This window comes from Schistocerca serialis, chromosome 1 (genome assembly GCF_023864345.2).
Source record: "Schistocerca serialis cubense isolate TAMUIC-IGC-003099 chromosome 1, iqSchSeri2.2, whole genome shotgun sequence".
Lineage (NCBI taxonomy): Eukaryota > Metazoa > Arthropoda > Insecta > Orthoptera > Acrididae > Schistocerca > Schistocerca serialis.
Genome location: NC_064638.1, coordinates 1,106,250,975 through 1,106,395,153, shown reverse-complemented (window position 1 = coordinate 1,106,395,153; position 144,179 = coordinate 1,106,250,975). Strand labels below are relative to the sequence as shown.

The following is a 144,179-nucleotide window of genomic DNA, read 5'->3' as shown; positions in this document are numbered from 1 at the left end:
ATTGTTAGAGTAAAGGACAAGGACAGTGTTCTGCTCATGGGTGATTTTAATGCCAGGATTGGAAATCGAACAGAAGGGTATGAAAAGGTTATAGGTAAATTTGGAGAGAATATGGAGGCCAACAGAAAGGGGAAACAACTCTTGGATTTCTGTGCCAGTGTGAGCTTAGTAATCACAAACTCCTTTTTTAAACATAAGAGCATTCACCGGTATACTTGGGAAGGCAGGGGAACCAGATTTGTCATTGACTATATAATAACATATCAGGAATTCAGGAAGGCTGTGAGGGACACACGTGTATTCAGGGGATTCTTTGATGACACTGATCATTATTTAATCTGCAGTGAAATTGGTATTGTGAGGCCGAAAGTGCAGGAGGTCAGGTCCATATGTAGGAGGATAAGAGTGGAGAAACTTCAGGATAAGGAAATCAGGCACAAGTACATAACAGTGATCTCAGAATGGAACCAGTTAGTTGAATGTAGTCAATTACAGTCTTTGGAAAAGGAATGGACAAGGTTCAGGGACACAGTACTACAAGTGGCTAAAGAATGTCTTGGAACAGTAGTGTGTAAAGGTAGGACGAAGCAAACAGCTTGGTGGAATGACACAGTCAAGGCAGGCTGTAAAAGGAAAAAGAAGGCGTATCAAAAATGGCTACATACTAGAACTCAGGTAGACAGAGAAAGTTATGTTGAAGAAAGAAACAAAGCCAAACAGATAATTGCAGCATCCAAGAAGAAATCTTGGGAAGATTTTGGGAACAGGTTGGAGACTTTGGGTCAAGCTGCTGGAAAACCATTCTGGAGTGTAATTAGCAGTCTTCGAAAGGGAGGTAAGAAGGAGATGACAAGTATTTTGGACAGGTCAGGAAAACTGCTGGTGAATCCTGTGGATTCCTTGGGCAGATGGAGGGAATATTTTGAAGAGTTGCTCAATGTAGGTGAAAATAAGATCAGTAATATTTCAGATTTCGATGTACAATGGGATAGGAATTATGATGGAAATACGATCACATTTGAGGAAGTGGAGAAAATGGTCAATAGATTACAGTGCAATAAAGCAGCTGAGGTGGATGAAATTAAGTCGAAACTCATCAAATACAGTGGAATATCAGGTCTTAAATGGCTACACAGGATAACTGAAATGGCCTGGGAGTCGGGACAGGTTCCATCAGACTGGACAAAAGCAGTAATCACACCAATCTTTAAACATGGAAACAGAAAAGATTGTAACAGCTACAGAGGTATCTCTTTAATCAGCGTTGTGGGTAAAATCTTCTCAGGTATTGTTGAAAGGAAAGTGCGAGTATTAGTTGAGGACCAATTGGATGAAAATCAGTGTCGGTTTAGGCCTCTTAGAGGTTGTCAGGGCCAGATCTTTAGCTTACGGCAAATAATGGAGAAGTGTTATGAGTGGAACAGGGAATTGTATCTATGCTTCATAGATCTAGAAAAGGCATATGACCGGGTTCCTAGGAGGAAGTTGTTGTCTGTTCTACGAGATTGTGGAATAGGAGGCAAACTTTTGCAAGTAATTAAAGGTCTTTACATGGATAGTCAGGCAGCAGTTAGAGTTGACAGTAAATTGAGTTCATGGTTTAGAGTAGTTTCAGGGGTGAGACAAGGCTGCGACCTGTCTCCACTGTTGTTCATATTATTTATGGATCATATGTTGAAAACAATAGACTGGCTGGGTATGATTAAGATATGTGAACACAAAATAAGCAGTCTTGCATATGCCAATGACTTAGTTGTGATGGCAGATTCGATTGAAAGTTTGCAAAGTACACTCCTGGAAATGGGAAAAAGAACACATTGACACCGGTGTGTCAGACACACCATACTTGCTCCGGACACTGCGAGAGGGCTGTATAAGCAATGATCACACGCCCGGCACAGCGGACACACCAGGAACCGCGGTGTTGGCCGTCGAATGGCGCTAGCTGCGCAGCATTTGTGCACCGCCGCCGTCAGTGTCAGCCAGTTTGCCGTGGCATACGGAGCTCCATCGCAGTCTTTAACACTGGTAGCATGCCGCGACAGCGTGGACGTGAACCGTATGTGCAGTTGACGGACTTTGAGCGAGGGCGTATAGTGGGCATGCGGAAGGCCGGGTGGACGTACCGCCGAATTGCTCAACACGTGGGGCGTGAGGTCTCCACAGTACATCGATGTTGTCGCCAGTGGTCGGCGGAAGGTGCACGTGCCCGTCGACCTGGGACCGGACCGCAGCGACGCACGGATGCACGCCAAGACCGTAGGATCCTACGCAGTGCCGTAGGGACCGCACCGCCACTTCCCAGCAAATTAGGGACACTGTTGTCCTGGGGTATCGGCGAGGACCATTCGCAACCGTCTCCATGAAGCTGGGCTACGGTCCCGCACACCATTAGGCCGTCTTCCGCTCACGCCCCAACATCGTGCAGCCCGCCTCCAGTGGTGTCGCGACAGGCGTGAATGGAGGGACGAATGGAGACGTGTCGTCTTCAGCGATGAGAGTCGCTTCTGCCTTGGTGCCAATGATGGTCGTATGCGTGTTTGGCGCCGTGCAGGCGAGCGCCACAATCAGGACTGCATACGACCGAGGCACACAGGGCCAACACCCGGCATCATGGTGTGGGGAGCGATCTCCTACACTGGCCGTACACCACTGGTGATCGTCGAGGGGACACTGAATAGTGCACGGTACATCCAAACCGTCATCGAACCCATCGTTCTACCATTCCTAGACCGGCAAGGGAACTTACTGTTCCAACAGGACAATGCACGTCCGCATGTATCCCATGCCACCCAACGTGCTCTAGAAGGTGTACGTCAACTACCCTGGCCAGCAAGATCTCCGGATCTGTCCCCCATTCAGCATGTTTGGGACTGGATGAAGCGTCGTCTCACGCGGTCTGCACGTCCAGCACGAACGCTGGTCCAACTGAGGCGCCAGGTGGAAATGGCATGGCAAGTCGTTCCACAGGACTACATCCAGCATCTCTACGATCGTCTCCATGGGAGAATAGCAGCCTGCATTGCTGCGAAAGGTGGATATACACTGTACTAGTGCCGACATTGTTCATGCTCTGTTGCCTGTGTCTATGTGCCTGTGGTTCTGTCAGTGTGATCATGTGATGTATCTGACCCCAGGAATGTGTCAATAAAGTTTCCCCTTCCTGGGACAATGAATTCACGGTGTTCTTATTTCAATTTCCAGGAGTGTATTATTTCAGAGCTAGATCAGAAATGTAAGGACTATGGTATGAAGATTAGCATCTCCAAAACGAAAGTAATGTCAGTGGGAAAGAAATATAAACGGATTGAGTGCCAAATAGGACGAACAAACTTAGAACAGGTGGACAATTTCAAGTACCTAGGATGCATATTCTCACACGATGGCAACATAGTGAAAGAACTGGAAGCGAGGTGTAGCAAAGCTAATGCAGTGAGTGCTCAGCTGTGATATACTCTCTTCTGCAAGAAGGAAGTCAGTACCAAGACTAAGTTATCTGTGCACCTCTCAATCTTTCGACCAACTTTGTTGTATGGGAGCGAAAGCTGGGTGGATTCAGGTTACCTTATCAATAAGGTTGAGGTTACGTATATGAAAGTAGGTAGGATGATTGCAGGTACTAGTAGATGGGAACAATGGCAGGAGGGTGTCCACAATGAGGAAATCAAAGAAAAACTGGGAATGAACTCTATAGATGTAGCAGGCAGGTCGAACAGGCTTAGATGGTGGGGTCATGTTACACGCATGGGAGAAGCAAGGTTACCCAAGAGACTCGTGGGTTCAGCAGTTGAGGGTAGGAGGAGTCGGGGCAGACCAAGGAGAAGGTACCTGGATTCGGTTAAGAATGATTTTGAAGTAATAGGCTTAACATCAGAAGAGGCACCAATGCTAGCACTGAATAGGGGATCATGGAGGAATTTTATAAGGGGTACTATGCTCCAGACTGAACGCTGAAAGGCATAATCAGTCTTAAATGATGATAATGATGATGATGAGTATGTAAGCGATGAACGGATTCTGAGAGATTATCGTCTGTCCTCAGTCGAAAACTCGTGTGGGGTAGACGCGCTGTCAAAGGCGCCTTGTCACGGTCCGTGTGGCTCGCCCCGTCGGGCGTTCGAGTCCTCCCTCGGGCATGGGTGTGTGTTTTGTCCATATCGTAAGTTACATTAAGTTAGATTAAGTAGTGTGTAGGCTTAGGAACCTATGACCTCATCAGTTTGGTCCCTTAAGACCTTGGCACAAAATCTGAATTTTTCCGCAGTCGAAAGGTTTGAAGGTTCTTAACAAGCAAAACAGTAATATCACTCTGGACAGGAACAACTGAATCATATCCTTCGGAAGGGCTTTGGTTACCTTTCATCATGCTCTGAAGTGAGAGACATCCTCCCCAAGATCGTTCCCATCCCTTTGCAAGTGGTGTTCTGTCACCTTCCCAAACTACACAACATCCTAGTGCATCCATGTACCACGCCATACCCCAATACGAAATATAATACTTGTGGCAGATCAAGGTGCAATACTTGCCCCAACCACCCACACACACCTCCTACTTCAATCATGTCACAGGCTTATCCTACATTGGGCCACCTATTCAAGCAGCTATGTCATATACCAACTCTGATGCAATCACTGCACAGCTTTCTTGTGTAGGTATAACTGCCAACCAGCAGTCCACAAAGATGACTAGCCACCTGCAAACTGCAGCCAAGAATAAAATCGGCTACCCAGAGCACAGCAGCAATTGAGTACAACACGCTCAATTTCGATGGCTGCTTTACAAGCTGGGCTATCTGGATCACTCACTCTACCACCAGTTTCTCTGGTGTATGCAGGTGGGAATTATCCTAACAACACATGCTCTGCTCCCATAATCGGCGTGGCCTCAATCTCAGGTAACCAATTCTCCCCATACCCTTCACCCAAGTTTCATCTTCCTCCATCCTGCCACACCCCTCCCAGGTCACCTTCAACAGGCGTCACTCCCCACTAGCTCCTACGGTCAAGCAGCACACTCCTAGCCTATACACCTGTTACCACTCCCTCCCTCGTTCCTAGCTAGTTGCCTCCCGTCGAGCTGCTAGTCACCCACCCCCAGTCACTCACCCAGTCTCCTGCCTAATCCTCTACCCACGCCACCTGATACTACCCCTACTCCACTCACTGCAATGCGGCTTTGTCACTGTTAGTCCAGGTGGCACCACGTAGGGGCACAGGCATGTGTATAATTGTGTGTGTGCGTGCGTGTGTGTGCATGTGTGTTCTCCGTGGATGTATTTTATTCCAGCTCATAAAAGTATTACTTCAACAGTTAGCAAGCTGCCTTTCTTTTACTGTGTGCCTATCGAAAACTCAACGCTTTTGCTTTTCGGGGTGAGTGGTCTTTTTGAACTTGTCATCTTTATGCAACGTTTCAAAAGTACAGTGTAATTGGCTGAGCCAAAAGCGGAAAGGGCGGCGATGAGAGGGTGCAAACTGTCGCTCGCTTTAATTATAAATATGTGTCTGATTGATATCAAATCAGACTCACAGGCACGACGGGACGTGCTGGAAACGTCAAATTTCAGACGGCCGACTCAGGACGAATAAGTTCATCCTCGTGAAAAATGGTTCAAATGGCTCTGAGCACTATGGGACTCAACTGCTGAGGTTATTAGTCCCCGAGAACTTAGAACTAGTTAAACCTAACTAACCTAAGGACATTACAAACATCCATGCCCGAGGCAGGATTCGAACCTGCGACCGTAGCGGTCTTGCGGTTCCAGACTGCAGCGCCTTTAACCGCACGGCCACTTCGGCCGGCCATCCTCGTGAAGATTTCAGACTAGGGATGTATTGTTCTCAAGGGATAAAAAACTCTTCTTAGGAGGGACAACAGCCCCTGATTCACAGAGGACGCCTTTTTCCAACTTCTGAAAAAAGGCTGTTAAGCTTCCCAGAGACTTGTGGCCCTGAAGTATATGTTTTTGCCGATTTCTAAAAGAAACTGGCTACTTTCTGGTGTCAGGGCGGTTACATTTTTGCCTCCACTAAACACGTGCGCCTGCCCCTCTGTCCACATCGTCTCAGTTTCTGAGAACGCACAGAGTTGTATAGCTTTCCCACCGTTTGCACAGAGGATCAGTTGTCAGCTGTCTCTGTTAAATGGCTTCCTCCACCCATTTCCTGCTAAGTGCCATCTTCATGGTGGACTGCTGCCCGGCCCAGGTAAAGTGTTGTGCGAACCAGCGCCCTTCCGTCCGACCCTAAACGCTTCCCAGCATCAATCACACAGCTATATAGCAACGCTCAGCATTCATGCCTCCCCCTGCTCTCTATCGCCTCCACCATGACCCGTCTCTACAGGTTGCACAGGCAATTATAAAAACATTCTGTCCACAATTTCCTCGTGTATGAAAGTCATAAACCACACATACCGAATATAATACTGGGGAACACCGAAATCATTAACTAAAATATGAACGTTAATCTGACTGGCAATGTTGTTAAAATGAGAGATTCATGCCATCTCTCAAGGATGTTTGGTTTGGTGACACACTAATTGAGAGAGGTAGAGCTTGGTGATATCATCATTCCTTACACTCCAAAGTTGTCAAGTAACCACACTCCAGTGGTGTCCTGCAATGCCCATAGCCGTACTAATCATTCAGCTTGACGGAAGATAATGGAACTTGTAACTATCAAAAACATTACTGTATAATCCATATATAGAGTGGGATGTGTACAGTGTTACATGCAGGATTACTTTTTTCACGTAACTGAGTTCGTTCCATACAAGGAAATTTACATAAAACATGATCTAGTGTGTAAATCATGTCCTAAATACACAGTTGAGATAAAAACGTATAATCGACGAGGTCATTCTATGCGCTCTCGATTCACATCACATTTATAAACCGTGCCGAAAACTGTTGTCTAAGTAGTCTTCATAACCCATTGAGGGACCTTGCATTACCTATATCTCAAGAAGTTACAAAGTGAGATAAAAACGGTTGAATTCTTGATATTTTTGGTATTTTTTATTTTAATACGCATTGAATCTGTAGGAGTAGACAAAGTAATGGATTTTTGTGGATATGATTACTGACAATAAACCATCAGTCATGGACAGAGGAAGCTGAAAATTATGTTTTTCGCGAAGTTAGTAACTGAGTATTCATCATACTAACATGTTTCATGGTAAGTAAAACCACACACTTTCAAGATAACTGTCACCTTGAAAAAATGTTTCTCTTCGTCTAGAGAAAGTATTCAACACGAAAAATATGTTGTGTCTCTTATATGTGTCTTACACATCGCTTTTAGCAGCTGACAATGCAAGCAGTCGCTTTAAAATTCATCCATTCTCTCACTACATTTGCTTTGAAAGTAACTCGAACTTACATTATTCAAACATATGCGTTGATTAGGCCTTACATAAGAGGTATTAGAGCGATGCAGTGACTTGCACTGCTTTCTGCCGTCATTTCCTGTTACTTAAATGTGTTCATTGTTTTAACCAGTTAACCACTCAGAAGCGTCATTCTCAAGAAATGCTCATCCATCATCATAAATATTACATCCTGCAGATGTAATGCTCTCTCAGGACATGCAGCACGCTGGACGTTGAATCTCTTTGAGCAGCTTTTGTTACACGCTACAGTGTTTTGTTTTATTTCTTTCTTTTTATTCCAGTTCCAGCACGTGGTTATTTTGCTACTGTGGCTGATGCTGGACATACCGATTAAAGTCAAATATTCGTATACCTGTGGATCGTTGGTCATAGCGAATTAGCTTCATTTACAGACAAGAATTCACTATTGGTTAACTCTGAAAATAAAAAGAAATGTAAATATTTTAAATATTACTTACCAGTTACAGTATTAAATCTCGATTGCGTGACATAACTGTTTTACGTAAATTCTATGCATGACACGTGAGATACTAGAATTGAATACTGTGAAGAAACCAGAAGTAAAATGTCCTATTGATACTACTATTTGACACCTACACGGAATCATTTAACATTCATAAAGTTAAGCGCATAATTACTGACGAACGACTGATGACAGTTCCAGAAATTGATACACTCTGCCGAACGTCTGTCCAATAGGACGTCCTCAGTAGGATGTGTGTCAAAAAGATAATATTCTATTTAAATGAAACCTGATTCTGGATATATGCTCCACTGCAGACTCCTAACTAAGGTACGAGCATATGGGATTGGTTCCCAAATATGTAGGTGGCTCGAAGACTTCTAAAGTAATAGAACCCAGTACGTTATCCTCGATGGTGAGTGTTCATCGGAGGTGAGGGTACCATCTGGAGTGCCCCAGGAAAGTGTGGTAGTCCCGCTGTTGTTTTCTATCTACATAAATGATCTTTTGGATAGGGTGGACAGCAATGTGCGCTGTTTGCTGATGATGCTGTGGTGTACGGGAAGGTGTCGTCGTTGAGTGACTGTAGGAGGATACAAGATGACTTGGACAGAATTTGTGATTGGTGTAGAGAATGGCAGTTAACTCTAAATATAGATAAATGTAAATTAATGCAGATGAATAGGAAAAATAATCCCGTAATTTTTGAATACTCCATTAGTAGTGTAGCGCTAGCACAGTCACGTCGATTAAATATTTGGGTGTAACATTGCAGAGCGATATGAAGTGGGACAAGCATGTAATGGCAGTTGTGGGGAAGGCGGATAGTCGTCTTCGGTTCATTGGTAGAATTTTGGGAAGATGTGGTTCATCTGTAAAGTAGACCGCTTATAAGACACTAATACGACCTATTCTTGAGTACTGCTCGAGCGTTTGGGATCCCTATTAGGTCGGATTGAGGGTGGACATAGAAGCAATTCAGAGGCGGGCAGATAGATTTGTTACTGGTAGGTTTGATCATCACGCGAGTGTTTCGGAAATGCTTCAGGAACTCGGGTGGGAGTCTCTAGAGGAAAGGAGGCGTTCTTTTCGTGAATCGCTACTGAGGAAATTTAGAGAACCAGCATTTGATGCTGACTGCAATACAATTTTACTGCCGCCAACTTACATTTCGCGGAAAGACCACAAAGATAAGATAGGAGAGATTAGGGCTCGTACAGAGATATATAGCCAGCCATTTTTCCCTCGTTCTGTTTGGGAGTGGAACAGGGAGTGAAGATGCTAGTTGTGGTACGAGGTACCCTCCGCCACGCACCGTATGATAGATTGCGGAGTATGCATGTAGATGTAGATGTAGATGTAGATATGCAACAATCTAAATGTATGCATATCAAGAGAAAAACATTAAATCATCCATAAATTCCCTTGTACAATACTCGTAGACATGCTGCTCAATGTACAGTGGGGGCCGATACTGGATGTATTTATTAGAACAAAAAATTTGATTTTTGTTTTTTACTTGATGTTCGTCAGTGCCTTCTTCCTGGCGATAAGTTGCAGTGTCTCAGTCACCTTGCCCAAAACCGGACAGAACCACCCTGAAACTCACGTGTTGGCCATCAGCAACTAAACTCGGGTGTTGCTGACGAGATAACGCTACCGAATTACGCGTCTTACGATCTGACAGACCTATAGGGAGGTTTAGAGGTGGTCAAATGGGAGTGGAACCGCGGCCAGCTGCCGGGAGCGAACACGCCGTTCGCTCTCTTCTGCTGGCAGCTTCCAAACCGATCAGACGCCCACCTCACCTGCTGTCTTGGGCCGCTGCCCATTCAGTCTCAACGGCTTCTCCAGGCCTGCCTTTCGTTACGGCATTAACACTTCATACAGTTCAAACTATGTTTTAATCTTCACCTTTGTTAACGTTTCCTCTGACACAGTTTCAATGCCTCTAAAGCTTGATCAATCTGCCACCTATTGAGCGCAATTTATTTTTTCTATCAATCAATATTGAAGCATTTTCAGGCAATAAATTTTGCTCTTAAGTGACATAGAAATTTCTAGAAACGCAGGAAAATGCACAACTCCAATACATCGGGAGAACATAGAAAAGTGGAAACAAAAGTATGGTACGTTGTTTCGACAGCTATGGCGCACAAAACTACAAAATACGTAACAGTAAAGCTTACATAATCAGGTTATCTCATATCTGGCTTATAAAAAAGTACAGCTTTAGAGTGGAACGGCTTTTGGAGTTGAAAGAGTGTGGAGAAACAGAGAAGGGGAACGGCTGGGTCAACAAATCAAAATTGATCTAATAGAGCTTCTGAACGAACTGCACTGGGTGGTTATTTTCAGAAAAGAGGTCTGCCAGATGTTGCGATACGGTTAAAGAATGTTTTGGAAACAATTCCTATAAGCAAGACAGATATACGAATGGATAGCCAAAGACGACCGGGGATTACGAGACACGCGGACGACCGACATTTGTTGTTATACACGATATTTGTTGTTACACACTGGAAGGAACAAAACCACCATTCCACCCAATGAGTATACCTCACTGTCATAGTAGAGTATGTTCTTTCTTTTCAAGCTATTAGCACTGACGTTTCTGCTGACAGCAAGAGGAATCATCCATGCTTAACTTCACAGTGGAAGAATTCATCTAACGCAAAGACACCGACGATAGCAGATTGTCCTTGAAACGACTCACCATAGCATAGTGTTTATGAAGGTGGTCATCAAAGCAACCTCTTTAAAAGTTTTTATTAATCTTGTTGACCTGTTTCCTCGAACATCCCTCAAAGGAAGAGCAGTCGAACAGTGCGTAGACAAGGGACCTCCTCAGTCCACAACATACACGCTGCGGAAGATACTTCCATTGTCGACGTACCAGTCACCGACCACATGCACCGCTCACTCTATGCAGACGACATGTCAGTCTTCAGATGGAGCACGAACGCCGCCAAGTCCAGGATGCCATTAATCACCCTGCATTGTCGTTTGGGTTCAATACTGACAACAGAAAGCCGCTATCATCCGCCTACGGAACAAACCGACCAACTTACGGCTCATCGACGCTTGTGACACTCCAGTGCGAAACCTCGACATCACGTTGGACACCCTGTCAACGTAGCGCCAGCATGTCCAGGAACTTCGAAGGAGATACTGAGCTCAAGTTAGGGCTTCTGCACGCTGCTACACTCACGGTCTACGATACCACCATATCTTGGCCTCCTCTTGTACAAATTGCTGCTCCGACAGATTCTGAAGCACGCTGGCGTAATCTAGAGGAACGCACCTCATACAGAAATCTGTAATTGCGTACTGCGACAGGTACTACATCCGCCAAGAGAATTCTGCAAAGTGTAAATGCAGCGAGTCACAGACGTTTCCTCATGTAAGGAATATCTTGCGGAAGATTTCACGATTCTTGTAGGAATAGTCACGGCAGTTCCAGAACCGCCACATCCAGCCTCTAAGACAATAATTATCTGACGAACGAAGGAGTTAAAAAATCACAATAAAGCCAGATTAAAGACAGAAATCAAGATCTAAGAAAAACTGGGATGTTTCCGACGTGAACACATACCGCTGCAAGCCTATAACAGCTACTTCTCGACGGAAGGGGTAGCTTTTGCTGTAGCCACACCAATACGTGGGCCGCTCCCGGTACTTATATTTTTTTCGCTACAGGCTGCTACCTATTATCACTCATCAAACGCTTGCAGAAGAATTGCTTTCTGTATGTGAGGCGATATGTTGGATACAAAATATTCATTGTTTATCCACGCAGATATGTCAAGGAGAAAGTAATTGATGTTTATGTAGCGAAGGTGTGTTTCTGGTCATAGTCCTTCTGTCCAGACCCCACTCTTGCCAGAGAAACCTTGCAAGCCGATTGACATTCTTTTTCTGTGGGATTATAGTCATGGCTAGTTACTGCGATTCTGGATTGTTTAGAAACGGCAGATTCAGTATTCAGACTTCAAACGTGAAACAGACGCTAATTTCGATCATAAATCTCTTGACTTATTTTGCGTTTTGGGATACGCTTCATTCAATTGGGCAGACAATTTCTAAGTTACAGTTTTCGCTCAAGAAATTCACTATCTGGTCAAAAGTATTAGGATACCCTTATGTATTGCGGAATTAGCCACTAGAAGTCATGAGAGGTTGACACCCGCCAGGGTAGCCGAGAGCGCTAACGCGCTGCTTCCTGGACTCGGTTAGGCGCGCCGGCTCCAGACCGAATCCGCCCGGCGGATTAACGGCGTGGGCCGGTGTGCCGGCCAGCCTGGATGTGGTTTTTAGGCGGTTTTCCACATCCCGCTAGGTGAATATCGGGCTGGTCCCCACGTTCCGCCTCAGTTACACGCGTCGCAGACATTTGAGACGCGTCCGCACTATTTTACGCTTTACACCCGACGCAGACAGTTGGGGTACACTGATTCCGTCCTGAGGGGTGCGGGGTGGCGGCAGGAAGGGCATCCGGCCATCCCTACCACTAACATTGCCAAATCCGCTGTAACCACGCCGACCCTGCGATCGCTGCGGGGCTATGGCGTAAGCGAAAGAAAGAAAGAAAGTCATGAGAGGTTGACTTGCCAGTAAAAATAAAGAGACGTTGAGTACTGTGTAGTCTGTGGAGAAAAAGTAATATGAGAATGGGCCGGTCACGAGACTTCAGTCAATTCGATGTGGACTATTCATTACACGTTCCTCAGGTAACAAATCCAACAGGGACTTTTCAGCCCTTCAAAAGCTGCCATATCGACTGTGGAGTATGTGACCGTGAGGTGGAAAAGCGAAGTAACAACGACAGCTAAACAAAGACCAGGAAGATCTCGTGTGTGCTGACGGAGTAGGGCCGCCGAAAATTGGTGAGGGTGGCTGTAAAAAAATCTAACGAAATCCGTGGAAGTAATCACTCGTGAGTTCTTGTAGCACAATGACTGTGCGTTGGGAGTTAAAAGGAATGTGGTACAAAGGTCTAGGAGCTGCTCACAAGAAATACATTTCTATAGTGTTAAGCGACGCTTGAGGTACAGAGAGCAAGACCTTCGGGCTTTGGATGACTAGAAACATGCATTTTTGTGACACGATCAAGAACCTGTAAGGAAAGGGAGTGTGTAATTTTTATTCCCTTTCACACTTTAACAAGGTTATCACAAGTTGTTCTGTAAAGCACAGTAAATTTTGAACACGTTTCGAAACTTCAAGGTCGATTGTCGAGGTACCCATATGGTAAAGGTGAAAAAGAACCATTATGAAGTATGAGTGCGTCATTTTAAACACGCCAGTCAGTTTCAGACATCTGCATTACTTACGAATGACTCAATAAATCCGGGAACGAATTCCTTGTATTTTCAACGACAGCTTCCGTCATTTCAGCATGAGTCATTTCTTTTTGTCAATACAAATTCTCTCATCTTCCTAGATCCAAGTCTACGAGATTTCGTGCAACAAGTAACCCAACTGATGAATTTTCGATATCTATGTCGTTGTCAACATCTAAAGTCCAAAAACGTCGGACAACATCGTTAACACAAAACAATTAGGTGCTGGTTGAGGGAAAAATGCGGTAAATTTATATAGGGTATATCTCAGTATTTCATTGACAGTTGTACTCAGCTCTGCCACAGAGCGAACCTATTGTCCTCGAGTAAATCAACTAAATGGTTTCGGAACACGGTATATGGAAGTTTGTGTACAATTGACAGGCTTCTAGTGCCTCCAGCTGTGTGCAATAATCGGGAGAGCATGTACCCAGTGAAAGCGTTATGTAGTGATGTCGGCAGAGGTCATATACAAGGGCAACTATTTATTCACAACCGATACAAAAGAGTTACATGTTTGCACCTGTTACTGTCCTTCAAAGTAGTCACCAGTGTTGTGTAGAACCCGTTGCCATCGTTGTGGAAGGCGTAGTATACCGTTAGCAGAGCCTGTTTTGTTGATGGTGCGAATGGAGCGGTCTACTGCCTGTCGAATCTCTGGAACAGTTCTGAAGCGAATGCCACGAAGCCAAAACTGAAACGTAAATCCAACAAATGACGTCATTATAGGTCGCCGCGAAAGTCGAAAGTGCCTCAGATCCCCAGTATTGTGAAAGTTACGGTGATTCTCGCGTACGACTGTGTTGATATTATCCTAACGTATTACGTTCCTCCACGGCAGACCGTCAATGCACAGTATTACTGTTCGTTTTTGGAGCATCACCTGCGACCAGCTTTGCGAAAGAAGCGGCGACAGTTTCTGCTCGACCCACCGATCATTTTGCACGACAATGCGTGGGAGCATACAGCGCAAGCTGTGGCTGCTCTGTTCGGCCGATGGGACTGGGAATTACTGTACCATCCACCATACTCCGCGGACTTAAGTCCTTGTGCCTTTGATTTGATTCCGATGATGAAGGAACCATTTCGTGGCATTCGCTTCAGAACTGTTCCAGAGATTTGACAGGCAGTAGACCGCTCCATTCGCACCATCAATAGAACAGGCTCTACTAACGGTATACTACGCCTTCCACATCGCTGGCAACGGGTTCTACACAACATCGGTGACCACTTCGAAGGACAGTAACAGATGCAAACATGTAAGTCTTTTGTATCGGTTGTGAATTAATAGTTGCCACTATTTAAGTTCCAACCTTCGTACTACTTTTATTTCATTACCAACCAGTCATTCTCGATCCCAACTGACTCGTCCGATGATTAGAACAGCGACGAAATTTAAAAAAAGGAAAACCCTACAAAAAGCCCAACCGATTGCGTTAAAATTGTACATTTGACAGGATAATGAGGAGCTGTTTCTCTAGCCGACACAGAGAGGAACAATCTTGGCCACGGTCGAAAAATGAGTCGAAGCTGCAGGTGAAAAGAGTGTGAATATTTCAAAACTACCGATCCAGCATAACAAATTAGAGACCACCAAACAATTAAATCCTCACGTTATGTGTTGCGAAAGCAATTTTTTCGAATGGAGTTGATTAATGAGAATAGTAATATCCTACAACAGTATGCAGATATCAGTGGAGGCTCGTTTGCACGTTAACTTTTACAGCAACTAATAAATTTTCCGTTACTTGCCGATGGTAAACACCTGAGAAATTCACGCTCGGCCATTATGTAATGTAAGAAATTGTCAGTAGTGGCTGCGGGCAGTAAATTGAAAGTTACGCGTTGACGTCCCGACGCTTTTGCGTCGTTGTAATATGCGTGCTACACAGTTGTACATAAGTATGATGATTTAATATGAAAAGATGCATTGAAACATTAAGCTTCATCGATGCGCTGCTTGCAGCCATGTAGAATATATTCTTACAGCGCTGTAAGCGAAGCAGGCCGGTATGCACAAACAAACAAAGTTCGATGAAAGTCCAAAACCGTCGAAGTTGAACAGAAGTTTGTTTTTATTTAAATGGCTACCAGTTTCGGACCTTAATGCATTATCAAGCCATCTACATAAGTCCTACCATAACACGACAACGCGTACACGCTCGCTACATTGCTTGTGATAGTGGCAAGTACAAGGTGCTATTTCCATACGACAGTCCAGTGCTGAGTGCAGAACGGAAAATATTTTAGCTATATTCATCATTTTTATTTGCAGCTCCTTAGTTGGCCGTGTTCACAGTTAAAATTGTTGGATGTGAGGTCCTCCAGTTAAGCAAAACACCGTTTTTTCTCAGTACCCAAACATGTTTCGGCACCACTGTGCCATCATCAGTGGCTTTTCGTTTTTATTTATTCTGTAATGTGAATATTTTTGTCAAATGATTATAAAATTATGTGCATCTTTAATTCAAACACTAGATCGTTTCCTTTTGTAAATACCTTTACATTTGGTGTGCATGAATTTTCTGGATCACTTGGGTGTTAATTACTACAGGTAGCTTGTCATCTGCAACCAAACGATGTTGATGGGAATGTTTTTTGCTGGGAGTTAACCTATCCTGTAGAAAGTAATTTAGTTTGTTGCTATGCTCTCGCGCCTATATTCGTTTTGCCTTACGTTTTCATGTGGCAAGCACTTCCATTCTCTTCATCATGCTGAGGTGTTGTGATGCACACGTAACTATAACAAGTATTTTCACCAAATGACCTAGTAAAGCACTTTTCACCTCACCAAAACAGCGTGATTGTGGTTTGGTGCGTCCCCCAGCCCAGTCAGTGTTCATTTGTTCACCAGAGTTCGGCGCCAAATTTGAATTTTGTTTGCATTTTATCTTTGTGTGTGTGTGTGTGTGTGTGTGTGTGTGTGTGTGTGTGTGTGTGTGTGCGTGTGTGTGTGTGTATTCTGTGCGCTTCTAAGCTCTGTGTTTTGTCTTTTATATGGTATTCCTTTTGTGTGTAAATGGTGCGTCTATTTTTCGTGTGTGTTGACTTAATCTGTTTGTGCTCATTTCATCTGTAAAGTTCCTTTAATGTATTAAATAGTGTCCCCTTGCAGTGTAGTGTATTCGTTTAAGACCTGTTTTCCTTCTGCTATTGCAGGTCTTAAACTCCCAGAAAAAAATTTCTCATCAACATCGTTTGGTTGCAGATGACAAGCTACCTGTAGGAGTTAACACACAAGTGATCCAGAAAATTCATGCACACCAAATGTAAAGGTATTTACAAAAGGAAACGATCTAGTGTTTGAACTAAAGATGCACATAATTTCATAATCATTTGACAAAAATGTTCACATTACAGAATAAATAAAAACGAAAAGCCACTGATGATGGCACAGTGGTGTCGAAACATGTTTGGGTACCGAGAAAAAACGGTGTTTTGAATAACTGCCGGACCTCACATTCAACTATTTTTGCTGTCGTAGAAATTAAAGCGCAGACGAGCCTGTTTTGCTGCTCAAGAGTCTCGTATGCAAGTAGTACCTAGCACTTAGCTACTCATACAAGCTATGCGGTCAGCGTACACGCATTGTGGAGTTATGGTAAGACTTATGTGGATAGCTTAATAATGAACTAAAGTCGGACCCAGGTCACCACTTACATTTTACTAAATCATAGTAAATTGCTGCCTATTGCCATCCAGCATTCTGGAAGTAAGTAAACGAAGTTCGGTCTGTCACTGACATTAAAATGGGATAAAAATGGCACAAACGAGTACGTTAACATGTTGCTGATGCTTCACGAATACCAAAAGGATGACACGACCTTTTTGTGAGCTTCTCTAATGAATGGTGTTTATGACACCGAGCTCACAACCCCAGACGACAGTGCATCGCTGAAGCTTGTCGCCCCGTGGCACCAGCAGCTTTAGATCTCGTCTACAGGTCTTTCACAGGGCGCACTGAGTCGTGCAGTCAGAAAAAGGGGCACTCGTTTAAGAACCTCAATTAAATGAACATCCCGCAACCAGAACATCCATCTCAGTGCAGCCAATTGTGTAGATCAAATTACATCCAAGGCTAAAACTTTAAACATTACTTAGCTCCATTACTAAAACTGACAGAAACTGTTGGTTTAAATACATGAGATACATGAGAGAGAAAATCGTGTTCTCTTTAAAAGAACTACAGCTCGTAGTTTTAACTCTCTGATAAATTATACTACATAAACTATGTTCATTTTTTCGGAGAATGATACACGAACGATCCACCATGTGTGGTGGCAGCGAAGCGTCAGCAAGGTTTGAGCCCCTAAGCGTGGGCTGGGATTGTTGGCGACCACCTGTTCAGTGTGGAGCTAAAAAACGAACAGAACATTTCCACTTCTCTGGTGTGTGTTCTCATGTGCGATTTCAACCTTTGCAGCGTATACTATCAAAGATCACTTGTTAGCAAAGTATGTGAACCTCCCTTGGAATGCAATTCCTGCCGAATGTCCAGAGAGCTTCTTTGCTCCTTATGCTCTGTGGCGTCGTTTCCTGCGTTTTGTCAGCATTTAGCAAAATAGATTTATTACATGACAAACAAAAGTGAAGTTCCCAGAAGGGAAGGATGAAATGAAACTTCACTCGTTGAGAGGATGTATGATATTGATCAGTGATTACAAATTTACAAAAAAATTGAGCCGTATGAGACGACATTGCATGCCTGTGGTCTGGATGTATGTGCTGATTCTATTGGGTTGGGTGTTATAAAGCCTCGAATCCTCTCCTGAGGCAAGCTGGTCCAGAACTGTTGTAACTGGTCCCTGATGTAATGGATGATACTACTGGGCGGAGTTGACGTTCCAGATTGTCCTGAAAATGTCGTGTCGACGACAAAAGTGGGATCTTGCTAAAAACAGGACGAATGGGATCTCCTTCCACGTTGCAGCTCCACTCGCCGACGACGGTTATCTGGAAGAGTGCAGCACCACTTCGTGGTCACGGCACCACTTCAAAAATGACCTTTTGTGTTGTCATGCTAACAAGATGCAGAGGATAGTAGGCGCTGGGGATGGTAGGCGCTGGGGCAGTAGGCGCTGGGGACAGTAGGCACAGGGGCAGTAGATGCAGGGGACGGTAGGCACAGGGGATGGTAGGCACAGGGTACAGTAGGCACAGGGGATGGTAGGCACAGGGTACAGTAGGCACAGGGGATGGTAGACACAGGGAACAGTAGGCACAGGGGATGGTAGGCGCAGGGGACAGTAGGCACAGGGGACGGTAGCCACAGGGAACAGTAGGCACTGGGGACGGTAGGCACAGGGTACAGTAGGCACAGGGGATGGTAGGCGCAGGGACAGTAGGCACAGGGGACGGTAGGCACAGGCAACAGTATGCACAGATGACGGTAGGCACAGGGGACATTAGATGCAAGGGACGGTAAGCACAGGGGATGGTAGGCACAGGGGACAGTAGGCACAGGGGACGGTAGGCACAGCAGACGGTAGATGCAGGGGACGGTAAGCACAGGGGATGGTAGGCACAGGGGACAGTAGGCACAGGGGACGGCAGGCACAGGGAACAGTAGGCACAGGTGATGGTAGGCAAGGGGACACTAGATGCAGGGGATGGTAAGCACAGGGGACGGTAGGCGCAGGGGACAGTAGGCACAAGGGACAGTAGGCACAGGGTACAGTAGGCACAGGGGATGGTAGGCACGGGGTACAGTAGGCACAGGGGACAGTAGGCACAGGGTACAGTAGTCACAGGGGACGGTAGGCACAGGGGCAGTAGATGCAGGGGACAGTAGGCACAGGGGATGGTAGGCACAAGGGATGGTAGGCACAGGGGACGGTAAGCACTGGGGATGGTAGGCGCAGGGGACAGTAGGCACAGGGGATGGTAGGCACAGGGAACAGTAGAAACAGGGGACGGTAGGTAAGGGGACACTAGATGCAGGGGATGGTAAGCACAGGGGACGGTAGGCGCAGGGGACAGTAGGCACAAGGGATGGTAGGCACAGGGTACAGTAGGCACAGGGGATGGTAGGCGCAGGGGACGATAGGCACAGGGAACAGTACGCAAAGGGGACGGTAGGCACAGGGGCAGTAGATGCAGGGGACAGTAGGCACAGGAGATGGTAGGCACAAGGGATGGTAGGCACAGGGGACGGTAAGCACTGGGGATGGTAGGCACAGGGGACGGTAGATGCATGGGACAGTAGGCACAGGGGACGGTAGGTCCCTAGTAAAGCTGATACTAATTTCCGACTAACAGTGTGGGATGACACAGGACATTGCAGGGAGTCCATTGATTGTTCTCTGAAGACAGGTCCGTATGTGAAGGAGTTACGATGTGCTTGGTGCACAGTACCTTTACGTCTACATCTTCATGATGTAGATGTAGATATCCAATATTTATTGTGTAGCTAGATACACATGGATCCAAAGATAAGTTTTCTTTTCACGTGTAGGTATTGCACTTGCTTTGGGTTTCTGCATCAGTCGTCTTATTTGTTTTAAAGTTCAACTTGTGTCATTGTGCTTGAGTTCAACTGATTGTCAGGACCATTTGTTGGTCAATTATATTGTATCATTTAAATATGTCACACATATTCACAAATGTTGACTATGCTGGTATGATATTTGGATACGAGTTTTGTAATCGAGACGCCACTGCTACTTTTCTAAACGCAGAATACCATATTTAACACTGTCAACTCGCATTTTCGCTAATTCGTACGTGTGTGGCGTGTCTGTAGGCACGTTTCATCCGAAAGTGCAGATGAACTGCGTGTGGGTGAAGTAAAAGACGTTATTCAGTAGATACAAGGTAGTCTTTCAGCAACCACATGCAGAATTTCTAGACGTATCAGTAATCCTACACAAAAAGACAGCAATGTCAGACATTACGTATGCACGACCTCCGCCCTTTACAATTTCAGTATAGTCATCGCCTCAATAACTTGGGGGAGAGGGGAGAAGAATGCCTCTCCGTAAATGTATGATAGACAATTATGGACAATCAGTCGATTGGACCTGCTGCGTTACAGCATGTCATGGAGACTAGCAAACGAGTCTCCAGGATTATAGGAAGGCGTTCCTTTGGGATGGATATACTCTTCCAGCAAGCCGGAATCTGTTCATATTGTAATCGTCACGTGGTACATCATGAAAACCTTACATTCCACCCAAAAGTAAATAGGCAGAAATGATCACGTTTCATGGTCACCAAAGTACCCAGACCTTAATGATTTTGATTTTTGCCTGTAGGGTCGGACAAAAGACGAATGGATCTTTCAGATTGTGAGTAATAGTGCCCTTAAACAAAAAAGAAAGAAAGGAAACACCAAGACGATCTCGGAACAGCTGAAGTGATGATGTCAAGAAAATTCGAAAGTGCTTTGAAGTTTGGAGTGGAAATTGGGAAAATCATTTGCAGAATTGCCCGCGAAAGGCAAAGGTCCCGAGTTCGAGTCTCGGTTGGGCACACAGTTTTAATCTGCCAGGAAGTTTCATATCAGCGCACACTCCGCTGCAGAGTGAAAATCTCATTCTGGAAACATCCCCCAGGCTGTGGCTAAGCCATGTCTCCGCAGTATCCTTTCTTTCAGGAGTGCTAGTTCTGCAAGGTTCGCAGGAGAGCTTCTGTAAAGTTTGGAAGGTAGTAGACGAGATACTGGCAGAAGTAAAGCTGTAAGAACCGGGCGTGAGTCGTGCTTCGGTAGCTCAGATGGTAGAGCACTTGCCCGCGAAAGGCAAAGGTCCCGAGTTCGAGTTTCGGTCGGGCACACAGTTTTAATCTGCCAGGAAGTTTCAAAATCATTTGCCTTTGCATGTAGAAAATGAATGAGATGTCTACATAGTTGGACCCAATAGCCAGTTACATTTAGGTTGGGACTGTGAGAAATTGCCGAGAAGTTTCGAAATATTACGACAGGGTGACTCGTTGTCTCGAGGGGTGGCCTTAAAATCCCTGGCAGACCAGTGTGGTTCATAGTTTACCTAATTTTCCCAAATTATTTCGCATATTATAAAAATCGCTTCAACGGCGTGACAACTGACTGCTCATTGATCGTTCTCCCAGTGAAAAATGTACACGTCTATAATGACGTCGATATCAATTGGGTGTTAAACACTGAAACTACTCATTATCACTACCATTTGTGTTGAGAGCAACTAGCGGCAGAAAAATCATCGTATTTAATTGGCCCACTGTAAACCAACCAAGACATCTGTCGTGGAGCAACGGCTGAAATGATACAGGTAGCAAAACCATCAGATAGCCTGTAAACACACCGTAAAGATAACTCAGGAAGTCACTTCCTGACAGATTAAACCTGTGCGATGATCCAGAGTGGAACTGCTTTGGACTTTCCATAATTTCTTACTCATCCACTCAGTTAACCAGAAGTGCCTCATGCGTAGTTCCAAAACTTCAACCGTAGGTGCAGCTGAATATCTTAGATTAGATTAGATTAGTTTTTCGTTTCATATATCCATGCTGAAGAGATCCTCGTGGATGTGGAACATGTCAATATTTTTTTTTAAGCTGAAATAACAATACTAATAGTATGAATATATACAATACATCATTTGCTTCTATTAAAAAATTAGTCAAGGGAGTAGAAGGAGTTGGCCACTAGTAAGCCTTTCAGGCTCCTTCTGAACTGATCTTTTTTGTAACTAAATTTTTTATTGTTGTTGATGATTCTTCCGGGTTATATGGCCATGGTCCATGGAATTCTTCTATTCCTAACGTTTCGTCCAATACTACGTTGGACCTCCTCAGAGGTATGGCTGGTCCTGCTGAGTCCTGCCAGCCATACCTCTGAGGATGTCCAACGTAGTATTGTACGAAACGTTAGGAATAGAAGAATTCCATGGACCACGGCCATATAACCCGGAAGAATTATCAACAACAGTATCATCCGATCGTGAAAGCCTTCATTGTATGATTAAATTTTTTATGTTTGCTGGCAAACTATTGAAGATGAGTGTTCCTGAGTATTGGATGCTTTTTTGAACTAAAGTAAGTGCTTTTAAGTCCTTGTGCAGATCATTGTTGTTCCTGGTATTGTATGAATGAACTGAGCTGTTTGTTGGAAAAAGAGATATATTATTTAGGACAAATTTCATTAAGAAGTAAATATACTGAGAGGCAGTAGTTAGTATACCCAGTTCTTTGAAGAGGTTTTATACAGGACATCCGTAGATTTACTCCACAAATGATACGTATTACGCCGGCCGTAGTGGCCGAGCGGTTCTAGGCGCTACAGTATGGAACTGCGAGAATCCTACGGTCGCAGGTTCGAATCATGCATCGGGCATGGATGTGTGTGATGTCCTAAGGTTAGGTTTAAGTAGTTCTAAGTTATAGGGGACTGATGACCTCAGAACGTAAGTCCCATAGTGCTCAGAACCATATGAACCTTTTTTTTTTTTTTTTGTTTGATACGTATTACACGCTTTTGGACTCTGAAATATTTTGTTTGACTTGAAGAGTTACCCCAAAATATTATACCATATGACATTATGGAATGAAAGTAGGCAAAGTATGCAAGCTTTTTCTTTTTGTATGTCGCCTATGTCAGCTAACACTCGAATTGCAATTGCAGATTTGTTAAGGCGTTTCTGCAGTTCTGTGGTGTGCTCCTCCCAATCTCAGTTGCACGGCAAGGTAAGTATTCAGACTGCGGTTCATCACAAACTCTTATTTGCTACGAACTTTAATTACTGCGGACGCTACAGAACGAAAGGTTAATTCCGCGTTTCTCGAAGGCTGTAATGCTGGTGACGACGGTACAAAGGTGGAAGCAGGGCAGCGAGGTCTGCGGCGCCAGTGAAGTGCTGTCATGTAGCAGTGATCTGGGCGCCATGACGTGGCGCGGCGTGGCGTCGCTATAAAACACGGCGTGGCGGACGGTATGACCCGAGCTTGCACAACGCAGGCAGGCACGCCGGCCGCACTCGCCGTCCGTCACAGGCCAGGGATGGCGGCCGCCTTGGGCGCCCTGTGCTGTCTGTCGGCGCTGTGTCTGGCCACCGCCGCTCAAGCAGGTCAGTGGCTGCTCTATTAATGATGCTGGAAACATTTCCACTCGGCTCTCTCATCCCACTCAGGAGGAGGTCATCTTTCATACCGGGTATTGGCATATATTTTTATTGGTGACTGAGGACAGCCGGCCGGTGTGGCCGTGCGGTTCTAGGTGCTTCAGTGTGGAACCACGTGACCGCTACGGTCGCAGGTTCGAATGCTGCCTCGGGCATGGATGTGTGTGATGTCCTTAGGTTAGTTAGGTTTAAGTAGTTCTAAGTTCTAGTGGAGTGATGACCTCAGATGTTAAGCCCCTTAGTGCTCAGAGCTATTTGAACCATTTTTGACTGAGGACAGCGTACTGAATATTACATCAGTATTTAATTCATTTTCAGACTAATAACTGTAGCTGTTAGGAGTGATACGTTTTTAGGTTGGTTAGTACCTCCAAGTATATGCGACAAGGACATCAACGCTTTCTTTTCCCGTGGACAGCAGATCAGGTGTTGAGGTGTGGACGTGTGGCCACAACATGGTTGATCTATACTGACAGGCGTAATCCACTTAGTTGTGCCGGTACAACTGTGCACAAAACATCACGTACTAAATTATACGATGTGTTTGCAAGAAGACCGTCAGATGCAGAGAAAACAACTAACACACTGGCGTGGGTACATATTAAGGTACCACTGATCAAAATATCTCCACTTAGCTCTACTTGTACCCTTAACACCCAGCATATATGAAATTATCAGATTAAAACTATTTACCAAGTGTACCGGTATGAAACGAGCGTTTTTTTTGTGAAAATGAAACACTAATTTTGAATTGAAAAGTAAAAACATTTTATTTAAAGTACTGACAATTGCTTTCTATACATTTTGAGCACCTTTCTGGCAATTTCTGGACTCCACGCCATTTGAAATGTTCGTCTTTTGAAGCAAACCAATCAGACACCCAATTTTCGACTTCTCTGTAGGAATAAAAGTGTTCCTCAGCGAATGCGTGTCCTATTGATGAAAACAAATGGTAGGGGCCAAGTCTGGTGAATACGGCGGAGTAGCAGCTCCCAGCCAAGTGTTTTGATTGTATCCTGAACCAGTTTTGTTTTGTGTGCAGGTGCATTGTCGTGTAAAGAAAAATACTTTTCCATGTCCTCTGGTCCATTTTGGTCTTTTTTCGATCAATGCATAATTCAAATTGATGATTTGTTGTCTGAAGCGATTAGTATTCACAGTTTCACCGGGTCTTAGAAGCTCATGATACACCACACCTTTCTGATCCCACCAAACACAGAGAATTGTCTTCTTGCCGAATCGATCTGGTTTTGCAGTCGATGTTGATGGTTGTCCCGAATCGACCCATGATTTTTACCGTTTAGGATTCGTAAAATAAATTCATTTTTCATCGCCAGTAACAATTCGATGCAAAATTGATTTTCTTTTATGACTTTGAAGCAAAATTTGACAAATGGTTTTTCGGTTTTCCATCTGTCTTTCATTCAGTTTGATGTGGCACCCATTTCCCACACTTTTGGATCTTTCCCATAAGTTTCAAACGGTCAGAAATTGTTTGTTGTGCAACATTTAGCGTTGCTGCCATTTGCTTCTGACTCAAAGTATCATCTTCATCCAATTCGGCGTCTTCGGCCTTTTTTGGTTGTCTTCCACGTTCTTCGTTTCTTACATGAAAATCATTATTTCTGAACCGTTGAAACCATCTTGTGCATGTTGCTTCTGATAGAGCATGATCACCAAATGACTCGACAAGCATTCGATGCCACTCTGCAGCACTTATTTTTCAAATGAATATAAAAAATTAATGCTTTCCGCAAATCATCACTTTCTGGTACAAAATTCGACATTGTTAACACGATGAAAACATATGATGTTCTTTGTTCCATGACTTGATTTATACTAAATATGTTTGACAGATTTGATACCAACCAAACAAAAAAAATTAAGGCTCGTTCACAACAAATATTCCCTATCGACACATTTGTATCTTAACGCTCATTTCATACCGGTACACCTGGTATTTTCACCTGCCAGATGATTGCTGAGGGACTACATGTTACCGCTGAATACGTTATCTTCATAAATTGTGCTACTGTAATAACGTAAAAGATGTAAGTTATAAGTAAACTAAACAACAGTTTATGAATCTGTTAATAATAGTTACTAATAACAGTCATTGAGGCTGTTTCCCGATGACGCTGTTGTACATATACAAGTCACAAAGGAAGCAAAATGTAGAGAAATGAAGGACGAGCTGCCAAGAATCGGCGCTCGGTGCAAGGGTTGGCAGTTGACCTCGACATAAGCAACTGAAACATATTATGCACAAATAGACAGAAAGACACATTATTGTTTCTTTACACGACTGCCGAGCAATCACTCGACGAAGTTACGTCCATTAAATATCTGAGAGCGATTTAATGTGGAACGGTCACGTAAAATTAATCGGATGTCAAACTGAGATTCATTGGAAGAATCCTTAGAAAGTATTGTCCATCAACGAAGGAGGTAGCTAGCAGAGCACTGGTTCGACCGATACTTGAGTAACAGTCATCAATTTGGGATGCCTGCATGGTGGCAGTCGTAGATGAAATATATAAGGTGCGAAAAAGGACAGTGCGTTTCGTCACAGATTCGTTTAGTAAGCACGGAAGCGGCATGGAGATGCTCAAGCCCAATCGAGTGGCAGACGCCATAAGAAAAGCATTTTTTATCACTGTGTTGTTTACTGTTAAAATTCCAAGAGCATAAGTTCCTACGAGAATCTAACGATATATTACTTCCTTCTGCTTATACATCGCGGAAGACCGTGAAGGTAAAATTCAAGATATTATTTCCCAGTAATCGTTCTTCCCATGCAACTTTCGCAATCAAAATACTAAAGAAAGGAGTGGACTGTGGTACACATTATGGTTTCGCCACTCTAAGGTGCCTCGCGTAGATATAGATGAAGGAAACAAAAAATAATAATAACAGCAATAATAATAATAATAGATAAAGTATGAAGCACATTCAGGCAACAAGTAGCTGTATCTTAGAGACCAGAGATAATGGTTGTAATAAGTAAGGCCCATTTGGGTAGTTGACTGTTCCAGCAATGCATCCGTGAAGGGAGGAAAATCTACCGGCAGATTAACAGGATACAAAGTACATTCGCAAGTAAGTGACCAGTTCGGGGAGTTTTCAGCATGTAGGTTATGTATGTTATTATGGACTGGAAATGGTTAGCAGTACGAGGATTACATGTGCCTATAATCGGTAAGGCAAAAGTGTAGTGTCTTTTTCGATATACAAAATGTCGAAGTTAAATTGCACACTATTGATATTTCACAAATGCTTCAATACAGCAAAAGAAGGATTTCAAGCAGTGGTAGTACGTCAGTGACCACTGTATGGTTAATGCGGAGTGGCTAAAACAAAACTAACCAAGATAATATTTGTAAGTTTGGCACTAAATAATCTTTTCATCTTCAGTTCCTGAGTCTTTCGTGTGTTTTGATGCTGTCCTCCAATTTTTCCCAAACTTTTAATTTCTACGTAAGTGTTACATCCAGCTTCTTCTGTAATCTATTTTCCATATCCAAATGGAAAGAACTGCTCCTTGGTGTCGATACAGCGCTGTACATGATTTGTCAAACGGTTTCACTGTCTGATGACTGTCCTCCCTTCTTCTCACTTGTGAGAGTGTCGCACAAACACTGTCTTGTTATTCTATCTCACTCAAAACTTCTTGTGCCGCTTAATGGTATCTATTCTACCGTTTCATTTTGGCCATTCTTAACCCGTAACTTTTTTCATCTATCAAGACATAATTTCTTTAAATGCTTTCGTATTAGAATTCGAGGTCCTTAGAAGAGGGATGGTTGGAGATAACATATGTCGCTGTTTATAGAAGTCTTTCGCAAAAAAGGTACGCAGCACTGTTCCACATCCACTGCTACTAAATTAGAAGATAACCAGCAGTAACTGTTTTGTGCAGGCAGACATCCCTTTCTTACCCAGAAGTAGTTTTGGAGAGCTACTTTCAAATCACATATCATCACTGTACCACAAAGTACCTTAACACCGGTTTTCCTGTGATTGTTACAGGAATTCAGGGGGCCAGCTTACGGGATAATACTTTTTTTTAGTGAACGATGACAAAGGGGATTCCATAATTTTCGATGGCACACACTTCAGTGCACTTCATGGTTTCGGTGGCAGTACAAGCACATCTGCTTTATGATGTGCAACGACATCTGGATGTTTACTTCGAATGGAGCACAAGCAATAACAAAAAAAAAAAAAAAATGGGAAGACGCAATTAATAGATTTATAGAAAAATAGCAGTTAGATAGTGAAGAGAAGAAACAGAAGGATAATGACAAAACAAGTGCTATTTGCTTCGTGTGTATATTTCGTTCATCGTAAGAACTAATCTGATGCAAACAAACACAAACGCGATGATTGGTCAGCAGCCATAGCACTCGTACCCTGGTGTTGTTCCGCTCTTTGAAGTAGATCCAACTTACGTATTAGATATCTTATTGTTATGTCACTATAAATGAAACTTTAACACATTCTGATGTCTTAACAGCCATCAAAGATTTCTTAATCATACTTTAGCGACGTAATTTTTATTTCAAAAACCGTGCACAGCCATAATCCCTGTCAGCGCTACTTGTGCTCCGATTGTCTTGCTGTTCATACGTACAGTGAAAAATAGATGACACTCCTCCCTGCTTCATAGTGAAACACGAGCGCGGAACACGCTTAATAGGTAGAAACTAGTTGTTCTTAATGTTTTTCACAAGATTGCAGAGAAAAATCAGCTTTAAAGGTTTTCGAAAAACGCCATGTGTTAGTATAAGGGAGGACTAATTAATTAATGGGTGGCGTAATGTGTAGAGTCATGCGTGCCGTCGGACAGCTATTCGAAAACCGTTGTGGTTAACAATTTTTTTTGTTCGATATGAATACCTAATTCTTTCAAATATGAAATCCATCAAATGTGTGTGAATTAACTCATACTTAACCATCATTTTTTAAGAAAAATGCACGTCTCCTAGTTTCTAATTGCATACTGCACACAAAATTCTGGTTTTCATTGCAAATACACATTTTAAGTATCGACATTTCATAAAAGATTGTTAAAGGTTTTTGAAGTTAAAAAGCATTACACAATCAAATTTTTGGGACAATAATGAAAACTCAAACACTCTCTCTTTGAATATGCCCATTGCTTTTCTAACATTCTGCGTGGTGTCTGTTTGTTCTAAGTCGTGTCTCCCTACCACTTTCGCGCAACGACGCTCTGAGCTTGTTTTTTAGGGAATTGACTAGTTTGAACCTGGGACCTGTTGCTGGTAAGGAGACGCCAGACCACACATGACATGTAGAGTTCAGAAGAGTTCAGTGAGACTAGCGATGATATAACCAAATACTTAATGATTTCAGCGCCAGTTCCACTGCACTCCCTGTAAAAGGATCTTAATACTAACTAAATTTAGTGGAAGGGGCTCAAGGCTTTCCTATTTTTAGTTAGCTGGTAAAATAACGTCGAAAAAGCAGTTAAGTTTACCACTGGAAATTTTATTCTAGTCACAAAACATTGTTTATAAATTGCACTGTTGATAAAAGGAAATATTTTAATACAGGATGATAAAAACCAACTGCGTTCAACAAAAATGTGAACGAATATTCCCTGAGTGGATTTCCAAGTTCTACAATGGATCGAAGGATGACCTATGCCATATCACATCTATAATCTAGGCTTACATTAAGTTTCTCAAAAGATAAAACTATCAAAATGGTCTATAGTGACCCTCACTTATCTTTAATTACTTATCTAAGTTGTCGTAAATTACAGTGGCTGATGTGGCTTCTCAATAATTATATAACAGAAAAATCATTGCGTTTCAGATTTTAAATAATGCAGCAAATGTGAATACCATGAGCTTCAATTGACGATCGACACTAGTATTACGTAAAAAGGGGATGTAACAGATGAGACTTCTGCAGTTCTGAGTGAAGCCTTATGCGCTCAAAAATGCGGCATCGCGTGCGTTCATTACCTTGTCGGTGTTCGTCAGGGGGCGGCGGATGGCACAGCTACACGCACCTCGCCATCTCGGAAGCAACTCTCTCCTAACTTCCCCTTACTACAATTTACCGAAGTTGGTTTAAAAAAAGCTATCTGGCTGTGTTTTCATCTGATCAATCAGGGTCTCAATGTTAACCTTAAGTTCTGCCTACAAAAATTCTGTCTATCCAATGAGAAACGTTATACTTTTCGTGGTGGGGCAATGTTTTTAACGTTTGCAACGTAACAGAGATGCGAAAAAGTCTCACGCTAAAACTTGCAGCTGGTGTGGCCCTTTTAGTGTTAGCGTAAGATCTATACTGTTCTTCTGGAGGGCTCTATCTTTTAACATGGGCTGGGGGGTGGTCCTGGTGGTTGGCTGGCGACGTGGGTGTCCGTCCCTTATCGTAGGGCCTTCTAGCTTAACACGGTTCTGCTCTCGGCTTCTGTTCTCGTTTCTTCCCTCGGAACTGCGTCTGTTTCACGGTGGGAAGGTATGACATGCATTTAGGCGTTCTTGTGTTAGTCTGTGGTATTCCATTTGCTCACTCGTTGATCGTATTACTTTGGTTAATTTAATGTCAGGATTTATTCGGAGCTATGTGACATACTGCCGGATTTGCTCTATCATGTCAGGGTTTTCATGGATAAGCGTCGTAGAAATGATGCAAACAATAAGTTTCACGGCTTCGAGCACACTATTCAAATTTGACAAGACATTTAAGCTTCCAAACGTAGTTGAACTAATGCACGAAGCTTTGTAACACGTCACTGCCGAACGATGGTGAAATGCAGAACAGCACGTCATAAAAGAGGAGGAGGAAATAGGGATTTTTTGGTGGCTTGGGATTCTGTTGCTGGTCGCCACTTTAATATGGTCCCAAAGGATGAATCGAACAAAACTTTGAAACTCGTTACAGAAATGAAGAAGTGTGAGAATAAATTGGAAATACAAGCCATTCACAAAATCTAGTGTCTTACCAGAAAGTATCTACGGAATTTTGAAACAGATGACAAAGGAGGCGCTGTATTCAGTCTCCTGGGCTGCGTCTTTCAAAATAGCAAAGCTTGCTAATGGCAGTGTTGCCACCTCAGTTTCTACCTTGTAACTACGCAACACTTGAAATGTTCATCAGTCAGCTATAAATCCCCTAGAGAAACGAAAAACATTACAATGACGAAATAAAGATGAATGTCAATATATGATGGCGTAACAGTTCCCATAAAGCAACCTTAAATACCTATAGCTGAGAAAACACTTTGCAATAAGTAAAGAATAAGTAAAATATGCCCTGTAAACATTTCACTTCTGTAACACTCGCTGGTGCCCCACGCCTGTCTCTGGTCTTAAAGAAGTATCCACGTCAGAAAAACATATGAGTTTAATGTGAAAATAAGTCTAATGAGTGAACAACACTGTGTAAAAGGTTGACTATGCCCTGAAAACACAGGGAATGTGGAGGTGGCGCCGGCGCTTAACATTTTCGCACGGGGCGTCGAAATCTCTGGGACTGGTACTACGCAAAATAAGACATCTTTTGCTTGCTCGTCATATAAGAAGTAAAACTGTTGGTTGGAACCGCGTAACAGGCTGAGTTGCTGGAGCGGAAATATTTTGTTTATTCGCGCATATTGGCAACTACGTACGCCGAAGTGTATTGCGTAGTGGTGACTGTTTTGACAGCAAGCAAACGACAATGTCAAGTTTTTATTGATGTTTATTGAATTCGATGAAGAGTGCCAGTACAAACACTCTTCCTACAGAAAAGTGCAAAGAAAATTTGTGACAAGGTATACGCAGGCCTATTCTTGGTGTTTTATAAATTTCCGTAACATGTGACAATATTACTATTAACATGAAATTACTACAGGATTCTCACTTTATCGTGCTAGTTTGTAAATTTCCCTTCCTGTTCTCGAGATAACTTGATCATCTACAGCAATCCAAGGCCTTTTTGAAGCTTTCTGCTATCTTATTTAATTACTATTTTGGAAAAAATCCTTTCAGAAAGATTCCAAACTTATTAAGATGTATTCATTTCAGAGGTAGCACTACACTCACTGTAAGCTTCATCTCAGTCAACATTTTTTAACCTTTCTCAAAAATTTCTCTCTGTGTTTTGATGAACCATTATCATTGTTTTCTTTAGATGACTGTAGACTGTAAATGTTGCTAAATCATGTATGTCAGTATCTCAGTACATTACCTATCAGAGCACTGCTACACAAGCCACTGGAGTAGGAAAATGTATAACTTAAAGTAAACTGTAATTGGCTAGTAATACGTCTAGATAACTTTTCTTACCAGATCTGTTTAAAAAATTATATGAACATCATGAAAATCAATAGACCTTTCTTCTTTACAAACATCAAAACAAAATATTAAATTTTTTCATGGAAATTCCTCACTTATCCAGTGGGAACCTGTATACTGTAAAAACGATAAGTATTAAATTGTCCAATATTAACCCACTAACACGTGCCTCTGTAACCTGATCTACTGCAGAATTTACTTATTTCTGTAAGTCTGAATCAGTATTAAATGTGTATGAAAACAACTCTTCCAAATCAATTACCAATAAATTGACTCTATTTTATCTCCATTCATATTTTGATGCAGCCAGCAGGTCATCGTTTCCCTCAAGTCTTTTTCGATGATTTGGAAGTCACTATCAATTTCATTTCCGGTAATATTGTCATCACACTGTCCACCCCCGCGTCTGGGTGCGTGCTCCGCGCATGTGACTGCAATGCAGAGGACCAGGTTTGAATTCCCAGTGCATGTTTTCGTTCCTCGTATACAGGTAGAGGTACAATTTTCTCTCTCTCTTTCCACTTTTTTTTCTTATTCATGTCGCTTAAGGGAGGAGAGTCAATATTCGACTGTGTTCTTACTTGGTCTCCCTCCCCTTGTGTGTGTGTGTGTGTGTGTGTGTGTTTTTATGTGTGTGTGTGTGTATTCTGCATTTTGTTCATCTCTTTGTGTTGTCTTTTCATCTAACAACTGACATCCGCAGGCTGGCGAGATGGGCAATAAAAGCGTCACTACGGTCACGGACTGTGGAACCTTGGTGCTAACGCACCCGGGAGCACGTGAACAACCGCAGAAGTCCGTAGGTCCGAGGAAAGTAACCACCGTGTAAATCATGACCTTGGAAACCTACTGAGGCGACGAAAAACTGCATGAAAAATGCTGTTCACTGGTAGTGAAGTTACATCTACGTCTGACATCCATTGACAGTCAGACTAATTACTATGCAACAAACTGGTCGACACGAACGTATAATATCTGGTGAAGGAATTACAGTCATTATTTGACGGTCGTGCTAGAACCCGACTAATACTCCCTAGATCCTGGACAACATGAACTTTTTGTGGAAAAAAGGCCAACTCGTAATTACCGTAACTGATGCGAAATTGCAGGCTAACTTACATGTAAACAGAAAGCGAAATGGAACTGGAATATTTATGTCGGCAGTCCCGTGGCATCTTAAAGGTACGAAAACGTGCAACATCTCTATTCTGGACCTCGTACTACAAATAGAATAAAAATCTGCTCTAGCGCACCTGTATACCTATAAATTTTATCACGGTATTGAAAGTAATCCTATCAAGTATGTGTCCATTATTCGTTGAATGTGCCTAACAAGTAAATTTGTGTGCTATATAACAGTATTCTCACATGCAACTTTCGTACACGAACACGCAATTGGCGGATATGTAAACGATTAGAGTTATGGTTCTCTGTGACAGGTAGAACGGCCATCAGAATGTATTAGCGGTATTGTTATTTGTGATTAGTGTCGACTCCAGGCCTGGTAGCTTACATAAGGGGCAGTAGAAGTTGATTTGTCACTGTAAAGGACAGGGAGATGCCGCGTAATCATGAGAGACAACGTTTTCAGTATCTGACAGAGTTTGAAAGGGACGTCATTCTGGGTCTCCATTTGGCTGGTTTTTCGAATCATGCAATGTCCAGTTTTTTTGTGGCAACTGTATCTGACAGTGACCTTATGTTGAAGTTTATCATAGCGTTAGGCCATGTATACTCTTCGTCAAGGATCCAAGTTGACTAAGTGTTATCACCACAAGGGAAAATTGCCGTGTCGTGCACTAAACACCTCCATACCTGCGTCTGCCATCCGAGAATAGGTAATGGACTCCAGATAACAGTCTGTGTCATTCCGCACCATTGGTCGCAGAATAGCAGCAGCCGGACAAGGAAATTATCTTCGCAATCCTAGGCTGGCGTTAACACGGCAACAAAAACGGCTGTCGTTGGACTGGTCTCGTGACCGAGAAGTATGGACTGCTGACGAGTGGCGTGAGATTGAGTACAGCGAAGGATCGCAGTTCTTCACTCAGCGATAAATGGCACATCATGGGTAGGTAAGATAATAATAAAAAAATTACGGAAATCATAGCCCCGATTTAAATGTTCGTTATTCCTGCGCGGTGTTCGAGAGTGGAACGGTAAAGAAACAGCTTGAAGATAGTTCAATAAAAGACTTAATTCTGAATTGCAGAGTAATCATGTAGATGTAGATGTTGATGCTGTGTTGCTGTTATGCTCGCTGTGCACGTGCTGTTGGCTGTCCGCCTGTCTCAAATGTTGAGCTTGGCCGGCGTCGCTACGTTGCTTCTCTACCTTACACTACGTGATCAAAAGGGTCCGGACACCTGACTGAAAATGTCTTAAAAGTTCGTGGTGCCCTCCATCGGTAAGGCTGGAATTCAATATGCTGTTGTCCCACCCTTAGGCTTGATGACAGCTTCCACTCTTGCAGGCATACGTTCAGTTAGGTGCTGGAAGGTTTCTTGGGAAATGTCAGCCTATTCTTCAGGCAGTGCTGCACTGAGGAGAGATATCGATGTCGGTCGCTGAGGCCTGGCACGAAGTCAGCGTTTCCCCAACATCCCAAAGGTGTTCTGTAGGATTCAGGTCAGGACTCTGTGCAGGTCAGTCCATTACATGGATGTTATTGTCGTGCAACCAGTCCTCCACAGGACGTGCATTATGAAAAGGTGTTCGATCGTGTTGAAAGATGCAATCGCCATCCCCGAATTGCTCTTCAACAGTGGAAACCAAGAAGGTGCTTAAAACATCTGTGTAGGCCTGTGCTGTGATAGTGCCACGCAAAACAACAAGGGGTGCAAGCCTTCTGCATGAAAAACACGACCACACCATAACACCACCGGCTCCGGATTTTACTGTTAGGACTCCACACGCTTGCAGATGACGCTCACGGGGCATTCGCCATAACCACGCCCTGCCATCGGATCGCCACATTGTGTACCGTGATTCGTCACTCCACACAACATTTTTCCACTGTTCAATCGTCCAAGTTTACGCTCCTTATACCAAACGAGGCGTCATTGCGCTTTTACCAATGTGATGTGTTACTTAGGAGCAGCCACTCGACCGTGAAATCCAAGTTTTCTCACCTCCCGCCTAACTGTCATAGTACTTGCAGTGGACCTTGATGCCCACCGACCGGCTTTTCAGATTGTTCCTGACCACATTTTACTGTCTGTACGGTGAAAGAAGAGACCTGACAGTTAAACTACAGCAGTTCGAGTTTTCGCCCCCTGGTGACATCTCAAGTCTTCAGTTATTGTGCTTCCAAGACATGTAAATGCACTTACTTGGCTAATGGTAGCTTGTCCTATTTTAATATTGAATTGTCTGCGTCTTGTACTGATGACCATGCTCTTTGTTTTTTCTGTGTTTATTTGCATCCCATATTGCACACAAGCTTTATTCAGGTCTTTCAGCATGTTATTCACTGTCCGCTCACTTTTTTCCACTAATACAATGTCATCAGCTAACGCTATACATTCTATTATCTTTCCACCAACACATATTACGACCGAGCGAGATAGCGCGGTGGTTAGCACACTGGACTCCGGGATGGTTCCTTTGAAAGGGTACGACAGATTTCCTTCCCGTCCTTCCCTACTTCGATGAGATCGATGACCTCGCTGTTTGGTCTCTTCCCCCAAAACAATCCAATCCAAATACATATTCCTCTTTTCCCATCCAAGTCTTTCGCAATAATCTCTTCATGTTTGCGTTAAACAACAGTGGGAAAAGGCATCAACTTTGTCTAACATCTCATCCAATGCTGCTACCTTCTGACATTTCATTTCCAATCATTATCCTTACTTTCTGGTGTAAATATAGATTCTGTATCAGTCGTCTCTCTTTCCAGTCTACTCCTTCCTCTTCCCTTCAGCTTGTTCCACTGAACTCTGTCAAAAGCCTTTTCTAGATCTATAAAAACAGCGAAGATTTCTCTACCCTTTTCCATACTTCTTTCCCCTATAGTTCTTAACAGGCCAATAGCATCTCGTGTCCCTTTTCCGCTTCTAAATTCGAACTGCTCTGTCCAGCTTGCCATGTAGTCCTCTATTCAGCACTCTCAGCAACACATTAGCTGTATGAGAAATTAGACTGATGGTCCTATGCTCTTCAGAGTTTTTAGTGCTCCTCTTTTTCTCTATTGGTATCATAACTGCTGCACAGAAGTCTTCAGGCCATTCCCCTTTGTCATATATATCATTACAGAGGTTGACTATTTCTTTTCTTGCCCAGTTTCCCAGACTCTTCAACGGTTCTGCTGGCAATTCATCAATTCCACATGCCTTTCTATTCTTCATCTCCTTCAGCGTCTTTTCTACATCTGCTTCCAAGATGGTGAATCTCTTTCCATCTTCCGGCAAATATTGCTCCCCATCAACCTTAATTTCGCTTTTTATTTCATCTCCCTGATACAGACATTCAGTATATTCTTGCCATCTGTTGAAAACCTCCAGTGGTTCTTCTGCTAGAGTAGCATCCGCTTTTTCTATTTCCATGTTATTCCTATTCCTTTTCCGTTCAAAAACTATCTCACTCAATATATCACTTCATACTTTCCCTCTTTCTCCATTTTCTGTATTTTGTCGCATTTCTGTTTCATCCATTTTTCCCTTGCTTCTTCAGTTTCTCATCTTAATTCATTATTCAATTTCTTGTACCTCCTTTTGCCTTCTTCAGTTTCTACATTTTTCCACTTTCTCCACTCTTCCATCTTTTTCAATATGTTTTCTGTTATCCATTCTTTCCTGGTACTTTGGGATACTCTAATTCCTGGTATTTCTTTGGCAGGGTCCATGAGTCCTTCCCTCATTTTTATCCATTTTTCCATAAATCTGTCTTCCAAATCAGTTGCACCTCTTTGAGTCTTTCTGTGTTTAGTATTTCTTTTGCTTTACCTCTCCAGACGTTTCTCGCTCACTCAGGAGACTTCAGATAATGCATACATAACGTTTCGAATCCGATTAGTTGAAAAAAAAAAATGCGGAGCATTACTTTCTGGGCAACCCTCGTAGATGGAATTCCTTGTCTGGATTGTGTATGAGCAGTTTTTATTACTCTGTATAAGAAAACGATTTCTTAACTAGTAATTTAATTTTAGTTTTGGCTTCAGCCTTGTCTTAGTCCTTACGGAGGAGAAACGCATTGGTCACGGAAGACAGGGCCCCACCCCTCGAACGCACTGTGAATAGACAGGCAGACCGTTCTCACCGCGGCAACGCCACGGGAAGTTGCGCTTAGACAATAAGACCATGGTTACGTGTGCTACGTAAGTGGTCTGAGGTGAGTGGGACAGCAACATTATTCTCCAGGTGTCTGGCTACCCGGTGACAGAGAGCAAAAATGCCGAGCTTTAGCGACGCCCCTTCTCTCTAATAATGGGTGCTTCTCACACTCTCTGACTTGAAGGTGTCTAGGAGAAAGCGTCGAATAAAGGAATAATTATTCTAAACAGACACTTGGAATCGTCTCAGATTAAGCTGGGGAAAAGAGAAGCACTCTTTCTAGTTCCGATGAGAGTTTAACAGTAGAAATTTTTCTAAAATAATCCAAATTCCTTGAAGAGCAGGCGCCTGGGCGGTTTGTTGCACAAACACACGCTGTCTCTCTCGTTGCTTTCCTACTTCCCTCTCTAGTCATCGTTCATAAGAAATTCCCTCTAGATCTCATTAGCAGGGCATGGCAGAACGTCGACTTCTGTCTACCCCATAGACCAGTCTCCGAAAATTTAACCTAGATGGAATATGAACAGAAAACAGTCTTTTGATTGACGGAGCAATTGTTGTTAGAGCTGTACATGTGCAGGAAGACAGAAGGAGGTTGATGCAGCAGGCTGACGACGACAGTGTACAGGAGGTCGAGCTGTCAGGACTTCTGAGTGGGCATCCACGGCTGCCGTCAAATTATTTAAGTCTAAACAACAGTACATCTTTCGGTGTACAGAATACAAGCTTAAGTATTTCGTGGTCTAGGGGTAGCGTCTTTGATTCATAATCAAAACATCTTCGGTCCCGGGTTCGATCCCCGCCACTGCCTAAATTTTGATAAATAATCCAGCATTGGCGGCCGAAGACTTCCGGCATAAGAAGTCAGCCTCATTCTGCCAACGGCCTTGTCAAAGAGGGCGGAGGAGCGGATAGAGGTTCAGGGCACTCTCTTGTCCTAGGGGTGGGAAATTGCCCCTAAAGGTGGAAGAATCAGCAATGATCAACGACATGGGGATGCAGAAGGCAATGGAAACCACTGCATTAAAGACACGTAACGTGTATCCACAGGACATGTGGCCTGTATTTGAAGAAGTGTCATGATGATCTCTCCATCGGCAAAAGATTCCGGAATAGTCCCCCATTCGGATCTCCGGGAGGGGACTGCCAAGGGGGAAGTTACTATGAGAAAAAGATTGAATAATCTACGAAAGGATAACGTTCTATGAGACGGGGCGTGGAATGCCAGAAGCTTGAACGTGGTAGGGAAACTAGAAAATCTGAAGAGGGAAATGCAGAGGCTCAATCTAGATTTAGTAGGGGTCAGTGAAGTGAAGTGGAAGGAAGACAAGGATTTCTGGTCAGATGAGTATCGGGTAATATCAACAGCAGCAGAAAATGGTATAACAGGTTTAGGATTCGTTATGAATAGGAAGGTAGGGCAGAGGGTGTGTTACTGTGAATAGTTCAGTGACCGGGTTGTTCTAATCAGAATCGACAGCAGACCAACACCGACAACGATAGTTCAGGTATACATGCCGACGTCGCAAGCTGAAGATAAACAGATAGAGAAAGTGTATGAGGAACTTCCTGGCAGATTAAAACTGTGTGCCCGACCGAGACTCGAACTCGGGATCTTTGCCTTTCGCGGGCAAGTGCTCTACCAACTGAGCTACCGAAGCACGACTCACGTCCGGTACCCACAGCTTTACTTCTGCCAGTATCTCGTCTCCTACCTTCCAAACTTTACAGAAGCTCTTCTGCGAACCATGCAGAACTAGTACTCCTGAAAGAAAGGATATAGCGGAGACATGGCTTAGCCACAGCCTGGGGGATGTTTCCAGAATGAGATTTTCACTCTGCAGCGGAGTGTGCGCTGATATGAAACTTCCTGGCAGATTAAAACTGTGTGCCCGACCGAGACTCGAACTCGGGACCTTTGCCTTTCGCGGGCAACACCGACAACGATAGTTCAAGTATACATGCCGACGTCGCAAGCTGGAGATGAACAGATAGAGAAAGTGTATGAGGATATTGAAAGGCTAATGCAGTATGTAAAGGGGAACGAAAATCTAATAGTCATGGTTGACTGGAATGCAGTTGTAGGGGAAGGAGTAGAAGAAAAGGTTACAGGAGAATATGGGCTTGGGACAAGGAATGAAAGAGGAGAAAGACTAATTGAGTTCTGTAACAAGTTTCAGCTAGTAATAGCGAATACCCTGTTCAAGAATCACAAGAGGAGGAGGTATACTTGGAAAAGGCCGGGAGATACGGGAAGATTTCAATTAGATTACATCATGGTCAGACAGAGATTCCGAAATCAGATACTGGATTGTAAGGCGTACCCAGGAGCAGATATAGACTCAGATCACAATATAGTAGTGATGAAGAGTAGGCTGAAGTTCAAGACATTAGTCGGGAAGAATCAATACGCAAAGAAGTGGGATACGGAAGTACTAAGGAATGACGAGATACGTTTGAAGTTCTCTAACGCTATAGATACAGCAATAAGGAATAGCGCAGTAGGCAGTACAGTTGAAGAGGAATGGACATCTCTAAAAAGGGCCATCACAGAAGTTGGGAAGGAAAACAAAGGTACAAAGAAGGTAGCTGCGAAGAAACCATGGGTAACGGAAGAAATACTTCAGTTGATTGATGAAAGGAGGAAGTACAAACATGTTCCGGGAAAATAAGGAATACAGAAATACAAGTCGCTGACGAATGAAATAAATAGGAAGTGCAGGGAAGCTAAGACGAAAAGGCTGCAGGAAAAATGTGAAGACATCGAAAAAGATATGATTTTTGGAAGGACAGATTCAGCATAAAGGAAAGTCAAAACAACCTTTGGTGACATTAAAAGCAACGGTGGTAACATTAAGAGTGCAACGGGAATTCCACTGGTAAATGCAGAGGAGAGAGCAGATAGGTGGAAAGAATACATTGAAAGCCTCTATGAGGGTGAAGATTTGTCTGATGTGATAGAAGAAGAAACAGGAGTCGATTTAGAAGAGATAGAGGATCCAGTATTAGAATCGGAATTTAAAAGAGCTTTGAAGGACTTACGGTCAAATAAGGCAGAAAGGATGGATAACATTCCATCAGAATTTCTAAAATCATTGGGGGAAGTGGCAACAAAACGACTATTCACGTTGGTGTGTAGAATATATGAGTCTGGCGATATACCATCTGACTTTCGGAAAAGCATCATCCACACAATTCCGAAGACGGCAAGAGCTGACAAGTGCGAGAATTATCGCACAATCAGCTTAACAGCTCATGCATCGAAGCTGCTTACAAGAATAATATACAGAAGAATGGAAAAGAAAATTGAGAATGCGCTAGGTAACGATCAGTTTGGCTTTAGGAAAAGTAAAGGGACGAGAGAGGCTATTCTGACGTTACGGCTAACAATGGGAGCAAGGCTAAAGAAAGATCAAGACACTTTCATTGGATTTGTCGATCTGGAAAAAGCGTTCGACAATATAAAATGGTACAAGCTGTTCGAGATTCTGAAAAAAGTAGGGGTAAGCTATAGGGAGAGACGGGTCATATACAATATGTACAACAACCAAGAGGGAATAATAAGAGTGGACGATCAAGAACGAAGTGCTCGTATTAAGAAGGGTGTAAGACAAGGCTGTAGCCTTTCACCCCTACTCTTGAATCTGTACATCGAGGAAGCAATGATGGAAATAAAAGAAAGATTCAGGAGTTGAATTAAAATACAAGGTGAAAGGATATCAATGATACGATTCGCTGATGACATTGCTATCCTGAGTGAAAGTGAAGAAGAATTAAATGATCTGCTAAACGGAATGAACAGTCTAATGAGCACACAGTATGGTTTGAGAGTAAATCAGAGAAAGGCGAAGGTAATGAGAAGTAGTAAAAAAGAGAACAGCGAGAAACTTAACATCAGGATTGATGGTCACGAAGTCGATGAAGTTCAGGAATTATGCTACCTAGGCAGTAAAATAACCAATGACGGATGGAGCAAGGAGGACATCAAAAGCAGACTCGCTATGGCAAAAAAGGCATTTCTGGCAAAGAGAAGTCTACTAATATCAAACACCGGCCTTAATTTGAGGAAGAAATTTCTGAGGATGTACGTCTGGAGTACAGAATTGTATGGCAGTGAAACATGTCACATGGACTGCGGGAAAACCAGAACAGAAGAGAATCGAAGCATTTGAGATGTGGTGCTATAGACTAATGTTGAAAATTAGATGGGCTGATAAGGTAAGGAATGAGGAGGTTCTACGCAGAATCGGAGAGGAAAGGAATATGTGGAAAACACTGATAAGGAGAAGGGACAGGATGATAGGACATCTTCTAAGACATGAGCGAATGACTTCCATGGTACTAGAGGGAGCTGTAGAGGGCAAAAACTGTAGAGGAAGACAGAGATTGGAATACGTCAAGCAAATAATTGAGGACGTAGGTTGCAAGTGCTACTCTGAGATGAAGAGGTTAGCACAGGAGAGGAATTCGTGGTGGGCCGCATCAAACCAGTCAGTAGACTGATGACCAAAAAAATAAAAAAATAAAAACGGAATACAATGGGCGCCCCTAGAGCTACCGGGTATAGGCCGGTCTAGGAGGACGAAAAACTAAATGGTGGGCAACGGAAGGGGAGGCGGTTCATGTTGGCGGCCGGCCATAGGGCGCAGAGCCAGATGGTCTGCCTCCCAAGAAAGACGTCTGTTCTGCTCGAGGTCTGGATCACAAGAGAGGGAAGCAACTGTGTTCTCCACTGCAGATCCCTCCAGCGTCCACACACGTGACCTGTGTCCTACGCACGCTATTGGCTAAAACCTACGGCGTGAATTCGCTAGTAGTTTCAGCAGAGGCCTCAAGGCATCTCTTGGCAGCACCTTCAACTAGACAGAACTGCCGCTGTTCTCAAAGGCAGGCAACTTGTGTCACGCAGGCACAGAATAAGTTGCTTTGGGAAGAATGTTCAAATGTGTGTGAAATCTTATGGGACTTAACTGCTAAGGTCATCAGCCCCTAAGCTTACAAATTACTTAACCTAAATTATCCTAAGGACAAACACACACACCCATGGGCAAGGGAGGACTCGAATCTCTGCCGGGACCAGCCGCACAGCTTTGGGAAGAAACTTGTACAGAATTTACTGGGGCCTTTGAAATAATTTTTTTAACCAATTCCCTAAATACTCCTTCACTGGCTGCTACCCTGTACAGCATGTTATTCGCTAGTAAACTAACTTATGTGCTTTCTTTCGCAGAGCCTAAGTGGATCTCAGATAGGAAACATCACCTTCATTCAGGTTTCAGATTCTGAAACAGAAGGTATCGGTTTTGGATGTTGGAGGGAGACGCGGAACTCTGATATTACCAGCATTGCGACCACTGCCGTTGGACTAAGAGAAATACAGGTCCTGATGGATGACAGTTCTAATTGCAGTGCAGCAACTGCTTGGTGGGAAGCACAGCTCTGAGAGTTGTGTGTTGGCTTATTTCATTCTGAAACGCTAGTTTTGATGCAGATAAACTTCGGTAATTCATTAAAGTCCTGAAACTTTGTTCACGAACCGATTATGAATTAGCTGTTCATGTCCCGAAGTTATTTTTCAAGAACTGCTCATACAGATGCCGAATGCGTGGTTTTGGTTCCCTTTAGATGAATGATTAACATTGAAGTAGCCATAATATGATGATCCATGCAACTGTTTTTGGTTCTATCTGATCATACGAGTCTTAAGATCCTGTTACTAGAGAGGACGGACTTCCAACTCTCTTGATTTACCCACTTTCCCTGTGTCCCACGCACATGGGAGTATTATGTGTTGGACTGGCAATACGACAAGGCGATTAATAATCGTTTGAATTCGTTTTATTCGTTTGGCAATGTAATATAAACAGTTTTGTCATTTAAAGCCCCGTGAGGAATATTAAATTATCGGAAGTAATATGAATTAATCATTTACATGAATTAATCATTTCCTTTCTGTACACATTGTGTCTCCTCCCCTCATCACTCTTTCCAATTCAGAACGTTGTAATGCACACATACAACCTGTCGGGAGAGTTACTTAGATATCTATTGAGTCCCTCCCATCACGTTTAATACGCATTTTATTTAGCTTACCGTGCGAGGATTAATTAATATGTTTTAATGCATGAAAGTACTACTTAATCACCACAGACATAAATGCACTGAATAATCGTTTCTAGATTTTATAATTCAAATTCTATTTCATCGAGCCACTTCTTAACTGACATCCAACTACAGGCTAAAAGAAAAAACTTGTCATTTCGAAACATTTGACTGCCGTTGATGCTAATTCTTTTCTTCCACTCCCCCCCCCCCCCTTTACGTTCTGGATCTACGTTATTACACTGATAACGTTCCCACTTTACCACAACTGTTTATTACAGCAGCGTTACATTTCTAAATCTCTAGGCAAATTAAAGATGTAATTTAGTTTTTTGGTAAACTTTTAAACTACTTCTTTTGCATAAAATGCCGCTGATGTTACAGGTGCCAACGCAAATGTGGCATCGGTTATCTCATCTCAGAGTGAGCAGGGTAGTCATCCCACTAGTGAAAACGTCATACCACTGCTCAGCCAGTTCAGTGGCCAAGACCCCTTGGAAGGTAAGCAAACGGTGGTTTGTTAGTACTTCTGTGAGCTAATGTACCGTACTCAGTAATTTAATGTTTGCTGTCGATTATGGTGCCACATACGTGTCTACTAAGAAACATTTTAATTTCCGTTGATGGTACTAAGATTTAATCGGGTACTAACTATTTCCACCATAAAGGGACAGAGGCTAGCTGAAGTGGACTTGTTACACATCGTACCTGTCCACACGCAAAGGAAAAAGCAACACTTTGTGTTAGTGAGTACTAGGACGAAAGTCAGCTGTAACACAATACGTTAGTGTGGGCTGCATACATTCGGGGGGCAGACTATATTGATTTATGGCCCCCTCCCCCTCAATTTGACCTTATGTTCTGTTAATTGATTTATAACTCCTTGGGGGTTGATTTATGACTCCTTTAGGGATAATCCACCCTTCAGAGAAACCAACCACCGTTTTCCCTCCCCCTCAACCTCTCCTGCTCTCTGAAAATCTCCAATCCTCCCACCTTCCACCTTGCCAATACAAGCACACTTTCAGACCTCAGTTATTCGAATAGGCATCTCCCTCTCTATCAAACTGATTGACTAATTAATTAAACTGATAAATTAATTAACCTCTTCCACTTTGTGAAATTCTCCAGCCACCCTCCCCTCACCCCAATACCTCTTCCTTTCCTAACCTGGAAATTGGCAGTAAAAAGACTCATATAATTGGCTGTCTAGTGGGAAATCGATTGCAGTGTATGCACAAGACAATGTTTTGAAATTTTGTTTATTTAAACAATTTATTATGTACAAGGCGGTTTATGGAATATAGTTTACGTATTTAAAGAATATGTGGGGAACTCGATTGCAGTGTATGGAATAAGGTTTAAACAATTTCTGATAGGCAAAGAAGACGTGGGATATGGTTTGTTTAATCGTGTTATGGGATACAAGACTGGTTTGGAATTTAGTTTACCAATTTATTTAAAGAACTGGTTCGGAAATTGACTGCAGTGTTTGGGATACTGTTTATTTAAACAATTTGTGGCTGACAAGACAGTCTGGAATATTTTAACAATTGTGGTACTTTTTTCCAATCATGCAAGTAATGCCGTCACGAAGTCGACGTCAATATGATTCACCTCACGTTTTTTTTTTTTTTTTCTTTTGGTCATCAGTCACTGGTTTGATGCGGCCCGCCACGAATTCCTTTCCTGTGCTAACCTCTTCATCTCAGAGTAGCACTTGCAACCTACGTCCTCAATTATTTGCTTGACGTATTCCAATCTCTGTCTTCCTCTACAGTTTTTGCCCTTTACAGCTCCCTCTAGTACCATGGAAGTCATTCCCTCATGTCTTAGAAGATGTCTTATCATCCTGTCCCTTCTCCTTATCAGTGTTTTCCACATATTCCTTTCCTCTCCGATTCTGCGTAGAACCTCCTTATTCCTTACCTTATCAGCCCACCTAATTTTCAACATAGCACCACATCTCAAATGCTTCGATTCTCTTCTGTTCCGGTTTTCCCACAGTCCATGTTTCACTACCTCAGTAATTTCTTCCTCAAATTAAGGCCGGTATTTGATATTAGTAGACTTCTCTTGGCCAGAAATGCCTTTTTTGCCATAGCGAATCTGCTTTTGATGTCCTCCTTGCTCCGTCCGTCATTGGTTATTTTACTGCCTAGGTAGCAGAATTCCTTAACTTCATTGACTTCGTGACCATCAATCCTGATGTTAAGTTTTTCGCTGTTCTCATTTCTACTACTTCTCATTACCTTCGTCTTTCTCCGATTTACTCTCAAACCATACTGTGTACTCATTAGACTGTTCATTCCGTTCAGCAGATCATTTAATTCTTCTTCACTTTACTCAGGATAGCAATGTCATCAGCGAATCGTATCATTGATATCCTTTCACCTTGTATTTTAATTCAACTCCTGAATCTTTCTTTTATTTCCATCATTGCTTCCTCGATGTACAGATTCAAGAGTAGGGGTGAAAGGCTACAGCCTTGTCTTACACCCTTCTTAATACGAGCACTTCGTTCTTGATCGTCCACTCTTATTATTCCCTCTTGGTTGTTGTACATATTGTATATGACCCGTCTCTCCCTATAGCTTACCCCTACTTTTTTCAGAATCTCGAACAGCTTGTACCATTTTATATTGTCGAACGCTTTTTCCAGATCGACAAATCCTATGAAAGTGTCTTGATTTTTCTTTAGCCTTGCTTCCATTATTAGCTGTAACGTCAGAATTGCCTCTCTCGTCCCTTTGCTTTTCCTAAAGCCAAACTGATCATCACCTAGTGCATTCTCAATTTTCTTTTCCATTCTTCTGTATATTATTCTTGTAAGCAGCTTCGATGCATGAGCTGTTAAGCTGATTGTGCGATAATTCTCGCACTTGTCAGCTCTTGCCGTCTTCGGAATTGTGTGGATGGTGCTTTTCCGAAAGTCAGATGGTATATCGCCAGACTCATATATTCTACACACCAACGCGAATAGTCGTTTTGTTGCCACTTCCCCCAATGATTTTAGAAATTCTGATGGAATGTTATCTATCCCTTCTGCCTTATTTGACCGTAAGTCCTCCAAAGCTATCTTCTGGTAAACCTTGCGCGATGTAAGGTCGTGGTCCATGAAACTCTTCAGCTCCTAACGTTTCGACCAGAGCTGCGCTGGACATCTTCAGAGGGGTGTTTCTCCTCCGGTGAGTCTAGCCGACATCCCGCAAGGTTTACCAGAAGATATGTCATCCGGTCGTGAAAGCCTTCATACTATGATCCTCCAAAGCTCTTTTAAATTCCGATTCTAATACCGGATCCCCTACCTCTTCTAAATCGACTCCTGTTTCTTCTTCTATTACATCAGACAAATCTTCACCCTCAAGAGGCCTTCAATGTATTATTTCCACCTATCTGCTCTCTCCTCTGCATTTAACAGTGGAATTCCCATTGCACTCGTAATGTTACCGCCGTTGCTTTTAATGTCACCAAAGGTTGTTTTGACTTTCCTGTATGCTGAATCTGTCCTTCCAACAATCATATCTTTTTCGATGTCTTCGCATTTTTCCTGCAGCCATTTCGTCTTAGCTTCCCTGCACTTCCTATTTATTTCATTCCTCAGCGACTTGTATTTCTGTATTCCTAATTTTCCCGGAACATGTTTGTACTTCCTCCTTTCATCGATCAACTGAAGTATTTCTTCTGTTACCCATGGTTTCTTCGCAGCTACCTTCTTTGTACCTATGTTTTCCTTCCCAACTTCTGTGATGGCCCTTTTTAGAGATGTCCATTCCTCTTCAACTGTACTGCCTACTGCGCTATTCCTTATTGCTGTATCTATAGCGTTAGAGAACTTCAAACGTATCTCGTCATTCCTTAGTACTTCCGTATCCCACTTCTTTGCGTATTGATTCTTCCTGACTAATGTCTTGAACTTCAGCCTACTCTTCATCACTACTATATTGTGATCTGAGTCTATATCTGCTCCTGGGTACGCCTTACAATCCAGTATCTGATTTCGGAATCTCTGTCTGACCATGATGTAATCTAATTGAAATCTTCCCGTATCTCCCGGCCTTTTCCAAGTATACCCCCTCCTCTTGTGATTCTTGAACAGGGTATTCGCTATTACTAGCTGAAACTTGTTACAGAACTCAATTAGTCTTTCTCCTCTTTCATTCCTTGTCCCAAGCCCATATTCTCCTGTAACCTTTTCTTCTACTCCTTCCCCTACAACTGCTTTCCAGTCAACCATGACTATTAGATTTTCGTTCCCCTTTACATACTGCATTAGGCTTTCAATATCCTCATACACTTTCTCTATCTGTTCATCTCCAGCTTGGGACGTCGGCATGTATACTTGAACTATCGTTGTCGGTGTTGGTCTGCTGTCGATTCTGATTAGAACAACCTGGTCACTGAATTGTTCACAGTAACACACCCTCTGCCCTACCTTCCTATTCATAACGAATCCTACACCTGTTATACCATTTTCTGCTGCTGTTGATATTACCCGATACTCATCTGACCAGAAATCCTTGTCTTCTTCCACTTCACTTCACTGACCCCTACTAAATCTAGATTGAGCCTTTGCATTTCCCTTTTCAGATTTTCTAGTTTCCCTACCATTTTCAAGCTTTTGACATTCCACGCCCCGACTCGTAGAACGTTATCCTCACGTAATCGCACTCAAAAATCTTTTATTCAGGCTGCAGAGCACTGCGCGTCTATGCCCTGACCACCTCTCCAGGCTGCACCATGCTCTGGCGTCCAGGAGACTGTGCTACCTATGCCGAGACCTTACATCTCCAGTCAGCTCATGTGGCCTGCAGACCAGAAGTCGTGCTCGTTTGCGAACAAAGTGGTTGGTGGCAGCAAACCTTTGATATCGACACCTGAGAAATTCCTGTCAAAACACAGCTCACGCCCCCCCCCCCCTCCCTCCCTCTCTCTTTCTCTCTCTCTCTCTCTCTCTCTCTCTCTCTCTCTCTCTCTCTCTCTCTCTCTCAAGTGGTCATGTCCTGTCACGTGCCACTGCTCACACTGTGTGCACCATGAGTCACAGTGAGAACAATCCACAAACACATCAGGGTTTGCCTGGGAGACCTCAAAGCCTTCCCCTGTGGGGTATCAGTGCTTGTAAGAACTCCTTCCAAAGCAAATTCCTGACTGGGAATCGATCTGGAAATACAGCTGAAGTCAGTAAACTAAGTGACTAATTAATGAAATCGATGCACATGGTTAATTTTTCCTTCCATGCTATTGGTGAATACTAGGACAGGTCCATTTGGCGGGATTTGATCCCAGCAAGTGTTCAGTTTCCAAACCTTTCTGGGCTTTTTTTGCTCTTGTCTCCTATTGGTGTATACTGGCAAGTTAGGTAATTTCGTAGGAAGTCCATTACATTGGAGGTAGCTGTAAATTTCAAATTAAACAATTGCAGGAGGGCTGGACACATACATGCTCGCAATACCACTACTGGAAAAAATAAAATATTCAAACTTTGCGATTGCGTTCTTAAAACACTATATAATCCATAAGTGCGTTCTCTCTACTACATTCAGAAGGAGGAGTAAGGGTCTACCACGTGTTAGGATGTGTTAGGATAGAGACAACAGCAAGTACCAATTCAGGACAGAGTCCACTGTGATGTATTGAGAAGCACGAAACACAACACGCTCAAACAATTATCCAGTCAGTAGTAGTTGTTGTCATGGCTAAATGTAGGAGATCGCTGATACACTTGTACATCCCTCACGCTCATTCAAAATGTCTACACTCAGTGACCCAGGCCAGAGAGTTGCGCTGCCCTAGTGGCATTGTGGATCCACATCTCAGCGATGGTGCCTGGTTCTATCCTAATAACATGTAGATAACACAGGTTCTGTAGTATACTCACATTGTGAAGGTACACTTCTTCCTGATTGGCTGCCCATGACACTTGCAGGTGTAGCGAAAGGTATGTGCTGGCAGCAAACTCTCTCGGTGTTTTACACGTCCTCTGTACTGTGTTCCAGTGTATGTGAAAGCTTTCTGCAGGTCGAGCTGCAAATAACAGAGTTGGCATGTCGGGTAGTTGCAGGGGCTGAGGTGAGAACCAACCAAATGGCGGTGCATTGACTTGTAGTGTCGGCATTTGATGGCATTTGCGACACATCATACCCCATACAGCAAAACTCCAGCGTGGTTTTAGACAGTCTCTTTACATCTTGTAGACAACGGCATTGCCGCAGTGGATACACCAGTTCCCGTCAGATCACCCAAGTTCAGCGCTGTCGGGCGTGGCCAGCACTTGGATGGGTGACGTCCGGGCCGCATTGCACTGTTGCCATTTTTGGGGTGCACTCAGCCTTGTGATGCCAGTTAAGGAGCTCCTTGACCAAATAGTAGCCGTGTGCTGACCACATGTCCCTCCTATCTGCATCCTCAGCTCAGGATGACACAGTGGTCCGATGGTCCCTATGGGCCACTTGTGGCCTGAAGACGGAGTGCTTTTTACATCTTGTAGTTGTTTCTCAGTCTATGCCCCGCAGTCCTCGCACCTTTTTCGATGTGATCGTTCCAGTTTAAGTCGGAACTGAGCGGAAGACCAAGAGCGCTATGCCTGCCACATTCTGCATCCCATGGAGAAACAGGGTGAGATGAGTTAATGTGACAGGGTCCATGTTTGGACCACTCTTTGGAAACAGGAACATGTTGTCTTAGCTCGGCCAACAGCGTACAATGTGTAAGGCCAGCACCCAGCACCAAAGAAGCTTTCTCCTTCAACACATATGGGAACTGTAAGAAGCATGATATTGCAACTGCATTGTGGTGCATTTCCGAGATACATACAGGTATTGCAATTCGAAGGAGATCTGTATCTTTCATGGTGCATTCACATCTGTCTCCTGAACATTCTCTCCCTCCACATTATTTTGTACCATCCAACAGAGAAAAACAACAAACTACTAAAACCTCGCTAACATTACCCAGTAGAAAACTCAGTAAGATATTACCACATTCTTCTCTTCTGACATATCAAAAAAGAAATACCATCTGCATGCTGACATCGGGTATATGTGACGATCCTGTTAAATATACATCTATTGGTACAGTGGATCAGGTGACCAGTGAAAGAAGTCACTTTCACAGACCAATGTAAAGTTTCATCGACTGTACTGTAGGAGGACCATACAACACAGACTATCAGTCACAAGAGAGATTCCCTACGTTGTTCTCTCGTAAGCAGTTGATACATTGTTTTTCTGCTGTAACACATAGATCAGTGTATGACAAAAGCTTTTTGCACCACCACACAATTTGTTTTTCCACCACACCTTCGAAGTCTGTGTCAGGTGCTAAACCGACATTAACATTTTCGATCCATTTGCTCTCACAGACATCGTATGCTGTAAAATATCTGCTCCCACAACACATGGCAGTGGTGTTTCTTATTGATACAAATGTTGAGGACATATGGAAACTGGAAGAGATTGTGGCATTGTGGAGCATTTCCAAGCAGCCGTCTGAAGGTGATGACCTCTGCATTTAATCTCATCTCTCACATTGCCAGGATAGCAAATGTCTAGGTGTTTCATTTCAAAGATACCAAGAGCATTGATTCCTCATATTGCAGTTATGTACATGATCGCTGTTGCAGTGATGGCCGTCCCCAGAAGGTTTCCCTCCCATCAAGACTCTCTCCATCTCAAACAAGTGGTGTCAGTCAGTCATTACATGATTATCAACAGTATACCATTGGGACGGATGGGATGGAAAAGACACGATCAATATGGGATGATGCACTGTGATAAGCACTACAGTTGATGTGCAATCAATTTTAGCATTTTTACAATCTTTCCACAATTTGAACACTGACCAATGATACGCCATCATGCTTACCAATTACTGTATCATCGCTAAATCATCCCTCCACTACTTTAAGTGTACCTTATACTAGATTGTGAATGCGGATAGAGAACTGTGCAGTACATCCATTCATGGTTAATTCGTTAACATATACACCAAAGTATACCCGACAGTGTTGTATGCCGATGTAGTTAGATTTTCTACATATTTCTGACTCTTAGATCGTAGTTCGGAATTTACGATTACGATTCCACATCTTTCGCTATGTGAATGGGTGCCATAGAGTATTCTCTCACTTACAGGATAAAGTTGGAGATTGAAAGATCCCTCCGCATCGTCTTTGAACAACCCTCCATGCAACATTATCGCTGATTTAATTTGCCACTGGCTAGAAGGAAGGTACTATACCCACTACATTCCACATTTCATTAAGGAACAGAGCTAGCTGAGTCAGTAACTGATGTCCAGCGAAGATTGTTCTGCGCAAACCTTACTCACGGAAGCCATCCAAGCGCACAAGAAGAAGATCTCTCCAGGTGCGTACGCGTTGAGGATGTTAGCATCCCTTATCGATGTATAGGAGTTATGATAGTGTTTTGGTGATATAACAGACGGATAAGGGAAAACGTGAGGTTTATGCATGGTGGAGCTCTAGAGGGACAGGGTTTTGAAGCATTTTACGTAAATCAACTGTGTTATCAATTCTAAAGTATTGTACTAGTGTTTGAGGTCAGTACCAAGATGATATTTGTGAAGGTAATGATAGTGAAACATAAACACATGCAATCGTAAGGCTACACGACTGCACACTGAAACACACTGAAATGTTAAATGCATGTTATTTCTGAAATACTAGTCACATGGAGTGAAACGTTCTTAATACTTCAACGCAGGACACATCTAACATCTGACATACATTTACCCTGCAAGTTTTCCATCCTACTCACTACTGTGACAAATTTTAAAATGATGAAACTAGTTCCTCCTACACCAAAGAAAAACATAGATTCTTTGTGATACATGCACAATATAGCTTCCTGAAGTCGATAGCACCCATGATTCACATTCGATTGTGGTTCAAAAATCATACTGAGCTCGTAAAAGTCATATGAAATGATCATAAGTAACAGAATATGCATTTTACAAGATAAGAGACAAACACATAGCAGATGTGCTTTAAATGTAAAATTACATACCATGCTGCACTCCACAAACAGGACAACTGTCAAGCAAACCTGTACACAGGGTTTGCAGTACCTCGCAAACCCCTGTCACAAATTTAGAATCGCCACAGTTGAGAAAAAGTAGACTTGATTTGTGTCCAGGCTGTGAGAGAGAAATGGATACTTCACATACACCTTTGTTCATCTAGAGGAGGGTGTTGAAATAGGTTTTCCATCGATGGACATGTTTCATCAGACATGCATTGGAAGTCCTTTTCTGTGTGTGGTATGGACAGGTTTTCTGTTAACGATCGCAGGTAGATAACGCTTTAAGTCACACACAGAACATACAACTGTAAACGAGTCGGATGCAAGTTATACCACACAACAGGTATACTCCAAGAGAACAATGGAAAAAAAACAGGATGGATAAAGATGATTCGTTTCGAGATATGAAAGAGCTACAAATATGACTCACCAGTGGCTGTAATCATTAAAAGGCATCTCCATAGGATACGACGCAAGTGTGCAGTTGAATGGAGAGACTTTCTACAAGAAAGTGTAACACTATAGATCTGAAAAGTTGATACATTGATCATAGGATTCCGTACATTTCTTAATATTCCATCTAGAGTTGCATTTTTTAAGTGATTCCTCACATAGCACACCATCTATTGTATGTGATCATTTTCTATCAATCATCATCCTACCTCGCCTATAACACTGTGCATATATCGCAGAACCTCTGTTACACTGTCTACATGTCATCGAGATAGAATGTACTACAAATACTGTTTGTTACAGTGGGAAATATCTAGCAGCAGCATGAGGGAGTTGCAAATATCGGCTTAATACCGCTTTTCTTAGTCGAATCGCTTTCTAAATTCGGTGAGAAGGGTGGTTTTATTACGAGTATACACTGTTGGCGTTGTGCACCCACATTTCCGGTCTGTTAATACACACCCCGCAATCACCATCTACATCTACATCTACATGGATACTCTGCAAATCACATTTAAGTGCCTGGCAGAGGGTTCATCGAACCACCTTTGCACTTCTATCTTATTCCAATCTCGTATAGCGCGCGCAAAGAATGAATAACTATATCTTTCCGTACGAGCTCTGATTTCCCTTATTTTTTCTTGGTGATTGTTCCTCCCTATGTAAGTCGGTGTCAACAAAATATTTTCGCACTCGGAGGAGAAAGTTGGTGATTGGAATTTCGTGAGAAGATTCCGTCGCAACGAAAAACACCTGTCTTTTAATGATGCCCAGCCCAAATCCTGTATCATTTCTGCGACACTCTCTCCCATATTTCGCGAAAATACAAAACGTGCTGCCTTTCTTTGAACTTTTTCGATGTACTCCGTCAGTCCTATCTGGTAAGGATCCCACAGCGCGCAGCAGTATTCTAAAAGAGGACGGACAAGCGTAGTGTAGGCAGTCTCCTTAGTAGGTCTGTTACATTTTCTAAGTGTCCTGCCAATAAAACGCAGTCTTTGGTTAGCCATCCCCACAACATTTTCTCTGTGTTCCTTCCAATTGAAGTTGTTCGTCATTGTAATACCTAGGTATTTAGTTGAATTTACGGCTTTTAGATTATACTGATTTATCGTGCAACCGAAGTGTAATGAGTTCCTTTTAGCACTCATGTAGATGACCTCACACGTTTCGTTATTTAAGCTCACCTACCACTTTTCGCACCATTCCGATATTTTTTCTCAATCGTCCTGCAGGTTTTTTTTAATGACTTAATTAGTCGATAAACGACAGCGTCATCTGCAAACATCCGAAAACGGCTGCTGCTCAGATTGTTTCCCAAATCGTTTATATAGATAAGGAACAGCAACGGGCCTATAACACTACCTAGGGGAACGCCAGAAATCACTTCTGTTGCTGACTTTCCCTCAGTTACTACCAACTGTGACCTCTCTGACAGGAAATGACAGATCCAGTCACATAACTGAGACGATATTCCACAAGCACGCAATTTCACTACGAGCTACTTGTGTGGTACAGTGTCAAAAGCCTTCCGGAAATCCAGAAATACAGAATCGATCTGAAATCCATTGTCAATAGCACTCAGTACTTCATGTGAATAAAGAGCTGCTTGTGTTTCACAAGAACGATGTTTTCTAAACCCATGTTGACTGTGTGTCAATAGACCGTTTTCTTCGAGGTAATTCGTTATGTTCGAACACATTATATGCTCTAAAATCCTGCTACATATCGACGTTCACGGTATGGGCCTGTAATTTAGTGGATTATTCCTACTACCTTTCTTGAATATTGGTGTGACCTGTGCAACTTTCCAGTCTTTGGGTACGGAAGCTTCGTCGAGCGAACGGTTGTATATGATTGTTAAGTTTTACTCATTGTCTTGGTGTTTGTGTGAAACACCTCTTGATTTTGAAGCAATACCATATCTCGATTTATAAAGCATATATAGTTTTTAACATGGAAATCGTTAGTGATACTTGTGAGTCTGTAGAACCAAGACCACATTTTATGCAGGGTGAGAGTGATATAGTCGTTACCATCGTTTCTTTAATAGCCGGTCGCTTATAAAACGATTATGTCTCTCTTCCCAAGACGCTCTGGTACCACTCACAAGAAAAGCAAATGGATCATGTCCATCGATCACGTAGTTTCGATCAATATTGTTTGGTGTCACCAACATTCAGTTACTGGCAAAGCATAATACTTAGTAGGGGATGTTTGACAAATTCGCTGTGGTCATCAGGCTTATACAGTATATGTTTGGATGTAAAATTACTGTGGTCTGGCTTTCGACATGTGCAAAGAAAATGACTGTGTCCGGTTGTAAGAGAGGTAGAGATTTGTCGTGGAAAATTGCGATTTCAGCGCATCGATAGCTAAGGAGCATGAAAGGTTTTACGTGAAAAATTATGTACAGGTATAAAAATGGTAGAGATATCGATATTTGCAGAGTTGCAGTCGTCAGGAGGAGGCATTTACGATACTTCGCTCACGTCGAGTGACACCAGCTCGGCGCTACGATCGTGATATTGAATTGTAATTACACTGAAAAATATGTGGCTGGTTTTCTAGGACGATTCTGCCTGGTGTGTGGCGGCGTGGCAGAGGTAGCCTGTGACCAGAATTAACTGACGTTTCCAGCTTAAGGCTGGGTCCGTCGCTGAGTCTCCTGAACTGGTCAGGTGGGGTACAACCATGTCGCCCTCTGGTCGGTGAACGGCGAATTAGCAGTCAGTATGCACTGGATTGTCCCCGCGATCACGTGTGTTGTGAGTAATCTAGCGCTGCACGACTCTCTGGACGGGCGCAGCGTTTAGATATCAGGACATTGGCGCATGGAATGTACAAGTGTTTCAGCAATCTCTGTCATGTATGCACGACAACTACTACTACAGAGTGGATCATGGTTTAAGTGTGTTGTGCTCAGTGCTTCTCAGTGCATTGCAGTGGACTCTATCATGCAATGCCGGCCGATGTGGCCGACCGGTTCTAGGCGCTTCAGTCTGAAACCACGCGACCGCTATGGTCGCAGGTTCGAATCCTGCCTCGGGCATAGATGTGTGTGATGTCCTTAGGTTAGTTAGGTTTAAGTAGTTCTAAGTTCTAGGGGACTGATCACCTCAGATGTTAAGTCTCATAGTGCTCAGAACCATTTGAACCATTTCTATCATGCAGTGGTATTTGTTGTTGTATCTATGCTATCACGCAGTAGACCCTTCCTTATCCTTACAAATGAAGCAGAGAGGACCAATTTGCGAATTGTAGTGCTTTAAAAACCCAGTTACAATGTAAAATTCCCAATTGTTCAATTTATTGTTTCTGATAGTGGTATGCGAGCACGCGTCTATCCAGCCACTCCAGCAAATTGTTTAAGGAGATAGCATGTAACTGAGCTGAATCTGAAATTTTCAGCTTCCTCAAACGTAATGGATATCCTACTGTAACACTACGCTCGGGCGCACGATACTTTTTAAAGCCTGTACTATAGTAAGTTGACGGGCTTCACCTTATAAGAAAGGATTTTGGTATATATGTTGACCGCGTGTACCTGAATGGAGGCAAAATCAGACTTACACCCACTCAGTAACAATGATACGTCAAGCAAGTCTGATGTGCTACAACACGTTAGGACGGACAAGAAATGACGCAGCAGACGCTACCAATTTGTTAATAATACGGTCGCCAGCCTAATTAGGTATTAACTGAGTTTCTTCCCTGTACAAGTTGATGTACGTGCGTGCAACACTACTCGTAATAACACTAGGTAATATGGTAAATTTTAGAACCAGAAAATCTACTGAACTAATAATTTCACTTTCTGTACTAATATGGACAAGCCATAAATACACAACATTACACTATAATGTTTACTACAAACTTCGTACTGTCTAATGATCTGATTAAATTCGGGCATAGGTTATCCTAGAAATAGCACTTTCGAAACACACATACAATGTCAATTTTGAAAAGGGTAAAACACTGATAAATTTTGGTTTTCTATTGACTTTAACTTTGCTGGTCAAATCAGTTCAGTACACTTCAGAATTCAAATGAATAGAAAAGAAAAAAGGTGGGGGGGAGACCCTGAAACTGTTATGATCACTGTATTGAAAATTTTGATTATTGGATTCATTAAGCACTCAAGATTTCCAGTAGATGAGTTACTACTCTTTTTAGCTTATTTCCTGCTCATATAATTACCATTTTTCTGCCTCAAATAATTAAACTTCATTAATAAACCAATTTCAACATTATCTTCCAACTTTGTCAGACCTATATTATTTACCTATATATTCATTACAACAAAGTTCTTTAAACATCATTCTAACATAGATAGGTTTGCAGATAATTATTATTAACATAAACTTTAAATCTTCATCTCTGGACACTCGGATTGCACAACATGTGGAAAGGACCCTGTCTAGGTTAGTTGCGAGGATAATTAACTGATAGGACAGTTCTGGTAAAATTTAAGCTGTTATTGAACAGTATGGAACAAAAGTAACACTGGTCCACACGATTACAGTACTAAAAGTTTCAATCTGTTCGTATCGATTAGGCGGTGGGCGGGCGGCGAGATGGCGAGGCACCGAGCACACATACAATCACAGCTATGGCTCTTGAAGTATCGGCACTTTACTTCTTCATAGCGTCGCAATACTTTCCATTTAGTGCCTATGGAATATTGCCACTCTGTATAGGCGTCGGAAACGGCACATCCGATGCTCAACGAAACCACGTTTTCCAGGAGAGCCTCCTCGATCCAGAACGTGTTTCTCAGACCGATGCCCAACTCCGACTACTACTGCTGAGCCCGTTATGCCGTTCAGCACCCGTGTGCATTTTCCCGCGCTCGCCTGCCATCCACCTTTCACCGCTCCCCTACAGACAGGGTATTCACCAAAGGTTTCGCATTCTACATATCCTAATACATTGCCTACGTATGGACCAGGCGCACAATTACAACTTTAACCTCTTACAACAGTTTCAACATTTCTTACATTTCAATTTTGTTATAATATTGCTTGCAATATGACATAAACATTAATATTCACATCGAAAATTGTTTACAGTTTCTTTAACATAATGACAAGAAAAGAAAAAGAAATGAAATAAGAACATCGATTACACTAATTTATCAAAATTCAGAAGAAAAAATTATTATATGTACAATAGTATAACAAGGGTATAGATTTAAATAATTTATCGATCAATGTATTTATTTCTGCAGTATCGCTGGATTTCTCAGGCATCAATATCAAAGGGTTGCCACCACCTAACGCTTTGTTTGGGGATTAGTGCAACTTATGGTCTGTGCACTGCATGAGCTGGCTGGTGGTGCAGGAGCCGATAGTGGTCGTGGGGCTGAGCACACTTAGTTTGGTTTCTTAGACACTGGTGTAAGGTGCAGCACAGAGAAATGGTCAGAGCCTGGGTATGCAAAGCTCTGTGGTCGGTGTGAAAGATTTTTAACAGTGTAATTACATGTGATGGTCTTCCTTGCACAATTTGAAAATAAATGCTGCAGTTGTTTAAATATTTCATACTGCCTTGTCACCCACAAACTGTTTAAATAAACAGTATTCCATACACTGCAGAAAATTTCCCAACAGTTTCTTTAAACAAAGAAATAAATTATATTTCATACTGTCTTGTATCACATAAATCTTTTAAATAAACTGTATTCCATGCATTCCTTTTCTACCAAAAACTGTTTAAACATTATTCCATATACTGCAATCGATACTCGCCAAATTATTGAAATAAATAAAGTATATTCGAGACACCATCTTGTGTCCAATAAATTGTTTAAATAAAGAATATTCCATACATTTCCTTATCTACCAGAAATTGTTTTAACAATATTCCATGTACTGTAATCGATTTCCCATTAAATAGCCAGTCAACTGAGTCTTTTTCCCACGTTTCCTAGTGGCGGAGGGGAGGGGAGGGGAGGGGGTCTGGGGGATTTCCGAGACTGTGAGGGGTTAATTACGTGATTAATTTAATTAATTAGTTAAGTAATCAGTTTTATGGAGTTGGAGGTGGCTATTGGAATACTTCAGACATGAAAGTGTGCTTTTATTGGTGTGGGGGATTGGTGAGGGTTGGAAGTTCATAGAGGGGTGATGGAGGTGGAGAAGGAGTAGTGGGAGTCTCTCTGAAGGATTATCCCCAAGAGGTCATAAATCAAACCCCAGGGTGTCACAAACCAATTAACAAAACAACAGATTAAGGGGAGAGGGAGGGTATAATATATCAATCTAGTATGGCCCTGAACATATGCAACCCACTCTAACAAAATTTACTACAACTGGCTTTGCCCTACTACTTTCTTGTGTGGTTCAGACTCTTCCAACTAAAACTGACACAATGTTCGCTGTATTTCGCTTTTTAAGTTTCCTGTGTCTATTCTTATCACAATTTTGAATTTTCACTTTTCTCTGTGTGTAGATAGAGTTATTCATCCACACGAAAAATTCTCAGGCAAGTTTTAACCTCAATTTGGCTTTCTGGCAGATACAATCAGTCGATTTAGGTACATAACATGTCTGAAAGAACAGACACGATACACATTTTATTACCTGAAATGGGAATAAGAATAGAGTACCATAAGTGTGTGAACGTTTGATGCGATTCTAAAATGGATAATTGCTTAAAATTTGTATTATTTAACCAACTACTTCATTTGTTGTTATTTTAAGTATGTTCTTGTTAACAGAGTGACCTGTCACTTAAACAAGCATCAATATATCTAGTGAAATGGGCTCTCCCTGAAACCAAATAAAATAAATTAAACCAAGATGAAAATCGAAGGGTTCAGATACATTTTACATCTAATATACGTGAATATAGAGCACGTAAATTAATTACATAAGCCTGTTACAAAGAAAATCGAGCAAATTCATTCTGCATTACTTATGGCGACATAATGAAATGATTTTTACCCTAACGTACACAAAGTTCCCCCCCAGAAAATGAGTTACACACTGCCGTTATGTGCCAGAAGTGCAATAAGTAGAAACCTGCTAAGACGATGGGCTATCAGTCGACAGCTCACTGCCGAAACATATTTCTTGGTACTTCTGATGGTGAATGACGCCTGTTGTAATTCGATTTTATAAACTAATATATCGTGTATGAATACAGTATTTCTCTTTAGTTTTCTGGGACTACCATGAAATGTTCCCTGGCCCATGCTGTCGTCATCGTTGCCACTGATATGCACTGCAGTCCGTTCAGAGCTCTCTCTCAATCGCACGAAGCTTGAATGAATTGTACAAAATTTCCTCTCGTGGTGTTTACTGTTGTAAGCCGATCATATGAAACGCGAGCTATTCTCTCAGAACAGAAAGCCACAACTCCGTCCATGACAGGCTATTGGTCCATTCTGCTATACCTATGACCCTCTGGTTCTCCTAGAAATTTCAGAGGGGCACAAAATCGCGAGATCAGAAGCGTGCTACATTTCCGATACTCATGCCGCACGCTTTGAGAGAAACGGCTCTGGAAGTTGTCGAGTTTCTCGAGAGAGTCGCTTTCATTTCCCATCCTCAGGGGACTTGGCTGTAGCCTGGGTGCAGTCGTATACAGCGCTCTGTTTCTCCACGACATTGAGAAAGCAATAGATACCGGCAGACATGTTGATGCCGTGTTCCTCGACTTCCGAAAGGCGTTCAGTACAGTTTCACACTACCACCTAATGAACAAAATACAAGAGTACGGAATATGACAACAGCTGTGTGACTGAATAAAAGAGTTTTTAGCAGACAGAAAACATTCTCAACGGAAAAATAACTTCAGGTGTAAAAAATAGTTTCGAGCGTACGGCAGGACACTGTTATTGGCCCATTACTTTTCGGAATACAAATGACCAAGTGGATAACGTCAGAATTTCCACGAGGCTTTTCGCGGATGATACTGTCGTATACAGACAAGTAGCTACGCCAGAAAATTGTAGCGAAATGCAGGAAGACCTGCAGAAGATCGGCGCGTGGTGCAGGATTGGCAACGGACTCTCATCCTAAGCAAATGTAACGTATTGCGCATATATACGAGGGCCGTTCAGAAAGTAACCTCCGGTTGATTTAAAAAAATACACCAAGTTAAATAAAAATATTTTAATATATACATCTTACAACTACATCTTTGCACTATTTTTCTACATAGTCTCCATAGCGATTGAGGCACTTATCGTATCTCTTCACAAGCTTTGAAATTCCTTCTGCATAAAAATCACCCGCTTGTGCCTGGAGCCAGCCTGTGACCGCATCTTTGAGCTCTTCGTCGTCATCAAACCGCTGTGACCCGAGCCATTTCTTCAAATGCATGAAGAGGTGATGATCACTTGGCGCCAGGTCTGGGCTGTAAGGTGGATGGTTGATACCGTCCCACTTGAAGGACTCAAGAAGGGCCGTTGTTCTGCGAGCAGAGTGAGGACGGGCGTTATCGTGCAAAAAAACGATACCGGAAGTCAGCATACCACGGAGTTTGTTCTGTATAGCCCGTCGTAACTTTTTTATTGTTTCACAGTACACGTCTTGATTAATGGTCGTACCACGTTCCATGAATTCAACCAACAACACCCCTTTGGCATCCCAAAACACCGTTGCCATCAGTTTTCTCGCAGAAAAATCTTGTGAGGCTTTTCTTGGTTTGGTAGGCGAATTTGAATGTGCCCACATCTTTGATTGTTCTTTTGTCTCAGGGTTCACGTACTTAATCCAGGTTTCGTCACCGGTCACGATTCTGTTTAACAATGGTTCTCCTTCGTCCTCATAACGTGACAGAAAGTCTAATGCAGAGGCCATTCTTTGAGTTTTGTGGTGGTCGGTAAGAATTTTGGGCACCCATCGTGTACAGAACTTATGGTAACCCAATCTTGCTGTCACTATCTCGTACAAGAGAGTCTTAGAAATCTGTGGAAAACCAGTAGACAACTCCGACATTGAGAAACGTCGATTTTCACGAACTTTTGCATCAACTGTCTGAACGAGTTCGTCAGTCACCAATGATGGTCTACCACTCCTCTCTTCATCATGAACGTTTTCTCGTCCACTTTTAAATAAACGTACCCATTCACGGACAACTCCTTCACTCACAACTCTTGGTCCGTACACGGCACAAAGCTCACTATGAATAGCTGCTGCAGAATATCCTTTGGCTGTAAAAAAACCTTATGACAGCACGCACTTCATATTTGGCGGGGTTTTCTATTGCAGCACACATTTCAAACTGCCACAAAAACTAAACTAGCGCAGGTACGACGTTCACTCGACCACGGCTTGATGCCGACTGACCTGTTGAGTGCGTGAACGCACAGATGGCGTCGCTACTCCCCCCACAACCCGCACTGTGACCAATCGGAGGTTACTTTCTGAACCACCCTCGTATATTCAGAAAGACCCATTATTTTATGATTAAACGATTACAATCGCTGGAAGCAGACGCATCCATAAAATATTTAGGAATACGCGTATGGAGCGATTTAAAATGGAGTGACCACATAAAATTAATCGCGGGTAATGAAGATGCCTGTCTGAGGTACATTGGAAGAATATTCAGAAAATGTAGTCCACCCACAAAGGAAACGTACGAAATCCTCGTTCTACAAATAGGAACACTTGAGTATTGCTTGTCAGTCTGGGATTAGTACCAGATAGGATTGACAGTGGAAGTAGACAAGATTCGAAGAAGAGCATCACATTTGGTTAAAGGTTCATTTAGCGCGAAAGCTTTACGGAGATGCTCAGACATCTCCTGTAGCAGACGCTGCAAGAGAGGCGTTCTGCATCGCGATATGGCCTACTTTAAAATTTGGAGTGCATACGTTCCTAGATCAATCAAGTGTACATCCATGCTACGCATATCTCGTGAAAAGAACATGCAGATAAAGTTAGAGAGCTTAGAGCTCCCAGGGAGACTTACTGACAATTTTTCTTCCAGCGAGCCATACAGGACTGGAACAGGAAAGTTGCTAAGTGACAGAGGTACATAAAGTACCCCCCACCATACACCGTCAGATGAGTTACGAAGTATAGATGTAGATGTACAACGACGAAAAATCGAGCTTAATTTTGCACGACATCTGCCTTCGGAACTCGTATTGATTTTTGTAGAGGAATATTTGCTCTCTGAAACTGACAATATGTGAGCATAAAACAATCTACGTAAGTCTACAAAAATCTAACGTTATCAATATAGTTGTGTAATTAAGTTCATGTGCTGAAATTATTATTTATTTATTATTTACTTGAGGCAAGCACTTCATACTCCGCCCGCCTACAGATTAATACGGACTATAGATTCCACAATCGATACATCTATAGTAGTTATAATAATATATTCAGATACACTGCTAGACCAGCCTAATATCGTGTAGGGCACCCACGAGCACCCAAAAGTGTCACAACACGACGTGGCATACACTCGACTGATGTCTGAATTAATGCTGGAGTGAAGTGATGCCATGAATCCTGCAGCGCTCTCCATAAATCCGTGAGAGTACCAGGGGGTGGAGATTTCTTCTGAACACCACATTGCAAGGCATAAATGATATGCTCAACAATGTTCGTATCCGGTGAGTTTGGCGGGCAGCGGAAGCATTTGAACTCATAAGAGTGTTCATGGAATCACTCTGTCCAATTCTGGACGTGTGGGGTGTCGCAATGTTCTGCTGGAATTACCCAAGTCCGTCGGAATGCACAATGGACGTGAATGGATGCAGCTGATCAGACAGTGTGCTTACGTACGTGTCACCTGTCAGAGTTGTATCTAGCTGTATCAGGGGTCTCATATCACTCCAACTACACAGGCCCCATACCATACAGCGCCACCACCAGCTTGAACAGTCCCCTGCTGACATGGCAGGGTCCATTGATTCATGCGGTTGTCTCCATACCCGTACACTTCCATACGCCCTATATAATTTGAAACCAAACTCGTCCGAATAGGAAACATGTTTCCAGTCATCAACAGTCCAATGCCTGTTTTGACGGGCCCAGGCGAGGCGTAAGGCTTTGTGTTGTGCAGTCATCAAGGGCACACGAGTGGACCTTCGGCTCTAAAAGCCCATATCGATTATCTTTCATTGAATGGTTCCCACGCTGACACTTGCAATTTGCAGAAATGTTACACTTCTGTCATGTTGAACGGATCTCTTCAGTCGTCGTTGGTCCAGTTCTTGCAGGATCTTTGTCCGGCCGCAGCGATGTCGGCGATTCGATGTTTTACCAGATTCCTGATATTCACGGTACACTCATGTAATAGTCATACGTCAAGTCTCCACTTCATCGCTACCTCCGAGACGCTGTGTCCTATCGCTTGTGCGCCGACCACAACACAATGTTAAACCTTATTTAAATGTTGATAACCTTCCATTGTCACAGCAGATAGCGAACTAACAACTGCGTCAGACACTTGTTGTCTTACATAGGCGTTGCCGACCTCAGCGCCACATTCTGGCTGTTTACATATCTCTGTATTTGAATACGCATACCTATACAAGTTTCGTTGGCGCTTCAGTGTACAATTATGGTAGTCAGTCACAACTCATGTATAAAGTGGATAAGGAGCGACCAAAGAGTTTCTGACTGAAGGCATTGCTGCGCGTATATACAACAAAGTGTGACTCCGATGCGGGTACAGGCATGTAGGCAAGGGATTAGTGTGGCATTCGTACCTCTCCAATGTGCGTCAGTAAATGTGGAAACTCGAACTATGGCATCGTTATTATCAAAGGCGTCCAAACAGGACCAACGTGCTGCTGTTCTTTTCTTGGCTGCTAGAGGGCAAACGCCGGTAGACCTCCATTAGACAATAAAATATGTGTATGGGGCAGTGTGTCTGTCAAAACCCACCGATTTGGACTGGTGCGCCAAGTTTTGCGACAAAGAGTGCTGCTGCTTCGTCGCATATTTCGTAATGAGCAACTCAAGTGGGAGACACTGGAGTACCCGCCTTCTAGACCTGATCCCTCCCCATGCAATTATCACGCCTTTGTGTCCTTCAACTAGGCCTTGGAGGGCCGACGATTCCTGTCTGACGAGGATGTGCCATTGGCAGTTACGGTCTTCTTCGTACAGCAGGACACGGTGTTCTACCAAACGGGCATCTTCAATCTGGTGCGTCAGTGGGATGATTGCCTCAACGCTTACAGCGATTTTGTCTGACTGGCATACCGATACTGGACTGTACGGTCTTCGAACGGCAACTTTTTGACCGCCCCTTACAGTACGAAATTAGAGTGATGGTATAATAGCAACCCAGTTTTGATTTGTGAAGTATATTATTACTTAATCTAAAACATATGAACTACGCGGAAAACTGAGGACTGCGTGAAAGAGAGTGAGAGAAAATAAAGCATAAAAATACGAAGAAATATTGGGTGAAGTCTCCAACGCAGCAATCAGCCTTGTGTACATCGCATGGAAACGGGATGTTCTGTCTAGAGGTGATAAACAACGCACAGGAGAAGATAAGTTCTGGAGACCTTGTACATCTACATGTACATTTACATCAACATCTGTTCTCCAAAAGCTACGTTACGGCGTGTAACAGTAGGTACTTCTGAAACTACACTCATGCTAATAAATTAAGGATAATTACAGAATGTGGTGCCACACAACGTAGCACTACAAAAAACTGGCGCTGATAGCATAGGCATATAGGGAACATACACGACACAGAGCTGTAAGTTTCCTACGCATGTACCCAGACATCAATATTTGATATGATCACCATGCACGCATACACAGGCCGCACAACGGGTTGGCGTACTCTAGATCAGGTGGTCGAGCAGCTGCTGGGGTATAGCCTCCCATTCTTGCACCAGTGCCTGTCGGAGCTCCTAAAGTGTCCCAGGGGTTTGAAAACGTGCAGCGATACGCCTACCGAAAGAATCCAAGCCGTGCTCGATGGGGTTTAGGTCTTGAGAACAGGCAGACCACTCCATTCGCCTGATATGTTCTGTTTCAAGGTATTGCTCCACGATGGCAGCTCGGTAGGGCCGTGCGATATCATCCATCAGGAGGAAGGTAGGACCCACTACACCCCTGAAAAGGCGGACATACTGGTGCAAAATTACGTCCCGATAGACATGACCTGTTACAGTTCCTCTGTCAAGGACAAGCAGGGGTGTACGTGCACCAATCATAATCCCACTCCTCACCATCAAACCACGATCTCCATACAGGTCCCTTTCAAGGACATTAAAGATTTGGAATCTGGATCCTGCTTCACGCCAGATGGAAACCCGGCGAGAATCACTGTTCAGACTATACCTGGACTCGTCCGTGAACATAACCTGGGACCACTGTTCCAACGACCACGTACTGTGTTCTTGACACCAGGCTTTACGGGCTCTCCTGTGACCAGGTGTCAGTGGATGCACCTTGCAGGTCTCCGGGCGAATAAACCATGTCTGTTCAGTCGTCTGTAGACTGTGTGTCTGGAGACAACTGTTCCACTGGCTGCCGTTAGGTTCCGAGCAAGGTTACTTACAGTATTCTGAGGCCGCCTGCTGGTACTGATGGTGAGATATCGATCTTCTTGTGGTGTTGTACACTGTGGACGTACCGTATTGTAGCGCCTGGACACGTCTCCTGTCGGCTGGAATCGTTGCCATAATCTTGAGATCACACTTTGTGGCACACGGAGGGCCCGTGTTACGACCTGCTCTGTTTGACCAGCCTCCAGTCGCCCTAGTGTTCTACCCCTCATAACGCCATCAACATGTGTTCTTTGACTCATTTTCAACACACAGTAACGATTAGCACTTCTGAAAACGTCTGCACACTTACTCGCTGCACCGTACTCTGACATGCACCAACACACCTCTGCATATGTGGAATGCTGCCAGCGTCACCGCGCAACGACCGCAGGTCAAATGGTCATACCCCCAGGTGATTTAAACCCGCAAACCGCCCACTAGAGCGTTGTTTCACCATGTATCAGCATTATCCTGAATTTATGAGTATGAGTGTATTGTCATAACCTCGCTTCTGTTCCACAATTGAATGTTACGTGGGAAGATCGATTATTGACAAACCTCCGTACTACTTCTAATTTCTCTGGTCGGGTCGTTTCACGAGAATTACGTCTCTGTTCTTCGATCACGCGTTTTCGGAATTTCAACAGTAAACTTCTCCGTGACACACAACTCTTTTATGTAACGTCAGTAACTGGAGTTTGTCGAGCATATCAAAAAGCTGTCGCACTTGCTAGACACAACGAGACGTCCGCTCTTAATTGAATCTTCTTTATCTCTCCTATTAACCCAAACTGGTAAGGATTCCAGACATGGGCGGTATTTAGTAATTGATATTCCAAGTATTTAGTAGACCACTTCTTTGGTAGACAAATTACTTTTCCTTAAAATAATGTATCTCATACACTTTCCCAACAATTGACTTCTACGGGGTGGGAAACCCTATGCACATCACCTTCCCCTGATGTGGATGATGTATGTGGGATACCTGTCTTCGGTGCATGAAATATAGTGCGGGCCAGTTTTATTTTGCACTCCCTGCAGATCCATGTGGTCATTCCACTTTAAGTAGATCTCGCCGTTTATACCTAAGCGAACAGTAATCAAATGCACTGCCAACAGAGCACTGCCAGCAGAGTAATTTAGAAGCACGTATCCTCGGTGTAGCGAACCAACTTAATCCGCTTAATAAGGGCAAGTCTTCCGGTCTAGATAGTATACCAATTAGGTTTCTTTCAAAATACGCTGATACGATAGCCCCTTACTTAAGCAAGCATATACAACCACTCATTCGACGGAAGATCCGCGCCAAAAGACTGCAAAATTGAACAGGTCACACCATTCTCAAGAAAGGAAACAAGAGTAATCCGATGAACTACAGACCCATAACACTGACATCGACTGGCTGTAGGATTTTGGAACATATGCTTTGTTCGTACATTATGAATTATCTCGAAACCAGCGGTCTAGTAATACATAGCATGGATTCAGCAAATATCTTTCTTGTTAAACACAACTAGCTCTTTATTCGCAAAAGTAATGAGCGCTATCGGTAGGGGAATTGAATCCATATTTCTAAATTTCCATGGATGTTCCTCACAATAGACTTGAGTCAAACTGCGTACATATGGAGCAGAGCATTACTTGTGCGACTGGATTCGTGATTTCCTGATGAAATATCACAGTATGCAGTAATCGACGGAAACTTATCGAATCTAACAGGAATATAACAGAGGTGATACTGGCATTCCCCAAGGAAGGATTACAGGGCATCTGCTTTTCCTGATCTACGTCATTTACCGCCCAGTGAAGTCATGAGAAGATCAAAACCAATTGAAAAATGACTTAGGAACGATATCTGTATGGTGCGAAAAGTGGCAGTTGTCTCCGTTAACGAAAAGTATGAGGTTATCGATATGGATACTAAAAGAAATATCTTAAATTTCGGCATTCCATGAGTCACACAAATTTAAACGTCATTTCGGCTACATATCTATGAATTACAATTATGAACACTTAAATTAAAACTATCACGTAGATAATGTTGCGGGGAAGGCAAACCAAAGACTACGATTTATTGGCAGAACACTTACTAGATGGGTCTACTAAAGACACTGCCCACACTACGCTTGTTCGTCCTCTGCTAGAGTATTGATGTGGAGTGTGGGATGCTTACCTCTTGGGATAGACGCAGTACACCGAAAAAGTTCAAAGAAGGGCAGGTCGTTTATTACTGTGGTACAGTGGAGAGACTGTCTTGGACATGGTAAGCGATTTGGGGTAGTAATCAATAAAACAATGGCGTTTTTATTACGATAAGATCTTTTGACGAAATTTCAAACACCAACTTTCTTGTGTCAATGCGAAAATATTTTACCTTCGCCAACCTACATGGGGAGAAATGTTCTTCGTAGAAAAGTAAGAGAAATCAGAGCTCGTACGGAAAAATTTAAGTGTTAATTTTCCCAGGCACTGTTAGAGCGTGGAGCGGTAGGTGTTTCGAAACTCCTCTGCCAGGCTCTTAAGTGTGAATCACAAAGTATCCTCGCAAAAGCAGATGTGGGTGTTACATTTATTTACTTTCCTGGGCAACTGCAAGCCCCTGAATAGATCACTGATAATCTGCAGGTCTTCCTTCTACGATCTCAGCACTCACAGTCGCCTCTCTGAGTGTGTGTCATACAGGATGATTGCAATAAGTAAGCTACTCAGCCTTTAGCAGTGATATCTCACTCACTGCACCAATCATCCGCGCACCAATTTTTTATATGTTGTTTGCCGGTGATCCTAACACCAGTTACCTTCTAGCCATTTATAACATTTCCTATCCTTAGCCCGTGTAGAGAACCACTTACATGGGGTAGTCATAAACTTTTAATTATCACCCTGATAATATAAGTCTGCTACCATGAAATTTGGTGAAGACGTTAGTCTTCCTCTACATAATTCGTCTTACAGTGCGACATATTTCTCCCCAACCTTGAATGACAAGTTTGTAGCAGTCTGCATTGCTGTTGTTCATGGACGTATCACTTCGAAAATCGTTTAGTCGTCATTTTGAAAAAGCCCGACACGTAATGGTTTCTTCATCGGAGGAAATAGGAACAAGTCATTGGGTGCCGTGTACCGAGAGTACCGGCTGAGGAGAAATTTGATAGTCAAAACAAGCAGCACGTTTGACTGTGTCCTGTGGAGCACAAAGCTCTCGCTTGGAACAACTTCCTGTGACGCTCCGTCTTGACAGCCTTCCGCAAACTCAGCAGGAGACTGTGCTACCACGCTCCTCTGTGACTGTTTACTCCAGAGGAGCATAATCTGTTGGCATCATACCACTGCAGTACCACAAAACTGTAAGCGTTGCTTCGTCCTATTATGGCATGCTCGACATTGGAAACTGAATTGTATTTTCTCCACTACCGCCTCGATACTAATACTTTGATCTTCAAGCACCCGGGGCTCCATCTGCCTGCTTCCGTTTTCTATTTTCCAAACAAAAATAAAATAAAAAAGAAACACGCTGCATTGAAGAAGACGGTATATCAAGTACAGAAATTTTGAATCACTAGCGATAGCGGAACACAGCTTTACGGAAGGGCATTAACCTTGAGAATACGAAGATCCTCTCTCGCACATCACCTTGGTGTGATTCTGTAATAAAAGAAGCTCTCGAAATTCCCTTACGCACCAACAATTTTACCGATTGTCGGAGCATCTTGAAAGAAATAAAACAAAACAAAGATGTAATTTGTGGTGTCACCGCCAGACACCACACTTGCTAGGTGGTAGCTTTAAATCGGCCGCGGTCCATTAGAACATGTCGGACCCGCGTGTCGCCACTGTCAGTGATCGCAGACCGAGCGCCACCACACGGCAGGTCTCAAGAGACTTACTAGCACCCGCCCCAGCTGTACGGACGACTTAGCTAGCGATGCAACACTGACGAAGCCTCGTTTATTTGCAGAGAAGATAGTTAGAATAGCCTTCAGCTAAGTCAATGTCTACGACCTAGCAAGGCGCCATTAACAGTTGCTATTATTTATACCGTACCGTCAAGAACGATGTATACAAATGATGGATTAAAGTTAAGTATTCCAGCAGCTACGTACTTTTCTTTATAGCATTCATTCCGTATCCTGTTTCAGACCTCACACCAGGCTGCGTGAGTTTAACGCGTGCATTTCGGCCTCCTCTCTCAATTAGTGTGCGTAGTGTTGGCTAACTGCCAACACTACATAATTAATATGAGAGGAGAGGTAGTTTTACTGACTCGCTGCCGATTTTTCACATTTGCACATGTGCAGCCCACCCTACAGGAGGTGCCCCTCTGCGAATAGAAATCAGAATACCAAGTGACGTTGTACGACCAACGACAAGCTGGAACGCCACTGTAAAAGAAGCAAACTTTTCTCTTGTAAGACAGTCATCTCCTAACGAAGAATACTCGTCATCGAAGCCGGCCGGGGTGACCGAGCGGTTCTGGGCGCTACAGTTTGGAGCCGCGCGACCGCTACGGCCGCAGGTTCGAATCCTGCCTCGGGCATGGATGTGTGTGATGTCCTTAGGTTAGTTAGGTTTAAGTAGTTCTACGTTCTAGGGGACTGATAACCTCAGAAGTTAAGCCCCATTGTGCTCAGAGCCATTTGAACCATTTTGAATCATCATCGAAACCTCAGGTTGCAACTTAGATTCAACACGGTGTGACCACAGAGAAAATTTTGTACAGAATTATTCAAGCTTACTGCCGGCTATCAGCTGCATTCCACGTTGCACTGGCCTCTCCTGCACTAGGCCAAACCCGTAAACACAGCTGAGCGGTCTTGCCGTGAACACCGCCCCCACACTGCTTGCAGACCAAAGCACGACTACTTGTTACCGCTCTAAGAGCGCTGTCGCCAGAGAGATCTACCCATCTTCCGCCTGCCCCTGGTGACAACCACCGAATATGCACCTATGAATCAAGAGGAAACATATCTTACTAGCCACAACCTTAATAGAAAAATCACACGCCACGGCTCGGGAAAGATGCTCTGTCTCCCGAATGCATATCTTTCACATTTTAAGCAAAAGTACTGTGCTTCCGTGTTTTTTTCCTAGAAGAATTTACCATTCTGTACTGTGTTTTTAAAATGTATTTCCGGTTTTTTAGATGTTCGTCTTCGATTTTTTTAATTTAAAATAGTTAATCAAGTCTCATGCTCTTTGTCTCATCCTTGTTAAATTCTTTAAATAGCTCTTGGCAAAAGAGCCTTATGGACCGCTGATAGAACACTCACCGGTTATATGTGCCGAGGGGGATTCCATAGCGAATAACTAGACGTTTCTGCGCTACTTAACCACTGTGTCATATGATACCACAGTGTTGCCATGTACGACGCGCGACAATAAAGTAATGAGACTGATCTGAAGAAAAATGTTGCTTACCGTTTTAGTCAAGTTTAGTGTTGTCCCCTTCAAAGTAGTTGCCTTATGATTGCACACACTTTTTCCAGCGCTTCTGCCATTGATGGTAACATTAATGGAACTCATCTTCTGTAATGTCCTCCAAGACCCTCGTCACAGCTTCGTGGACATTCTGTGTTTGGAAATGGTGTCCCTTGACCGCCGTTTTGAGTCTTGGAAAAAAAAGTTGCACGGAGCGATATCTGGTAAATAAGGTGGCTACGGTAGTACTGAAATTTATTTTGAGGTTAAAAATTGTTGTACTGACAGAGCAGTATGGGATGTCGCATTATTGTAACGCAGAATCCAATTATGAGCAATGTTGGCAGGGCTCGAAGAACTTTTACGAAGTCTTTCTAAAATTTCTTTGTAGTAATATTGGTTAACTGTTTGTCCAGGAGGTACCCACTCTTTATTAACAATTCCCTTGGAAGCAAAGAAGCACACACGCATGCATTTCACTTTTGACTTTGACATGCGAGCTTTTTTTGGTCTGGGTGATCCCTTTGAGCACCATTGCGAACTTTGGCGTTTTCTCTCTGGATAGTCTCCAAAAGCCTTATGAAGCTTACCGTAAGTTGCCGTCACGTTTTCACCCAATTTAACGCAAAAAGAAATGGCATACCATTGCGCAATATTACGCGGTTTCATTTCCGTGACGAGAGACACAAACACGTGTTAACTTATTACAGCACAACTCACGACTGAGCAGTTGCACCATGTGCCACTTGGACTAGAAGCAGCTTATAGACAAAGGTCAAAGATATTGTGCCTACGTATGCCTGCAGGGTTGCCACATCTTGCAAAGAAAATCAGTCTCATTACTTTATTATCGCGCCTTGTAGTTCAACCAACTGAATATGAAATCTTGCAGTGTTGTTTCCTTAAGATGCAGAAAATGAATGCCACAGATCTGTGGAGCATGAATTTCAATGTGTAGCAATCCTACATGCATGATCTACTAAAATAAAATAAAGCTTTATTCTGTCGAGATGATAATTAAAACTTTATGGCTAAACCCCGTACAACTTCACTACTGGAGTGGATCGGAACGCCCTAGATGGCCTTCTGTGTTGACAGCAGAGTCGACGGACGGGGCAGGCAGCCCCCGGCAGAAGCGCACCTTCTTGTGCAAGAAGTGCGGCTACGGCGGCGGCTACGGCGGCCGCGGGGGCGGCTACCGGCAGGCGTACTCCGTCGTGGTGCCGGTGAGGCTGGTGGTGGTGCAGCCGCACCCCGTCTACTACCGTCACCGGCCGCAAGGCGGCTACTGCGACCCGTGCAGCCGCAGGCGCTACTACGGGGGCGGCGGCGGGGGCGGCTCCTATGCCGAGTCCTTCAGCTACAGCCGCTCCTACAGCTAGTAAGCTCAGCATCCACATACTCTACAAAGTCAAATGTAACAATACAGAGTGGTCGTAAACAAGCTGAAAAGCTTGTAAGGATGTTGCAGGCTCATTAGGATTCAAGTTAGCCAATCAGGCCTAAGAGCGCGCAAATCGAGCAGATATAGTTAGTGTCAGTTGTCCTCACAGCGCTTATGACAGCGCACGATACTGCTCACCCTTTGGCTCGGGTTCGATCCTTCTTACCATTCCCTGTATTTCTCTTCTCCGTTTTTAGGAAACGAAGCGAATATCACGTTTGGCGAAAAAATCTCTGGCCGGTTGCTTGAAATTGCACGCGAAGCGGCCTGATAGGATAATTTCAGTGCTAATTGTGTGTCTGTGTGTGAGAGAGAGATCTTATGGGACTTAACTGCTAAGGTCATCAGTCCCTGAGCTTACACACTACTTAACCTAAATTATCCTAAGGACAATCACACAAACCAAGGCCCGAGGGAGGACTCGAACCTCCGCCTTGATCAGCCGCATAGCAGTGCTAATTAAATCCGAATTTTATAACAATTATTTCTCGCCAAAATCTATCGTGCAACATCCTTACAACCTTTTCAGATTGTTAAAAAATGGTTGAAATGGCTCTGAGCACTATGGGACTTAACTTCTGAGGTCATCAGTCCCCTAGAAATTAGAACTACTTAAACCTAACTAACCTAAGGACATCACACACATCCATGCCCGAGGCAGGATTCGAACCAGCGACCGTAGCGGTGGTGCGGTTCCAGACTGTAGCGCCTAGAACCGCTCGGCCACACCGACCGGCTTTTCAGATTGTTCCTGACCACATTTTACTGTCTGTACGGTGAAAGAAGAGACCTGACAGTTAAACTGGGCTTGGCATAGCAGCTTCGCGCTTCTACCTTAACCAATTGTGTACCACGCTTCTGTATATATCGCTGTGGCAAAGACTGTGTGTTGCTGCAGCAGTATAGACGACTATTGTTTTAGCCACATAGCTTCGGTACCGCGAATGGCCTTTTGCGTTTCGCAGTTGAAACTTGGCAACAGCGCTGCCTGATGTCAATGCTCTTCCTTCGCTGTAGGAAGCTCAGTTTTTACCTTCATCTTAACCGCTGTCACTCAGATGCATGGTGGCCCTGATCTTACCCAGAAATTGAAGTTCTGCATCTGCTTCTGTTATTCGAAAGTCATACGATGGATGGTACGTACTGTATCAATGCTATTTCTATTGTTAATAATGTTATTGTGAAACGAGCAACCAATTTTAGTGCCCATCGCTACAGGAAGTGGCTTAGTCAATACAAACAATCAATAAATGAGTATAACATGACAATATTTATTTACAATATTTACAAATTGTTAAAATCACACACTGATCAGCCAGAAAATCACGACCACCTGCCTACTGCCTATCGATATATGTACCCGTCCATGCGATAGCAGAGACATCTGGCGAGGAATAACAGTGAGCGTACTGTCCGTGTGTAGAATGGGGAAGTCGCACAATCTGAGTTTGAACGAAGGCAGATTGTGATGACCTGGAGGCTCAGCATGAGCAGTTCTGAAACTTCCCGACTTGTCGGTTGTTCGTGGATTTCTATGGTGTGTGTCTTCAACGCGTGGCGAAACCAGTGTGAAACCACGTCCAGATGTCGTGGGGTTGCGCTGTCACTCCGCATTACAGATGTCGTAGGCTGGGTAGACAGGTAAAATAGGAGAGGCGGTCATCTGTGGCGGAACTAACTTCAGACTTTATTGTTGGGCAGAGTACAAGTGTTTATGAACATACAGTGTGCACTGGACGCTCCTGACGATGGGCCTCCACAGCCGACGAACCATGCATATGCCAATGTTAACACCACGACATCGGCAACTACGACTGCAACGGGCACGTGACGATCAGCACTGGGCGTTGGCGCAGTGTCAGATCGTTGCATGGTCTGATGAACCCCGACACCTTCTTCATCAAGCCCATGGGTGGTCACGAATCCGACATCTTCCAGGGGTACAGCCCATTGACACGTCTACTGCGGGACGGTGACAAGCTGGCGGCAGCTCCGTTATGCTCTGGGGAACATTGACGTGGGCATCCATGCGTCCAGTGGAGCTCGCGCAAGGCATCATCAAGGCCAAACACTATCGTACACCGGTTACAGACCATATTTCCCGAAGTCAGTGGCATTTTCCAGCTAGATAATGCGTCATGTCACAATGCCAGGAATGTGAGTGTGTGGTTCGAAGAACATAGTGGTGAGTTCCGGTTCATGTGCTGGTCCCCCACTCGCCAGATCTGAAACCGGTAGAAAACATCTGGAATGTGAGTGAACGTGGAGCCAGAGCTCATCGCTCACCTACCCGGAATTTACGGGAATTAGATGACTTGAGTGCACAGATGTGGTGCCAGCACCTTGCAGCAACCTACCAAGACCTCGTTGCTTTCATGCCACGACGCGTCGCCGCTGTTATCCGTGTCAAAGGTGGACTTACCGACTATTAGGTAGGTGGTGACAAGGTTCTTGCTAATCAGTGTGCATACCTCTGTATCCTGTGAGCTCACTTCAGCAAAGTCTCTGTTCTATATTTGGTACAATAAAATAGATCATTTGTTAACAGTCTCTATCACTTTATCAACAGCGTCATGCTAATACAATAATCTAACACATGTAGTCACGCTACTCCTACTCATTCGTTTTACGCAGTGGGTCGGCAGTGATCCGAGCGGACTGAAAGCTACAATTCTGCATAGGACATCACATGAGTGCGAATACTATCATTTAATTTCATTTGCAACATACTTTCTATAATCCGGAGTGTATGTACTGCTATAAAATCAATATTAACTAAAAAAACACCACATTTGTCTTTAGATAGTTTCCTAAGGCCCCTGGGAGGTAAGAAATGGTACATTACAGGGCAGTTTATTTACAATTCTTTTGTAACTTACAGGTATTTACTGAAGAATGTCGTTTTCTTTTATGAACAATAGAATAATTCCTAAACGGCGGAAGACGAGCTTTTGCAGAAAGACGTTTTATACCTAGTCAACAACGTGAAGTAACACTACATTTCCAATCAAATCAATCACTCGGGAATATTTTATGGATTGCAGTACTTACATTATTTAACGTACCAAATAAGGCAGCACACTTATAGTAGAGGAAAACCACACAAACGGGATAACAAAACTTCAAAAGTAATAAAGATGTTTCCCAGCACAGAAGAAACCAATTCCACAGTTGGAGCTGTATCTGAGCCACAAACGGCAAGAATCCGCAACGAATTATCTTTTGAAGCAAAAGTAATTACATGTATAGAAATATTCCTGTATTGTAAAGTCGAATGAAGTGTAAGAATGTGCGAATGATGAGACTCCATAGAAAACTACACTCCTGGAAATTGAAATAAGAACACCGTGAATTCATTGTCCCAGGAAGGGGAAACTTTATTGACACATTCCTGGGGTCAGATACATCACATGATCACACTGACAGAACCACAGGCACATAGACACAGGCAACAGAGCATGCACAATGTCGGCACTAGTACAGTGTATATCCACCTTTCGCAGCAATGCAGGCTGCTATTCTCCCATGGAGACGATCGTAGAGATGCTGGATGTAGTCCTGTGGAACGGCTTGCCATGCCATTTCCACCTGGCGCCTCAGTTGGACCAGCGTTCGTGCTGGACGTGCAGACCGCGTGAGACGACGCTTCATCCAGTCCCAAACATGCTCAATGGGGGACAGATCCGGAGATCTTGCTGGCCAGGGTAGTTGACTTACACCTTCTAGAGCACGTTGCGTGGCACGGGATACATGCGGACGTGCATTGTCCTGTTGGAAGAGCAAGTTCCCTTGCCGGTCTAGGAATGGTAGAACGATGGGTTCGATGACGGTTTGGATGTACCGTGCACTATTCAGTGTCCCCTCGACGATCACCAGTGGTGTACGGCCAGTGTAGGAGATCGCTCCCCACACCATGATGCCGGGTGTTGGCCCTGTGTGCCTCGGTCGTATGCAGTCCTGATTGTGGCGCTCACCTGCACGGCGCCAAACACGCATACGACCATCATTGGCACCAAGGTAGAAGCGACTCTCATCGCTGAAGACGACACGTCTCCATTCGTCCCTCCATTCACGCCTGTCGCGACACCACTGGAGGCGGGCTGCACGATGTTGGGGCGTGAGCGGAAGACGTCCTAACGGTGTGCGGGACCGTAGCCCAGCTTCATGGAGACGGTTGCGAATGGTCCTCGCCGATACCCCAGGAGCAACAGTGTCCCTAATTTGCTGGGAAGTGGCGGTGCGGTCCCCTACGGCACTGCGTAGGATCCTACGGTCTTGGCGCGCATCCGTGCGTCGCTGCGGTCCGGTCCCAGGTCGACGGGCACGTGCACTTTCCGCCGACCACTGGCGACAACATCGATGTACTGTGGAGACCTCACGCCCCACGTGTTGAGCAATTCGGCGGTACGTCCACCCGGCCTCCCGCATGCCCACTATACGCCCTCGCTCAAAGTCCGTCAACTGCACATACGGTTCACGTCCACGCTGTCGCGGCATGCTACCAGTGTTAAAGACTGCGATGGAGCTCCGTATGCCACGGCAAACTGGCTGACACTGACGGCGGCGGTGCACAAATGCTGCGCAGCTAGCGCCATTCGACGGCCAACACCGCGGTTCCTGGTGTGTCCGCTGTGCCGTGCGTGTGATCATTGCTTGTACAGCCCTCTCGCAGTGTCCGGAGCAAGTATGGTGGGTCTGACACACCGGTGTCAATGTGTTCTTTTTTACCATTTCCAGTAGTGTATTTCGTGTCAAGAGAAGTGCCTGTCGCAATAGGAACGGACAGTAGAAATACATGCTTCTCAAGCGTGAAATATGTGTCTATATTCTCTTGCTTTCAGCGGTGTAAGCTGCAATTATATAGATGTTCGAAACTATTTCTGCATTCATGAGTTCTAACTTATCTCACTGAATTAGTAAGAGTCGGTGGTTTTTGCATTCATCTCACGACCGTTCACGTCATTCATCTATATAGATCATTTGTAAGAAAGTAATTAAAAACAAACATTAATCTTGCGTCTGGCTCTGGCACCGCTACAAACGCTATTGTCGTTCTAAACGTCAGACGGTAACAGTTTTCACTGGAGTGAGTGTCGCGACTTTATGTGTTAGACTGTGCTAATACGTTCTTATTGTCTCACTGTAAGTCTTCCGAGATCTGGAGCTCGGTATGCGTGGTCTTAAAGAGACGCGCGTACAGCCACGTTTGCAAGCAATGAGTAGAAGCGAAGATGACTTCCTCTGGTAGGGTACGTAGTGCTGTCCATATGAAGACGGCGAGCCGTCATCGACGGAAATGTTTTAGAGTATGCATGTGACATGGACGAAAATACCGTCGACACTGCACCAATCTCTGTTAATAACGCTCTTTCTCAAAAATAAATTGCACCGTTACCGGTTCCAAGTCGAAAAGTTCATCTTCAGAAGGCTGTGACGGCCGCAGTGGCCGAGCGGTTCTAGGCGCTTCAGTCCGGAACCGCGCTGCTTCTACGGTCGCAAGTTCGAATCCTGCCTCGGGCGTGGACGTGTGTTATGTCCTTAGGTTTAAGTAGTTCTAGATCTAGGGGACTGATGACCTCAGATGTTAAGTCCCATACTGCTTCAAGCCATTTGAACCATTTTTTTTTTTTTTCAGAAGGCTGTTCACGTTTAAAATTGCATTTTGCTTGTTTTGTACATATGGTTTCTCATTGTGGAGGAAGTTCTTTGGTGTGGTGTTAACCTATACCAAACCGCAATGAAAGAAAATTGAGTACTTTGCTGTAATTTGACCTAACAGTCACCTAAGGGATGAACTGAGAGAATTCTGTATTAATTACATCGAAAATTTTGCATCATTTTACAGCCGTGTTGACTGTTTTTGAAGAAATTCACTTTTCTTGTATACCATCCAAGATTCAACAGTTTTTCGAACTCTGAAAATGCAGACAATGTTCTAGGGACCGGAATCGAGCGAGATCAGAGCACGCCTGCCGGCGGCATAAACGGTGAATCGCCGGTACAACGCAGACACACACTAGCAAAAGGGACGGCTGGCAACACAGACCACATGGCGAAATAGCAAGACCAGAGACAAAAACCAAATCGGATACCGAAACGTAGCAACTACTAGCGACCAGAGCAACGATAAGTAGATAAACGATCACGAGCGCTTTCGGATCACGACTGCGGTCTGAGCCCCTGCGCGCCGGTTTTATAGGACCACTGTGAATGCCGATAGGCCGGCGTTGCCTGAGGATAACGCGACAGCAGCGCTTCCAGGTTATGGGGGCGCCGTCCAGCGGCTGTAGTCTACGTCCATGTCTTCTGGCGGGCTGTCAGCATTTTCAGACCGGGATACCAGAAGTGTTGAGTATCCAGTAAACGCCTAAATATTTCAGCCACACAGGTTTAAGTACACAGATGGCAATGTTCCAGGACAAACCGGTGACGGCCTGAGAGGCTACGCCGTTCAATAAGTAATGTCCCACATTTTCTTTAAAAAAGCCATTAATATTCATAGATCAAAGTCCTTGTTAGTGCTTAACATTTGACGTTTGTTCTGTGCGCCGATGAAGTTTGGAACCGTTCTGGCAGATGGCAGAGCCGTAGTACAGCGTCAAGCGTAACGTTACAAGCAGCGTGCTGTTACTGAATTCTTGTGTGCAGAAAAAAAATCTGTGATGAACATACATAAACGTTCTTGTACAGTGTATGGCGATGCTGCAGTTGATAGGAGTACAGCTGGGCGATGGGTAAAGCAAGTTACAGTCTCAGGAAATGCAGAAACAGGACTCCATGATCAGCCACTCTCGGGACGTCCTGTCACAGCCACTGTTCCAGACATGCTGGATCGTGCGGATGCCGTTATTCGTGCCGATCGGCGTATCACAACTCTACAATTGGCTCTACAGTTGGCGGTCATCATTGGAAATGCGTCCGCAATGATATTGAAAGAGGTGCTCATGGTGTGTTCACGAATGCACACAGCGGATCACAAGATTCAAAGAAAGACCATTTTGAACCGACAGAGAGACCATTGTCACGGGTCGTTACGGGGGACGAAAGCTGGGTGCACCACTTTGCGCCGGAAACAAAAAGGCAGTCCATGGATTGTTATCATCCTCATTCACCACAAAAGAAGAAATTCAAGGCAACCCCCTCTGGTAGTCATGGTGACAGTCTTCTGAAATTGTGATGGCGTCATTCTCGTGGATGTGATGCCAAGAGGGTCAACCATCAATTCAGAGGCCTACATGAAGACTCCGAATGAACTCAAGAACCGTTTCCGACGTGTCCGATTGGACAAGAATCCAGCAGAAATCTTCTCCAACACGATAATGCACTCCCACACACAAGTCTGTGAACTCGGGAAAACATCGCAAAATTGGGTTAGACATATTTTCCTCATCCATCCTACACTCCAGACCTGGCACCATCGGACTTCCGTCTCTTTGGGCCGCTTAAAGATTCTCTACAGGGAACACACTTTGAAGGTGACGAGAGTGTCAGTCATGCATTGAAAACATGGCTCTGCCCACAGGACAAGAGCTTTTACCAGCAGGGAATACATGTTTTTCCACAAAGTTGGCGTGCGGCCATAGAACTTGATGAAGACTAGGTAGAAAAAGAGGACATGGACAAGACATGACGATGTATGTTGTTACCAATCATACAATGAAGACTTTCACGACCGGATATTTCAGCTGCTGAGAATTCTTCCGGGTTGCATGGTGGTGCTGGCCGTTGTGGCCGAGCGGTTCTAGGCACTTCAGTCCGGAACCGCTCTGATGCTACGGTCGCAGGTTAAAATCCTGCCTCGGGCATAGATGTGTGTGCTACCCTTAGGTTAGATTTAAGTAGTTCTAAGTTTAGGGGGCTGATGATCTCAGATGTTAAGTCCCATAGTGCTCAGAGCCATTTGAACCATTTGTATGGCCATGGTGGGTGGAACTCTTCTATCTCTGACGTTTCGCCAAGGCTACGTTGGACATCCTCGGAGGTGCTCCTGGTTGTGCTGAGTCTTGCCGACAGACGAGTCGGACGTCGAAGAGCGGCCTCAACACCGTGGAAAGTGGGAATGGTCTGGATTTCACATGACAGCAGAGATAAACCTTGTCAAATATAAAATATAACTATCGATCATTGTACGTCAAAGATAAAAACACCTCGCCGATTCTGTAGCGCCACTGTCCATATACCGCTGAGTTTCATGACTCCTTCTTTTCTGTTCAAATTATGCCCATGTTTATATATTTCGATGACTTCTCTAAATAGCCGTGGATAATAGTTCGTCATAGTACATAAAACTTCAGTTTCCGAAAATTTCACTACGTGATCACCTGACTGAACCACCTCCGAAGCACCTCCAGTGTCCAACGTAGCCTTGGATGAAACGTCAGGGATAGAAGAGTTCCATCCACCATGGCCATAGAAATGTTTCAAATGGCTCTGAGCATTATGGACTTAACATCTGCGATCATCAGTCCCCTGAACTTAGAACTATTTAAACCTAACTAACCTAAGGACAGCACAAACATCCATGCCAGAAGCAGGATTTTAACCTGCGACTGTAGCATCAGAACGGTTCCGGACTGAAGCGCCTAGAACCGCTCGGTCACAACGGCCGGTGCAACCATACAACCCGGAAGAATTCTCAGTAGCTATTGTCACCAGGTTCTGAAGCTTAACAGTAAATATGTTCTGAGAAAAAAAAGTGGAGTATTACTTACTGAATGACTCTCATATATTTAGTGTTAGTTCTTTCAGACTCTGTCTTGATCCAGCAACCACTATTAATTAAGACACAAAAGAATTACAGACACTGGCAGGGAGCGGTCATTGATTAAATCAATGGGAAACGTTGAAAATTTGTGCCAGACCGGGATTCGAACCCGGATCTCCTTCTTTCACTGACCACTGTGGCCACCGCAACTGCAAGATCTACCATATCTCGCCTTCTGTCAGACCAAAACCCTCAACTTACTCACACACTACTAATGTAGTGCCCCTTGCCCATTATTCTTGTTACTCGCGGATTACACCGATTCCAGTTCTTTACCCCATTTCTTTACAAACGTGTTCTCTTGTACTACTATTAAAAAAGAAGTAGCAAACGTTACGAAAATGCTAAAACGTCCCACGCATGCTACTCGACTGATTATAGCGTTAAAAGAGGGCTATTAGGAAAGTAAGGAACGATAGGTCGCGAAATGGAAACTAAAGTGAAAATCAAAACTGTTTTATTTGCAACAGTTAGTTACAACTTCCAGCTACTTACCTCCATAGTCACTGATGCGACATAGACGTTGTCGTAGCGTTGTACCAACTTTCCAATGCCCTCGTTACACAAGGCAGCCGCCAGTGCTTTCCGCCAATTCTCTACGCTGGCCTACAGCTCGTTGTCTGTGCCAAAATGTTGGCTTCATAGCCAGTGGTTCATGTGAGCAGAGATGAAACTCAGAGGGCTGTATTCTGGGCAATCAAACATTTCCAATTGAAAACGATGTAGAAGCATCTTCATTGCCCCTGCAGAATGCTGTTGAGAATTGTCTTGAAGAAGAAAACGCACGACAGTTGCGTAATGTTGGCTGCATAGCTTCAGGCGAAATTTCTCACCAGCCCCTCGTACTTGGCGGGAGACACTACTGTTCTAGGTATCTTTATGTGTTCCCTGTGTGCTCAGAACTAAAAAGAACGACGTAACGCGATCGATGGGCATACTAGAGTCACTCGCCAACACAGCTGTGCAAAACGTCATCGAATTTTCACTGTGGTTTCCATTTCGCGACCGATCGTTCCTTACTTTACGAATAACCCTCCCATTATAACTATTATTCCTTTATGGATCCAATAGGACAACGCGAGGTACATCCATCAGTTTTAATGGTTGACCCTCCTTTGTGTCCAAATTTGTTGTATCCTTTTAGAATGAAGTCTCTTTCTTTCACCAGGCCACGGTGTTCCAGTCCGCTTTCTAATTTTCCACTGACCAACTTTCTAATCAAATATCTTTTGTCTGAATGATTTTCTATCTGTAAAGTCTGCCTGAGTTATACCGGCCACTTTATGATCCTCCTTAATCACAGCGATCCGTTCAGTTTTGGTCTTACTTTGTTTTCGTAGAATTCTACTATGTTCATGCCCTCTAGTGACAGAATGGGTTACCAGGCAAATGGAGCAATGGTATGTTAGGAAGTTAGTAGCATGTCAGTCCTACATGAGAGTACAACATGTTTTGAGATTATTTTTTTGGAACATAGCAAAACTATGTGCTACATTACATAGGGAAGCTTGCTGTGCTTGATACATTTACAACTTGTGAATTTAAATCAGCCATACAATTGTTGTGTCATGGCAAAACACACTGCAAGAATCCTTGGCAATTTACCCTGTGTAGTTTTTAATCTATTCTACATTAGGACATGGAATGAACGGTTGGGCAAGCATGGGCATAACTTGTAGTGACGTGGTTGTGCCACCATTGACTCAGTTGCCTCGTCTCATTATTTTTCATAATTGTTGTCAGATGTACGGTCACAATTCCCATTATACTAGGACTATTCGGAAAGTAAGTTCCGAATGATGGCGAAATGGAAAACACTGTGATAATCAGAAATATTTTATCTGCAATTGTTAGTTACAGCTTCCAGCCACTGCTCTACATAGTCACCACTCCGACTTATGGATTTTCATTGCGTTGTACCTACTTTCCAATACCCTCGTCATAGAAGGCAGCCGCCTCTGCTTCCCGCCAATTCTCTACGCTCATCTATAGCTCGTTGTCTGAGTGAAAATGTTGTTTTCATAGCCAGTAGTTAATGTGAGCAGAGATGAAACACAGAAGGAGCCAATTACGCGCTGCAGTGCGGGTGATGAAACGCTTCCCATCGAAAACGCTGCAGGAGCATTTTCATTGCCCCTGCAGATTGCTACCGAGAATTCTTATGAAGTGGGACTGTATAACAGTTCTGTAATGTGGACTGCATAACATCAGACGAAATCTCTCAAAATGTCCTCAAACATGGCGAGGGACATTATTTTCTACGCGTCTTTATGTGCTCGCCATGCGCTCAGAACTGAAAAGGGCGAAGTGATGCAGCCGACAGGCATACTAGAGACACTTTCGAACACATATGTGCAAAGCTTTATTAGATTTTCACAGTGATTTCCATTTCTTAACCGATCCGAACTTACTTTACGAATATCCCTCGTATATTCTCCAACTGATGTTATACATTTGATATTGATGACATAGTTCGTTGCAACCGTTAATGTAATTCCTTTTTTAAAAGAAAAATTTTATATACTGTTAATATGGCTTCACTATTGCAGTGTCAAATAAACATTTAACAGATTTTTCTGGCTTCCTTCCTTAAAGTGTAAGTTACTTCTATTTTCTTCACTTCATTTCCATGACATGGTATATTTCTCTTGAGCCCTTGATGGAAATCCGTAAGATGCACCGACCCTCCTCTTTCAAATTCCAAATTGATAAATTTTGGCGTCTCACAGCGCCGTTAAAAGTTTTCTTGTGGGACTCCAAATACAACAAAAGTCCTGCCTTATCCTATTTATCTCTTGTTCTATAGCTGTAGTTCGTTCCTGTAAGGCTTCTATCAGTTCTGGTTTTTTCCCCTTTTCCTACAAGTTCTTTCACACTAGCTTCCATAAGCCTAACGTGCTCAGCTGATCTACGACACCTGAAATCTTGCTCTCCAGTCTCTTCCTTTCCAGAACTGATTTGTCCTAATTCTTGTCTCACATTTCGTATTTCCGCCTACAGTCCAACTTGTGTTTGTTACAGATGATTAGTTTGACTATTACATGTTCCACGTGCCCCCATTATTCCTGAAAAGTACTACCCGTAGTTATTCCTTCTATTGTCTCTTCTACCGGTGACATCTTGCGTTCTGTTAATTTAGCTCGGGCCCTGGTAATAAAAATTTATGTTCCAATTAGTACTTCAAATCGGAAGATTGCACAACTGGCTCGGAACAGTTAGCTGTTACAGTTGTGAAATAACAGCTTGCTGTACCATGTTCGCCAAATATAGTGTAGAAAATCTATCCCCTCTATTAATCCTTTTCCCTTCGCTAAAAAAACTGCTACCTTCTCTTTGTATACTCTTGTATCTGCACAAGTAAACTGATTCTTATACATCCGCTCAGAGCTTAATCCAACGTTGACGAAATTCTATTATTCTTCTATATATAGAAATATGATGAAATGTAACATGTATAAGGTAACCAGTTCTCTGTTAAACAATGCCTCTGTTTTCATCACTAGAATTTATACACACATACACACTCGTTTATCCAAAACCTACCACAAATACATTAGTCGAATCAGATGCAGAAATCAAAATTAATTAGATGATATAATGTGATGTGAGTATATGTACGAATTCAAATTAAAACAGAGGTATCTGTAATTAATGGTGTGTGAACAACGCTGATAACTAGGATGGACTCTGTATGACAAAGTTAAACCCCAAAACTTTTGATACCTACTTTCCGACATCACTGCTACAGCATGCGCTTTCAAAAATTCCCATGAATGTCAAGAATTTAACTAAGTCTACGTAGTGTTTTTAGATAGTTTTGGACTGCTAGAAACTTTACACTTTGTGTATCGTAACAAACAAGTCAAACTGTCACATTTTTTCTGTGATCTTATCGCAAGGTCTCTCGTTACATCATTTAATTTATTTTATTTAACTATTTAATTTTGCTTCTAAATGTATTGCTAAGCTTCGATAATTTAACTGACGCAACTGCCAGTGTGAATACCTGCAGAAGTTGAGATCGTAATAGCGAAGTTCATACTCCGTTTACATGTTCGGTCGTTATTCTCTTTTCCTGACCAGTGAAGCGTTTTTTCTGTGCTTCTTACCTGGATGATGTCACCTGGTTGCAGCAGGATGCTGCGTGAACCTCTGGTCCTCTCCCGTAATAGCTGAATGCCACAATCTGATACATATGGCGGCCCTTGGTAACCATTTACAAAAAATTTCACTGAAAATTATGTGACTGAAGTCTTTCTCCAAATCGTCTTGAGATGAAAAATAAATGTTTTAAATATCACATGGAAACTGATGGACTGGACATGGCTTGTTGTTTTCAGCAGAACACAGTATTGTATTGGTAACAGTACACGCAAGAATAAATTTATTTACCGCACATTTATTTAGAAGCACACTACATTGTTCCCTTACAACAGATAATTTGACTAATTATCTTTTCGAATGTTCACTTGACATTGCATTAACCTTATAGACAGTTGTCCAATAGCTGCACTTCGTTCACGTTTTAATTCCTTTTCCAACAAGAGTATTAATGCTTGACCGTAATCCTTTCTTCCACTCCTTTGCAGCCCTACGTCTTTCTGTAGTGTCCACCAGTTACTAAACTTGGCGAATTTAAAACAAATGCTATCCATCATTAACGTTCCCAAAGTTTCTTCGGCTCTTCTCTTCTGGCTCGTAAAATCTTCTCCAGTAAGTACCTCTGTCTTTTCATTTCCAGTCTACTCTTTTGCCTTTCGGTTGTACTTCCACAGCCTCTGAATAGTTTCACGTAACTGATGGTTCAAACTGAAGTTTACCGACCCTTATTAGCACGACACCATTACCCACTGCCTGACCATACTCTTCTACGTACTATTTAGATTAAAGTTCAGTCTTGATCACGTTATGTCTGTTTTAATGAGTAACCGGTTTCGATTTTTTCTATAAAACCATCATCAGACCCATTGGCTCCCTTGGGTTGGTAGGTGGAGCTCTCCTTGCTGCTGCACAGCAGCAAAGAGAGCTCCACCTACCAACCCAAGGGAGACAATGGGTCTGATGATGGTTTTATAGAAAAAACCGAAACCGGTTACTCATTAAAACAGACATAACGTGATCAAGACTGAACTTTAATCTAAATATAACAATTAATTGATCACTTTATTCCAAAAATGTTTACCAAAATCTTCTACGTACAGCCGAACATTTCAGGTTAGCTTCACTTTGTATCCTTCTACTTGAACTACTTCCTATTAAACTCTTCTCCACGAATCACAGTTCGAATATTACTCCAGTATATTCCCTTTTTACTTATATACATTGACTATTTACTTACTAGAATACTTCCATTACTCACACTGCACTGCACTGTCGTATTTCTCCTCGCTCAAAAACATAGATCACACTTTTACTCCAAGCCGTTTCACTTATTCTGACTATAACGACTTGCATTAGGTGTCAGAAGTAACAGCTTTTTAACAGCAACAACAATATATAACAAAGTTCGAGCACATGCGGAGGCTCCCCTACTTTGGTTCTTCCTGCGTTGTCATTTGAGATTGGAACAATAAATGGGGATATTATAGCGACAAGCAAAGCTCTTTGCACAACTTAATGTAAAATGGCTTTTCGATTGCCGATGTAGATGCAGACAACATAATACCCTTATTGAAATAACGTCCTACTGTTTCTTTCGACTTGTACTTGTTTAAATGTTTTGTGGAAAGTTGTAAACTAACAACTATATTCCTCTGTTTCAGCGGTTAAAGGAAATGAGCCAGCAACATCATTGTCAACTGACGCTATTGTGCCCCTTGTCACCGCACACTTTTTCCATTGTTACATCGTTCATCTCCCGGTCGGAGTGGAACTGTCGGGACTTCCACTGGGCAAGACAGGAACTGTGCACGGTGTGCTGAAAAAACGGATTCAACTGTTTATCTGAAAGACAGGGGGAAAAGTATCAAGCATTTCAGAATTTAATTTTTAATACATGTGTTCTAAGAAATTATGTTGAAAGTAGTGCGAGGTACTTTCTATGTAAATTATGTATTGATTATGTTTCCTTACAACAAACACAGAAAATGCTTCTGTTGGTAACCGTATAATTAAAGGATTCTAGCAGATATTGCAACTTGCTGACAGATCTTTACCTGCATTTTCCTCTCATGTCCCTCATAACTATGATGCAAAATAAGGTCGATTACTTAACGACGAGCAGAACTGGTTTTATTTGCATGTCATGACATTCTTAGAAATCACTGGCAATACCAACAACACCAAAGAAAAGCTGAGTATACGCATTCAATTATTCTAAAAATATTTTTCATTAACGAAGTGTGTGCCTGCTCTTTTTCTTTGTGTGCAATGTTCATTGTCTGTCAAGTGTATATCTTAAGGTGCTAAATGCAGATTTTGTTGCCTCACAATAAGCTCGAAAATAATCAAATCGTTCAAATGACTCTGAGCACTATGGAACTTAACATCTGAGGTCATCAGTCCACTAGAACGTAGAACTAATAAAACCTAACTAACCTAAGAACATCACACACATCCATGCCCGAGGCGGGATTCCAACCTGCGACCGTAACGGTCACGCGGTTCCAGACTGAAGCGCCTAGAACCGCCCGGTCACAACGGCCGGCCGAAAATAGTCGCCATGCAGTCTATTCAGAGACGTTGTTGGACGTAAATAACTACTCAGACTGCACTGTATTAGTTATTATTATATTTCATATCACAGATTTAAGAACATCATCAGCTGTGCCTGATCACCCAGATAGATTTGACGATGGAACAGGATGTCCCGAAATCGATAACGTACAATAAAATAAGTAAATCAGTAAAGCGCTCTCTGAGGAATCACTTAAGTCTGACAATATAAAATTAGTGCCGCGTGTCCCTCAAAACCACCGTGAACTATGGAAAGACTAAATTCTATTCAGAGAGTGCCTGTGTTAATATTGCGTTTCCGTACCACTGGACATACTTCGTGGTTTGGATTAACTGTTAAAATGGTCGAGGGCTAACAGAGACCAATGGGTATGTAATGTTCTGAAGATGGCAAACATCTTTGTTGGTACACCGTTTCCACGCTATGACTAAAATCTAATAATACGTATGTTTATTAGTAGCGGCATCCACCGTACCTAATGTTACATCGAGCTGAACTTTATATATCCTTCATTCTTTTCACTCAATTCACTTCTTTTCTATTTTGGTTGTTGACGTTATGTTGCAGGTGCATATGTCAACGACTGAAGGTCGAATATGATCAGTAGTGTATAGCAACGTATTTATTCCAGTTCTGCATTCCCAGCGTAAGCAGCTGTGTCCTTCATTAAAATCTGGTGAAGTTCAGATCCTGTTTCAAGATGTTATTACCTGAAGCCAAGGCACAGTGGAGACTCATTATGCCTGGCACTGCTTCTAGTTTTATTCTACATGCACTGAGTTTATTTAGTAGAACCATGTGATAAGCAGCATCAAAATCCGTAGAAAGATCCGAGACTATGCCTGTGAGACACTCAACCTTGCCAGGAGCTTTAAGTACCCCCTTCTGTGCTGTGCTATGGCTCATTCTATACTTCTACGGCTCCGCAACCCAAACGATATTTCACATACAAGATTGTATTTATTTAAAAAATTCATTAATGTGTCTTTTATCTTTTACAATGATGATGGCAGGGAAATGGGCTTATTAGCTTTCTATATCTTCTGCATTACATTCCTGTAGCAGAGGCACAAATTTTTTGTGCTTTCAGTACTCTGGAAAGTACCCTGATGACAATGACTCAGTTATCATGTTTCTGAAGGTAACTTGTTTACTCAGTATGTGTTGTTTTGCAACAAAGGATGGTACTTCATCTTTAACTATTAACTTTTTATTTTGTAGGTTTTTCTACAGTTTTCTGCCTCCATGCTCTGTTCTTGGTAATAACATCATTTTACTTAGCACATAATTATTTGCACGTGTGATAGCCGTTTTTGGGAATTTTTGTCGCAAATTGCTCATTTACTTAGTTTTCTATGTAGTATGGAACATTTATTATTTTATACCTTGACCTTACCTGTAAGTTATTATGCTTGTAATTGTTTCTTCCTGTTTCCTGTTGCGTGATATCACAGAATTCATTGCTTATATAGTTGTATTTTACATTATTTTGTCGTTGAATGACATTTTTGCAGCAGTCATCTGCAGGTAAGAAACAGAGACGTACAAGGAGAGGCAAAAGTTGTACTGCATCAGTTAACTTCCTTATCACATAATCAACACACAATTGTTTTGCGTTTTCGAAAGAGAATATATTTTTTAAAACGCCAGGAAACCAACAATTTACAGAAAAAAATTGCCGTTTTTACCACGAACTGCAGGAGGCAAATGGTAAGTACGCAATGAAAGGTGGATAGGTAGTTGTAGATAAAAATTCAAAAAAAATGTTGGATTTTTTAAAGAAAACCGACATATATAAATATGAAATACATTTCTTGTTTTATTGACATCGTTGTTAATACGACTGACAATAGTTTTTGGTCATCGAGTACTCTCAGATTTTCATCATACTACGAAGTGTTGTCAGAAAAATGACTGAATAATGCATTTTTGATCCATTTTCTACTTCGGCCTGTCCACCATCAACTACTCCAGTATCACATCCATCAACATACTTTTCATTCTTGAATGATCAGAATTTAGTTATTTTACTTCATTAATTCATTAGAGAAGCAGAAATGAAAAGTAAAGGAGCCCAATGTGCAGCTACCAATGAGCTGTAGATCATCTTATAACTTGGCAGTTGTCGTATATGGAAAGTCTTTACCTTAAGAGTGGCTAATACTGTTAAATGTCTGCTAAATCCTATACGAACATCTAAACTGTAATGCAATTAAGAATCTGCTTTAATTTTGTTCTCGAATTGTTTACACATCCCGATCATCTTATAACTTGGCAGTTGTCGTATATGGAAAGTCTTTACCTTAAGAGTGGCTAATACTGTTAAATGTCTGCTAAATCCTATACGAACATCTAAACTGTAATGCAATTAAGAATCTGCTTTCATTTTGTTCTCGAATTGTTTACACATCCCGATTATGGCCTTAGTCTCCCTCTTACATCACATAAAAAGCGTCAGAACTTGCATGATTGGCATATGTACTTTGGACCTTGTTACTGATACTATAAGAGGTTAAGTTACAGCTTTATGGTATAAAAACTGAAATGTTAAGGAATACAATAGAAGTAAGGGAAGAAACAGACGAGAAAATTTATTAGTGACTAAGAATTTTAGTAACAAGTTATGTAGACTGAAATTAGAGCTGTTGTAGCACCGCAGTAACGAAAATCACACACATCGGCATTTTCAGAGGTAAAATACTCTTTCAGTTTATAAACATGATAAATTTGTATCTACTCTGTAAGGTGAATACAATACAGCACTGAGGTGTCGGGTCCTGCTCTATGAAATACTTTGAAGTCTTATATAATATCAATAGACACACTGGTACATCGGGTAAAAATATTACACTAGCAGGGGTACAAGATGTTGCCAATAATAATAGCTAATACTTAAATTAAGAAGTTCATAAAAGTAGCAAAATATGGAAGTGAATGACGGCATCACACCAGTGGCTTTAATAGTAATACGTTTATGGTGAGTTTACTTCACTGATACTGAAACGTAAGTAAAGTGGATGTAGGAACATTACTGCCATCTTATACCCATCTGTCTAAAATGGGTGGAACATTCTTTTCAAGTGTAGAAGACGAGGAGAGGGCAAGGAGTGAAACAACTAATCCAAGTGATCGACCATGAACCCTCTAAAGTTTAGTCGATGTGATTGAGATATATAGGGAGAGATCAAAAATTTTCCGATTGAGGGAGTTTCTGCAGGGAATGTGCAACGCAACGCTAGCACCAAACAAGTACCTTCAATCTAGTGCTTCGGTGGAATGATTGCGTCAATGCTCAAAGTCATTTTACCCGATCGGCATACCGATTCTACTATGCCTTCAAATGGAAACTTTTTGATCGCCCCTTATGTTATCAGGACATTAATTTTCTTCTGTGAAGCTATCTAGAACACAGAATGATGAGCCATTCGATTAGAGGCATTCTTTTCACTCAGTTTCTCATTGATAAGAACTCTGATTCATCACGGAATGGAGACAACAATACTGTCGAACTGTTAGAAAGACAATCTGATCTAGTCGCTCCGCAGTTAGGTACAGCTCATTGGGAATGGACAGAACAACAAAACATTTCAGGTGCGCTCGATGGGACCATGAATTGATGGCAACCTGGATGGCCAGGATAGTATACCCACATTTGCACAGCAGTCATCAAACTTGTATGAAATGCTAAGGTTTTGGTCTCTGGTCGACTGTAGGAGAAATATTTTGCTTGTAGTATATGTCCCTGGAGCATTGCTGGAGATGAATGAACAGGGCATGAGATTTGTAAGAGATCACTGAATCGTTTACCCTTGCGAAGTTCCGTTCCATTCGACGTAAATACCCGTTTCCCCTATGAGAATACCATCATCAACATGAACTGCACACTTGAAAGGCATTTAGCTTCGTATGGAATACTCTGACATTGGAACCCAATCTGCAACGAAATTACGTGTCAGCACTAGAAAGGATACGTTTTCACTACCGCTGTACCTTCTACATAATACTGACGGTGGTGGAAAGTACCGTATCTATCTCCGTGAAGTAGTACATAGAAATGCTGAGGAATATCCCGCTAGCAATCAGGTATCGACTGCGGTTCCAGCATGACGGGGCGCCGCCACACTTTGGTGCAGCTGTCAGAGAACATTTGGATAATATTTTCACCACTTGTCGGATTGGTTAGGGTGGGGGGGGGGGGGCGCCAGTACCGTGGCCACGACGTTCTCGTGACGTCAGTCCTGTGTGTTTTTTTCTGTGGAGGAAGATGAAGAATTTGGTGTACAAGATACCGACGTACACTCCAGAAGAGCTCGTTGCCCAGTTGACTAAAGCTGCAGCCATTATTTGTGAATCAATTCGTTGTTTTGAAGATGTTAGACAGTCATTAGCACGCACATGCCAGTTATGTATTAATGTAAACGGATATTTCCAGCAACATCTCTGAAACTATATTTATCAGAAGGAAGTATGTATACAATCTCTGACCATCACTAGAGTAAAAAATTTCGTGGACCACAAACAGGGAAATGGTACATTATGGCATTTTTTCTCCTCTAAATAGTCTAAAATTCTGCAGGCGTAGTTGTTTGCTCTTAATGCTCTGGCAGACGATATCCACAAATTCAAAGAGATGTACTTTTGCTACCGACACACCTGAAGCTGGAAAGTCTTCGGACCTGAGCCATGCATGTGCTCAGCCTCGATTTGTTCTGTAAAGTTTGTAAGGAATGTAACGCCAGTTCCGCCGATCGTTCCGCAGATAAATACTTTGTGAATGAGACACTGCTGCTGCGTCCACAAAGTGAAAGGTCTGCCAGTGTCCTCTGGGGTCGCCGACGGAAATATGAACGACGTGAAAAGTTTCTGCCCCGTATTGCAACTGTTGTATCATTGTCCATATTGCTTCTCATCGAACATTTGGGATGTATTTGAAAGATAGCCCATATTTTATGGCTCCGATATCTTTTTTATGTATGCTGTTCCCTTTTGTTAATCACCGCGAGAAAGTAAGTTCATTGTTTGTCCATATTACCAGTGCTGATTTGTGGCTAGTTAGTGATAACGTGTCGAGAACTTTTATAAAAATTTGCTGAATGCTTGAACGACAATTCTGTTCGCTCTTGCTTCTCGTTTTTCTTTTCCATACCATTAACTCAGAATAGTCGGATGGAAAAGAAGATTTAAGGTATAAATCAAGGATTTTTTTCAGTGGAACAGTAAAAATATTCCTTTTTGTCCAACCGGCTACGCTGCATTATCTCTGAAGCAAAGATAATGCTCAGGCAGCTAGCGTGACATTAGAAATAATTCCCATTCAGACTCCGAACAGAAGTTTTTGAAGTTAAAATTATAATCTGATCATTTTATTTAGATGGCTCAGAGTTGGTGACAGCTTCAATGAGAATCAATTAGAACGAGAACGCATTGCATGTGGTGTATCTCGTCAAAGGCGTAATAAAATTGCAAAATAAAAGGAATTCATACGGGAATTAATATAGGATACTGGACCACTAGCGATTTGTCGATCAAAATTAGTACACCGGTTTGCGTGGTGTTGAGCCATAGAAGACATTTGATAATCCAACTAATTCTGTAGTATTTCCGAACTATGCTTCCTACTCAAAAGAATAAAACAAAAATCGGGACAAATCCTAAACGACTTCGCAACTTTTACACCTACCAAAGGAACAGAGCTTTTTCCATTTCAGAGGTTGCATTCTGAACTGCATTCAACTATCTCACTATTATCTCACACAGCATTTTGTAAATTATACTCAAGAATACACGTCAACATCTGAGAGTCAAAGTATGCTCCTTCTCTTACCTTATCACGTACTAACTTAAAAGTTGTGCTCGATGAGCTGGTTCAGGCTTAACTCTAACTAAAAAAAATATTTTTCTCACTAAAAAAATTCTTGCTCAAAAGAACAGTATTTTTATACTTTACGTTATTTTTAATAATAACGGCCTTCAAATTTAGCCACTATTTCGATCCCGAGCGATGTCTTTGACGTCCGGCAGCATCTGTGGTCCATGTTCTCGTCGCCAAAGCTCTGTCAAGCGATGTACTATAAATACACGCAACATAACATTGTCGTCTCAATTGATACTCTGTAGAAGATACAAATTTGTTTTTTACACAACTCTTCACAGAAAAATTATACTTAATGATAGGCTCGACGTTCTGGTAAGTGGAAAAGGGCAAAATGCACCCACTGAGTTCCGAAGACTAAAGTAGTACCTCGCAAGATGACTTTATTGTTTTTGATAATTATCTTAACAGCCACTGTTTTAGATACCTTTAATTGCATATGCATTTAGATAATTTTCGCCCCTTCAACACGCCTGTGCTCTGTCGTGTAACGCAAACCACCACACCATAAGATCTTTTTCCACACGCAGAGCGTAAAACTGTGGAGACCCTGCGCCCCCAGTAACTTCAGTGGCCTGGTAAGAGAGATAGGGAGTGTTGCCTTTGTGTGTACGTGGAAAGTGTAAGTAAAAAGGTGGGGGAGGAAGGAGTGGCTGGAGGCGAATCACAAAGCGAGAAATGTTTCCGAATGGAAAACCTACTCGGACGTTTTGATAAGTGTTTTACAGCACTGTGGGCTTTCTACCTGTCCTTTCAAGCTCAGATCATTGACGGCAGTGCCTTCGCTCCCCCATTCTCAGCCCGTGCTGGTAGCTTTGGCAGTGATGGTTTTATTTGAACCGAGTCACCAACGATCGATTTTTTATATTAGATCCAGTTAAAGCTCCAACGGGTACATGGATTCGTGTCGATCAAATACTCTGATATCTGCTGTCCTGATCACAGTGTCCGCCGCTCTTATTACTCATGTGACTAGTAAAAGATCTGACGACCCCACTGTCATGTGGCACGGTGGCATGACCGCTGTACCTGGAACAGTCTCCGATGCAGTTGATCGCCATCAAGCGTATTATGCAAGCATAGGTGTATACGAAGAGAGAAACACATGTAATTCGCAAAAGGTAAGTATCGATTTGGATTTAAAATGAACAAGGCGAAAATAAAATACAAAAGAATCCAAACGCGTAAAAATACTCAAGTACGCCTGAATCACAAACTGAGTGCTGAAATTAAGTCGTATGATATTAACAGCTTTTTAATTCGTAAATGCTAAGCAGCGTTGACATTACTGTGGGAGTCTCAATTTCTCATGAGTACCACGACAGAAGTCATGTTGTAGATTAGATATCTTCTGTATATGACGTTTGTGCGGAAACGTGGTACGAGAGTTGTTAAGTAAGTAATGCAGCACATTTTGTTTCTGAAAGCAGGTTGTTTTTATTAAGGATTCCAATAAACAATATTGTAGCCCATTTTTATAGCAAAGAACACGCTGAAGTCGTTTCTTCAAATTACTAAGGGTAGCACAATACACTTCACAGTTGATCGTTGCACCCTGATGGGGGACATCAAACAGAATAACCCCTTCACAGTCCCAGAAGACCGTCGTTATGGCTTTACCGGCTGAAGGTGTGGCCTTAAACTTTTTCTTCTAGTGAGAGGTGGTATAAACTACAAGCACTGCCGTTTTGTTTCCGACTGGAAGTGATAAGCCCATGTTTCATCGCCCGTGACAATGTTCGACAAAAAATTGTCACGATCAGCCTCGTAAAGAGCAAGAAATTCCATACATATGGTCCTTCGTTTCTCTTTATGGTCTTCTGTTAGACGGTGAGGACCACCGGTGGACAGACACCTTGAGTACCCCAACTGGAGGGCGAGATTGTCAGCACCACCAATAGAGACGTCCAATTGAGCAGTGAGCTGTTGGTTTGTGATGCGTTGATCACTTCGAATGAGAGTGTCCGCACGTTCCGACATTGATAGAGTCACAGCTGTGTGCGGCCAGGCAGCACACGGAAGATGGGACAGGTTTGCGCCACCTTATTGTGATGATGACAGATGCCTCGCCCAACGACTCACCGTGCTTTTGTTCACTGTCGAGTCTTCGTAGACATTCTGCAAACGTCTATAAATATCTGCGATGCTCTGGTTTTCCCCCAGTAGAAACTCAATTACAGCTCTCCGCCGGGAACTCCCTTCCGTTAGAGACGCCAAGTTGAAGACTACTTACAGTACTGCCACTTAATCGAAGCTCCATTAAACTATAAGGGCTGAAGGAGGAATTTCCACGACATCTCACAACAAATTCCACATTTTTTAACCTAAATCGGGCGAGAAAAAAAGGTATTACATTACTTACTGAAAGGCCCTTGCACATTGTTAATCATTTAAAGTAATCTGTTCTACAGAAGTGTTGTAGTTGAATCTGCACTTTCTACAAATGAGCATCCTCTATGACGTGAATGTGTCTGTCTGACTATAATACAGGAAGATCTTTCAGATTTAAGAGATGTGAATCCTGCGTGTATGTGCAGCGACCGTGCCAATTCCACTCTAATGCTTTCGGATCCTGCACTATGTCATACACGGTTGATGATTTTCGCCGGCCGTAGTGGCCGAGCGGTTCTAGGCGCTACAGTCTGGAACCGCGCGACCGCTACGATCACAAGTTCAAATCCTGCCTGGGGCATGGATGTGTGTGATGTCCTTAGGTTAGATTAGGTTTAAGTAGTTCTAAGTTCTAGGGGACTGATGACCACAGCAGTTAAGACCCATAGTGCTCAGAGCCATTTGAACATGTTTTTGATGATTTTCAAAAGTACGAAAAATTATAGTTTCGGAAATCTAATGAGAGTTGTACGTATTATAATCATGAAGCCAATAACAAAGCATCAGTGGTGTGTTTCTTTCAATAATTAACTGAATGCATTAGAAATTCGTTTTCGTTTGAGTGCTAGAAGCCCAGAAGGTCATCTGTATGGGAAAAATTGTAAATGGAATGGCCATTAACTGTGTAAAGTGATCTGTGCTAGGCACAGTGGTCTGGGAAGTAAGATAATGACCATTCACGTTTTGTGCAGTTAAGTTAAATGAAAATGAAAAGTTATCTTAAGTCTCCATTAACATATCACAAGTTGTTTCTGAGGCAAGTAAATGATCTGGCTATAATTACCATAATGGCAAAGAAAATTTAGCGTAACTTAAGTTAATATCGACTCAGTTGCTCTAGATTAAACGAATTATCGTCATAATGCCTTACATTATCTTTAGAAATATATTAATCGAGAAGAAAACCTAGTTAAATGAAAAATGCTGGTATGACCAGACAAAATAACGTCTGCATAAAGTTTGGGTAAATATGTCACAAAACAGATGTTGTAGGTGTGGCTCCAACTGCAACCATCCATCATTTTATTAATCATAAACAGCTGTTAGTGGCAATGAGCTCTTTTCTCAGAATCTTTGTTTTTACGGAGTGATATATAAAAATGCAAATATCATAAGATACAAGCGTGAACCTCGTCGTCCACTACGTACATTTCCCCACGTGTAGACAACACGCAGCCCAATGTACTATACTGGGTTGTCTGCTTTCAGGAGTTGAATATCTTTCTCCCCCAAGTGGAAAGGCTCCCGCAACACTGAGACATATATTCACAAAATAACGATTATGATTTACGTCAGTTAAGTACACTCAGAACATACTAGTTTCTACAGCAATAATTTTCTCTAAATCATTTGTTCATCTGCAGCAATAAGGCTTACTTAGCAGTGAATGCTTGTTAGAATAAGGTGTTTCCAAACAACTATGATGAAGTCCACGCTGTACTGCTTAATTAGACCAGTCTAAAACAGAAGGGAACACCTACAAAAATTCAGATAGAAACACTATTCGTGTATGGGGTGCTAAAAGGGACGGTGATGCAATAACTCAAAAGGCAGAACTGACAATTGAAATATCCTACCTACGCTACTCATATAGTAATTATGTCAATTTCCAAATTCGAAAATAATGAACATTCCTTTTCTCGACGTTCTTGAAATAGAAGAAATTAATTCAGCAGCGTGAGCCCCGATATGGAAGTCGACGTTCTCGTATCGGCGTGGTGAAATATAATTGACCGTTTACTGCAGGCTCGTCAGCTGAACTGGTGTCTCCCTATAATGCCCATGCCCTCGATCTGGAGCATTTATTATTAATTAATGAAATGGTTAAGCGTACAGTTGAAGTTTATCTTCATTAGCAATGGACAATTTATTAGTCATTCAGTTCTTACATCCAGATAATTCCTTCGAAAACATTGGCGTAATTCTTCATTCGCTTCCTTCTTACAATTTTTTTCCACACCTTCACGAACCACTTAAGACAGAAATGAGTAGCTTTGCAGACAGAACTGTATTCAAACCTACATCCATCCGAAACAAAACCGATCTGATACTCATATAGCGATAACTGACCATAGAATAATGGTAAAGAATAATATCGCATGCAGCGTCTATAACGCTAAAGCTCCTAAGTTCATTATATATGTGCTCAGAAAGTAACTGTACACTAGTACTTAGTTACTATGAATATTGGTTTTATATGAATTTGTATGATAGTAGAGCTCGGTCACAAAAGGGAACTATACAACTGAAACGAAACCACGCTCCAAGCATGGGATCTTGAGATCATAATAAGCGTCAAAGATTAGAATTTTTGGAATTAACTAATTTCCGTGAGGTCGTCATATAAGAAATTTGTGATGACAACAATACCTCCTATGACGCCGCAGATATCTGTGAGTGCAGAACTGACAACAGAAGCGACATACACCCGAGGTCCACACTGTCTTGTATGAGAGACAAATTTAATGTCATGACTTAACGTTTCTATCATGAGTTAAGATGTCTAACCTGATGATGTGGCTTCTAACTGCGAAACGGTGCGTTAAATAAAAAGTTAAATAAATTATTTACAAGACCAGACAAATGGTTATTATTCAAGATACCTACCTGACTGTTACAAGCAGACACACACAGAACCAACTTCGCTTACCATGGTGCTTGGCAGGTATAACATACGATGATGACATGTCTGTTGCTCTTTTGGAGGAATTCAACAATGCTAAATATTTTAAACATGTTATATCACTAGGCGATAAAATTCGTCTTCATTAATTTTCACAGAACGCAGTTCTAAATATAAGGATGTATGCTATCACGAAACTCATGAATAAAAGTGCTAACGAAGATATTGTCCTCAAATTCCCTCAACAGCGATTGGAGGGGGTTATTCCTAAGTCTTTCAAATGGCTCTGAGCAGTATGGGACTTAACTTCTGAGGTCATCAGCCACCTAGAACTTAGAACTATTTAAACCTAACTAACCTAAGGACATCACACAAATCCGTGCCCGAGGCAGGATTCGGACCTGCGACCGTAGCGGTCGCGCGGTTCCAGACTGCAGCGCCTAGAGCCGCTCGGCCACACCGGCCGGCTCCTAAGTTTTTAAAGAATATAAACATTAGCAAAGGAAGTCTTCATTCCATTACATCGTTGGCTGACTGATGCAGCAACCGGCTTTCATGGTTATATTAGAAATAAAAAAGTCAGGTTTGCAAAGTTATTTTTATTTAAAAATAGCGCCTTACGCCGTTGTGGGGCATCATCGGCCGGCCGGAGTGGCTGTGCGGTTCTAGGCGCTACAGTCTGGAATCGAGCGACCGCTACGGTCGCAGGTCCGAATCCTGCCTTGGGCATGGATGTGTGTGATGTCCTTAGGTTAGTTAGGTTTAATTAGTTCTAAGTTCTAGGCGACTGATGACCTGAGAAGTTAAGTCGCATAGTGCTCAGAGCCATTTGAACCATTTGGGGCATTATCAGATTATGTAAAACTGTCAAATGAAATTTACTGCACCGGCTACCAAGGTTCTACGTCAGCTTCAAACACATAAAACAGTCTGGATGAAAATCCGGTCGTCAGAATAATTAACGAGACACTTGTTTAAACTACGGCATCATTGGGGTCGGGAGATTCTTAAGCTGTAAACTCAGAGCTTCCTTCGCCTACGAGATTAGTTTTCTCTTCATGTGTGAGGAAAGAATAATTAAATAACAGAATTCAGTACACAGACAGGAATGATTCAGGAGTGAATAATTCCTCGCTAGGTTGGGCTCTCACATGCTTGCTGTCTTCCATCGCAGGTAGGAATTACATTTGTTTTTAATAAAAACCCAAGAAATAATTCAATGATTAACCTCAACCGGAGATAATGTTACCACAGATAAGATAAGGGTGCACATCGCAGCCGACTTCTTGTGTCCCTCTCTTCTGTAGAGAAAGACCAACATTTTTAGTTCTCATTCTTATCACTCTTGATTAAGAATCTTGTACAGAGAGTGAATGTGTAACAATAGTACTGAACTGCGATTATCAAAAGCAGGCGCAAATGACTGGTGGATCCTACTCGATAATCTATGTAAGAAGCAGTTCTTGCAATACGCTTAAAGTGGTAAGAAATTCACTCAACCTAAATTTAAAAAGATGGGAAAATCTGAGTTTGTTAGAACTAGACCATCTTTCCTAACATTAAAACTGTATAGGTTGCTAGTGAAACACGTATGGTTCTCAAACACTTGTCACTGTCATGTATAGTAGATCCGGAATTAGAGTGCTATGCACTTGTATTTTATTTGTTTAAACACGTCGCACCGGTTCACTCAAAGGTGTGTGGCCACCGTCAAGTCACGTAAAGTTCGCGGGCACACAGAGGACGCTTTGTTGCTCCACTCTGCACCATTCAAATGCAGGCTGCCACATCAGACTGACAACTCAGAGCTGTCTTGCTGCTGCTCCGTGTGACATCATGTGGTGCCTTAATTGAACGTGTCTGCACCTCCGGTTTAACAAGGGATAGATGTTTATGGGCACTGAACTACAATCACAGCAAGCTTCACCATTTAACAACGAAAAACGCTCTCATTTTAGAATTTGGCAGTTCCTAGACTCTCACCTATCTAGAATATATCACTTTCAGACATATTTCTGTGGCTGTGACGATGCCTCTACTTTAGAACTGAGTGGCACGCTCTTGTGCTGCGCGAAGTGACTCGACCTTCATGGTAACGCTCCAACTGGCAGCTGGCCCCTGTGTGTCTGCAGCCGACCACAGCTATGAAACCGAGGGCGCTCACTAGGCTGGAGGAGAGTCGCAGCGCTGCGTGACATAGCAACGGGAGTCCAATGCAACAGCTTTGCTAGAAGTTTTCATGATCATAAACGACTGGCACTGAATGGTGCTTTTATTCGCTAATAATGTGGAATGTACACGGTATAGTGTACCCATATGACAAATCATTGAATTTACGCCGAAATCTGTCAGTTTTGCACTAAAAGCATTGACTACTGCAGCTAAATCGCTGAATTTCGTGTCAAACCTCTTCCTTACCGTTAACCTTTAACTGGACTATACGTAGCAGGTTTGATCCTAGCAGCACGTCTCTGATTTTGTTTGATATCTGTCGTAATGCTTACCTCATAAACACACCAAACAAACCTCTAGATGCGCAATGCTAGAAAGGTACGTTTTCAGCGGGCATACACAAGATTTCTAAACCATTCCGACAAGTACTGTGAAGTGTAGACGTCCAACCGCGTCCCAGATGTGCTCATATGAGACGAATTTGACGGCTGTGTCGATTGGCTCCTTCAACAAGATTATTACAGGTTTGCACTCTTTAGTGTGAGCTAGCTATTTCTTTCTAATGATGACTATGTAGACAATACGTTGAATTACAGTCATCCTTCACATAAAGCGATCTGGTGTTTAGGAAAGCACTGCATTATTTAAAACCATTCGTTCCATAAATTGTAAGTATTTTACGTAGCACACTGGACATCTACCTAGAGAGAAGAGATCTGCGTTATTGCCTTGCTTAGGACAAAGGAAGTTAAGATATCAGTTTGTACGCACAAGCGCTGCAAATAGCTCTAGATGTGGTGGAGTACCTTTTAGATTGATGAACGAATTGTCTTGTTGCATGCTGCATCAGCGATGACAAGTGTCACATGTTTGCGAGCAAAGATAAATGGCAGCACAGGATAGCTGTTCAGAAGTATCGCAGAAGATGTGCTGTGAGTTAAATGCCAGACATAGAGATAGGATTTCTAAATCACTTCTACTGACTGGAGGTGTGATTCGTTCAACAACGCACTTGCATTGGAAGTCTTTTTCTGACCAGATAGGGTCTGCTGTTACTATTAATATAGCACTCTCTACATTACTGCTTAGAACTGTCGGTACATCGAGCTTGCTACAACAGATTTTTCTATGTTTTCAGAGATATCTGACGTATGTTTACGATCATTTCCCATAAATCGCGAACTTGAAGCTGACATCTGATAGCATCCCGATGAATTGGGATCAGATGAATCTCACAGCTAAGCATCAACATGAGTGCTCCTCAAACCACTATAGTACAATTTTAGTCCTGTATCCCAGTCAGTTATAAGAGTGCTTCCGCGGGAAAATGCATTGCAATAGTTCGTAAAAACGTGTGATCAATGTGACGCAGTGGTAGACTAATAGTGATTGTTAGAGTAGTAAAGTACATTGACTCCATAAATTGGAAACAGTAGGTTCCATGTTGAATTTAGTAAAGTAGTAGCATGTTCATGCTACAGATTCAAATAGATTCCCAACTAGCTGTATCTGCAGTAATAAAAACAAATTCATACCACTGATTCTCAACTATTTGTACTGCAATGACCAAACATATTTTTTTTTATTCTTTGATAGCTGACAGTATTTTCTTTTAACTAACACTGATTTTCACAGTAGGTATGCCCTGGCCCGATGAAAATTTGATATCGATGTAGACGAAACATTAAACTCAAATCTCCGATCATACACACAGAAAGAAATCTGATGGTGGGGCTACCATCTAAGTGGTTTTTAAATGATGCCCCACAAAAGTTTTAAGTGTTTTACATTACATATAAGGCATCTATACTTTCAGGCAGATTTATAAATGATGACGGTGGAGGAATCTGAAGGTGTGAACGATGTGCGACAGGTTTTCATGATCATAATCGATTGTAGTGGGACTTCTATTTGTGACCTTACACGCTTCTGTACCATTTCTAAATCATTTTGTGATGAATGTCAGTATAATTCCTTCAATAGGGGCGCTTGTTTAGGAGGTCTTTTGCTGCTCTCGGTAGCAAGTATTGGGAAATTTGAAGCGACTGCACGTGTGGATTTGGAGAGGTACTACAAGGCTCCTGTTTCGGAAGACGTTGAAATATGTTCCACTGTGGTGAAATAGTTCCACAATCGTAATCTAAGGGTTGTTCAAGGTCATGGGAAGTTTAATTTCATAAAAACTACGCAGATACACACCTTATACATATACACTCTAAGATAAAAAAAGGAGGTGCACCACGGATGAATTATCTCAATGGGATGGAAATCAGTAGATATGATGTTCATGTACAGACAAACAAATGATTACGATTTCAGAAAAATTTGATGATTTAATCAAGAGAAAGAGCTTTATAAATTAAGTAAGTCAGTAACATATTGGTCCACCTCTGGTCCTTGTGCAAAGAGTGATTTGGCTTTTCATTGATTGACAGAGTTGTTGAATGATCTCCTAAAGGATATCGTGCCAAATTCTGTCCAATTGGCAAAGTTCTGTGCTGGTTGGACGATTCTGCCCACAATATTCCAAACGTGCACAATGGTAAGATATCTGGCAAGCAAGCATGAAGACAAGTAGTAGAAACTCTCCCCATATCAGGGAGCGCATTATCTTGCTACAATGTAAGGCCACGATGGCCTACCATGAAGGGAAACAAACCAGGGTATGGAATATTGTCGACGTACCACTCTGCTGTATGGTTACCACGTGTGACAATAAAAGAGGTCCTGCTGTGAAAAGAAATGGCATTACAGACTATCACTCCTGGCTGTCAGGCTTTGTGGTGGGTGACAGTCGGGTTAGTATCCCGCCACTGGCTTAGTCATCTTCAGACACGTCTTCTGCCTGGAGTCTCGCTCACTTGAGTGCAGTTGTCTCCAGTGATTTAAAGCAACTGTGACTTAAAGCATCAAAGTGCTGTGTACCTGCATAGCTTGTATGCTGCAGTGGATTACCATGGACAGACTCGATCTATGGTGAACATACGATAAACTGCTGTTTGATAATATAATCAGGTAGTTGCTGGAATATGAAGTCCACAATGAGGAGAAGAATGAGTTCAACAAATATGTATGTGTGTCATGCCTAAGCCAGCTAGTATTACTCTTACGAACAGAAATTTCACACAAACTGCATTTACAGATGAGGAAGTCTATTAGTGTTCCATTTAGTTTGCGTTCACTACAAGCTGAATTTAATTCACGAAGAACATTTTTAATGTTATGAACAGGACTGATGTAACAAAAAGAGAGTGACAATGTTTTAATAACTGTGATTTATTTTCCATAAAGTTCAAAAATGTACATAAACAGTGTATAAAAGACTATCTATATATATAGAAATAAATTTTTACAAGTTGTAATTTGTTTTATTCAATGATACACATATATTCGTGATACTTAAAAGGTCAGCTGCTGAAGAGTGCGTCTTAGTAGTTCATATACTTACAATGTCAGAGAAGCCTTACAAACCAGTTATTACTGTGTCCAAGATACTTGGCGCATTTTTACTTGAAATTAAATGTAACAGTTCAGTTTTTGACGTAGGTAAGGCAAAATAACAAACAAATACTAATGTTATAACTACAAAAAATTATCTTACTCTAGCTAAAATACGATTCAGACTCACTTCATATGACAAAATGCGTTTACCGCAACAGCAGTATACCTACATAGAAAGAATATCACTACCTTCTCTACAAGGAAACAAATTTTACAAAAGTGAATGCTGTCAATAACCCGTATTGCAATTGAGATGACAAGGCACTTAATAATTCTGTCTAACAACAATTACGTCTTCCTGAAGTTTAATATTAGCTACATTTCTTGCCGTAATTATAACGTCTTTGTTCTGATAGAAAGCATCTACAAAAAGTTATATTTTTTTCGTGAACTTTCTTCCACGTATGTCCTCTATGGTATTCATCGAACACAGGTAACAAAATTTTGTACAGGTCTTTGATATGTCTTCGGCAGCTTTTCCCAAACTGTGTTCCGCCGAACACTGGTGTCCTACAGGAAGAAAATAATTCCTCCACGAAAAGCAATTAATAACATGGCGCTATTTTTGACATTTTCCTTCTTTCCCACAATTTCAATATGATATTTAGGTTATTAATTGTGATTTAAAATTGAAGCAACCACTGTTTAAAACAAATTTTTCTCATTTTATTATGACAAGGAAGGCGTTTCTGAAGAAAAATTTGTTAACATCGAGTATAGATGTAAGTGTCAGGAGGTCGTTTCTGAAAGTATTTGTATGGAGTGTAGCCATATATGGAAGTGAAACATGGACGATAAATAGTTTAAACAAGAATAGAATAGTAGCTTTCGAAATGTGGTGCTACAGAAGAATGCTGGAGATTAGATGGGTAGATCACATAACTAATGATGAAATATTGAATAGAATTGGGGAGAAGAGGAATTTGTGGCACAATTTGACAAAAAGAAGGGACCAGTTAGTAGGACATGTTCTGAGGCATCAAGGGATCATAAATTTAGCATTGGAGGGCAGCGTGGAGGGAAAAAATCGTAGAGGGAGACCAAGAGATGAATACACTAAGCAAATTCAGATGGATGTAGGTTGCAGTAAGTACTGGGAGATGAAGAAGCTTGCACAGGATAGGGTAGCATGGAGAGCTGCATCAAACCAGTCTCAGGACTGAAGACCACAACAACAACAACTGTTTTATTAACCTTAAATACAAACCTGGTGTTCTTTCAGAAGATAAGTTTGGGAACCCATGTTCTATGGAAGCGACTACGATCATGGGCCACCTGTTCTCAGGGAATAATATGTGTTGCGTGATAGGCGAAGTCCCACACAATTATTTTGTAAAATTACTCACTTTTGTCCTGCAAACTGCACTTCCTTCTTATTATTACTAAACTAAAGGAATTTTTCACTCTTTAAGGTTTCTTGTACATACTCCATAATCCAATATGACAACATATTCCACAGCAAATGGTTGATACAGTATTTACTTTCTTTACTTACCCAATAAATGACCTGCAACATACGATAAGACAAATTGTAATCATACACAACTGCAATGATGTGTATCATATGGATTGGAAGTAAAATATACATAGCCAAGATTCTGTGGCTGTGGATGCAGGATTTTGCATGTAAGCACGAACCTGAGGGATTTATGCCCAGAAAAAAACCTTTGTGTCGTAACCAGAGAGGTAATAGTGAAATCGCATCTCGCACTCTAGAAAGTGCTTCAAGCTTCCTGGAGAAAGAAGAGGCGTCCTCATCAGTGGAAAAGAAATGTTTCCACCACAGAAAGGCAAGAACATGAAAAGTATTATTAAAATAATGTTATGCAATGAATACTGTGTTGACACTAATTCTTATGACATACGTGTAAGGATTAGTGAAAGTTACTGGTAACTGGCATTTCCAGATTCAAAAAGCCAAAAAAATCATGTTCACGAAAAGCAAAAACAATACGATTTTGTAGTACGTGGAGCGCCCTTCTACAGCTTTGAAGCTGGAGACTGGAAGAGCATCCTGAAGAGGGGAAAAAATTTCAGCAAAGGAAACGGACCAATACCAATCACTGCTGATGTAAAATTTTCAGAAGCCAAACTCGGAAACGTCGAAAAACTTTTTGGAGCTCCACTTTGGTGAAGACTGGGCGACCAACGGCAAAGTCAAATTCTACACCGAGGTGTTAGACGAGCAGGAAGGTACTGCTAGAATCGCTTCTGCCGCTACCATCTGAAGATGCCGGAAGCGATTTTGAGTTGACGGGCAGTATTGAGGTCGAGGTCACTTAAAAGCAATTTTCAGCTGACTTCATTTTGTACTGTTTTTCGATGCTGTTTTAACTGAGATGAAACTTTCAGCTGATTTCATTATTTTCTAAGATGTTGTCGATGTTTTAACAAAATGCAGTTTGGAGCTTATTTTATTTTCTACAATATCTTATGATGTCAAAACCGCGATGGTGTGCTATTTTTTAAATCTAATGTTGAACATTCATATCTGGCTCTTTTTGACGTTAAATAAGTCAGTTTTTCCTGGTAAAACAACGTCCACATCGTATTTTTATATGCCAATTTTGTAGAATTTTTAAGACTTCTCTTTGAAATAAACCGTATTCCGTTTATTTTCGCAAATAATTAAATTCCACCTTTCTGGCATTCCTAACATGTCATCGAATAGTGAGTTTTGCAGCCGAATGTTTGTTTTATAATTGGATCGATATATTTGCAAAACTCGGTAACTGCATAAAGCTGGGGCAAAATTCGCTAAGTCAATATTTCACTTAAGACTTTTTCTTATTTTTAGAAAAGAACTGAAGTCTTTAATTTTAATAGTTTGGATGGAACGAGGTTTTCGTGATTATCTATCATCCAGTTAACGTATTTTGCATCTGGACTACACATATAATGATATAGTGACATGCCTTTCCTAATCAGTACACAGTATGTTCACTATCAATGTTCGCGCAAATTGCAGAAGAAATCAAACCACCAGCAGCAAAAGATCCCTGTCGCCCATCACCATGTGGACCACATTCTCATTGTCAAGTTGTTAGAAAAAAAGCATCATGCATTTGTTTACCCCAATAAATAGGATCTCCTCCACACTGCAGACCTGAGTGCATTAGTAATGATGAATGTGCAAGCAGCTGCGCCTGTATAGACCAGAAATGCAGGATCCTTGTCTAGGATTTTGTGGAAGGAACGCTGAATGTCGAGTTAACACATCACAGTTTGTCCTTCAGACTCTGAAGCATATCCTTTCACAAACTGTTAAGTTTCTCAGGGTACGCTCATAAAGTGTTCATATTCACTGAAAGAACACAACAACTTATAGTATCCGATTAGTTGTTACCAAAAAAAATACTTCTAAATTTCAGTTTCTGGACTAGCTGAGATGATAATCCTAAGCACGCCGTCGCCCCATGGTAAAAGCGCTTTCTGTAGATGTAACACGTAAGCGTCGATTACTGTGGTTGATATTCTCCGTTTCTGGTTTGGCAATCTCCGACGGTTCCAGTACATATATTTATTACTAATGTGAATGAGGTTTCTTCCACTGATAACTTACATCAAATATTTGAATATTATTTATGAATGCAGATTAGCTCTTCATCGCACTAACATTTCAATACACACATTCTTCACTATGTCTGTGTATCACAGATTAACTCTTTAAATGCATAGCTGTCTTTGCCTTTTGTCGGCGTCAGCGATAGTGTTGCATTCATTATACGTAGGGGTATCCCCATCAAAACTGAAACTTATATGGAAATGAAACTGAGAAATCAAATTTGGATTAAAGTTAAAAACTATAATTCGAAGATGAGGCGCAGTAAGTACTTTAATTAATCATTGAGTAGTAATTAATCACACTTGACTTATTAATTACGCCATAAATCATCATCAAGCAACCAGAGTGAGTGACTGAGAAACTTGTAGCTATTCGATCATGAAATAACTGCGTATGTGACTGAGTAATTATACATTAAATTCACACAAATACAATACAGAAGCATTCAAAATCTTGGCATATACACCACTATAATGGCTATATTGAAGATCTATTACGTTGCTGATTCGAAATTCTATATTTCCTGTTAAAAAAATAATGTTATCTACTGTACAAGTTGCATCAATACACCAATTAATTTATATCCATAAAAAATTGAATGGACAGCACATAATTATTGTACATGCTCTTACATATCTTGACTTGTGGTGTAACGATGTACATGAGTGTGGTCATAAAACGAGATAAGTTGCATACAAAATAAAATTGTGCTTAAAACTTATTTTATCGGTTGCGAAACATGTGTTTCAAATAAAAGTAGAAAAGTGATCAAATAATCTGTATCGTATAATGAAAATAGTAAACTTTGGCATCAGTGTTGCACTGATTCGTTAAAAGTACTAAGTTGACAAAACGTATCACCATGAAAACGAATATGACATAAAGAAATATAAACATTTACAAATATGAAACTAGGTACATTTAAACCAGATGAGGTATATTCATGCTTACAGTTCAACAGATGACACAGTAGTGTAATGTATAGGTAAAGTACAACTGACTTGTACGTATATACTGGATAAAGTTTCATAAATTTTTGAAAGTTATCATCTGAAGAAATATTAACTAACTTGGCACACAGTTAACATTTTATTTGTATAACAATATTTGTATTTAGATACCTTGAATTGATCCTTCACGTACAGGTGACTAAAAAATTAATTTTAATGCAACATGAAATACTGGTGATCGAAGCACTACACGGATAACGCCCACCAGGCTAACATTATGTGCGTTTAATTTGCAATTTTGCTAGAATGAAAGTTTCTTACGATCTGTAATGACAGTAGACTCTCTTACTACCCCGTAGGAGTGAATATTTTGAAAACTCCATACAATGGTAAGTGCTTCTATTTATGTGATTGTGTGTAGTCTCTACCAATTATTAAGTGCACAGATAGCGAAAATGATAGTGTTTGATGAGTTGCTTAACTACAACCAATTGATATACTTCTGAACCAAGAGCATAATCGTAGCATTCCACACCGAGACTAAAATTTTAATTTGAATCAGTATGATGAAGTATTAGTGCCACACCCATTTGTTTTATAATTTGTTCAAATGCTTGTTGATGCTCCTTACCGGATTTCCATAGTGGATCCTTCACTAAATGTTTCATGAGCACAGTCGAAGATAGTATCTTGGAATGAATCGGTGACAGAAAACGCAAAATCCTAGAAAAGATTTGAGATGTTTACAGCACTCTGAAGTTGCAAAGTTTCTTACTGCTTCCATTTTCATTGGACCAGCTTCAACTCCACTTTTAGACATTACACCTCCAAGGGATTTAATCAATGATTTGGCGAATTCTGGTTTGTCTATGTTCATCGTTTTACCAGGTTATATAAAGGATTCTAATAATCAGCATAAAGTTTCCAAGTGCTCCTCGTGCAAAGTGCTGTTATTAGAATATCGTCTACATAGAGGGCATATGCTTTAGTAATCCTTGTACCAGAACTTCATCTAGTGCCCTCATTAAGGCTGTTGATGAAATTAAGAGATCAAAGAGTATTCTTTTAAATTGTAGCATCTTCCATTATGTAAAAAGCCTATGTACTTTCTGCTACTTTCATATACTTGCCAATCATTTTTTCCTTAGATCAAGTCTGCTTAAATATTTAACCCCATGAAACTTTTGTAGAAGACATTCAAAATTTTCCAGTTGGTCACATTGTGGCAGATTGATGTGGTTCACTGTAAGAACATCAATGACATTATTCACTGTGCTGCCTATCTTTGTTATAGTGCGGATTGAATTAGAATACTCGCTATCTGTTTATTTTTTTCACATATCTGACTGTCCAACATCCCCTTCACTTCTTTATTGCTCCAAGCTCTTCGCCAAAGGTATTGAGCAAGATTTATTGCAAAATGGTTCATGATATTTGACTTTAATTTTGCAGGTGCATCCACTGATCGAACTAGGGTCTTTTTTTAAACAAAAATAAATTGGCGTAACATCTTCTATCATTCCATCAGTTCTTGTTTAGCTTCAGGCAGGTCCACTGACGTCAGAATCTTATTTCGAACAATAATCAAAGCATCTTCATCGTTATTACTTTCTTGTAGTTCAAGATCTTTCTCTAAATTACTTAAAACTGCAGTTCGCTCATCTTCTCAACCTTATGTTCACACATGTAGCAGCCCTGTTACCTTCACCGATAAATCATTAAACTCTATCTCCCTTTCTTTCATTATTTAATGTGACCCAGTGACAACTGTCTTCAAACTTCACTTTAGCTTTCATATATGTCTGCCAGTCGGTACCGAGAACTAAACCAGTGTTAAGAGACCCAACATTCAGCGCTCTTTGCTCGTAGTCATCTGCTGGAACTCTGAATTTAAATAGTGACTGAACTTTGATAGGATTACATATGTGTTGCTATTCCTTCAGACATCTCGGAAACAACATACACCATTTTGATTCAGGAGCCACCATAAATTAAAACGCAAAGGAAATACAAGCATTGGCAGCGAGTGGACGTTGAATTAAATCAGTAGGGAAAGCTCAAAATTTGTGCGCACTGGGGTTCGAACCTGGGCCTCCTGCTTACTAGGCAGATGCTCTGACCACTAACTCATCCAGCCACAGAGGTCATCGCAACTGCTCAGACTACCCTAGCATGCCTCCCATTAGACTCAAATTCTCAACTTATCCACACACAACTAACGTAGTGCCCCCTGTCCATTATTCTCATTATTCGTGGTATTTCGCCAATACCCGTAAGAGTTCAAGACTGGTGTACATCCGCACTGAAGAGATCATTGACCGCCCTCGCCTTAATTTTATATATGTGGTGTCTGTTGTTTCGGGCATGTACGAAACAACAGACACAATTTTGATCCAGCAGCAACTTGTCCAAAAGAGCAGACACCACATATATAATTAAGGTGAGGATGGTCAATGATCTCTTCAGTGCAGGTACACACCAGGCTCGAACTCCTAGGGGAATCGGCGCAATGCCGCGAGTAATGATGGGGCCCACTACATTAGTAGTGTGTGGCTAAGTTGAGAATTTGGATCTAACGGTAGGCCTGCTAGGGTAGTCCGTGCAGTTGCAATGACCACTGTGTCCGGATGAATTAATGGTCAGAGCATATGCCGAGCAAGCAGGGGATCCGGGTTCGAATCCCGGTCTGGCAGAAACTTTCAACTTTCGCCATTGATTTAAATAAATGGCCACTCGCAAGTGCTGCAAAACATTCGCTGTTATCAGGAAAACTTAGGAATTCAACGACTATTCAGTTGTAAATAAGTTTCTGGCGATACTGTTTATCTCACTCGCTCAATCTGCTAAGACATCCATACTTACTACGCATGTCTCCACATCTAGAAAGGGCATTAAAATTTCTTTATTAACTTCGTCCACCTCTGTGTGTAGATCTTTCTTCATGCCTGTGATACATTCAAATTAAATTATATTTGTAGTGAAATATTAGTTTCATACGGGGACGTTCGAAAGACTTTATTTAGTTTCACCAGAGCATGGTCTTGTGAATTACTATTGTGGCTGTGGCAATCGATTCTGTGCTCTGTCTCCTGCTTGGGGTGGCCCGTTTTGTTGTGGGCTACATTTGTCCCTCTTAGCATGCCGTCGTTTCATAGATCGAATTTACATCATCGTCTGTGTTTCTGAAATTCTTTTTGCAAAGGACCTTTATTGCTATTTTGATGATCGTCAGTATTTCTCTCTCTTTGTTCAATTTCTGCTACGAGGATTTCAGTTCAATCTAAAACTAAACACACCTGCCCCATATGACAATGCGACGTGAATGACAACTACTCAAATGATGTGTGTGGTAACTTTTGTGTGAGAATTAACACTAATTCTACCTCTTTAAAGGGATGTGTTGCTCAGCTGAGTGATGCAAGATTTTTTTTGTGTTCCATTGTTTTTCTCTATGCCAAAATTTATTTAACAATTCTGTTTCAGATACTTTGCACATAGAGTAAATTTAGAATACACTTAGACCTCAGTTATGTATTTCCTCTTTCACGTCGATGATGAACGTGTTTATTTTATTCTGATCTGTAAGGTTTCGAAAGTACATGTTTGAGCTCTTTGATAAAATGCATGACATGGATAACTTGTTTGTACTCAAATTCTTGGTAATTTAGTATGCTCTTCTCATTGTCTACAGTTACATGGGACACGTTAACAATGTTATGAACTATAACATGTAGTACTCCATCTATCTCTTCCCATACAAACTTGTTATTTATTTTGCTCAATCCCTTTTCGCATTCTACTTCCTGTAGAATTTTGCCTACTTCACTAACTCATTGTAATGAATCCGAACGATGGCAACTAACTTCATAATCGTATGTTTGTTACTGCTGCAAACACTCTTTGTGTGACAGTTTCACTATCTTTGACTTGAATTTTGTCGTGAACCTCGTTAAGCGTTTGTTCGTAAACCCGTGCCTTAAAAGCTCAAATTTCTGTTTTCAGTGCATTATGTTTGGTCCGAACATAATTTCGGAGATAGGCATATTTTTGCTTAAATGTATTATTGAGCTCCGTTCGCAGGCTACCAATTACATCCCATAATTTATTGTAACTATCCTTCATTTCCCTTTTAATTTTGAGCCGAGAGCTTTTACTTTCCTGCAATATTTGGAACATAAACTAATTACTGACATTACTCATTACTGCTTCCTGACTAAATGTCGGTGTCGATCTCTGTTGTTGAACCTAAATCGCAGATGTCACTATTTGCATTTAGATCAATGGTTGCAAGCTACCTGGCGATATGTGGAGGAGGATCTTTCTGTTAGCATTAACAAATCCCCATTCTCTGCTCCATTCACGAATAGCGCGTGGGGTCAATGATGGTCGGTAATCCTCTACATTAGCTCTGATTTCCAGAGTTTTCTCGTTGTAGTCATTTAGAGATGCGTATGTGAGAGGGTGGGGGAAATAACGTGTTGTGCGACTCTTCTCAGAAAGTACTCTCTCGAAATTTCCGCCACTGGAGTTTGTTGAGTATCTCTGTAAAGCTCTCATATGAACCAAAGAATCCCGCGACGAAACGTGCTGCTCTTCGTTGGATCTTCCCCATTTCTTCTATTAGACCTTACTGGTAAGGCCCCAGTTTGATGAATAATAAGAATAGGTCGGGATAGCGACTCTAAAGCGACTTCCTTAGTGGATGAATTATATTTTCTTAAGATTCTTCCTATGAATCTTATTGTGGCATTTGATTTCAACACTATTTGTTTTATGTGGTCATAAAGAAGGGGCTGGAAATTATTTTCAGGAAAGACATTGAGAATAACGTTATATATTAATCCCTGTCTCTGGTGCTGGTTTTGACAGCATGACGCTCCAATTCTATTCTAGCGCTTACAGTCCCAAATTTAACTGTATTCCTACCAGAGGATGAAATGTCCAGTATAAGGTTTTGATAATTAAAAAAAACACCCTTGCACGTGATACATACCGAAGATGCGACTGCCAAGAAGCCAGATATCGAATGTGAGAATCGTCATTTCATGAGCGGCAGATTCTTATACTACGACACTGATAGAGCTATGCGATTGTTCCCAATAGTGTTTTCTTGACAGTTCAATGCATACTTGTGCTAGTGTACTAGAGATGAGTGAAGGAAGTTGTGTTTCGAAAAGTGCAAGTCTTACATGGCGTGACTTAATTCCCAGATTATGAACCATTGACGATTCTCATATTCGATATCTGGTTCCTTGGCAGTAGCGTCTTCGGTATGTACCATCTGCAAGCGTTCCTTTAAATTACCAAAACCTTTTATTGAACATTTCACCCTCTGGGAGGAATACAGTTAAATTTGAGACTGTAAGCGCTGCATGGCAAAATCCACGAATTGCTTAGATTTCTGTTAGGATTACCATTTCCTGCCAAATCAGCACCCGACAACATGCCTGGATTGTAATGGGAAAACGCATGTGAAACTAGGTACAAAAAGTGTTGATTCGTAATTCCCATATCAGGAATATTGCACAAAATGCCGGAGGACTAGTTTAAGGAGTTATACGAGGCCTGTCCAGAAAGTAAGTTACGATCGGTCATGAAATGGAAACGACTATGAAAATCCGATAAAGCTTTGCAAAGATGTGTTGGGCAGTGTCTCTAGTATGACTCTAGGTAGAATTATGTCGCTCTTTTCATTCCTGAGCTCTTAGTGAGCGCGTAAAGATGTTATAGAAAATAGTGTCTCCCGCCAAGTACGAGGGCCTGGTGAGAATTTTCCCCTGAAGCTATGCAACCAACATTACATAACTGTGGTGCGGTTTCTTCTTCAAGACAATTCTCAGCCTCATTCTGCAGGGGCAATGAAGATGTTCCTGTATCGTTTCAATTGGAAATGTTTGGTTACACACATTACAGCCCGTAATTGTCTCCCACTGAGTTTCATCTCTGCTCAAACGAACCGCTGGCTATGATGACAACATTTTGGCACAGACAACGAGCTTTACGCCAGCGTAGAGAATTAGCGGAAAGCGCTGGCGGCTGCCTTCTATGATGAGGGCATTGGAAAGTTGGTACAACGCTACGATGAATGTCTGAGTCAGAACGGCGACTACGTAGAGAAGTAGCTGAAAGGTGTAGCTAACTGTTACAAATGAAACATTTCTGATTTTCACTGTGATTTTCATTTCGCGATCAATCGTAACTTACTTTCTGGACAGCCCTCGTATATGAGTAGACAACTCCTAATTGACAATTCAGCAGAGCATCATCTGAGGATTACATACTGGGGAATTCAGCCTCACAAACAGCATTACCTGTAAAAATTGTGTATGATTACTAGGGAATCTGCCGTGAAGTGTGCTACGTAATTGTGGCTAATGACAGAGCTCCGCTAGGGGGTCGCAACAAAACAGTAAAAATCGATGAGTCATATCTAACTACCGGAAGTACGGAAAAAGACGACCTCTGAAGAGAAAATGTGAACAGATTTGGATATTGGATAGTGTTGAGAGGGAATCGAAGAAATAATTCATCGAGAAAGTTCATTCCAAGACGAACTTAAATAACTCTTGTAAAGAACTTCATCCTGCGTGTAACATGAGTGATTACAGAAGAATGGAAGTCGTATAAAACACTCCAGAACGAAGGTTTAGACTTCAGTTTTGCGAATTATTCACTGAAATTCCTGTTTTGTGATGATCCGCTCTGTACATACATAGAACATCGAGCATCTAAGAAAATCTCTCTCCAAAAGAGAAGGCCGACCGCGAGAAAGTGATAAACTGTACATATTTCAATATATCTAGTTCCACAAACTGCGACTACATGGTATACAACTTCCTAGAGAAAATTTAGCATTTTTTACGAGACACAGATGTAGCACATCCTGGTTGTGAAAAGAAAAGACCCCTACCGGCTGCATACACATCACACGAATTGTCAAAGACGAAAATATCAAATAAGGTAGCTGAAATCACATTACATCTAAGCATAGATTGACATTAATATACGGTCGTTGTTGGTGGTGATGGTATAAATATACTCGAAATCGTTCATGGTTTATCACTGTAAACATAATCGAGTTTTGCTTCTGTGTAACTCGCACCTACTATGCGTGTATATCCTTTGCAAGCGTCCTTCCAAGTTACCAAGATTTTGTTTGCTATTGCCTTGTGAATAAATTTTTTTGCCGGGTACTAATACTTTTGTCTAAGCTCTCCACAAACACTACAACAAAGCTTGTGTCATGTGACTCACAGAGGTTCACTGGGCGCGTATTTATAGGCTGAGCGTTGGTGCCGCAACTCACACTGTCTGTCGCTGCAGGCTGGCTCCGTTACGAAGAGCAGCGGGAACTACCGGATTTGTATCCCTTATAGGTTGATTGGTCGATACATTTGTCAGCCTTCTTGAAGCTGTTGGTCTTCCCCCTGTTGTGTGTTGACTTGTGATAGGCATCTCTTGGTTCTCGACTAATTTGGTATCACTGACAGATACGTCGACATTGTGTTCAAAATGGTTCAAATGGCTCTGAGCACTATGGGACTTAACATCTGTGGTCATCAGTCCCCTAGAACTTAGAACTACTTAAACCTAACTAACCTAAGGACATCACACACATCCATGCCCGAGGCAGGATTCGAACCTGCGACCGTAGCAGTGGCGCGGTTTCGGACTGAGCGCCTAGAACCGCTAGACCAGCGCGGCCGGCACATTGTGTTCGTCAGGAGCTTAAGAGTAGGACTACCGACAAATGGCTGCATGTGTTTGGCGGTTCCCCGCCTTAAACGTACTGTCAAGTTAACAGTTCACACTAGTATATGCACAAGCGAAAAATGGCTAGTACACTGTTAAGTCCATCACCTGAAAACCAAATAATACCTTAAAGTAAGCCAAACCCTACAGAACGAATTTCACCTGCGACCTCTGGTGTCCTGCGCTGTAGACGAAACAAGCGAACTCCATACCACCTCAATACAATTCCTTCGAGAATGTGCTTGCTATGGGCCGGCGGGTGGAGAGGGGGAGGGGGGACTATGATTCGTACTCCTCTTTAGCGAATGACTGAATATCACTTTTATGAAGAAAATGGGAGTGAAGGGTAAGGAAACATCTTGAAGGCGGTGAGCGGCAATAAGTATCGGCAAAATCGATGATTGTCGGTAAGTTGCTAACGAAGTGAAGCATACCCGTGTGATAAAATGTCTGACTTTTAAGACCATAAATTTGCACTATATAATAATGTTTATTGGAGAAATAATCAACATTCTTATAATGACTTTGAAAAAACGCAGATTTCTTTCGTTTATTTTATCACGCAGTACGAAACAAAGACTGCAGCAGTGGCGATCAATCAATCGCATCGCCGTATTAGCAACTTTCCGGCTTCGCCTGCAGCTGACCGTGATAATTCTGAAATAGACCCAAATGAAACAATTAAGCCATGAAACGATAAAACATTAAACGTATAAGACACCATATAAAATGCACTTATTATTTCTTTAATTAATACAATTACGTAATTGACGAGCACTTTATGTAATTGGCACTAGAAGGAGAGGCTAGCTAGGAAGAAGACAAGGCGGGACGAGACGGACAGTGTCTCTCAGTTGTTTAAGAAGTAAAAATTAAAAACGAAACACATCCAAAGATTGCGTTCAACGTTTAACATATCGTCTCTGCTTGGGAGGAAAACCGCAGACAACGTCCTGTTATGTTTCATTATAGAAGGGAGATGAGGGCGTGGCGCTGTTCGGCGAGTTCTGGTGCTGTCTCTGAGTCTCCAGGTGGCTTGGTGTCTCATTACGCATATATTACATTTACAGTCAATTTCAGCCAAGCGAAAATGCTGAACGCAGACCTCTATCTTCTGGGACGATATTATAAGTAAATCCAGGACTGAGGTGCAAAATCAGCAAGCTCGAGCATGTCAAGCTCCATCTGCTTAAAAGACAGTGGATTCTACGAACAGTATTCGACCATCAAATCGATCAAATCGAAAAATAACATGGATACAAACATTAGGGTGAATGACAGAGGGGGAACAAAACAAACGCCACATTGGAGTACGATCGTAAGACACATCTCTGGACCACAAGTGAGTTGCGCTAGTACACTACTGGCCATTAAAATTGCTACACCACGAAGATGACGTGCTACAGACGCGAAATTTAACCGACAGGAAGAAGATGTTGTGATATGCAAATGATTAGTTTTTGAGACCATTCACACAAGGTTGGCGCCGGTGGTGACATCTACAACGTGCTGACATGAGGAAAGTTTCCAACCGATTTCTCATACACAAACAGCAGTTGACCGGCGTTGCCTGGTGAAACGTTGTTGTGATGCTTCGTGTAAGGAGGATAAATGCGTACCATCACGTTTCCTACTTTGATAAAGGTCGGATTGTAGCCTATCGCGATTGCGATTTATCGTATCGCGACATTGCTGTCCGCGTTGGTCGAGATCCAATGACTGTTAGCAGAATATGGAATCGGTGGGTTCAGGACGGTAATACGGAACGCCGTGCTAGATCCCAACGGCCTCGTATCACTAGCAGTCGAGATGACAGGCATCTCATCCGCATGGCTGTAACGGATCGTGCAGCCGCGTCTCGATCCCTAACAGATGGGGTCGTTTGCAAGACAACAACCATCTGCATGAGCAGTTCGACGACATTTGCAGCAGCATGGACTATCAGCTCGGAGACCATGGCTGCAGTTACCCTTGACGCTGCATCACAGACAGGGGCGCCTGCGATGGTGTACTCAACGACGAAGCTGAGTGCACGAATGGCAAAACGTCATTTTTTCATATGAATCCAGGTTCTGTTTACAGAATCATGATGGTCGCATCCGTGTTCGGTGACATCGCGGTGAACGCACATTGGAATCGTGTATTCGTCATCGCCATACTGGCGTATCACCCGGCGTGATTATATGGTGTACCATTGGTTACGCGTCTCGGTCACCTCTTGTTCGCATTGCCGGCACTTTGAACAGTGGACGTTACATTTCAGACGTGTTACGACCCCTGGCTCGACCCTTCATTCGATCCCTGCGAAACCCTACATTTCAGCAGGATAATGCACGACTGCATGTTGCAGGTCCTGTACCGGCCTTTCTGGATACAGAAAATGTTCGACTGCTGCCCTGGCCAGCACACTCTCCAGATCTCTCACCAACTGAAAACGTCTGGTCAATGGTGGCCGAGCAACTGGCTCGTCACAAGACGTCACTCACTACATTTAATGAACTGTGGTACCGTGATGAAGCTGCATGGGCATCCATCCTAGCTCTGTTTGCCTCAATGTCCAGGCGTATCAAGGCCGTTATTACGGCCTGAGGTGGTTGTTCTTGGTACTGATTTCGCAGTATCTATGCACCCAAATTGTAAGTTCTAGTATAATACATTTGTCCAGTGAATACACGTTTATCATCTGCATTTCTTCTTGGTGTAGAAATTTTAATGGCCAGTAGTGTAATAATGACAATTCTGTCTGTTACCAAAAAAATATCCATCTCACATGATTTTTGATACTTTTCGCGATACATTTCGTTCATAGTTATGAAGTTCTTGTGGGATATGAAATCGTACAGGCCTAAAGCTATTTTTAAACACAACTGCCTCTAAGAGACATTATATTGAAGCAAGTAAATTAAGACTCAAAATAACGGTTTTGCCATCTAAGGAAGCAATACGCAAGGCTGCAGGCAAAAACGTGCCTCGGGATGGGGCGCAACAGGCGTGACAACAACAACAACGACAACATCGGTGAGTAAAGCATCAACGAGCACCTAGAGATATCTACTAGTTGATCGCATAAGTCATTGACAGATGCAGAAGCGGAAGGAAAAACAATCACCCAAAAAGTCAAACATAAATTAACAAATTTCACACAACATCAGGAACATAGCAAAGGAAAAAATAAAGAACGTAGCATAAAAATCACTAGTACCACCACAAAGAGAGCAGGGAGTTGAACGTATCTAACGAAGGAAACACTAGATTAAATAGGAGAGAGGAAAAGATGGAAAGTAGGGAACATAGTAGGCTACACAAACGTACAGAGACGAACCAGACAAAGACACAAAAATCGAGGGGGGAAGGGTGGGGGAAGGAGGAGGATAAAGGGAAAAATACAATGGAATAAAGTGACAAGAAACAGAAATGGACCCGAGAGAAGACGAGAAACAGAAGTAGCCATCGGAAGGCAACAGAATCGGAGAAGATTTATCAAGGAGAAAGGGAACAAAGTAGAGTCACCATAGACTCACTACAGGACCCAAGAAAGAAGTCTGTGACTTGGAAGCCGCAAATAAGATGACTTGGTTCTAGACAGGAATACCAAAAAAACACTAACACAAACAGTATAAATAGAAGTGGTAGTGAGGTAAATAAGAATGTGAAGAGCTTCTGGAGAGAAGAAAGCCTTCAAGATCGGCTACCCATTCCGATATCTGGCTGGCACACAATAGGCGGACTTCTGGCCGCAAGAAATTGTCAGAAGATATAACTTTCGGAAACGCAAAGGGGACACTGAATGGGAGAGAAGAACTTCTGGAGTTGCAAAGAGGACACCGAAGGAAAAAGAATCACATCCAAATAAGAGTATATAATGAAATACAGATGGCTTGAAAAATGCGTTGCCTTACATATCAAAGGAGGTAACAGAAGAAACTGATGTTACGATATTCACAGAAATCTACCTCACTGGACCTATAGAACTTCAAGATTACTGCACGATACATACACTAGCAGTTCCAGTTGGGGGGAAGGCCAATGGGGCAGATACCTGCCTTCTAAAGGGGAAAAAGGAAAACATCGAAAGAATTATCAAAGAGGAAAATATGATAATAATCAAAACTGCTACAACATCGGTAATTATATATCGTTAATTATATATATGCTACAAGTCGTCAGGCGCATTTCCTCTGGTGTTTCAGCAGATATTTTCAGTTTAATTTTTGCAATGTCTAGCTGAAATCAGACCAAACAAAAGCTGTCCGTCACCACTTTCCTGCGATGTCTAGTGTCAATGGAATACGACAGTTTGCTTTCTGTTACAAGCACTGTGCTTTATGAGGTGTAATTTAACGAGTTAATTCGATAAACCGGTTCCATAGTTGTCTGGAGTGATATCTGGTAAAACGATATGTGTTAACAGAGACAGGAACATACGAAGAAAAACGAGTACTCAAGCAGCGATTCTGCAGCGATGCTGCATGGCGGACGAGAAAGGACGAGGCGGGCCAGGAAGACGTGGCGTACAAATATTTACAAATCTTTCAGTGCCTGTTGTGGGTATGAGCTGCATTAGGGACTGGTGAGAGCAATCCACATAGCCACAGCAGTAATGCAGTGTAATACAGCGTCACTTTCAGAACAATTCCACGGAATAGTCAGGTGTTTCACTTTCCATAACCCTAACACGATAGTATCTACTGAATTTTATGATGTTTTAGTTTATGAGAACGTAGCAAAAGGAAATGAAAGGCCATTAATGTAGCTTAGTTACTAAAGTTAATGAGTGGCAAGACTGTCCATTCAAAAAGCAATTTCTAACCAACAAAACAATCAAAGAAGTACTTACTAATTGCCACCAGAGCTATTTTATGTAACTGATTTGCATTCCCTAATTAACGTTGAACTTATTTTGCTACTTTATTATAGATTATTCGTCGTGGACACGTGAGCCATTAACAGTCCACATAACATTAAGAAACCGGAAAGTTTTCTCAAAGCAAAGTAGCCAACAAATGCTTAGATAAAACGAGGTAGGAAAAGGGAAACAGAAAAATAGAAAACCAAAATTAATCTTATTTCATTGCGTCGGTTTAAACAAATCGCTGTTTTACTCTCGACACCATTTCCAGTCTAGGAAGGATGCCACTGTAGCACGCAGTACATCATATGAGCCATCAAGTGCAGAGAATGACTCACTAATGTGGTTTTTAACATTGTTCTGTGTGACCATATTCTTTACTGTTTCCCAGAAGTAGAAATCTTGGAGGACATACGGCCATTCAACATCCATATATCTACCTGCTGTTTTATTGGGAAAAAGATAAGGTGTAGCTTGGCGTGCAGATGCAGTGCAGTGTCATCTTGCTGCATCCCATCACTTGCTTCGTTTTTAAATCAATGTCGTCGAGCAGAGTAGGCAGTTCGTTCCGCAGTAAATTGGTGTACCCCGTTCAATCTGCTTCCAAAAAAATGAGGAGCAATGGCACGCTTACTGATAATACCACCATAGTACAATAGCTGGCGATCCATCGGTTATGATGATCTCCCCCACGCTTTCAATGGCAGTTCACGGAGGCACATCTGTACTGCAAGAAGTTGAATCGTCTGTGAGTGGAGTCTCTTGAAAAGAACTGAACGGGTTGGTTTAATACTCATTCACAGAAGAGCAGCCGACTGGCTTTGTCATCCACTGAAAGCCTTTGGTGCACGTGCCGGCGGTAATCGTGCATGTCACAGTCTTTCAAAATGCCACGCACAGTGCAGCGTCCTTGAACTACTGTGTGGGTCTGAGTGTGCCATATCCCATCCAGAGACATTGTTTTGATTTTGCACAGGCCTTCTTCGCTGACGTTTCACGGGGTGCAGATCCCCTGTATCTCGAGCTCTACATCTAAATCTGCATCTACATAGTTACTCTGCAATTCACACTGAAGTGCCTGGCAGAGGTTTCATCGAACCATTTTCATGCTATGTCTCTCTCATTTCACTCTCGAATGGCGCGTGGGAAAAATGAACACCTAAATCTTTCCGTTCGAGCCCTGATTTCTCTTATGTTTATTATGATGATCATTTCTCCCTACGTAGGTGGGTGTCAATAAAATATTTTCGCATTCGGAAGAGAAAGTTGGTGACTGAAATTTCGTAAATAGATCTCGCCACAAAGAAAACCGCCTTTGTTCAGTGACTGCCACCCCAACTCGCGTATCATATCAGTGACACTCTCACCCCTATTGCGCGATAACACGAAACGAACTGCCCTTCTTTGCACTTTTTCGATGTCCTCCGTCAATTCTACGTGGTAAAGATCCCACAGCGCGCAGAAATATTCCAGCAGAGGACGGACAAGTGTAATGTAGGCTGCTTCTTTAATGGGTTTGTCGCATCTATTAACTGCTCTGCCAAAAAAGCGCAGTCTTTGTTTCGCTTCCCCGAAATACTATCTATGTGGTCTTTCCAATGTAAGTTGCTCGTAATTGTAGTTCCTAGGTATTTAGTCGAATTGACAGCCCTTGTATTTGTGCGATTTATTGCACACCCAAAATTTATCGGATTTCCTTTAGTACCCATGAGGGTGACATCGTACTTTTCTTTATTTAGTGCCAATTGCCACTTTTCGCACCATACAGAAATTTTCTCTAGATCATTTTGTAATTGGAATTGATCGTCTGATGATTTTATAGACGGTAAATTACAGCGTCATCTGCAAACAATCTAAGGAAGCTGCTCAGATTATCACCTAGATCATTTATGTATACCAGGATCAGCAAAGGGCCTATGAAACTACCCTGCGGAATGCCAGATATCAGTTCTATTCATCTCTATGATTTATCGTCGATCACTACGAACTGTGACCTCTCCAAGAGGAAATCACGAATGCAGTCACACAACTGAGACGATACTCCATATGCACGCATTTTGATTAATAGTCGCTTGTGAGGAACGCTATCAAAAGCCTTCTAGAAATCTAGGAATATGGAATAGATCTGAGATCCCTTGTCGACTGCACTGATTACTTCATGGGAATAAAGAGCTAGCTGCGTTGCTCAAGAACGATATTTTCTGAATCCATGTTGGTTATGCATCAATAAGTCATTTTCTTCAAGGTGATTCATAATGTTCGAGTACAGTATGTGCTCCACAATCCTACTGCAAATTGAAGTCAGTGATATGGGTCTGTAATTCAATGGTTTATTCCTATTTCCTTCCATAAATATTGGTGTACTACAGCTCGAACCGTGTCTGCACAAAGATGCCTCCCTTCAGGCTGAGCATACAATTTAGCGTGCACCCGAGCAGCCTCCCTGGGAAACTCATTACACGTGCCTAAACTAATAAAATTCATAGTAAGGAATTTTGTCAGAGAGATCCACTGCAGCAAAGACACCTAAACAGGATGCTTGTAAAAGAAACCCTTGCTGCACTTACACATTAAAAAAAATTTTGTCGGCTACTTCCGAAGGTATGCTCATGTGGTATGCTACAGTGTAGGATGACAGGAAGAAAAGCGACATGTGTCCACTGCCAGCTCCAATGTCTCATAGCAATCATCATATCGGTACAGATTTATCCGCCACGCCTTCATTGCCCAACTTGCCCCGTCTCGTGTGCCGCTAAGGCGTGTACTGTCTGCTACCTCTAAGCAACAGTGCTACCCAGCCGCTGATGGAGTACTGGTCATTCCGCATGTTTTGATGTCCCTGTTAATATATAACGATAAACGAGATAGCTCACTAGATTAATTTGGAACTTCTCTATCGAAATGGGTCATTAAATTCTACTCTATAAATCATTTTGTTCGCAGCAGGCAACAAATAGACTTTTTCCGTTGGCTCTATACATCGCAGGAACGTGGTGCTGGGGTGAATTTGTCTGGGCTGACCACAATTACACACTGCAAAAACCAAGTTGCAAATATCTGCCGAAACACCAGAGAAAATGTGCCTGATGATTCACACGAAAGACACCCTGCACTCTGAGGTGACAAAAGTCATGGGATAGCGATATGCACGTAGACAAATGGCGGTAGTATAAAAGGGCATTGCACTGGCGGAGCGTCATTTGCATCCCGGTGATTCGTGTGAAAAGGTTTCCAATGTGATTATGGCAGCACGACGAGGATCAGCTTAGGGAAAACTCCATTTCGGAAATCGTTATGGAATTCAATATCCCGAGATCCACTGTGCCAAGAATGTGCCGAGAATACCAAATTTCAGGCATTACCTCTTACCATAGACAATACAATGGTCGACAGCCTTCATTTAAAGACCGAGATCAGCGGTGTTTGCGTCATCAGCGCTAACAAAATGTGTTCAAATGTGTGTGATTTGCCATGGGGCCATACTACTGAGGTCATCGGTCCCAAGACTTACACAATACTTAAACTAAGTTATACTAAGGACAACATAGACACACCCATGCCCGAGGCAGCGCTAACGCACCAAACAACACTGCGTGAAATAACCGCAGAAATCAATGTGGGACTACGACGAACGTATCTATGAGGACAGTGGGGCGATATTTGGCGTTAATGGGATATGGCTGCAGACGACAGACGAGATTGCCTTTCCTAACAGCACGACATCGCCTGCAGCGCCTCTCCTGGGCTCTTGACCATATCGCGTGGAACCCAGACGAATACCGATTCTAGTTGGTAGGAGCTGATGGTAGAGTTCGAGCGTGGTGCAGACTTTACGAAGCCATGTACCCAAATTGTTATCATGGCACTGTGCAGGCTGATGGTGGCACCATAATGGTGTGGACTGTGTTTACATCGAATGGACTACGTCCTCTGGTCCTACTTAATCGATCATTGACCGGAAAAACGTTCGGCTACTTGGAGATAATTTTCAGCCATTTATGGACTTCATATTCCCAAAAAAATTATGGAATTTTTATGGATGACAATGCACCAGGTCAGCGGTCTACAGTTGTTTGCGACTGGTTTGAAGAACATTCTGGACAATTCGAACGAATGATTTGGCCACCCAGATCACCTGACGTGTATCTCACCTAACATTTATGAGACATAATCGAGAGGTCACTTCGTGCTCAAAATCCTGCACCGGCAACACTTCCGCAACTATGGTTCAAAATGGTTCAAATGGCTCTGAGCAGTCTGGAACCGCACGACCGCTACCGTCGCAGGTTCGAATCCTGCCTCGGGCATGGATGTGTGTGATGTCCTTAAGTTAGTTAGGTTTAGGTAGTTCTAAGTTCTAGGGGACTGATGACCTGAGTAAGTTAAGTCCCATAGTGCTCAGAGCCATTTGAACCTTCTTTTTTTCTTTTTGAGCGCATTTCCCCATCAATAATAAAACAATGTTTGTGAATTCACTACTTAAACCTAACTAACCTAAGGACATCACACACATCAATGCCCGAGGCAGGATTCGAACCTGCGACCGTAGCGGTCGCGCGGTTCCAGACTGTAGCGCCTAGAACCGCTTGGCCACCCAGGTCGGCCGCAATTATGGATGGCTATAGAAGCAACCTGTTTCAATGTTTCTGCAGGGGACTTCCAACGGCTTGTCAGTCCATGCCACGTCAGGTTGCTGCACTACACCGAGCAAAAGAGGTCCTACACGAAATTAGGAGCTTAACTGTAGAACTGATAAGCAGAACGCCAAAGCAGACATACTGCTAGAAACACTAGAAGCAAATAAATAGGAAATACCAGCGTACATAGCACATATCGGAACCAGTAAAGTCTACTTTGTGTTTTATAAAGGAGAAAGCTTAAAGATAAGCAAATAAGGACTATGATCATCACCAACAGCTCCCATAAGAAAGCATTCCCAATAACGACAAGCTTCGACACCAAAACACCACACACATAAAACACTACAACCGAGAAAAGAAGCAACTAGACCAAATACTTACTCTCGAAAAATACAACAAGAAATAATAGAGCAAAACAAAGAAAATATGAAAAGAGCGAGGGCACTAACAGAAGAGGGGAAATTGAATGGACCTCTGAAAACAGGACAGAAATAATACGGGTATTACACGTAGCAAAAACACGCCGTGATTCTCCCAAATTGGAAGAACAGCTGTAGAGGAATGGGAATCAGTGTCAACGATGTACAGATAATTTCATTAAGTTTTTTTGACATTCAAGCTATTATAGAACAATATGATTACGACCTTGAGTTCATGATACGATGATTATATCAGGAATACAACACATGGAGACTACAAATGAGGCTAACCAAAACAGAGTATCTGGTGGTGAACAGTGGCGCTAAATTTGAAGTACACATGACAAAGCAGGTATGAGACAGGTAGAGAAATTTAAATATCTCGGGGCACATATTGATAAAGATGGATTGGGCCATACGGAATTAAAATACAGAATACAGCAAAGCAGAAAAGTGTTAGGGTATATGAATTCGTTTTGGTGGGATAAGAATATTTCCAACAGTGGGCAAAGAAGGTTTATGAATGGAAACCACCCGGCAGACGTAAGTGCGGAAGACCACGACGTTCTTGGACAGACCACATAAATGGAGTAATGCAACATCGTAGCATCAACAAGGAGGATGTGCTGGATAAAGAGGCCTGGTGGAGGATAACAGGAATCCAATAAGATATTGTTATTAATTAATCTTTGTATTGATTAATCCTGTAATAATAATAAAAAATCACACAGTCAGCAGACAGATTTAGACACGTATGAAGAAGAAAGTAGGAGACAGATACCTACAATTAAATGAAAAAGAGGGTAATATGTCGAAGAGGAGGCAAAATAAGCAGAGGATGCAAAATAAGACCCACTGATAACAACGAAGAAGAAAGTGTCACCCACAACGCGACAAAATCGCATGAAGAAATGGGAAACACATTTATCGGAAATACTGAATTAACAGAAAAAAGTCAAGGCTTATGAAATGGAAGCAACGGAGACCACGCACAAAGATGAATTAATTACGACTACTGAACCCAGACAAGCAATAAAAGAAGTAAGAAATTGAGGAAATCCTTTCACCCTTGAGCCGAAAGCCAATGATCAAGTCCTTTTGGACTTCAAATAAATAGCTCCATTTTCGCATTACAATAACTGCCCTCTTTTCTGCGTCCTCCCAACACACTTTACATAGCCTCCACTGCTAGTTCTACTGCCACCTGCTCTCCGTTAGTGGTCACTGTACTTTGACGTCGAACGTAAACGATGTCACATTAACTTGACTGGACCACGTAGAAGACACACTGAGACACCGGAGAGAAAAGTACTACACAGTCTCCATAGACCTCAGGTAAGCGTTTGGCTCAGTAAATGGAGGAAAACAAATAGACAAAACTGAAAACAATGATCAGAGAGGGAGACCAACCAGTGAGAACAATCGAGGCATGCCTTCAACGAAATCTGATCCAAATAAACAAAAAGTTGAAGTCTCAGAGAAAATTTTACAGACGAATCGAGTTCTATAACGTGACCCTCTGAGTCCACCGCTTTTCCAACATGTATACGGCAGATATGACAAACATAAAAGAAGAAGACTCAAAAGCAGAAATCAGTCTGTATGCAGACGACTTATTGATGGTATCAGCAGTAAGACAGGACATATAGATGACACTACAAAGACTAGAATCTTGGGCAAAAGAAAGTGACTCAAAGTAAGCTAAGAGAATACAGTTCCTATTATATTCAGGAAGGGAGGAAGAACATGTCCCAAAGAGAGTATAACTTCATATAATGAACCACTTCAAGCAATAGGAAAATATAAATACCAGGAAATTACATTACAGCTTACAGTAACATATTGCGGTATGCTTATTCAGGGACAAGCAGCAGCAGTCCTATCAAAGTTTTATATAACATCCTCAATATAACCAGTCTGTCTACGCTCTACAAACACAGTGATGACACTATTCAAAGCAGGAGTGGCGCCTGTCAAAACTATGAAATGGAGATCATATTGGAAAGAAATTAAGATAGACGATGTGAAAAGAACAAAAGAAGTCAAGATGATGTTCATGAAACGGATACTAAGAGTGGGAAAAACATCGCCATCCGACTTACACATGTCATATAGGACATCAGATTACAACACTGGCTACCTTCCAAAGGACCATAACAGGAACTAATTAACATCACGGAAAGGAAAAAGGAGATACACCTGTAGGTCTACACCACAATACCTTTGCTGCATGACAGGTGGACCAGAGAAAGTAGGAACTAGAGGCGTGTAACAACAAAGCTTGTGATACAGTCGTTTCATCATAGAATATGTGTGAATAACAAATTCCACGTACCAAATGAGCAGTGTAAACGTGTGTTATGTGAACAAGGATGTAAAAATACTAAATCTACGACAGGACTAGAAAACTTATAAAATCCTTGCAAAAAGTATATAAACTTGTATGTTGAAGATGAATCTGAGCGCACTTTGTCCGCCGGAGTGGCCGAGCGGTTCTAGGAGCTACAGTCTGGAACCGCACGACCGCTACCGTCGCAGGTTCGAATCCTGCCTCGGGCATGGATGTGTGTGGTGTCCTTACGTTAGTTAGGTTTAGGTAATTCTAAGTTCTAGGGGACTGATGACCTCAGAAGTTAAGTCCCATAGTGCTCAGAGCCATTTGAACCATAATTCACATGTATTTACAGACTTATTTCTCCTGTATCTCTAGCGAATTGCGCTGTGCAGTTTCATTTCCACGCAGTTCAACGTTTATGACGTCGTATCTCTTGAACCATGCCCAGTACAATGATATAATTGTGCAGGTACATCCAGTGGTATATGTGCCTACCGTACGCGAAATGTGTTGTGAACATATTTAGTAGTACAGAAGTAACTAATTAAAACGTCGTGCCTCGTGAGGCAATTTTTCATGCATCTCGTTGTTTACGATGTCATATCTCCTGAATTATGTGCCGTCCGATGATAATCGTTTCTAGGTGCATTCAACGACGTGTGTGTATACTGTCGGCGAAATGTATTGCGAATAGACTTAGTAGTAAGGAAGTAATAAAATGAAACTTCATGCTTCATGAGACAGTTTTACTGCATTAACAATGAAAATGTGGGAAGCGATAAACATTGTTCTTTTCATCACTTTGTGGGGAAATCAGCGAGAAAATGTTTCATACAGATTTGGTATTGTGTATAAAGTGTTTGCTCTCTTTTGAAATACTGGATGAATGAAGTTTGAGTATTTGTTCGTCGTAGGCTACACTCCCTTTTAGTGCAGCAAGCATATCTAACGACTTGTATAACATCAAGTAGGCCCCATATATTGTACATTGTTGCTGCTATATCGGACATGAATCCATTAACTTCAGCCTGTTTCTATAAATTTCTTCTGGGACCCAAAAAGATCACATCTGATACGACAACTCACCCTTAGCCATTTGAACCTTCTTTCTTTTTTTTTTTTTCTTTTTTTGAGCGCATTTCCCCACCAATAATAAAACAATGTTACGTAACTGTCAAAATTTATCTTAGTAGACTGCTAAACACACTGCTAGTTGCACGGGATAATAATACCGCTTTGTCATCAATTTATCGCGGGGGAAATGAGCGATGTAAATCACGTGCATTCGGCCCGTTAACGCTAGAAGACTATCACTTTTAATGCCACTTTCTGACTAACGAGGGAATTGAATTTCAAGCCGAGACCTGCGAACGACTCAGTCAGCGAAACAGAGTTCATGCGCTCTGAAGATGCAGCTACGCAGTTGATACTTTGTTTTCAGCTTCGTTGCCTAATTACGCGATATGCGGGACTCCGGCCTGGAGTCCTTGACATTTGCAGTAATTTGAACGAAGCTACCGGCTGACCGCCAGCGGGAAGAACTCTGCCGTGAGTCACGTGGGCTGATACCTGTGGTTAAAGGCGTGACAGCCAGTAGTCAGCGGCTGCCATCTACTGTGGAACTCCGCCACCTGCCTGCACGTCAGTTCCGGCAGGGCCCACTGCTGACGAGCGCGTAGCCGTCTCGCATACGAGAACTAACAAGTATCTTGTGATTTCCCTTTTCCCCGAGAATTACTCACTTCACGTGTGAAGCTAAAGAGAACAATTCGGTGTTATTGGTGTGTACAGTAAACAAGGAGTAGCAACGTCATTGAGCACTTGGAATTTGTTTGATATCTTATACCCACTAACCTTTGTATCTTTATTGCACTGGAAATAACTGTGATGTGTGTCTTGTTTGGAATCAAACGTATTCCATTCATTCATTGTATTTCTTTGTGACAACAAAAATAACAACTTTATTCATCCCTGTTTAGCTTGCATTCATTACTGTTCGGTTCCGTTTCGATTTTACAAATACAACAAGAGATCGTAACGCAACGTGGAACTCAAGTTCAGGCCCTCGACTCATACCCGTTTCCCAGCGTGAAATAGGAGAAAATCTGATTATGAAATATTAGTACAGAACAACCTTACTGAGAAGCAATGTTTTGGAATAACCCTAACAATATTAACGACCTCACCAAACTGTCAATTTGCATCGCCGCATTCGGCATGTGTCAATCACCCACAAGCTGTCGAGAACACGACTACTGGGCTACTTGGTCACTGGCTACGGCCACGGCCATGCTTCCTCAGCCTTCACAGAGAGAAAACTTCAGATATAAATACTGGTACAGAATCATCTTGCGGTAACCGTTTAACAACATAATGAAAATATAGAGAAAACGAAACAGAGCTTTGAAAATGGGGATTTAACAACCAACGTTTCAGTTATTCGACAGTACTCGCATGCAGTTACTTGTTAAGCGTAACTGGCAAGTCTGATTTACTTAAAGGAACCTGAAAATTGGCCCGATTGTCAAAATTAATAAAGAACGAAGGGGTAACATTCCACGAATCAGAGTCTGAATGTGCTAGGTAAACTAAAAAACCTGACAAGGATAATGCAAAGCTCGGTGTGGATATAAACGGCATCAGTGATGTGAACCAGAGAAAGGTAAAGAATTCTGGTCAAATAGATATAGGGTAATATCAACAGCTGCAGAAAATGGTGTATCTGGACAAGGATTCATTATCAATAGAAAGGAAGGGAAGTTCTGAATTAATGCGAGCATTTCGGAGATAGGAGTAATCTAATTAAATTCAACCAACACCAAGCAGAAGATGAAGAGAAACTGTATGAGAAAATTAAACTAGTGATTCATTTTATAAAGGGAGATGCTAATCTAATAACCATGGAAAACTGGAATACGGAGGGATGGAAGACGGAGTTACGGTAGGCTACTGGTCTGCTAGCAGGAACGGGAGAGGAGAAAGACTAATGTTCTATAATAAATTTTGTATTGTAATTGCGAATATACCGTCCAAAATTACTAGAGGAGGCGATACACTTGGAAGAGGTCTGGGATACTGGAAGATTTCAGCTGGACTACATCACGAGGACATCGGATGATGCTGGATCACGCACAGACTCCGAAATTAGATATTGGAATGTAAGGCGTACCCAGGAGCACATATAAACACAGGTCACAGTTTAGCAAAAATGAAAAGTGGATATATGTTTCGGGTTATCGTCCAGAAGAATGAACGGGAAAACAAGTGGGATAGTGAAGTGCTGAGGAATGATACTACAGTAAAGAAAAACACAGTATGCAGTTCTATTGAAGAAGAAGGGCCGTCTCTCACAGAACGTGGATAAGCAAATAAGGTACAAGGAAGGTAACTGCGAAGAAATCTTAGATAGTGGGAGATATACTTCAATTATCTCATTGCCTTACTAATATTTTTATCCATAGTCGATTTAAATTTAGGACACTCAGGATATTTTGCCTTACTCGCTTTTCTCAAAATTATATCGTTTTGATAGGTATTCTTTTGTGAGTAAATCTATCCTCACTATGTACTGAAGCGAAGATAAATTGTTTTAGAAGTTTTTGTTGGTATGGTGTATCTGAAAAAATACAGTCATGTCCAGCGCCACTAGACATTTCTCACACTGGTACCTTGTATCACTTTTTTCCTTCCTAGCTTTGCACACTACACAATTTCTGGAGCGTGTTTCATGGTGCGATCGGGGGGGAAAGCTTGGGTAAACCTAACAAAACCAGAAAATCATTTCTTATAACTAGCAAAATATAGAAAGAAATGTGTGTTATACGTCACTAAAGAAACTGATTTCTCAACTTTCCAATGTAATACAACACGTCACACTATGTGTTAACACTAGGAAGAAGTTACACCTCCTCGTGCCGTCTCACAGCCAGCAACGGTCTTGAAACCTGCGGGCGATAGTGAGGCGGCTGTGTAAGCCAATAGCTTAATCGACGAAAGACGGAAGTATAGAAATGTTCAGGAAAAGAAAGGATTACAGAGACATACGCCACGTACGAATGAAATAAATAGAAAGTGTAGGGAAGCAGGAAAATGGCGGCAGGAAAAATGAGATGAAATCGAAAAAGAAGTAATTATCGGAAGGACTGATTTTACACCTAGACAAATCAAGACAGCCTTCAGCGAAATAAACAAAGTTATCAACATTAAGAGTGGAAGATGAATTCCGTTGCTAAACGCAGAGGTGAGACAGAGTAGGTGGAAAGAGTGCACTGAAGGCATCTAAGAGGGGGGTAATAGAAGAAGAAATGATAGTCGATGTGGAAGACAAAGGTGACCAGGAATTACCATGAGAGCGTAACAGAACTTTGGAAAACTTGTGACCAAACGAGGCGGAAGGCATAGATAGCATTACTTTGAAATTTGTAAAATCATTTAGGGAAGGCGCAAGCAAGCGACTATTCTTGTTGGTTTGTAGAATCTTTGAATCGGGATACTTATCAGGCTTTCAGAGTAAGATCATCGACATAATTCCGAAGTTAGCAAAGACAGTAATGGTGGAAACCATCGCACTATCGCCTTAACAACTTACGCATCCAAATTGCTGGCCAGGGTAATATACAGACGAATGGAAAAGAAACAATATCTTTTAGATGAACAACAGTTTCTCTTTAAAGAAGAGAAACACCAGAGAAAATTCTAACGTTGTGCTTGATAATGAAATAAAAAAGTATCAAACGCTGCATTAAGCTCAAAATTCTGAGGAAAATTTGTGTAAGCTGCCGGGAATGGCGGGTAATACGGGCTCTGTACAAGAACCAAGAAGAAAAATAAGAACGGAAGATCATAAAGAAGTTCAACGACTAGAAATGGTGTTAAACAGGTATGTAGTGTTTCGTCCCTACAGTTGAGTTTATATACGTATAAGACGCAATGAGAGAAATGAAAGCTCTCAAAGTGACATTAAAATTCGGGATAGAAGGATATCGATGATAAGAATTGCTAATGACATTATTTTCCTCATTGAAAATAATGAAGACCTGTTTATGTGATTGGAGGGATCTGTCAGTTTAATGGAAAGATATTTCTTCTGAAGCCAAGATTCACGATGACCAGTTTCGACTGAAGTTTGCTGTCACATGATCTACAAACGTAACGAAAGTCAGCGGCATTAAAAGGAGAATTTTATAATACTGTAAAAGAACAATTTTCAAAAATTTTGGTAATATGTAATAAATAAATTACACACCTTCGGAAATTTAAAGTGTATACATATCAGTCACATAGTGGTAATACATTCCATTGATAATAAAGCGTAAACACGTTGGTTTATCAATAATAAAATGAAATATAAAACACAAATAGCGTAAAAAGTGTTCTTTTGAGTAAAAATGCATAGCTGTAAAATGTAACATCGTAAACCGACACCATCAGGGTAAGAACTGATTGGACAGAAGGCCTAGGGCATAGCGTGCACTTGCCGGAACTGTCAGCAGTTTTTTGTGTTGCAAAGAAATTTACAGGCATCGACAGGAAATATTTCCAATGGGCACTTCAATGTAAGGTTTACTTTGAACAAAAACAATGTTATTAACCAGTTACTGACAGCTTCGCACTATATCCTAAATGCACTGAATGAGAGGTACAAAATAACACCAAACTGCAAGCGTACACAATGCAAAAAATTTATAAATCCATTCGTAAATAAAATAAATATTTTCAAAATAGCTAGAAAACCATCCGTGCAGTGCAAGAGAGAAGACGATAATCTTTTCATTGACAGGTAAGAGCAGATTTCAATCCGTATTCACTTATTAAAGAGTTAGTTTATTAAAGCTACTGATTGAGTATAAACAAACACCCGATGACAGGTAAAATACAGTGGCAGGTGTTACGGCAATAAACATGTAGAAATGCTCTAAGTACACAACGAAATGACAAACTAATTACATTTTTTATTTTTGTCTTTTATAAAGGCGCATCAACAGTTTGCTAGATGTGGCGTCCATTCAAACGCCCGATGTCCTTGCAGCGACCGAGGTGCAGGAAGCAAGGACCCGTACCGCGAGTACAAACACGGCGTGGGTGGCGACGACGGCGCGCGCCCTGTCGGCTGCCGAAAGAGCGAGACACAGGGGAAGCCTCCCTGGGGTACAACACTTTGCACATCCCGTCGGTTAGGTATGGATACAACTATATCCTTCTGCCAACAGTCACAGGCAGTTACCCCTTCTCTACTCTGAGTCATCAAATATCACTGTCTCCTGTTGTTTGATGATGCATGTTTGCACCCGATAATCCTCATAACTCTGGTTTCATTCTGGGATACGTAGTCGAAAACATTAGATTACTGATCTGGAGAACACATTTTCCATTCCTCTATCAGCCTTTTTTCTCGTCCCTTTTATGCAGTTTTTAGTTTCCTTTCACTTCTACGTATTCCATGGAATTCAGGAGCTGTTCCACCATTCGAATACTTTCATCTGGTTCCTGCTCTTTCTGTAATATGCAATTTCCTACAAACTTTTCGTATCTCTGCTTCCGCTTTCAAACCATGTAAGTAAAATAAATTCATTTCTTAGTTGGATAGCTGGATTTAATATCGTTGGAAAATAAATGACGTGGTCACCAGTGCCGTTTCTCTAGTTCATACTATTCAAGTTTACTCTCGCATGTCACTCTTTTTGATAATCACTTTCAGTACGGAATGGTAATCGCGACAAGGCATCTTCAGTTACGTTGCTATTTCCATTCGTATAACTAATTTTCATATCAGATTGTTGCAAATATAAGCCATCCCGGCTAAGTAAGGATGCCTCAGGAGGCACCTCTTCAAGAAACCAAGGGCTTTGCCGTCGGTTAACATGATTGTGTGATAAGCTATCAAGTATCCCTAACTTTTCTTAAGAGCATAGACGATAACTAATGCTTGTTGCTCAGAAGCACAGTAATCCTTTTCTGCTGTTTCTAGCTGGTAAAATCCATAGCGTGTGGAAGTTCCACCCCATCCATGGTTTCTAGCTCGGGAAGATGCATCCCTCTCCCACAATAACCCGAAAAACCCTCCTGAGACAGTCGACATATAGAACAATAAAGAGAAATCTGGGTGGTTCAGTATTCTGCTACTGACAACTCAACCTTTAATTCCCAAAAAGACCTCTCGCACTATCTGGTCAATTTCCTTTGTCAGTAATTTATTTAAATTTGGATAATAAGAAGTCTGTGACATATCGAACCACGGTGGAAGTCAACCATGGCTTTAGGCTGTTTCTTAGATTTTGGGCTCAAGAATACTTCTATTGCCCTTAATTTTATCACTTCAGAAACAATATCTTTTTCACTAATAACATGCTCTTGGAATCAAATATCCTTTCTTGCGAATCCAGTTTCTTCCAGTCCAAATTTCATGCCGATTCTCTGCTTGACTATTATGAACTTCTCTTGTGGTTTAAGGTGTTCCTTCCAATGGGAAGTTGCCAACAACAAATCGAAAACATATACAGTTATCGGGATCAGTAAGTCTCTATCAGACTCTTGTTCTATTACACGAACAGATACATTTATGGCAATATTGAGACCGAAATGTACAACGCAAAGTCAGTAGCACAGTTCTCCGTATAGGAGGATTGTGCCACCAACTGGATGTTTCAGTGCCCACGTATTCTGTCAAGAAAGCGCAAAAAATTCGCTTAACGGAATTTTTGCAGTTAAGTCATCAATGTTTTCAGGACCACTCACTCTCTCTCTCTCTCTCTCTCTCTCTCTCTCTCTCTCTCTCTCTAAAATGGTTCAAATGGCTCTGAGCACTATGGGACTCAACTGCCGAGGTCATTAGTCCCCTAGAACTTAGAACTAGTTAAACCTAACTAACCTAAGGACATCACAAACATCCATGCCCGAGGCAGGATTCGAACCTGCGACCGTAGCGGTCTTGCGATTCCAGACTGCAGCGCCTTTAACCGCACGGCCACTTCGGCCGGCCTCTCTCTCTCTCTCTCTCTCTCTCTCCGTATCCCTCTCCCTCTTTCATTCAATTTTCAAATTTCGAGGATCTAAGACCAATATCATGCTCTAACTGGATTTTGAAGCAGTAACAAGCAGATTTATGTAATCACTAGGAGCCTTCTTAATAACGCCCTTTTCAACATCAATTTCTTGCCTTATGGTTTCTTTCTTAGAAAGAGGAATCAAGTATCACCTCACCACAAAAATCTCGTGTGCCTTAATGATTAATTTGCACTCAAAGCCTTTCACAATAACTAGACAATTACAGAATACACTACTACACTACTGTTATGCAGCAATATGTTCTTGAACGTCCAGTTCCTTTTCCAAAGACGTATGTTCCAATGAGTTACTCCTATTTTTAATTCCATCTTTGTTAAGTTCTCTTCATCCCTCCTACCAATGTCTGACGTCCAAACGTTCCTTTCAGGGGCTTTGGTGTAGATGCTCACAATGTTCACTTTTAAATATTCATTGTCAATACATGGAAACCGCACCAATAATGCTATAAACTTACTCTCTTTGATAAACGTGTAGAATTTCTCACTTTGAAAATCTAGTTCACAGGAATGTTTATTTAAAAATCTGCTCCAAACACAACCTTTACATTTAGACTAGGGATAATGAGATATTTTAGTTCCCCCGTCTGTAAAACTATCACCACAGTAAGTCATGTTCCATGCTTAGTAGGATTTGAAACCTTTCCAGTGGTACGTACAGTTTTCAGACTTGACGTGGGTATTTTAACTGGATTATCTTAGGTGGAAGCGATTCATAATTTTTTTCCTCAGTGGCCGTAATCAGGTTTCCGGTATCCAGACAGGCTCTAACTTCAACTTCTCCAATCTCAGTCTTAAGTGCAGGGCTTGTTACACTGTCACAGATTGCTTCTTCTTCTTCATCATCATCTTCCTCTTCGCCCTCCAGCAAATCTTCACTTATGGCAGGTCATCTGAAATCCGACGACAAGGGAGTATACTGTGCGGTATTTACGAGTAAACTGCTCAAAGTCTAGGATAATCTATTGCTCTACGATAGATCATAAAGTTCACCGGCCATCCGTGCTGCTTCACATGTGCGTAAGACATGCACTTCATCGATGGCGCACTTTCTGCGCATTAGGTTTTCTGAATCCTTAGTTTATATATTAAATCTGCAGCCTCAGCACACATTTTATGATATGTAGCTTTACGAGCACCAGTATATACTTTGTTTGACACTTCCCTTACTAACTGAAACTTTAATATATTTTATGTCACTTTATAATTCAACCCCACAGGTATGAATAATCGAAATTCATCCCAATAGCTTCCTTTCTGCAAATCACATTGCTTTTGAAACTACCTGCTGCCATGAAAACCAACGGAGTTGCTGCAACGGTGACACCGTTAACGTCAGATCACCGTAGTTAAGCACTGTCGAACTTGACTAGTACTTGGACGGATGACCGTCCGAGTCTGTCGAGCGCTGTTGGAAAGCGGGATGCACTCAGCCCTCGTGAGGCAAATTGAGGAGTTAATTGACTCAGAAGCAGCGGCTTCAGTGTCGTAAACTAAAAACGGCTGGGAGAGTGTCATACCGACCGTATGACACTTCACATCCGCATCCTGTTACGCCTATGAACTGAGGATGAAATGGCAGTCGGTCGATACCATTCGTCCTTCAAGACCTATTCGAACGGAGCTTACTTTTTTACTGCCTTGAGAATCTCATTAGTTTTACTGTCACTTCATTATTAGTTCCGAGACTTTGGTTCCATAAACCATCTGTTGCGCTCGCTACTGCCTCTACTTTAACCATTTTCAGTATCGAAAATGAACCGTGGCGGTTCGTATCGATTCTGTTTTCGATAGAAGTGAGGCTCTTTTGTTTTCGGCTGCTCCAGTCCATAAAGTGGTGCGCGGCGACGGCAGAAGTGTTGTGGCGAGTACGGGCGGTTAGTAAGAAAGTGGATGTGAAGTGAGTAGAGACACGGAGTGCATCTCCGTATTGTCGGGCAGCTGGATTCGGCATTAGCTTGGCCGTAGTGTGACGTGCCCGATCTCTTGGTGATCCTGTCGTACCGAATTCCGATTTCTTGGGCGTTGACATGTTGTGGACCGCGGGGGGTGGGGGGGGGGGGGGGGGGGTTTAGCCGAGCGGTCTCGGGCGCTGCAGTCATGGACTGTGCGGCTTGTCTCGGCGAAGGTTCGAGTCCTCCCTCGGGTATGTGTATGTGTTTGTCCTTACGATAATTTAGGTTAAGTAGTGTTTAAGCTTAGGGAATGATGACCTTAGCAGTTAAGTCCCGTAAGATTTCACACCCGTTTGAACATTTTTTGAATATGTTGTGGAAGAAGGTTTGGTTACGCCTTCGCCTTGGTCAATGATCCATTTCTTGGCTAGCTGGAAGTATTGGGAAGCTGATGGATTATGTGTGGATTATATCTCACTCAATGCTTTGCAAATGCTTCTGCTTTTACTCGTGGGCTGTACATTATGTGATTCAGAAAGTGCCTTTTAAGTTTTTATTTGAGGTTAGAGACTCCATATATTGTACGTTACCTCCTTCAAAGAAAGAAAAAGGAAGAAAGATGCAGTTCATTTTATTGTGTTGTTGAAGTTGCCTTTTGCTACGGCGTAAACTTGACCTTGATAAGGCAGGAGCTCTTCTATGATACTTACAGTAAACTGTGTGGTACCATTCACCATTTTTTCTAATTTTAAAACGTTAGTGTGTCTTTTTTCTCCTTCGAGCGCCGCTAAGAGTTATTGCATGCTGGAGCAGGGTCCGACTGCAGCGTCTGGCGCTTTGGGCCTGTGTATGTTTTTACCTGTCCATGTATTCGGCGAACGAAAGCAGGTTGAAGACTATACGTAATATCGGTATTAAAAATATAACGCCTCTATGTGCCTTTGGATATTTAAACGCCGCTTGTTTCAATTTCGATGTTTGAGTTCCACTGATGGCTAATGCTAATTTGCAGAGCTAATATGATTAGAGATGTTTGCCGAATGGCTACCTTTCGGTTAGGAAGCCCTCATAGGGTGCATAATCAATTATCTATTGCATGAAATCGCTCTCATGGGTTTACCGCGTCAACAAATTTTTGAATTACACTACTGTTATGTATATTATCTGCTGATAAGTGTCATTAACAGCTGATTCAAGGTACAGCTTGTAATTAGGCCAACCCTAATTCATACATTCTCTCCTAATTCGATCATAAAGATTGTTACGAAACTATTGTCACAGTAATGACCGAAGTTAGTGAGTAATTTTAAAGCCATTATTTGTAGCTTGCTTTAATTGACTTTATTGAAACCTGCCCATTCTGCTCTCTATTTCGCATCGAATCAGGTGTTGAATAATTATTGTATGTTAACTGCATATGCGGTTGCGCACACTACTGATGCTGAGCAGTATTGGTGTGGTATTCGAAGGCCAGCTGGTAGCCAGTGGACGGTCTGAAAAAGTTAGTTCATCTTACACAAGCAAAGAAGCAGTTACATTTCAGGAATCGTAACACAGTTTTGAAATTATGGTTTAACTTGGGCGGCATGTGAGAGCATTAGATAATTAACAATTGTTGGGATCTTGAAAATATTCACGTGATGTGGGAGTCATTGACTCTCTTCCTGCATGTCACCCAGCGGTCTGTGGTGTAAAAGGTGATTGTTCAGGCTTTCGAGAGTTGGTCACATTAATGTGACTAGACAGTGTAGGTCCCCTGATGATAAAGAGCAGTGACAGCGCAAGGGATGGGCCGACCCACAATTTTCTTGGCCCTCCCAAATAATGCAGTCAAATTTGAGAATCAGAGTTCAAAGTCAAACTTTATTTTATAATGATCCAATGTTTATTGACTGATAATGCTTTTCGCATTCTTGGGGTTTCATCATATTAACTGCAAAAAGTGACAAAGTAATTATTACTTGAAGGTTTTGATTGCCGAACTCGCCTAAAACATTAAGTGGGAGAATACTTTAATAGTGTGAGGATGCAAACATCTTAAAAAGGCAGCGGAGACCGCATTAGTCACTATTAAAAGCCATGGAGGTAATCGCCTTAGTCAATATTAAAACTAATGAGAAATCAGTTGAAGCCGAAACGCAATAGTTAAATTCAAGATTGAAATGCTGAACCAATAAAAAACTAACCATGCAGAAACGAAAAACCAAGAAATACACGTAAAGCCGAGTATTCAGGATAAGGGAGGCAAATGACCTCACCAAGTACCAGTTGCAAACGGTATAGATCAAGATCGCCTTCACCGGCATGTGCCTCACTAGTAATTAAATACTCCATCCAAATAAGCCTCGGAAGGTCCAATCGTCCTCAGACGATAGGCGTTACTGGATGCAGATAGGTAGCTGCATGTGGTCAGCACACCGCTCTCCCGACCGTTGTAAGTTTTCGTGACCGGAGCCGCTACTTTTCAGTCAAATGTCTCCTCGTCAGTTCACCTCACAAAGGCTGAGTGTACCCCGCTTGCCAACAGCGCTCGGCAGACGCAGATGGTAACCCATCCAAATGCTAGCCAAGCCTGATGGCGCACAACTTTGGTGATCTGACGGGAACCGTGTTACCACAGCGGCAACGCCGTTGGCAAACAAATAATGCCGCCGATTAAATGTGTGCTAAGGCGTATTGGACACGAAGTCAAGTGAGGTAAACGTGCAAGTTGATGGGAAGGGTCGGTTGGCGGCGCTTGTAGTGAGAGTAAGCTGAATGAAAAGACTTGCGTAAGGTGATAAAATTGAAATAATAAAATACGGAACAGGAAGTAATACGAAGTCAAAAAGTTAAGTAGTTAGTCTATATAAGCAGTTCTAATTGCATAACAAATAAGCGAAAAATAATATGAATTATAAAATGTGAATATCATCAGCAATGATTGATAAGATGTAAATAAGAATACAATGACAGTTAAAATGGGCGTTAGAAAAATAGTAATCGAATGTACAAATCTTCAAATGAATGAGTAAAAAGGAAACTAAAAAGTAAGGGAAGTTAAACTTATGAAACAAGTATGAGGAAGGGAAGAAAAGGGGGAGACGCGAAGGGACAGAGAGAGGAGAAAGGGAGAATCGTCGGGAGAAAACGGGAGGGGAAAGAGGGGGTGGATATATGACATAGAATGGTGGGAGGGAAGGGAAAGAGAAAACAGTAGGAAACAACTTAAATTGAAAAAAAAGCATTTAAAGAATAAACTGAGTGGACACGAAGACACAGTGATGAGGACCAAAATTTTATAAAATTAGAATAACTTCCGTATGGTTACAGGCTAAGGGCAAGCACTCTGTTAGTTTGTTAAAACAGTTTTGTATTGCGCCTCATTAAAGTCATAAAAAATATACTAGAACTAAATTTTATGACCACGAATTTAACGACGACCTATCAATTGATCCGTACGTGTTGACCAACAAGCGAATGAACTAGTCGACCATCTAACGCCGAACGGTTCTACCCCAGTTTCTGTTTTGTGCCAGCATGTCTCTTTTGTGGTTTGCCTTAACGGTAAACGACAGAGGCACATTTGGTGACCTGTGCTTATTTTTGTAGTGAATTGTATGTTTTATTGAAAATGAACCTAGTAAAATGGCCAAAAGGCCTAGCATGTCAGTTACCTTCAGCCGGCACAATAAAATTATTGAATAAAATGGCATTACAACGTCTACGTCTGTAACTGCAGAAGTTACTTTTCACAATTCAAAAAGTGAAAGATAAAATTGTTTCATGTCAATGAAATTTAGGTAGTAAGGGAATTAAAACAGTTGGAAAGGGAAAAACTAAATGAAAATAGTAGGTTTCTATTGTTAGCAGTAGCACTAGCAGCACAAATCCATCTGCTTCAGTTTGTGATATATCAACGAAATCTACTGGTGAACTGAAACAACTTCTATTACAAAATTTTCCTTTTCACTTGTATCGTGCCCGCATCTCGTGGTCGTGCGGTAGCGTTCTCGTTTCCCACGCCCGGGTTCCCGGGTTCGATTCCCGGCGGGGTCAGGGATTTTCTCTGCCTCGTGATGGCTGGGTGTTGTGTGCTGTCCTTAGGTTAGTTAGGTTTAAGTAGTTCTAAGTTCTAGGGGCCTTATGACCACAGCAGTTGAGTCCCATAGTGCTCAGAGCCATTTTTGAACCACTTGTATCGAGAGAGAAAAAGAAACTTTTAGCCACATTGATACGAAATTCATCCATGGCTGGAATATAGTACAATAAAGGTTACCGCATTTTTAAATTTCCCTGGCAGATGAAAACTTTTTTCCAGACTTAGAGTCGAACTCAGGACCTCTACCTTTTGCAGGCAAGTGCTTTACCGACTGAGCTGCTCAAGCACGGCTCAGAACCCTTTCTCACAACTGTACATCCGTCAGTGCCTCATCTTCTGTCTTCCAAACTTCAGGGAAGTTTGCAAGACTAGCACACCTTGTAGAAAGGATACTGCGCAGACATGGGTTAACAACAGCCTGGGGACATTTCAAGAACGAGATTTCCACTCTGCGACGGAGCGTGCTCTGACGCAGAGCTACCCTCTCCAGCGCTTTTTTTTTTTTTTTTTTTTTTTTTTTTTTTTTTTTTTTTTTTTTTTTTTTTTTTTTTTGACTCCGTGCACGTCGTCTCGTGGAACTGGAGGAGATAACCGTTTGTGAACTTGATCGCCAGATACCTCATACCGTCCCGTATCTGGATGGGTCCAACGTAGTCAGCAGGTAGTCCAGTACCAATATTCAGAACGACCAATTCGTCCACGGTCATACGGCTACCCGTAGCGGCACCGTATCTATTGATCAAATCCAACCCGCATTTGTCATTGCCAGTCCGGACAACCAGTATGTCGTCATTCAAATAGGCCTTG

The 144,179-nt window shown here is 42.1% G+C and overlaps 1 protein-coding gene across 4 annotated transcripts; it reads left to right on the top strand.

The window, feature by feature from the left end:
- Positions 1 to 23,125: 23,125 nt before the first annotated feature.
- On the top strand, positions 23,126 to 87,721 carry LOC126459215 (uncharacterized). 4 transcript variants are annotated; one of them, XM_050095846.1, is made up of 4 exons: positions 23,126 to 23,238; positions 43,364 to 43,480; positions 72,485 to 72,764; positions 87,354 to 87,721. In XM_050095846.1, the coding sequence occupies exons 1-4, from the start codon at positions 23,172 to 23,174 to the stop codon at positions 87,358 to 87,360; spliced, it is 471 nt and encodes a 156-aa protein (XP_049951803.1). In that variant the 5' UTR covers positions 23,126 to 23,171; the 3' UTR covers positions 87,361 to 87,721. The 4 variants fall into 4 exon arrangements, with proteins under 4 accessions (XP_049951803.1, XP_049951802.1, XP_049951805.1 ...); XM_050095845.1 differs by having other exon boundaries at positions 72,482 to 72,764; XM_050095848.1 differs by lacking the exon at positions 43,364 to 43,480 and having other exon boundaries at positions 23,128 to 23,238.
- The last annotated feature ends 56,458 nt before the right edge of the window (positions 87,722 to 144,179 follow it).

What these genes read in the sequence shown, in the direction of transcription:
- LOC126459215 (XM_050095845.1), top strand. Translation starts at nt 23,172, where the DNA reads ATGGCGGCCGCCTTGGGCGCCCTGTGCTGTCTGTCGGCGCTGTGTCTG. An exon ending in GGCCACCGCCGCTCAAGCAG is followed by an intron (nt 23,239 to 43,363) that starts GTCAGTGGCTGC and finishes CTGATGTTACAG; the next exon opens with GTGCCAACGCAAATGTGGCA. An exon ending in TGGCCAAGACCCCTTGGAAG is followed by an intron (nt 43,481 to 72,481) that starts GTAAGCAAACGG and finishes CTGTGTTGACAG; the next exon opens with CAGAGTCGACGGACGGGGCA.